The sequence below is a fragment of the Diabrotica undecimpunctata genome, chromosome 1, assembly GCF_040954645.1.
Source record: "Diabrotica undecimpunctata isolate CICGRU chromosome 1, icDiaUnde3, whole genome shotgun sequence".
Lineage (NCBI taxonomy): Eukaryota > Metazoa > Arthropoda > Insecta > Coleoptera > Chrysomelidae > Diabrotica > Diabrotica undecimpunctata.
Window position 1 is genome coordinate 2,716,486 of NC_092803.1, and position 144,179 is coordinate 2,860,664.

A 144,179-nucleotide genomic window follows, 5' to 3' on the forward strand; every position below is an offset into this window, starting at 1 on the left:
AGACTATACGTTTTACAATAGTATTGGTTTTTTCCGCATTATTCCGCAACTATTTATTTTCTTATCACCAATGCATGAAATTATTTTCTTATAAGATTCAAGTTGTTAGAAAGTAAGTAAGTAATCACTGTTGTGCGAAGCGCCCATTTTTTTTGCATGTAAAGAACTGCATTTTAGAAAAAACAAAAAAATAAGAAGGAAGTGTTAAAAGGTTTTTTTAGGGAGCTTAAAATTATTATTACTTTTTTAGAGAAGCACAGGTAAGACACACTGATTAACGGATCTTCTTTTTGCTGATTGGTAAATTACCTTTAAAAATATCATATATGCTGCCCATTCCAGAGTTATTCTCCTTGGCAACTAACCAGTTTGATTCTTCTTCTTGTACATTAGCAATTTTGCTTGTCCATTCTACTCATGCGATTCATTCCTTTTTTTTTCTATTTAGTGTAAACTCTTTTACACTAAACGGAACATATGGAACGGCGTTTACTACTCCACGTAGTGTGTGGTATGCTTCCAAAAAGAGTGCGCAGAACTTCCAGGCTTAGGTAGGCAGTACTAATTTAAAGGCTGCAAACAAATGTTAGTAACGACCGTGGTATTGACTTCCCTTTCTCTTCCTTTTTTTTAAACTCGATATTATTTTTAATATAAAAACTCTTAGCCATTTAAAATAAACGCTTATGTTCCCAATTATATATTGTAAATAAAATCATTGAAACTTGCTCATTTTACAATTGTTTTATTTTCAGACTATACGTTTTACAATAGCAATCATAAAGACCTAAGTTAATAACTAAATACAAACAACCTTCTTAAGTTCTTATATAACATAATTATTTAAAAAATGATATAAATCTTAAAATTATTGCAAAAGTTATGGTTTTAATCATAATGTCAAAATCGCTAACATGGTGGTAATTTTGGTGTCTTCGAACTCGAGGCATTTTTATCTCGGTGTCATTTGTGTCCTGGATGTAACACATCGAGTCTAACTCTATGGTGTAACACTTCTAATGTCATTTGCTATATTAATTACTTTCCAACTTACATTTGTTTACAATGTTTTGTATAAAAGATATTCCAGGTATTAGTAAATATGTGCATTGTGGACATCCAACAATAGATTTTTGTTCCATTAAAATTTAAATGTGCTATTTCATTTATTTATTTGAATTGCACTTCCGGGAACACTACTGGAAACAAATTTTACACTGTTAAGATTTTTCTCCAATGTGCGTTCTTATAAATGGTTTCAAATAATATGCCACACCAAACCCCTTAGAACAATTTTTTCTCCGGTAATCGATCTGATATGCCTTTTCAAATTAACTACTTGGGCAGGTCGTTTCAAACCAGTTACTGTAAAACATTGCTTAAAACAAATTTCATATTTAAGCCGGAGATACACATGCCTATTACTAGCACAATGGCATACCAGCACCTAGCAAGAACCAGATACTGTCCCCAAACTGGCACATGTGTACGTTAACTGACATGCTAGCTAATCGCAAATAATTTGATTTTTCTTGCTAGTAGCATGCTGTGAGAAGCATGCGTGGGGAGTGTCACTGGCATGTGTGGACGCGCGCTAGCGCTACGGGCATGCCAGTAGCTAACACAGAATTGTCAGATTTATGCCACCATTATTTAAAAACCATCAAATTTATTGCTATATATAGAGAATTGGAGTGTCTTTTGAATTCTAAATCATCTCTATATAAAAATAAAATAGCCCCAGACAATGGTTACACAAAAATTGAAGAGGAAATGGGTGAAGGTATTACTATAAAGGAGATAAAGGCCAAAATAAAAAATTGCTCCAAGATTTTCTCGCCTACCAATCCAATTTCTCACCCAAATTTTTCTCTTTTTTGATTTCCGCTTCGGATTCATTATTAAATTTCTAACAATATCTGTGGTCATCGGTAAGATTTGCTTGTTGAATTCCTTCCGAATACCTTCCATGGATCCCCTTTGTTTTGTTGAAAACTCAAAAACTTTTAATTACAAAACAAATACTTTAGTTTCAGATGAAAACAAGTTTTTCGCTTTGCCAATATAGGCAAGCGAGCTACTGGCATGCCAATGGACCGTAGAAGTGTGACGTCACAACTGTCAATTACTTTCCAAACAAAAGTTGAAATGCCCAATCTCAAGACTTTTTAATTTCTATAAAGTTAACATTTTGCTTCCTCTGCTGCTTTTTTTTAAGTATAGTGTTTTTTACAATAATACCATCATAATTTAATGTTCTATTTATATGAAATATAGTTTAAAAGTTTAAATTAAAGACATTCTAACCTTACTTTATTGATACATGCATTTTATTGTTATTTTTATAGAACAACATGCTTTATTATTTACACAACCTTGTAAAATTATTGTAGTAACTATTAGAATACTTAGATATTGCAGAAAGCGGAAAGATTCTGTAAAGAAAATGAAAAAATAACGAAAAATACAAATTATCCACACTAAACAAGGTTTGTTTGGAAAGTGAAACTGACAGATGTCAATAAAATCTACGTCATCACTTCCACGGTCCATTACTAGCAAATGTGTTTTAGGTGCTGACCTATGTCAGCAACTGGCATGCCAGCTACTTTTCCAATTGGCATGTGTGTACCCGGCCTTATAAGCCTTTTCTCCAATGTGCACTCTCAAATGTAATTTTAAATGCACGCTGTAACGAACTGTTAAAAACAATTCACACTTGTATGGCTTATATCCAGTGTGTACTCTCATGTGTTGTTTCACATTATATTCTTCGGAAAACTGCTTAAAACAAATTTCACATTAGGGTTTTTCTTCAGTGTGAGTTCTCCTATGTATTTTCAAATTAGATGCTTCGGAAAACTGCTTAAAACAAGTTTCACATTTGTATGGCTTTTCCCCAGTGTGTACTCTCAAATGTACTTTTAAATTCCACATTTTACCGAACTGTTTAAAACAAATTTCACACTTGTATGGCTTCTCTCCAGTGTGCACTCTCATATGTTGTTTCATATTATATTCTTCAGCAAACTGCTTAAAACAAAGTTCACACTTGTACGGTTTTTCTCCAGTGTGTGTTCTCCTATGTATTTTCAATTTACCTGCTTCAAAAAATTGCTTAAAACAAATATCACACTTGTAAGGTCTTTCTCCAGAGTGTGTTTTTTTATGGCGTTTTAAATTTTGCGGTAAACTAAACTTTCTAAAACAAATTCCACACTTAAAAGGTGTTTCTGTAGTGTGCAATATTCTATGTTGTTTCATCTGAACTGCTTGGGAAAACGGCTTAAAACAAATTTTACACTGGTAGGGTTTTTCTCCAGTGTGCAGTTGCAAATGTCGTTTTAAATTTGCCGTTATACTAAACTGCTTAAAACAAATTTCACACTTGTATGGCTTCTCCCCAGTGTGCACTCTCATATGTTGTTTCATATTAGATACCCCAGCAAACTGCTTAAAACAAATTTCACACTTGTAAGGTTTTTCACCAGTGTGAACTCTAAAATGAATTTTCAATTTATCTGCTCTAATAAACTGCTTAAAACACATTTCACATTTGTAAAGTTTTTCTTCAATCTGATCTTTCTTATGTTTCTTTAAATTATTATTGTCAAGGCAGTCTTTAGCACAAATAGAATTTTTTAATGTTGTTTCTCCAATGTTTACATTTATTTGTTGTTTTTCATTACTTGAATCTTCAGGAATCCTTTTTATATCTTCCATTTCCAATAATTTCCTTTGAAAAAATCCTAAAATAAAAACCCAAATATAAAAATTTGTTATTACGGAAACACACGATGTTTTTTGTAATAACGATATATTATTAGGTATTTTTGGCACGTCACATCATATTTAGTAATTTAATAACGGAATATTTAAATAAATTAACCTCAAAACACAGTCCCCATTGGTACGAACCGTTTCCAGAATATCCAAAAACATAAAAAAAACTGGTAAGAATCTTTAGACATCGCCTATATTTTTTAAATAAAATTTTAATCAAAATATCTATGTGCAAATGCTGTACTCAAATTATGTAATCAAATAGTCCCCTGATAAAAAACCGCGCTGAGTCAAATTTTATTTTGGTGCGGGACCTTTAGGTCGTGAAACGGGAACGGAACGCAATCGGTGTGAAGTTTGTTCTATAGTTAGCTCGATCAAGGAACACTATGTCTATGACCAAAAAAACATCAAGGATGAACATTTGGGAATAGGTAAATGAAAGTGTTAAAAAAAAATAACTGCAATATTTACTACAGTTGACATTCTACCCGACACGAATTTGGTACCGGATTTATTGTAAGCAGCAATAAATCTATTGCTGCTAATCAAAGCTATTGATCACAGGATGTCAAATAAGACAAAGGGAAGTTCGTTAATATAACTAATTTAATAGTTTAGTATTATTAGCATCCATGCTCCAACGGAAGAAAAAGAGGATGATGAAAAAGACATGTTCTATGAGGCATTAGACCGAGAGTACGATGACTGCCCAAAAAATGACATCAAAATAATAGCAGAAGACTTTAATGCCAAAGTCGGAAGAGAGAATATATTTTCGCCCACCATCGGAAAATAGAACCTACACGTAGAATCTAATGATAACGGTCTCAAAATCATAAACTTGTTGTTTAAGAACATGGTAATAGCTGGGACACGATTTCCCACAAAGATATACATAAGGAAACTTGGAAATCTCCTGATAATGAAACGATTAACCAAATAGATGCAAGACACTGCTCTAACCTATTAGATGATAGGTCTTTTAGAGGAGCAAACATAGATAGTGATCACTATTTAGTTAAAGCACGATTTAAAGAGAGAATATCCAATTTAAAAAAGGAGATAAAAAATCGACGTTAATAAACTAAAAGATCCCGACACTGCAAATGTATAGAGACAGCAAATAGAAGATCAAAATAAGGACAAAAAACTAGGAAGAAGAACTCAATTGTGTAATAATTTTTGAACTTACGTACAAAATAACTACTAATAATATTTTAAGCAAATATTTATTATCGATACTGCCGTAATTTTTAAATTAACTGTACCTAAAGATAAAATTACAATTAAAAGCTGCAAACTAGGGATTTTGTTGATTTTACCGTAATAAGTTGGCATGTTGATAGATGGGAAAATAAGTTCACGTGTCATTTAGTAGAAGGCTACAGTGATGTATTAAATGACTGCAGTGATGTATTAAATGGCGCCAGATGTACGTTTGCCGAATTTAAGAAAAATCTGCAAAACATTGAAAACTAGTTTTGTGGTTACCTATATGTTATACCAATTGTCTATGGGTGATGCAGTAACCATGGTAATACGAATCACGTGGTTTTGTTTAGCAAAGCGGCCCCTCGCAGTTAATATTTAGGCTTCGTTTGGCTTTCAATGGTCAATCATGGTTTTATAACGTTAGAGCTCTTGTTAACGACAACGGTCAACGGGTCGGTTTTGACACCGTCCCGTCGGCCGTTGCTCAGTGTCTTTCAGGTTCTTATGAATGTCTGTTCACGCAACGGCAACCAATCCGTTGGTTAACTTTTCACCGTCTACGTATCCAGTCCCCCTCGGCAAGACGTTCGACGGGACGGTACCGTGAACCCTCAGTCAACCTTTTTAGTTTATGGAAGTGTGTTAACGGCGTTGGGCGAGCATCAGTTGTTTCAATAAATGTCTTTCTTTGTTGCCGCTAAAATATGGATTTTGATATGAAAATTTTAATAAGTGCGGTAGAAAATCGACCTGTGTTGTGGGATAAAACCACGGAAAGCTATAAAAATAAACAGCTCATGTATTAATTTAATTTAATCAGCGTTTTAATTTATCATGTACTATTCCTAACAATTTGCGGAAAGTTTCTTGACCCATTCGGAAGTAATTGAAGAATTTTGTTTCGTCTTTTTTCAATTCTTCGTAAAGTGTATGGAAAGCACCATACTTTTCTCTTTCTAACAAAATAGGATGTATCCATATTTTTCTTTTACGCTTCTCCCGTTTCTTCTGCATTTTTTATACAAATAATACGCTAGTATAACTTTTTGCTTTGACGAAAACATGATATAACATATATTGCGTGCACTTGTTACTTTAAAACTGACGATATTTCGGAGATTCGATACTGTCAACGGACGCATTTCCCTTGAAATTTATGAACCGTCGACACGGGTACCCGTTTAGCATCGGCCCGTTACCCGTTGAAAAAAACGTTCGTTAACAAGAGCCCTTACAGTGTCACAATACAAGTATACCAATTTTATCCTTGACAGCATGACGTTATATAATCGTGATTGACAGTCAAATTGTGATCAGTCAAGTTTACTGGGGGATTATACTTGTTTTCATATAATACATAATTCACATAAGCTCTATTATTTCACATGTAGCTTATCTAAAAACAATTCCAGTTTTATTCACTTTTTGGTAAATTTAATTTTTATAGATATCATCCTAATGTAATCATCGATTAAATTTTGTCGATTAATTATTTCCGTAAGTGAAAAAGATTATTAAAATTTACGCTGTTTTTCAATTAACTAAACGTATTTTAGATTTCTTAGAAATACTCTTCTTATAAATAAATAGTAACTCTATCTTTATTCACTTGAGAATTTCCATAATCCCTTTTTTGATCATTATTTACCTGTTTTTCAAACAATTCCAAATTTCTTTACCTATAAGTTTGTAATAAATATTTTTAAGTACGTAAAAAATTCAGAATTGTCGTCTGGACGCTATCTAAAATATAAGTAATCAAATATTTTCAAATGAATGAACGTTTTATATCTATTAGTCAGAATTTAGCCTTAGGTACATTATCAAGAAGCCTCTTTTGTTGAAGTACCATTGTCATCAAATTATTATAAAAAGGTGTTTGTTAGTAATTGAAAAGATTAGAAATTAATTAAAAATGTGTAGTGGGTCAGTAGGATAAATGTTAAGTAACTACTTAATACGTTTACTTAAAAAATTCCCTAATCAGCGCATCGTACCTACAGCTTAGTGTGGTGTGAGGCAATAAAATTTTACGACTTTTTCGTCTGGGAATGTAGGGAGTATCATGTATCATAATTAGAATTGCCTATAGATATAGTTAGTCGAATTTGTACCACCAAAGCAAACTGTAAAAACCACACTTGAGTAATTTAACACACAAGTAAGTTTTTTGTACTTGAAATTTAATTTTGTATTATTTCGAACCTAGAATCTTTTGCTTTTGCAGAAAGTAACTGCGGGACGTTCCACACGTAACGTTTGGCGACTGTGACACTCCCCTTATACGGGTGTGCTTAAAAGTTAGTTGTTTTCGCTTATTTTAGTGCAAACTTTTTTCCGGCAAATAATTTTGTTTTTATCGTGAGGCTCGGTCAAAGTTAACCTTTTCAAGCGAAAAATGAAATCAGATAAAAAACGCAGAACGGTGCTTTTACGAAAGTTCCTGATGTTTTGGACAGTTTGTTAGCTGAACCGGTGGACCCACGAGCCTGGCAGAAAATTAGCGTACAGTGGGAACTTTTACAAATACAATGAGCTTTGTGAAGTGGAAAGTGCGGTACTTGAAAACTAATATATTCGAAGAAGTTTCCGAAGAAGAGTTAATCAGTGAGATAGAGGCAAAGGATAAATATAGTGCAAGGTACTTTGAACTTAATTACAAATATGATTACAGAACAGGTTCAGTAAGTTCAGAGTCATCAAGTGTAAAAGGTAAGCGCAAATTTAAATTACCTCCAATCGAGTTCAAAAAATTTGATGGCTTCCTTTTTGGCCACAGTTCAAAGTAGTGCATGATGATCCATCAATTGATTTGACTGATAAGATAGCTTATTTGAGACAAGCCACTGTAGAAGTTAGTAAGTCCAGGTCTAGACAATTAGTGGAGAATTTTACTGCAGTAGCCGACAATTACTCAAAATTATTTACAATTTGCAGTCTAGGTTTGGTAGAGAGGATCTCTAGATTGAAGTTTACATTAAAAAGCTCCTACAGTTAATTATGAGTCGAATTTCTAGTAGTCCTTGTAATATTTCTGCTTTGTATGATATGATTGATGAGTCAACGTCGTTCACTTGAGACCTTGTACAAAGCTGCTGACAAGTTTGTGGCGACATTGCATCCTCTTATTGAGTTATGTTTGCCAGAAGATATGATTCGACTATGGCATAGATCTTCACAGTTTTTACGGCCTTATGTTTCTGTCGATTAAAAATATCGGAGAAACTGCAGAAGTTACAACTTTAAAAACAAGACTGAGTGGGCTAATGAGCTTTTTACAAAGTAAAGTTCAAAATGAACAAAAAATTGATTTAACAACGGAAGGTTTTGGTTTACCGATTGAAAATAAAAATATAAATTCAATATTCCTGTTGCCAGGTAAAATGTAAAATTACCTAAGCAAGGAACTGATCAGCCAGTAGCGACCGCTGCTGGGTTAATAAATCATGAGGTTTACAAGTGTATATTTTTATTATAAGTAATTTTTTGTACTTGAAATTTAATTTTTTATTATTTTGAACCCGGAATCTTCCACGAAAAGTAACTGCGGGACGTTCTACACGTAACAATAAATACATTTTTTAGTGTTTACATCTATTTTCAATACTTAGAAATGTTAAAAAAAAAACACAACATAATATCAGAAATTTATTGATTTTTATTCAGACATTTTTTGTTTTTGTCGACCATTTTCGGTAAAAAGCAGTTATAAAAAAAAACTATTGAGCTTTTCGATCATTTGAGCACAAAGTTTTTCATCTGGCTCAATTTTTTTCAACAAACAGGATCTCTGTATAATTAATATATACTGAGTAGGTACAATATTCTTACAACACTTAAAATCAAAACAGCAACTTAAACTTAAAGGTAAATAAACAACAACCCAACACGATACAAAAATTAAAAAATTATATTGGATAATCTAATCCAAAAATTAGAATTTGTGAAATTTCAACTAATAGCTAATATCAACTTACATTGAAGAAGACTGCCGATTGAGAGCGATCTGTACCGATTAAAGTTCTTGTTCTTGGCCTCGCTTCAGGAAAATTAAAATATCAGAATATGATGTATGTGTTGCCATTTACTCAAAGAATCGTTAAACGTTAGTTTATTTGAATGCCACTCATTTTAACTGCTGCGTGAACATACCCCCTTAATAAAGTACTAATAAAACTGGTATTTACAGTAATAAATTGCAAAAATCGACACTAATTTATAGAGCGATACATACAATTTCACTCTCTATAGGCCAGTCCCACAAAGTACTTTAAAAATCGAGGTGACAGGACAACTAACTTAAGTCATCTTTACAATGGGTTAACTGTATATGCAAGAAAAAAACAAAACATGAAATTAACTAATACATACGCAAAAGGAACAAAATATTTACTATCGAGTTAATCAATTTCGATTTAAACAAGTTTAAAATAAGACTGTGTACTAAAATTATTAATTAACATTAAATATTTAATAAAGAATCATGAAATATACACTATCAACATACAGATTGAACGAATTTAAAACGGAACATACGAAATCAATGTATTTCGGCTCAACTCCGCTCTAGGTGGTTGGCCAACAAAAGGTTGTCAAATAATTATATTATAAAAATCCAATACTTCAGCGGGCTGCTGGATTCTGAATTCATTCAAGAACAAGTCAAAACTCCACCCAAATAGGTTGCCTAGAATCACTGAAAAAACTAGACTACACAAGCAGTTATTATGCTGTCAAACCACTTATCGCTTCCTTATAGTCCAAGAGATAGAGCCGAAATTTTGAACTGATCAGTAATATGACATTTCTCTATTGGAATATATTCATTGTAACCGAGTTAAGACTTTGCCTTACAGGCGGACGCCCCTCGTGGTACAGGGGGTGGCTATACAAGGATGAAGTTGTAATTTTTTTCGGAAAAATTAACGATCGATAATATGGCTGAAAATTTGCCCAGAGTAAGATCTTGGTATAAGGGGTGGCGGACAGGGGTGAAGTTGCAATTTTTTGGGGAAAAATTAACGATAAGTAATATGTCCGCCATTTTCATGGCTCATTATTTAGCCCCTAAAAACTCTAAATCCAAAAGGGCGGACAGCTGGGTTGGTACATAGAGCCATAAAACGGGGTCAAATGTACCACTTGCCTGCGCATTTTAGGTCTCGGTAACAATTTTTAAACTGATTTTATTATGACATTTTTATACCGATTGATTTGAAAATTTGTATGCTCACTTCTGTTACTATTCTGAGAAGCGTCAAGTAGAGTTTTCCTCAAAATTTCCAAAAAAAATTTCCGTAAATGAAAATTTTCGTAATTTTTAAAGGTAAAATCTAATTTGTAGAATCCTTTCGATTTTCTGTATGTTTTTTTTTTCAAACTAAAGTCATATTTACTCACAAATCACTTTTTTTCTTAAATATAAATATTTTACAAATTAATCTTTAATTGAATAAATGTTTGATATTTGATATTGTATTAAATTAAAGTAATTTTATAATGTTAACTATTAAATATTTTTAGTAAAACAAATAGTAATTTTACTTATTTTTTATTACAATAAAAAGGTTTTTAAATTTATATTGCATAAATAATGGTTGTTCAGATATAAGAAAAATTTGATTTATTATTACATTAATAATCAAATACAAAATATATTATTTCTATTTATCAATGGGTAAAATTCAATTTGTAGAATTCCTTTAACATTTTACAAATAATTATTAATAAAAATCAATTTAATAGTGGAATTATCAATTTTTTAAGTTTTGAAATTTACTTTGTAGATATTTTCAATATTTTTTTTAACTTTTAAATTGATTGAATTTTTTTTTCATTAGTTAATTATAATTTTACAAATTCTGTTTGGACATTAATTTTGCATCATTATTATTTTAAAATATTAAAATAATAATGATGCGCGTTCCATTTAGATCAGTAATTCTAGACGCATGCGCTAAACGTAATAAGTATCAAGATACTTTTATCCAACTTGGTGAAACTGACTTCGATTGTAATGAAGTTTTTGAAACCTTAGAAACTTTCATATGTCACTTATATGGAACAGGACTGACGAGAACAATTCCAAAAAGAAAAGTAAACGATGTCAGATTTTCCCTATTTAACCGACAGTATAAGTTGCATGATGTAAACGAGCCTTTTTAAAAAAAAAACTAAAAAATTTCGATGCTTCAAGCTTACCACTATGTCAAGATGAATTACACCAACATCTACTGCGAGCCCATTATATTTCAAGTATTTGGACAAATGCTCATAAAAAAGTATCAACAGAATTGATTGTTGAAGAACATGGTTGGGAGTTTGAAGATGAAACATATAAATTCAAATGGTTTAGTGAACCTCAGATGCCAGAATCAGTTCAAGAAGTAGTGATTGAAAATGAAGCAGATAATGCATGTGATATTATTGAAAGTGAAAGTGACGAAGATGATGAATGTGATGACATCAATGAGAGTGAGAAAAATGACGAAATTTTTAAAGTTTTTCTAAATTTTTTTTTCTTATCGGAAAAATCTTTTGAAAATTTTTGGAAAAAAATCATGGTATAACTGACAGAAAATCGAAAGGATTCTACAAATTAGATTTTACCTCAAAAAATTACGAAAATTTTCATTTACGGAAATTTTTTTGGGAAATTTTGAGGAAAACTCTACTTGGCGCTTTTCAGAATAGTAACAGAAGTGAGCATACAAATTTTCAAATCAATCGGTATAAAAATATCATAATAAAATCAGTTTGAAAATTGTTACCGAGACCTAAAATGCGCAGGCAAGTGGTACATTTGACCCCGTTTTATGGCTCTCTGTACCAACCCAGCTGTCCGCTCTTTTGGATTTAGAGTTTTTAGGGGCTAAATAATGAGCCATGAAAATGGCGGACATATTACTTATCGTTAATTTTTCCTCAAAAAATTGCAATTTCACCCCTGTCCGCCACCCCTTATGTATCCACTCTCGCGTTCGCCCTTTGGGATTTCGTCTAGTTATACCAAGATCTTACTCTGGGCAAATTTTCAGCCATATTATCGATCGTTAATTTTTCCGAAAAAAATTACAACTTCATCTCTGTATAGCCACCCCCTGTACCACGAGGGGCGTCCGCCTGTAAGGCAAAGTCTTAACCCAGTTACAATGAATATATTCCAATAGAGAAATGTCATATTACTGATCATTCCAAAATTTCGGCTCTATCTCTCCGACTATTAGGCAAGCTCCTCGTTCCTTTAAAGGAGACAGATAGTTGAACGATATTTTATACAATGTCTATCACTGGGTATGGATTTATTTTTGTCCAAGTTTTATATTGGTCCACTATTTCAAATGCAGTTCAAACAGACATATATTAAATTGTATGTTCCGTTTTAAATTCGTTCAATCTGTATACTTACATAAAATATTTTAAAAAATAATGTAACTATATTTAGTCTCTGATATTATTATGTACTTAACTATCTTAACTTTAATCATCTGAGAATAGAAATGAAAAGTACTCACAATAAATTGGAGCTGTAAAGCAGATCAACTGAATGTTGACTTTGGGTGCAGTCAAATTTTGGAAAAAAAAGGGTCCTTAGATGTAGAGGAAGTTGAAATCCCAATCAGGATAAAAATTGGTTCCCAATGGATTAGCCGGGATAAACTTCAATTCCCAGTGGAGCAACCTGTGACAAACTTGGAACTAACTGGGATTGCCAACGGGATAAACTAATATAGACTTGAACTAATTAAAACTCCCAACGAGATCATCTGTGAATAAATGTGACTAATACAAAAAGTACAAAAAACATCTTACCCTTTGACAGGAGTCCCAAAAACACAAGTTGAACTACACTTACATCTTGAAGCACAGCGGAAAATGAAATAAAATTGTAAAGCTATGCCTCTTTATAGAAAAATATTTATCTAGAAAAGATACTGATACTTAGTGATTTTTGGGTGAACAGGATATTTTTCTATAAATTATTTAAATGGATTATGTAGCTTGTTTATAGAGATTAGTGCTTGTGAATTTTCGTAAGTTTATGTATTGAACTTCTATAAGTAAACTGCTTAAAACAAGTGATACACTTTTGAGGATTTTCCAGTGTAAACTTCTGTATGTCTATCTAAATAACTTTCAAGAGTTAACTACTTAAAACAAATTTCACAGTTGTAACTTAAGGGTGTGAACTCTCTTATGTTCATTTAAATTACTTCTCTGAGTAAACTTCTTCAAATTTTACAGTGGTAAGGCTTTTCCCCAGTGTGTGCTCTAAAATGTTCTTTCAAATTACCTGCTTGGCTAAATTGCTTAAAACAAATTTCACACTTATAAGGCTTTTCGCCAGTATGAATTCTTAAGTGTGTTCTCAAACTAAATGCTTCAATAAATTGCCGAAAACAAAATTCACACTTAAAAGGCTTTTCTCCACTGTGAATTTTCAAATGTTTATGTAATGAACTTCTAAAAGTAAACTGCTTAAAACAAATGTTGCACTTGTGAGGTTTTTCTCCAGTATGAACTTCCATATGTACATTTAAAGAACTTTTATGAGTAAACTGCTTAAAACAATTTTTGCACTTGAAAGGCTTTTCTCCAGTGTGTATTTTCAAATGAATTTTCAAATAACTTGCTTGAGTAAACTGCTTAAAGCAAATTTCACACTTGTGAGGTTTTTCGCCAGTGTGAATTTTTCTATGTTGATGCAAAGTACCTGCATGAGAAAACAGTTTATCACAAATTTCACACTTGTACGGTTTTTCTCCAGTGTGAGTTCTCATGTGTTCTTTTAAAGAATTTTTATAAGCAAGCTGTTTAAAACAAATTTCACAAGTGATAGTACTTTCTACAGAGTGAATTTTCCTATGTTCTTTTAAATCACATGTATGAGAAAATTGCTTAAAACAAATTTCACACTTGTAAGGTTTTTCTCTAGTGTGAATTCTGACATGATGTTTGTTTAAAGTACCTTCCTGAGAAAACAGTTTATAACAAATTTCACACTTGTACGGTTTTTCTCCAGTGTGAGTTCTCATGTGTTTTTTTAAAGAACTTTTGTGAACAAGCTGTTTACAACAAATTTCACATGTTATAGTACTTTCTACAGAGTGAAATCTCATATGTTGTTTCAAATGACATGCATGGGAAAATTGCTTAAAACAAATTTCACATTTTATGTTTTTTTCTACATTAGGTTGACTCACATTTTGTTCCTTATTACATGTATTTACAGATATTGTTTCCATAATTTCCAAAGTGTTCTCCCCTTCGAGGCAGCCTAAAATAAAAACTAAAATATATTTTGTTTTTAAATTTAAGGAAACATTTAATGCAACAGAACATTAAATTTGACAAAAATCAGTGGTTTTCAGCTAAAGTTCGCTAAACATAGCATTTTTTTTTAAATACCTACATATATAGGTATGGGTCATTTATAATTCTAATGAAGCATTTACTTAATTTTTGTTGATTCCATATACCTATTCCACAATTTCTGTTTGTGTTATCTAATGATGCAATATATACATTATTGCATTTCCTATATTCTCTCTTAAGTAGTTCCTGGAGTTTTATGTTGTTTCCACCACGTTATTTGTCTAACTGTAACCTTACCCATCTAATTTCTTTCATTACTTGTATATACTACTCATAAATACAGCCACTGTTGAATTCTGCTTTTTCTATATGTCCAAGATAAAAAACTACTGTATCTGTATACCTATAATTTTATTGATAAAATATTTTTATAATTGGGTTATCTTTTTTCGAGAGCCATTTTAATACATTCTTGTTCTTCAGCTTGGTTTCCTTTAGTGTTTGTTGAGTGGACTTTACCTTGCTGGTATGATCTTGTTAATGTTTTGATCACATTGGTGCCTTGTGTTGCAAATAAAATCTATATGTGTTGTCAATTTAAGGTGTTTATCTAAAATTCTTCTATGTACTTGTCCACTCTATAATCCCTTCTTCTGTTTTTGTTTGGTAATTCATTTTTTAATTTTTCTTTACTCAAGCACATCGCTCTGGTTTTATCTAGTGAAATCTGAAAATTGTGTTCTTTTATCCAATTTTCCAAGTTGTTCATTGTTTCTTGTATTTGTCTTGCAGCTTCATTTATATTGCACAGTTGTAGATTATTATCTCCACATAGTGAGTGGGCCATCTAATAATTGATTATCCCTTTGAAACTTTTCCCCTGTCAGTAATATGCCAATACAAAACTGGCTAAGTGGTATTAAATGAAACTATTAAATGTTTAACTACATACTTTTCATTATATTCTCTGCGAGTTTTAATTTAAATATTTAAAGCTATATTAGAGTAACATTAGGCTGTATAAAAGTACTTACTTATTTATAATAAAAAGATAAGGTAAGCCTAACATTCTATCAATTGTTATTTACTTACCTTTGTCATCGTTTTGCTTTTCTTCAAATGACATAAGATTATTGTCGTCTTGTTCTATTTTAAGCTTTTTGGGAAATTCCTGTAAGTCTGAATAAACAAATGTATCATGTGTATTTTCCTTCTTGTGTTCTTCCTTAACTTCAATTTTAAAGCTATCTAAGAAACCATCACCATTAACCTCATGATAATTTATTTCTGTTTTACATGTTTCATCACTAATTTCTTGTTTTATATCCATTTGATTAAACTCGTTTTTATCTACTTCAATAACAATTTTACGCAAAAGGATAAAGTGCCAATGAAGTGAAGTTAGCTACAAATGAGGGACAGATTGTGTATTTGGCAGTGTTGTCACATCACAAATAAATCAGGAAAGAGCATGCGATATAATATTAATTAATGTTACTAAATGTTTTTAGTTTTTAAAAGAAGTTTAATTAATTTGAATTTAATTTATTATAATTTAAATTAACTATAATTTTTTAAGCTTTTAAATTCTTAAATATAATTAAACATCTTTACCGATATATTTTTACTTTGTTATTCACATTTTATGTATTACACAATTACATTGTCAATAATGATAATTTAATCTCCATGTAGGTACCATTTCATCCCTAAATTATAAGAAAATAGTCATAAAATTGTTGCAATCTGGCAACTAGTGTTTTCAAAGTTTTGACAGTATTGCCGTTTTAACAGGCAATTATTATCTTGTTTTAACAGTTTATTTGCTAATTTACCAAAGGCCAATTATAATTTTTTTTCTAATAACTAACATCAAAAGAAACAAATATTCATTCGTTCGTGTTTTATATAAATTTAATTGAAGATAAACATAAAAACGGAGCATCTTCTAGTTTGTGGAGAACTAGAAGGCATTACACTCTAACAGTGGCGCACCGAGGGGGGGGGGGTTTTGGGGGTTAAAACCCCCCCCCAGGACCCTATTCCGACACTGTTACTTACACATTTTAAGGACTCAAAATGGAGGTAACATCATAAAAAAAATTTTGGTGACCAACCAAAACCCCCCCAGAGGCAAATTCTAGGTGCGCTACTGCACTCTAAAATGGGATTATAAACGATTTCATATAAAAATCTGTGCTTTTTGAACATTAAGAAAGATGTCAAGGCGAATTTTTTGTCATTTAGATGTGTGACGATTTCAGACTACGTGGTATTTCTAAAGTGACCTCTAAAGCCGAATTAGAATGCGGAGATATCAAATAAAGGAGAGAGGGAAAGTGAAATAGGTGACTACCAATCATCGAATATACAAAAGGTTATTAGATCGACGTAAAAATGGAACTTACAAGAATTAGGACGTGAGCAAAAATAATGTCAGCTTTAAAGGTTTTTCTCCAGTGTGCGTTCTCAAATGTCATTTCCAATTAGTTGTAGTAGTAAAGTATGTTGTGGATGTCTATTCCCTCAACACAAGAGTGGCTGATTATGAAAAAATCCATGTAATTAATCTTTGTCGAAGCAGGTATCCATGCAATAATTCAATATTAAAGTAAATTGTAGATTTTGAGTTTTAAAATCACTTTATTTTTGTTTGAACAGTCACAAAAACACTTTATTTACAAATTTATGTTAAACGAGTACTTAATTTAAAAACTTAACTTTTTAACTGAAGTCGAGATAAGTATACGTGAACGGTGGTGATGTATGGTCAGATTTCTGACTGAGATTTTTTTGAGAGTGCGAATTGGGAACTAGCGAATGTGTGTATACGGTGACTATCCCACTCAGGACGTAAAAATATAGTGAATTGTTACCTTTCAGAAGCAGCAATTTATAGGGAATTTGTAGCAACGGTCTGTAAAGTCTTTTCAACGGTTTTTAACGAATCTTCAACAGTCCTTTTAACGAGCTTTTTAATGGGCCTTTTTATTGTCTTTTACATTGAAAACTCAAAGCATAAAACCTTTTTTATAATCGACTGTTAGAATCTTTTAGAAACATAAGAATAAAAAAATGAGTATTTATGGTTTACGGTTTAAGTCAATAAAAAACATTTTACTACTTTTAATGAGAAATAGATTTGTAGGTCCGTTCGAGTATCCAAGGATAGGTTGAAATTACTTACTTTTGGAGTGATTCAGTTTTTTAAAAAAATAAATCTTGAGTTGCTGGTGCAAATTGATAACAACTCGAGAGATTTATGAAACATTTAACGAACTATTTTTCGACCCTTTTTATAGTAAATTCGTTTAAAAATAAATATATTGCAAGGAACCATGGCACAGAGAAGTGCTATGTATTATTTAATAAAGAAATATATTATTAGTCCCGTATTATTTATTTATTTATATACGGCATCCATTTACTTACAATTTTTACAAAGTTACATCTTAAAACAATAAATTATTAAAATAACAATCACAAGTTTTACAAAGTTACACCTTAACAACAATAAATTATTAAAATAACAAACACCTCAGAATAATACAAACATATAAAAATAATACAGATGTACCACAAACTTATTGTAAGATACTTTTTAGTTGTTTTTTAAACAAACTAATTTGGGAGTCAAAAATATCCATTTGTCTTGGTAGGCTATTAGCACTCCGGACCAATCGTGTAGTTGGTTCATTGATACCATAATTAGTGTGGTGAAATGGCACTGAAAAGATTTCTGATTGTCTGTTGCTTCTACTAGGAACTTTAAGACTAACAAGCGATAAGAGTTGAGGACAATCTATAAAAGCATTGATAACTTTGTGTAAGAAACATAAATCTAACAATGTCCTCCTTGACTTAAGTGTTGGTAAGTTAAGACTATCTCTTACCCACTGATAGTTGTATTCCTCTCTCCTGTATCCACTCTTATAGGCTGCTACCCTCAAAAATTTATTCTGGACTCTTTCAATCTGTTGAATGTAACAGTGGTATGATGGGGACCATACAACTGATCCAAACTCCAGAATGGGTCTAACGAGACCACAATAAAGTTTTCTAAATGTAAACAAAGACAGGTCCACTGATGTGCGTTGGATAAATCCCAGCACTTTCATCGCTCTATTTGTTACTTGGTTGATGTGGCTTGAGAATGACAGTTTGGTGTCTAACCAGATTCAAAAATCTAATACTTCATTTTTCGAGGCTAATGGCAAGTTATTTATGTAGTAAACAAATTCAATTGGATTTCTTTGCCTTGAGAATGTCATTTTATGACATTTGTTTATATTGAGTGACATTTTGTTTAAAGTGAGAGAGAAATATTATTTTATTAGAGAGAAATATGTTTTGGCGATATATTACAAGGCTGTAACAAAGTACTTGTTCCAGAGTTGTAAAGGTTATCACGATAAACTTTTATATCAAGTTTTAGGAAGATCTAGGATAAATAACGTCAAATTTTATTATGAAAATTGTAGTTTTGGCGTAAAAAATATAAAATTTTTGGTATTTAATTACAATAAAGAGAATCAAACTATAAATAGTGATAAAATTAAACCTATTCCAGATATGAAAATGCCAGAAAATAAAAAAGACATACAGAGATTATTAGGAATGGTAACGTATTTGTCTAAATACATAAAAAATTTGTCAGACTTAACCTCACCCCTTAGGGAATTAATTAAAGGAAATGTAGACTGGCATTGGTTACATAAACATGATGAACGTTTTAGAAAAATTAAGGAAATAATTTCAAAAAGCCCAGTATTGACATTTTGATATAAATGAAAAGTGTTTAATATCGGTTGACTGATCAAAAGATTCAATAGGAGCTGTACTTTTGCAAAACGGTCAACCAGTAGCTTACATATCAAAGGCTTTAACTTTAACACAACAAAACTACGCACAAATTGAAAAAGAACTTCTTGGAGTTCTGGTGGCATGCGAGAAATTTCATAATTATGTATATCCTTCAAAGTTTGATATAGAAACTGATCACAAACCATTGATATCCATAGTAAAGAAACATTTAATGAATGCGCCACCACGACTTCAAAGAATGTTATTTAAATTGCAGAGCTATGGTTATAATCTGATGTATAAAAAAGGAAAAGAATTATATTAGGTGATACGCTATCTAGATGTTGCTCGGAACTGCCTGTAATAAAGAATGATTAAGATATTGAACTTGAATCACAAATTTGTTTAGTAAGATTGAACATCAATGTTTCAAATAATCAACTGCAAAAAATCAAAGAAGAGACTAGCAAAAACAAAACTTTAATTGATCTAAAGACTTTCATAAAAAAAGGTTGGCCAAAACAAATAAATAATTTACATAAAGATTTAAAAGCATTTTTTAAGATTAAAGAAATAACCTTCTTTGATAGTTTGATGATGAGGAATAGTCAAATTATAATTCCTCATGGAATGAGAAAAGAAATCGCTATGGCCATCACGAAATAAATGAATGTAAAAGCAAGACAATCATTATATTGGCCTTCCATGACAGTTGAAATTGAGAATGAAGTAAAAGGTAGCACAATTTGCCCACAATTGGAAAATGGAAAAAGAGAACCTTAAACGCCACACAATATCCCAAAACTCCCCTGAGAGGAAGTTGGCTCTGATATATTTTACATGGGTCAAAAGTTATTTAATGTGGTAGATTATTATAGTAAATATCCATAAATTTATCTGTTGAATGATACAACCAGTTCAACTATAGTTACACATTTAATATCGATATTTGCTTGTCATGGAATACCAAAAATCTTTTACTCTGATGGTGGACCACAATATATAGCCAATGAATTTGTTAAATTTTGCCAAGAATGGGAATTTAAAAGCATAAAGTCAAGCCCATAAAATCATGGATCTCATGCTCTAAGTGAAAGATATATTCAAACCTACAAAAGAGCGTTAAGAAAATCTCATAAAGATGGTAAAGATACATACTTAACATTGCTACAACTTAGAAATACACCAATTGATTCAAATTTACCATCACCATCTCAACTTTTAATGTCACTTCGTACTTAGAGTACTTAAAACTCAGATTCCCACTACTGACAAAATTCTAAAACCAAAATTATGTAATGCTAAAATAGTGATCAGTAATTTTCAGAAAAGACAGAACATTCAAAAAGCTTATTGAATTTATACTTCTATACGCGCGCTCCACGTTGGAAATTTGTGTGGGAGTGAATCTGTAAAATCATTACATATGTAAGATAATGAGTAAGAGAGAGACAGAAGATATATTTTCCCTCTCTTCCTCTCTCGAGAATAAAAATGTTCCTTTTGTATATATATTTATTATTATATATATATTACATATATATATATATATTATATAATATAATATTTATTAATATTATTATTTATGTGATATGTTTTGTGTTCATAATTATCTTTCTTCGTATCTATCTATCTTCTTTGAAATTGAGAATGAAGTAAAAGGTTGCCCAATTTGCCAACAATTTGAAAATGAAAATTTAACTCCACACAAAATCTCAAAACTCCCCTCAGAGGAAGTTGACTCTGATATATTTTACATAGGTCAAAAAATATCATATTTACATATCTTCGTATCTTATTCTATCGTTCATAATTATCTGTCTTTTGTATTTCAAAATAATAATCTCAATAAATCACTGTATGACCGAGAACTGTCAATTTTAAAATATGTTTGTGGCATGTCTAATTGGCAAATATTTTACGTGTTTGGTTCATACGCTGGTGTATGTGAGTTCGAATCCCAATACGAATTTCCTTTTTTATTTTTGAAATATTTAAAAATCCCACGTTAATTTTATTAAATATATGTAATATACGTAAAAATGTTAAATTTAAAAATAAAATGAAAATTTACAACATAATCCGAGTTGTTGGTTTTTGAAGTTATACTTGTATACGCACGTTCGACTTTGGAAATTTGCACGGGAGTGAATCGGAAACTTGCAGGGGAGTAACAAGCCTCGTTAGGCATGTTAAATTATAAATTAAAACTTGTAAATATCTCAAGAAAGTTCAAATGTGTACTTATATACACAACAAACACCAATTACATATTGTATTTGTCAATGTCAAATAAATTGACAGTTGTATCACTAAACAATATTTTTTTTGTTAATATTGCTATCATGGTAAATTAAACATATGCGTAAATAAGTTATGTATATTGTCATTTTCAAAAATACTTATGAATATTGCATTTTAATTTGTATTGTATTATTATATTAATAACAAAATAAACAATGAATTTTACTGCAGAGTATGTGTAAAAAAATTTTGCATTCAACTCCTTTCATACATATATGAAAATAAAAATATGCATTTTCATCAAAATATTGATTCAATTCTTCATTGTTAGTAAGTTGTTATTAATTCTGTTTCTCTTTCTGCTATGTCTTACCTATAGAATTACATATGTAATGATTGTGCAGATTGACTCCCATAAAAATTTGTAACGGCGAACGCGTGTATAGAAGTATAACTTCTACCGACAGTCCCACTGGACTGCCACACCCTTTTTTTTTATAGAGGTACAATAAATTTAAAACCGCTTAAAAAATAATGAAAAAGTTTATATTAAAGATAAAAGCGAATTGAGAGAAGGTCTTATAACACGTAAATTAAGAGATAAAACCAACTCGACTAAATTAAGAGATTCTGGGTCAGAAATTGCAAGAAATAGACAATTTTCAGGTCGCATTCCTGCAAGTTCTGATGATGAACATACAGATAAGAATCTGAAACTAGTGAGTCACAAAACCTTGAAAGGGTCTCTGATAATCATTCTGAATCTCCAGACACGATAGATACAAGTTGTTTCATCCCTCATAAAAGTTAACCTATCCTATAAGCCCGACCACTTGTCATCACATGGTGCGATTATCGATATAACCTTTCATGTCTTTAGTTAAACTATCTCTCAAACTGCTTAGAAAAAATTTCACACTTGTATTGTTTTTCGTAAGTGTGCATTCTCATGTGTCTTCTCAAAGTACTCTTTTAGCTAAATTGTTTGAATATCATACTTTTCAATTTCTTCAGTATGCGATCTCAAATGTCGTTTCAAAGTTCCTGATTCGCTAAACTGCTTTAAACAAATTTTACACTTGTAAGGCTTTTCACCGGTGTGCACTCGTAAATGTTTTTTCAAACCACCTGCTTCACCAAACTGCTTAAAACAAATTTCACACTCGTAAGGTTTTTCTCCAGTGTGCGTTCTCAAATGCTTGTTTAACTGACTTCCTGTAGTAAACTGTTTCAAACAAATTTCACACTTGTAAGGTTTTTCTCCAGTGTGCACTCTCATATGTATTTTCAATGAACCTTTTTGGCTAAATCCCTTAAAACAAATTTCGCACTTGTAATTTTCTCCAGTGTGCGTTCTTAAATGAACAGTCAATGTCCCTGCTTCACTATACTGCTTAAAACAAGTTTCACACTTGTAAGGTTTTTCTCCACTATGAGATCTCAAATGTCTTTTCAAACGACATGCTGCGCCAAACTGTTTAAAACAAATTTTACACTTGTAAGTTTTATTTCCGGTGTGTATTTTCATATGTTGTCTCACATACTCTACCCGGGAAAACTGCTTAAAACAAATTTCACACGTGTGAAGCTTTTCTCCAATGTGAATTCTGATATGTGTTTTTAAATAACTTGCTTGGCTAAACCGCTTAAAACAAATTTCACACTTGTAAGGTGTTTCAGCAGTGTGCGTTCTCGAATGTCTTTTCAATTTATAATCATCATTAAACTGCTTAAAACAAATTTTACATGTGTAATTTTCTCCAGTGTGCAAACTCATATGCCGTTTTAAATTATTTGACTGAGAAAACTGCTTATAACAAATTTTACACTTGTAATTTTCGCCTATATGCGATCTCAAATGTCTTTTCAAAGTTCCTGATTCGCTAAACTGCTTTAAACAAATTTTACACTCGTAAGGTTTTTCGCCAGTGTGCACTCTTAAATGATTTTTCAATTTACCCGCTTCACTAAACTGTTTAAAACAAATTTCACACTTGTAAGGTTTTTCTCCAGTGTGCGTTCTCAAATGCTTTTTTAACTGACTTGTAGTAGTAAACTGCTTTAAACAAACTTCACACTTGCAGGGCTTTTCTCCAGTGTGCATTCTCAAATGTCTTTTCAAAGTCCCTGCTCTGCTAAACTGCTTAAAACAAATTTCACATTTGTAGGGTTTTTCTCCAGTGTGTGTTCTCAAATGTATTTTCAAAGTTCCCGCTTCACTAAACTGTTTAAAACAAATTTCACACTCGTAATGTTTTTCAGGTTTTTCTCCACTGTGCGTTCTCAAATGAATTTTTAAAGTCCCTGTTCTGCTAAACTGCTTAAAACAAATTTCACACTTGTACGGTTTTTCTCCAGTATGTGTTCTTAAATGTATGTTCAAAGTTCCTGCTTTGATAAACTGCTTAAAACAAATGTCACACTTGTAAGGTCTTTCTCCTGTGTGCGATCTTAAATGTATTTTTAAAGTCCCTACTCTGCTAAACTGCTTAAAACAAATTTCACACTTGTACGGTTTTTCTCCAGTGTGCAATCTCATATGTTGTTTCAAATTGCCTGCTTGACTAAATTGCTGAAAACAAGTTTCACACTTGTATGGTGTTTCTCCAGTGTGAAGTGTCATGTGTTCAGTTAAAGTATGTTTTCGGCAAAATCGCTTGAAGCAAATTTCACACTCGTAAAGTTTTTCTCTGGTATATTCCATCGAATGTTTCAAGTTTGTTTGAGAAAATTCCTTGTGCCGATCTGTGCATTTTCCTTCATGAGATAAATGTGTAGACAAAGTTTCCACAGTTTTCATGTTTTTCTCCTCCTGCGAGCAACCTAAAATAGAAACCAATTATAAACATTTTACTGGAAAGAAAAAGGTATTACACCAATTATACAAGTAAAGGTTTCCAGAATGTATAAGGAGTAAGAAAAGAATATAAACAGTCTAGAACAAAAAATGAGGATACCTATATATACTAATACATACTTGGACCAAACAACTTGCTTATATAAATCATGCACTCACTGTACCTGAATAAATGACTAATTAAGAACGATACTTCATCACTAATGAGACTTTCCCAAACTGAGTCTATCATTATTATAAATATGTAACTGATACTATGCTTGAAAATAACAAATTATTACAAGCTATATAGGGACTGCATTGTACTTACACTTCAAACTGTAGCATATAATAAGCCAAATCACATACTAGTAAACAAACAACATGTATTGCTGTGACGATATCTAACAACAGTAAGTTGCATCCTGAATACAGTGAGAAGATCAGCCAAGATTGCATCCTTTAAAGAGCTAAGTGGAGTAACAAATGTTGGGACAGAAGTGGGAGAGACTGATAAATTTCAAGTTGAAGTAAGCCAAATTGCAGTAGGGCTAAGTGCTTAGTCCGTATGTATTCTCATTAGTGTTAGATGAGATTGTCAGTATGTGTGTAAGACACAAAATATGACACATGTAAAACTGTAGAATCATGTATAACTGCTAACAAACCAGTAATGTTTTTGTTAAATAAAAATGTTAATAAACCTAGTCTAACTTAACGTAAGCAAACCTAACCTAATCCATAGACGTACACACAATTAAACTTATATGGAATCATCTGATATGTTTTATTATTTTAATCGAATCTCAAAAAAGCAACCTACGAATTCAAAGAATATTTATTTTAAAGCAATTTAATCACCAATACATATAAATTAAAGAAATCCATAAATTAAATAATAAAATTGAAATTATTTATTTTAAAGTCAATAGCATACAAAACGAATTATGTTTCAATTGTTTATATTTATTTATGTTTTTCTTCTAAAGCTCCATCAAAGTGAAAGACACCAGAGTGAAAAGAGGGGCAGAGTGTGGAACAGATCACAAACTTGTGGTGGCATGGATGGAATTCCCCTATATCTGGACAAAACAAAAACATACATCGATTGTTACAACGGGAACGACAATAAACGAAAAGAGGCTCAAATTACATCTACTGCAGGAAGAATCAATAAAAGATTTATACAAAAGAAGACTAGACCAAAAACTAGAAGAATTCAGATATGACACGTTAGATGAAATGCATGAACGCATAAAAACCTGCCTGATTTCAGCGGCCTTAGAAGCTCTTGGAGAAGACGACCAAAGGAAAACCCATCAGAATATCAAATTAAGGGAAGACACATTGAAATGCATAAAAGAAAAGAAAAAACTACACATAAAATACCTTAACACCAAAAAACAGGAAGACTTAGACCTATATAGAGCGAAAAACAGAGAGGTAAAGAAAAGAGTAACAAATGAAAAGAACGAACGATGGGAACAAGCATGCACAGAGATAGAACGACATATCGGAGGAACGAAAAATTCAGAATCATGGCGAATATTAAAAGCACTTCAACGAAATAAGACAGAGAAAACCCAGATCGGCAAAATTAGTGAAAACGAGTGGCAAGAATACTACGTAGAACTACTTACAGAAAACCATCCCCAATTTCAGGAAGAGAATATAGAACATGCAGGAAATGGGGCATACGACCAGATAGAAATAAGCCTGGCAGAAGTTAAGAGAGCAATCAAGACATTGAAGAACAAAAAAGCCAAAGGACCCGGAGGAATACCAAACGAACTAATTAAAAACGGAACGGAAAAGTTATTCCGCATGCTACATAGAATGTTCGAAAGAGGACTAAATGGAGAAGAAATACCTGCGGAATGGACACAAGCATACATCACATCCATACATAAGAAAGGAAACAGGAAAAAATGTGAAAACTATAGAGGAATTAGTATAATATCGTCGGTAGGTAGACTTTACGGGAAAATTATTAAGGAAAAACTAGAAACTGAAATAATAGGAAAAATTGGAGAAGACCAAGCAGGGTTCACAGTAGGAAAATCATGCCTAGATCATACGTACACATTACAACAACTGATAGAGAAGAAAATGGCAAAAGGTAGACCGGTCCATCTGGCCTTTGTTGATCTAAAGAAAGCATATGACTCAATATCTAGAGTCAAATTATGGGAAGCAATGAATGATCTCGGAATCCGACAAACACTAATAAAAGCAGTTAAAGCACTATACAAAGAAAACAAAGTAGCTATTAAATGTGGAAATAAAGCCTACAATCCATTTAAGACGACAAAAGGACTTCTACAAGGCTGTGCTACGTCCCCTACTCTGTTTAAAATATTCTTGGAAAAGACACTCAAACCATGGAGGAGAAAGTGCGAAGGAATGGGCATACCAGTAAGAGACGAATACCTATACACCTTAAGTTTTGCCGACGATCAAGTAGTCATCGCACAAGATGAAGAAGATCTCAGCTTTATGCTCAGAAAACTAGAAGAAGAATATAAAAACAACGGAATGGAAATAAACTTAGAGAAAACCGAATACCTAACAACAGAAAACAAGGATATGAGAAACCTAGAGATAGACGAGGGAAGACAAATAAATGGAACAGATAAATTCAAGTATTTAGGAACCATAATATCGAACCAGGGAACAACAGAAGAAGATATAAACAACAGACTGAGACAAACAAGAAACTGTATAAGACAACTAAACTCTGTGTTGTGGGATAAGAATATTACGATAAAGACAAAAAAGAGAATATATAATACCCTGACAAGAAGTATCCTGACATATGGGTCCGAAAATTGGACAATAAACAAGAGAAATAGAGGTAGAATAAGAGCAGTAGAAATGGAGTTCCTGAGGAGAAGCTGTAGACTTACAAAAAGAGACAGAATTGAAAACGCAGAGATTAAGCGGAGAATGGGAGTGCAATCAGACATAATCGACTATATAGAGGAGAAGAGACTATCCTGGTACGGCCACGTCAGAAGAGCGGACAGAGGACGCTGGATAAACAAAATCACAGAATGGAGCCCGATTGGAAGAAGAAAGAGAGGAAGACCCCGAAGGTCATTCAGAGATGAAATCGACGAGGCTATGGAGAAAAGAACCCTGCGAGATGGAGACTGGAATGACAGGGAAAATTGGAGAAAACGGTTGAGTGAAAGAAGACAGTGAAAACTGTGGAAATCCTTAGTAGTAGTAGTATGTTTTTCTTTTTAGTAGTCGGTGTTACTAGCCCTAGACCTTATGCAAGCTCCAATTCGCGTGGGAATGCTCCCAAACAAAAATTGTCTAGACTTTATTGTGGTAGGTTGTTTCCTTTCTTCAAGAGCAGCTTGTACTAACTGTACGGTGTTTTGTGAATTATGCCGGAGAGGTCTAATCCTTTTTTAAGCATATCCCACAAATGCTCTATAGAATTAAGGTCAAGTGAGCAAGCAGACCACTACAGAATAGTGATATCTTCTGCTTCAAGGAAGTTTGTAGTGACTCTGCTGGTATGTGATGGTGCATTATTATGCATGAAAACTAATTTTTTTTCTACAGGAGTCTAACTACAGGTTCTAGAACCAAATCAACATACCTGCGAGCTATTAAAGTTAGTTGAATGGAAATTTAAGGAGTTTTTCACAAAACTATATATTTTTATATATCAAAAAATCTAAAAATTTAAGGAATAACGCAGAAAATATAAAAAATCGTCGATATAAATTTTGAATTTTAAAATTTCATAAATGTCATTCGTGTCAACATGTCATAATTTAGTGGAGTAAACTTGACTGCGGTTAGACCAATTACAAACAAGCAACCATTAAGTACCATTAACTTTACAGATTTTATCATTATCTCACCTGAGGTATACTCATTTTGAAACTCTTCCAGATCAAGTGATGTGGATAGCTGACTCTCAGCTTCAACTTTAACAAACTCTTCCTTCATTTCAGCTTTCACTCTCCTATCTTTAATAATAAAAAAATATAAATTACATCACAATTTTTAGGTTTAATGATTTGTCTATAGAAAATGTCATACTGAGAGTGCAGTACGGGTAAGATACGGCAATGCTTTTCTTATGGAGAATAAACGCGCAGGGTTGTCGGTTTTCTCCAGCTGTTGATTGCTCATTGTCTCACAGGACCGGCTTGGATAAAATGCATCTGCCGGCAGTACGAGTAAAATATTTTATATCATGTATACGTATACAGTAGAATAAAAAGGCATTGATGAGTTATTGACAAAGAAAACTATGAGTTTTGCATATAAAACGTCAACATGAGATATAAAATTGAATTATATTCATAAGAGTAACATTTGAACACCTCTTTACAAGAACAACATACAATTAACTGTAGTTTTAATGTTTTACATAAAATAGAAAAAACCTACATAATTTCTAGGAAAGAGTTTGGAAACTTGGAAATGATATTATTTATAAATATTATATAATATTCAAATTTCTAATTCTTTCATAGAAATTAGATTTTTTCTATTGTATGTAAAATATTAAAAATACAGTTATGTTGTTTCTATAAATAGGTCTTCATTTCTTTTGTAAAACTTCTGCTACAAATTACCATCATTAACATAATCACCTAAATATGGCCATAAATTTGTTTGTCATAATTAGTATTTGATAAACTCCAAGCTTTCCCTATTTCACCCCCTACCCGTCCTAAAGATGGGTAGGGGGTGAAAGTGCTTTTGGAAAACGAAACTACACTTCAAAATTTAGTCCGAGTTTCAACAGAGAGCATGGAGTCCCATAAGTTTAAATCCGGTGAATTATTTAACGGTTGCGCTAAACTGGTAGTGTTAAATGTGTTGTGTTTTTTACAAAATACGGAACAACTTAATGTAAGTGCTGCTGTAAGACGTACTTCGTTGGTGACTGGTGTTAGCGAAAGAAGCATTTACAATATCAAAAAAGAAAAAGAACAGAGTGGAACGTTGAAATCGACAAAAAAACGTAAAAAACGAGTGTGTCAATCAAATTCTAGAATATTCACATATGACGAGGGTGTAAGAAGTATTTCTACGGAGAATTGTTCATTGTGAATTTTTCATGAAAAATTTGCCGCCATTCTTAAAGCATATACATAACTTCATACAAGGTAATGAGAATATACAGCCGTTGTCTCTTTCTACTTTATACAGACTTCTGAAAGATATTGGATTTGTTTATAAGAAACGTGGCCGAATATCATATATTTGGACGAATCGTGGGTTAATGTTGATGTCACGACAAAACAGTCGTGATGCTTTTCTCAAAGGTTTAAGTACTGGCCTTAAAAGCACCTACTAAACGAGGTCCACGATGTTTTATTGCATGCAGGTTTTTCAGGAGGTTTCCTTCCTGGCACACAGCGTGTTTTTCTGGCAAAGAAAAATGATGGCGACTATCACGATGAAATGGATGCCGCATATTTTAAGTCGTGGTTTAAGGAGACATTAATATCAAATTTACCAAATAATGGTCGCAGGAATGTCATTGTAATGGACAATGCATCGTACCACTCCCGTAAAGAGAGATTCCCTGACAATTCCTGGAATAAAGCTGCAATCAAGGAATGGCTAGTGGAAAAAGACATTTTTTTCGAGGAGTGTTATTTGAAATCCGAGCTATTAGAAGCAGCGCGTGCTTTTAAAGATCAATACGATAAGTATCATCTTGATGAGTATGCTTCACAACATAATGTTTATATGTTAAGGCTTCCTCCATATCACTGCGAATTGAATCCTATAGAAATGGTGTGGAACCAAGTTAAGCGATATGTATGTAGGTACCCATAATACCACTTTTAAAAACGACGAGGTACGCCAGTTGATCGACGACGGTTTCGCACGCGTCACAGAGCAAAATTGGCGCAATTATGTCACTCACGTTGTTGAGAAAACGGAAACTGAGATGTGGACTGCGGACAACCTGCAAGATGACGTAGACCAATTGATAATATACGCGAACACAGGGGAGAGTAGCGAAAGCGAATCCGACATCTCGGATGTAGAGGACGACTTTAGTATAATTAATTGAATATCTGTGAGTAACCTCGATTATTTTACACTGTATAACCAATAAAATGCATTTACCAGTCCAATCAGAGTATGGGCTTTTCGGATATTGGGCTGGGTGCACGGAAATCGAGTTCCCGGAGGTTCCACCCTGTATATTTATAGCTATCAAGAAATGTAATTTAAAATATATTTGTTAGTTTAATAAAGTATAAATATAATATAATGTTAAATAACTTACACTATAAACCTTATACCTGCTCATCTGGTCAAGTGTGGGCAAGGAAAACCATTATCCCATATGGAATAACACAAGGTTTCGCTGAAAACTACCAGGTTGCTATGCCAAGGAACTAGGTAAACTTATGTTGTGTGTAAAAAATGCGAGACTGCATTATGTTTTAACAAGGACAAAAACTGCACTTCAGATTTCCACAAAAAAAAAAATTTCATAGTAGCTGGTAAAATTTCGCAGTAATTCAAGTGCGCAACTTGTTTTTTTTTTAATAACATCGCCAGGATTAAAAGATGTGCAAAGCTTTTTCTATATTCCCGTTCCTGATAATTTTTCACATATTTACAAAAGAAAAAGTTTTTCTTGGATATTGGGCTGGGTGCACGGAAATCGAGTTACCGGAGGTTCCACCTGGTATATTTATAGCTATCAAGAAATGTAATTTAAAATACATTTGTTAGTTTAATAAAGTATACAGTTTTATAATAAAATTCTCGCTAAAAACTTAAGGTCTTTTTATTCAAATTCATGCCTCTTATTTGGCTACTTGAAGGCAATTATTTTATCAATATATTATTTTATAATAAATAACAAAGCCCGGCGTAGAGATCTGGGTACGGTTCTGTGACTACCACTTGGACCTGTTTGTACCGCCAAGCACAAGGCGTGAACTCCGGCAATTGTGCATTCCTATATTAGCCGTACTGCACTCTCGGCGTGACATTTTCTATAGGACATAGACATATAATAAAAATAGACTGACTGGCTGACTGCTGCCATACAGTCGCGTTTCTCCAGTGTGACAGAGAAAACTGACGCAAACCAGTCCTTGCATCTCTTTCTAATGGCTGGGTTTATCGACCACGTGACCTTACCATTGGTCATTTAGGTCACGTCGTCACTGCTTGCGTCAGTTTTCCCTGTTGCACTGAGGGAACGCGACCATATTGTACCACTCAGTCTATTTGTATTATATGTCTATGCTTCAGGGCAATGAACATAACCCATAGTTTATTTTATTTGACACTCAATGTAAGCTTAACATATTGACAGTGCTGCCATATTGTCAATAATTTCTTACTCTCACATCTAAAATTCACAATCGATTACAAAAGAGCACATAATATATCAATTAAAAATCAAAAACAAACAAAAACATGTCAATTTAGACACATTACCATATGCCGTTTAAAAAAGATACATTTATAATAAAAATTATTCAAGTTATTTAAAAGTTAATAGTTTCGAAAACATCAAAAAAGTAAACAGTTTTAAAAAGTAAATATTAACTATTTACTTTTTAAAGGAATTTAGAGGATTAATTCTAATGAGTTTTAAGTAAGTTTCATAAAATTGTTAAAAAATTAAGATAAAGATAAGAAAAAGATAAACTATTTTTGTTATTATCTATATAAGAATAACGTTTAGTTAATATAAAAATAATATTTTATGAATGCTGTTTTATATAAATTCAAAAATTGTAGCTTCTCATAATAACCAATACAATTTCGTCAAAGTCTATCTTTAAATTTTAAACAAAATATATACATTATACAAAAAAATGGCAACACTGTTACGGTAGGTTGTGTTAATTGCCTTAAACTAATCATTTACAAAAACTATGGACGACTTTGAAAATCTTGCAATCGTCACACCCACTTGATATGCAGTAAAATTACCGGAAATATTTTAGTAGAAGTAAACAACTTAAAGGGTAAACTTAGGTCGGTATAGTCTACGACAGTGTATGCTTGAAGAACAGTGACAGTGACATGAAATGAAATTCAAATCAAAATCGAATTGAAAAGTTTCGTTTGGGCAAAGCCGAGAAATTATAGCGAGTGTTATGCATTTTATCCAACAAAAAGCAAGATACAACTTACCTTCAATATACTTAAAACAAGTGCAAAATCTGTTGTTGTAACAGCAACAGGTTTAGGTTTAAGCATAATAAAAGCGATTTTGAGTGAAATGAAGGAAGGAATGTACAGCATCATCATTTAGTACTTCGAATAAAAAAAGAAATAGGTCAGCTATAAAATCTAAGTGGGATGAGCGTGACAAAGGTGTGCTTCATTGATTTACAATTAATTTTTGTACTAAAAGGTTAAAAGGTAGAAGAAAAAAAGGTTCTAACAACAAATACACCGAAAATTTGTAACTGAATACAACTACAACAGATCACATGAATCTTTGAGAAAAGCCATGAGAAAAATATGGTTTCCTTGGAGAAAAACATAAAAATAATAGAAAACATTTAACAGAAAAAAGGAAATTCGGTATTTGAGAAGAAACTTTCTTTTAGATATTAAAAAATACAGAGAAGAGAACCGATCGATAATAGGACATGAATTAAACCTATATTCATTCTTCCCATATTCACTCAAAGAGTCAGAGGGATAACTACAATGAGCGATTACATGCTTTGATTTTATAAGGTCAGAGACTGATAATAGTGAATGTAGGTGAAGAAAAGATTTTGTAAAAAATGCTTGTTCAAAATTTAATTTAATCACTAAATCAGGGATCTATCACAGTGAAACAAAATATGAAAATTAGAAAAAATGGATTCAGTAAATGATTATTCCCAATCTTCCTCCACATAACATATAAGTTGTTGACAATGCTTCTTATCACAAGTTGTAAGCTGAAAAATGTCCTAATATGAATTCAACAAAAAATGTAATTAGAGACTGGCTAAGACAACGGAATCTGCATTTATCAGAAGATATGTTAAAAGTTGATCTTTACAGAATTATACAAAGCCATAAACCCAGACTTAAGGTATATAAAATTGACAGAATATTGGGTAATAGTGGTCATTTTGGGTTCATGCTGCCTCCTTATCATCCAGTTCTCAACCCCATAGAATTAGTCTGGGTATCTCTTAAGAAATATGTAACTGGGAAAAATGTTGACTTTAGGAAGTCTATTTCTGTGGATCATTTTGTAATGAATTTTTTGAAACATTTTCAAATGAAGAGTGGACAAACTGATGTGAACCCACTAAATGTTTCAAATAGTTTTTTATGGAAAAGGAACCTGTTTTAGATTTAGTTTTTGATCAATTAATAATAATTCTTCAGGAAGATAGTAAACCAATTTCTGTGATGATAATTCTGAGTCGATAGTGATTTTTCAGGAGTTGAGCCTCTTTAAATGTTTTACTCTACTCTTAATAATTATTTCCTTATTGCTACATCTTCACTAAGTTTTCATATTCTCATTTCTGTCCATTCCTAAGGCTCTATACACTGTTGTATCTATATTTTTTGGCTTTAAAATCCATCATTAAAAGAATAATAACAGTAGCCATATTTTTGTTTATTAAACTTATACAAAAGTTGTTCCTACATTTGACAACTAATACCTTTTTTAGTACTCATTATTATCATCATTCATCATACCATGTTGTCCATACTTACCCGAGTTATACTCATCTGGTTCATTCTTTAAGTGTATCAGATCAAGGGAGGTGGATACCTGAGTCTCTATATATCTTCCATCATCTTCAAAAGACTCTTCCTTAATTTCAGCTTTTACTGTCCTAGCTAATAAAAGATAGGAATTAAGGCATATTGCTTAGTGTAGTTATTTGTATTACTTATCCTACCTGAGTGAACTTTTAGTTCATTCTCTAAGTTCACAATATCAGTTGATGCGGCTAGTTGATTCTCTATGTGTCTTTGGCCACATTCAACAAACTCTTCTTTAATTTTGATGTTTGAATCCATAGCCAACACATAAACTAAATACAACTAGTTTTAACATACAAGAAAATAGACCTAACCCTCTTATCTATGATGGACATTAGCAAATTCTAAGCAATCTATCTGCCCTCTAGCGACCTAGCATCGTATCTTCGTCCTTCGTATCAAAGAATATATACAGTCCATCTAATTTACATACCGTTGCACGTCATCATCATTGACAGAAATCAAAGTTGACATAGTTGCCAAAGTATAAAAAAATCCTGAATCCATTTTAAATCAAATAGGTCACATAATTATTGCAAAAGTGGATTATACAACAAAACAAATTAATATTTAATGTAAATAAATAGAAACAAAACAAGAGTTAAAAAATAATCTTGTTCTATAATTATAAATAAATATTCTTGTAACTGTCAAATACGTGTTACCAATTTATGCCAAAATATCACCTTCGTTCGATTACAGTTACAGTGTGTTCCGAACAAATGTTCTTCATGAAAACTCTTTATAATGCATTTATGCAAATTAAATGGAACATATCATTGTGTATTTCTTTAAGTTAACATTAATAGAAATCTTTAACTATTATTTCGACGCGTATATAATAAAATATGTCTAGTGGCTGTAATGCCAGTTTATTCGGCAAAGTGATTCTAAAAAAGAACACACCTACCCAAACACCTACCGCCTAATTATTTCGTGTTGGTATCATGTGACCTCACGGCCTATGACGCGGATGACGTGCAGCGGTATGTAAATTAGATGAAGTGTAGTTGGGACGTTTTCCGTTTTTCACATTTGGTCCCAGTGAAGATAGCCTCAAATTATCTGTCAATTAAGTTTCACAGAACGAAATTATGCGTTGGCAGTGTTGACATGTCCTTAAAATGTATATGTTATATGCTTCAAATGCAAAGAGATGAAGCTTTTAAAATGTATATTTTTAATATATTATTTTATGGATTCTGCAATTTTATACCTTATGTAAAACATTATTGAATTAATATTTGTTTTTGATAATAATTGCAATTAATTATTAGAAAATTTTTTTGGTAATTGCCCTTTGATAGGTTAGCGGATAAATTTTACAATAGAGTCAGAACCCTCAAACCACCAGTTGCCAGATTGCAAAAGATGTCTTTTTAACTTTATTATTTATACTAACATTTTACTATTTACTTTTAAAAACTCTTTTTAAACTATTTACTTTTCTTTTTTTGGTAATTGTTAAGTATTAATTTTTTAATATCTTATTGCTTTTGATTGCGTATGTTTCACTTGTAATGTAAATTTCAACACTGCCAAACACCAATATTTCGTTCTGTCAAACCTATTTGAGGCTATCTTCACTGGGACCAAATGTGAAAAAAACGTTTTTTAAAAAAGAAAGAAATAACTCCAGAATTAGTGGTCTGTCGGTCTGTGGAAATAACGACAATGATTAGGGACGATTTTCACATTTGGTCCCATTGAAGATAGCTACAAAGGAGCTGTGAATTAAATTCACAAAACAAATTTTTGACGTTTGACTGTGTTGTCATGTCTTTATAATGTATATGTTGTAGGCTTCAATTACAAATAGAGAAGCTTTCAAAAATACATTTTTATTATATTATTGTATGAATGATGCAATTTTTTTATTTTTTTATACACAACACGAACGAATAAATACTCGTTTCTTCTCATATTAATTGAAGTTAATTATTACAACATTTTTTTGGCATTTGCCTTTGATAATAAGCTAATAGATTTGGCAATCCTCAAACCACCAGTTGCCAGATTGTTACAGATGGTCACTAGATGTCTGTGGAAAGTACCTGAATACTATTCTTGTTATTTTTTGAAAGAATTTCTTTTTTACTGTTAGTTTGTTAGCGTTCTATTGGATTTTTATTAATTATAAATCACATGCTATTTCCCGATTTATTAAAAAAACATGGCAACACAGTCAAGCGCCAACATTTCGTTCTATGAACTTTAATTGACAGTCAATTGTAGCTATCTTCAATGGGACCAAATGTGAAAATCGTCCATGATTAGTTTAGGGCACCCACACCCCACACCAGTGTTCCCAAACCTACCGATAAATCGGTAGATCTACCGATTTCGACGTATTTCTACCGATCTACCGACACAGGCTTAAATTCTACCGATTTTTATATTCAGATAGAAATTTTTACTTATTCTTAAATTTGAGAAGAAATATGTAAGAGACAAAACAATTTTTCTTCCGATACGTGTAATTTGCATTGAGCATTTTTGTGTATTCACGAAAACGTGTGAAAACATTCAAAAATTTATTCTTAAATGATACCTAAGCGGTACTTTACAAAGTACACGATGTCATAAAAGCTAATAATGCAATAAATGAATCCAAATCCATTGTGATCCCGACCGCTTGGTTCTGGGAATTTGTCAAGTTAGGAACGGAACAACGCATAGTTAATCTAAGCTTCCGAGTGCACCTCACATAAAAACTCGGTAGTTTGTTTGTTGAATAATATTTCCTTGTAAAAAGGTTTTATACTTGAGTTTTCGTTTCTCGGATAAGTATTCGATTCCTAGTCACAGACTCATTTAAAGATTTAAATTTCAGTCAGTTGAGGTTTGTGAAGTCGTAACTCGTAACGTCGTGTTATTGTATTAGTAGCGTAATTTTTTATTGTACGCGTAACAATAATTTAATAGTTATGTCGTCAAGTTCTGAAAGTGATTCAAACCTAGGTGAAACAAGTAGCAGGTGTCTATTTCAATATTTCATTTAGTTTGAGATTATATTATATGGTTTAAAATAAACATGACAAATAAAGTTTTTTAAGTCCTCTTTTTTTTTTTCTCTCGTCTACTTAGTAGAATCCAGACCTTAATATTTATGTAGTATATGTACCCAATATAAATGTGACAACTTCGTATTTCCCACTTCGTTACTGTTGGATGTTACTGCCAGCCAAGTGCCAACGTGCCAGCAGTGCCAACCTTCTCGTTTTAAGTTTAGTATCTCGGTTCTCATTTTTTTATTTTATTAGATTTAGATGAATAAACATATTTTATTTTTTCTTAAATAAACGAATTGCAAAACATTATGAAATTTAAACAAAATAGTATATTTTGAAAAATATACCGATTTTACACCACAATCTACCGATTTTTTTAACAAATTCTACCGATTTTATTTTTTTAAGTTTGGGAACACTGCCCCACACCCAATATATTTGTGATTGTTTATACCTAACCCAATAATAAAACTAGTTTGTTTACAGTTTTTACAAAGAATATATACGCCTATATTTTTTGGTTTTTATTACCCAGAAAATATATATTTTGATGGTTTACAATAGTTGTAGCCAGTTTATTTGTTAGCTATGGAATCTAACATTAAAATAATTAAAGAAGAGTCTGCTGAATGTGGCCAAAGATACAGAGATAATCAGCTAGCCATTGGGGAGTCGAAGGATGGTGTAAAAGGTAACTCAGGTATGACAAATAATAAAACTAAGCAATGTGATATAATTTGAATAATTTCTATTTTCTCTTAGCTAGGGTAGTAAAAGTTGAAATTAAGGAAGAGTTTGTTGAAGGTGATCCAAGATATTTAGAGACTCGGGTACCCACCTCCACCTCCCTTGATCTGAAAGACTTAAAGAATGAACCAGATGAGTATAATTCAGGTAAGATATAAGATACTACTAAAAAAGGTATCTAATTCATAATTTTTTTATTATAGATAGGAGAGTAAAAGCTGAAATTAAGGAAGAGTTTGTTGAAGGAGATCCAAGATATATAGAGAATCAGCTATCCACATCTCTTGATCTGGGAGACTTTAAAAATGAGTATACCTCAGGTGAGATAAATAATAAAATATATACTTAGGCAACTAATTTTATATCTTTTGTTTATTCTATAGTTACTTATCAATACATTCAAGGGGTTTCATATTTTAAAAGCTCTGTTTTTTCTTTTTGTTATGGTTATACATGATATCACAGTTTTAGTTGGGTAATTGCTGTCTTAGTATGATGTTTTTATTTGTTTACTGGGACACAAACCACTTATGTTTACTAAATCTGGGCAACTGTTTTGTCTTACACATCCTTGCATGCAATATACCACCCCTGGACAAATTTGGGTTAAAGGTTCAATTTGCTGATAAATAGTAGTTCCAATGACCTTTGGGACTGTAATTTTTCACCTATGCTTTTGTTCAATATCACACATAAAGAGCTGGTAAAAAGTTTATCTAATCCTTTAAGTAAGATTAAAATAATAGATGAGTTGATTAAGTATACATTTAAGTATCCTTAAACAACAAATATACAAAATTAAAACAATTAAACTAAAAAGAAGAACTCCACCTACAAAATTTAGGAATATTACTAACTTAAATAAATTAAAAGTCTATTGATTATCAGATAAATTGAGAGTCTATGGATTTAAAACTCTTTGAAAGTTTGTATTAAAAAGCTCTGTTATAACTGCCAGTCCTATTGTACACCATGATGGCTGGTGATCACTGCAGAGCTGGTGATCACCATGACAGCAGAGATGAAAACACTTATAGAAATAGAAGTAAGAAATAGAAGAGTAGAATAGAATATAAGGCTTAGGTTGTCATAAGCCAATTGACAACAAATAAAGTAGTAAAGATGGCAAGAGACGGTTCCCTAATAGGAAGACAATCAGTAGGAAGACCACGAAAACGATGGAACGACAACTTACACATTGAAAAACAGACAATGTCTATATAAAAAGAAGAAGAAGATTTTTAACATTGGATTGCTAAGCATGTGTACCTTTCATAAAATGTAGTCTAAGATTGACAATTTCTGCAAATTAAAAAAAATACAAGGTGGGCGATTAATTGTGTTGGTGAGCGTATAAATACATGTTTGTACAAAATTCTGTAGAACTACAAATTGGAAGAGGGTAATTGACAAATCTTGGTAATTGGTCTCACATATTCTCCTGTTCGAATTTTTACTCTGACAGACCTAACCTTTTGGTCTCGTCCCATGTAAGTTTCTAAAATATGATCCAGAGGCCAAAGTAATGGAGGATTTTCCCATCTGTAAAAAAAAAATATAAAAAATCTGTAAAAAAAATGTACTAATCTCAACAATAATTTCAAAAAAATGTTACTTAAACAATATATCAAAAATTTATAGTGTACTTTCTTTATATTGTATGAATATTAGGTTTTTTCTATTTAAATAAAGATCTATCTATCATTTTTAACAAGTACTAACTCATTGACCTTTTAAAATATACATTATACATTAACCTAGAATTTTTATAATAGGTCTGCATTTTCTGTGATGATTTTATAACATAATTTTACTTAAAATGTTTGTCTGTAAAAGTTTTTTAGATACGTGTTTTGTGTAAAAACGTTTTTTAAACAACCAATTTTTTGGATAGTTTTCGCTATTATTTTTAGAAGCCAGATGAGTTGTTTATTCCATTTTCTTAACACCATGATTAACTAACCTCAATTAGTCACCCTGGTGATGCAAATAAATATTTGTGAAAGCTTGGTAAACTAAAAGATGTCTTCCGCTGCATACCCAAATATTTGTTTTTGTATACATATATATTCTACAATGTTGCGCAATTTGAATTATGTAAGCAACATGCCGCGGAACTGAAATTGAAATTTGTGTTACAATTGCGTTAAGAATTTTTGATATAAAAAAACTTATTTTTATAACAAACTAATTATTTAAAATTTCTTGGTCCCGATTCCCGAGAGACCCGTGAGGTGAATCCATACATGAAATTTAGATTGTGTCCAATTTATCGTACGTCAGTTAAAAGATTCTGAATTTTTATAATGTCCTATTCCGTTTCATTCAGTTTTTTCCTTTAATTAAAAAAATATATATTCTAGTTTTTATTTTAGATTTTAACGAAGAAGAGAACACATCGGAAACTGTGAAAAGAATACCTATTTGTTCCGTAAGCCGACCTATTGAAGAAAAAACGTTAAAATGTGGATATTGCTTTAAGCAATTTAATTATAAAAGTTTTTTGGATGTACATATTAAAGTTCACACTGGAGAAAAACCTTACGAGTGCGAAATTTGTTTCAAGCAGTTTAGTCAAACAAGTGCTTTGAAAACACATATGAGAGTGCACACTGGGGAAAAACCTTACAAGTGCGAAATTTGTTTTAAGCCGTATTCTCAGTCATATCGTTTACAACAACATATGAGTTTGCACACTGGGGAAAAACTTTACAAGTGTGAAATTTGTTTTAAACAGTTTAGTCACTCGAGTAATTTAAAAACACATTTGAGATGTCACACTGGAGAAAAACCTTACAAGTGTGAAATGTGTTTAAAGCAGTTTACTCGAAAAAATTCTTTGCATGTACATACAAAAGTTCACACAGGAGAAAAACCTTACAAGTGTGAAATTTGTTTTAAGCAGTTTTCTCAGAAAGGACATTTGGAGAGACATTTGAGAACTCACACGAGATAAAAACCTTGCAAGTGTGAAATTTATTCTAAATTGATAACATGAGAACCAAAATGGCCTAAATAATACCAACACTACTTTACAATACATATACTATCAAAAATGATCAGAAACTAAAAATTTCAATTGTTTCAGTATTTGTATGTTGATTAAGATTATAATTCGGTCTTAATCTTTTTAAAAATATACAATATCTCAATGATCTAATGATTAGTCTATACCCTAATAGTTATCACCCTGTATATAAGCGTTGAGTTTGAATACACGCTAGTTCGTGATTGAGTATCTTGCGTACCTAATGTATGAGTTACATTTTTTTTCTAGTATGCTTAGATTCATTTTTTACTTGTTTAGTTCAGTCAGGTTAGACGAAAAAAAGGCCTAATCTTGCATGGCGAACTGCTTCAAATTTTATTATTCCAACCTTTAGGGGACTAAGAATAGTAGTGTTAATTTAAAATCGCGACTGAATGCAACAGTTACGTTAGGCGCCACCTAGAATTTAATACAGAACTGTTTATAAAGATTATTTGTTGGTTAACCACAGCTATTAAATTATATGAACTACATTAATAATTTTAAGTACATAGTTACCTCTAGTCAACATTTATTAATAAGTATTTAATGTATTGCATATTTAAATGTGAAATACCACAGAATACAAAGAACTTAATCGAGCTATACGAAAACAGATAAAAGACGATATTAAAAAACATCAACAAGAACATGTAGAAAGAGTGATAGAGAAAAATCGAAGTCTGAAATATACCAAACCGAAATAAGGAAAGAAAAATATTATAACTATGAAAAATCAACAAGGCCAACTAGAAACAAGCAAAGTTCAGATATCAAACATAGTTGAAAACTTCTATACTGAGTTATACCGCTCCAGAAACGATCCCCCCGACTCTTCAAAGCAAAATCTGAAAAGACAAATAACAAACGTAAATTCTGAAGTAATGCCCGAAATAAGCGAAGTAGAAATAGAAAATGCAATTAAAGAATTGAAAAGAAATAAAGCACCGGGTAGTGATGGAATTCTGGCAGAAATGTTGAAAGAAGGCGGAGAAGAAGTCATCAGGTACCTAAAAATACTTTTTAATAAATGCCTATTTGAAGGAAACATACCAAAGGAATGGAATACTGCTAACACAATATTAATACACAAAAAAGGGGACAATACAGATCTGAAAAATTATCTTCCAATATTACTACTATCACAACTTTATAAAACATTCACAAAAATAATTACAAATAGATTGACAACAAAGTTCGATGTATATCAACCAGTAGAGCAAGCCGGATTTAGAAAAGGGTTCAGTACATGTGACCATCTTCACACACTAAAGGTCCTAATAGAAAAAGTTAACGAATACAATTTACCAATCTGTTTAGCATTTATAGACTACGAGAAAGCTTTTGACAGCATAGAATTATGGGCTATTGAGGAAGCACTGGTCAACAGCAGAATAGATTCTAGATATAGGATATTAATACATAATATATATCAACACGCTGAAATGGTAGTCACGATGGATAACGGAATGAAAACGAGGCCAATAAAAATCAACCGAGAAGTAAGACAGGGAGACACCATATCTCCAAAACTATTTACTGCCGCACTTGAAGACATCTTTAAATCACTAAATTGGGAAACGAAGGGACTATCGATAAACGGAAAGTATTTAAACCATCTAAGATATGCAGATGACGTAGTACTAATAGCCGACAGCTGGAAAGAACTGAAGACGATGATCGATGAGCTTCATACGGAATCCATAAAAAAAGGACTAAAAATGAATCTGAGTAAAACTAAGCTAATGTCGAATAAAGATGATCAACCGACGATAACCATCCAAGGAACAAAAGTGGAACATGTAGAAGAATACATATATCTGGGTCAGAATATCAAGGTAAACAAAGAAAACCAAACTACCGAAATAAGCAGACTAGTAAGAATGGGATGGGCCGCATTTGGAAAACTCTCATACATACTGAAAGACAAAAAGATACCCCAAAACCTTCGAACCAAAGTGTTCGATTCTTGTATCCTTCCCGTTCTCACTTACGGAGCTCAAACCTGGACATTCACAAAAAAGAACATGGACAAGATTCGAAAAACTCAGCGAGCCATGGAACGACAGATGCTTAGTATCTCACTAATAGATCGGCAAACGAACGAAGCAATCCGGAACAAAACAAAAATAAAGGACGCCGCGAAACAAGCAGCTAAATTAAAATGGAAATGGGCTGGACACAACGAACGTCTCGAAGATGGTAGATGGAACAAAGAAGTCGGAAACTGGCGACCGTACGATGCGAAGAGACCAAGAGGAAGACCTCAAATGCGCTGAGCGACGATATCAAAAGAGTCGCAGGACCAATGTGGAAACGCCTAGCACACAACAGGGATGAATGGCGAGAAATGGGAGAGGCCTTTATTCGACAATTCGGATAGAAAAAGGGCTATAAAAAAAATATTTAAATGTGTAGAGTAGAGTCTTATAAAAAATCTTGAATTTATAATTAAAAAGAGAAAAACAAAAAAGGGTCATTCATCCAGATAAAAATATCCTATCTTTTTGGATCAAACAATACATTTTCACAAATTTTCAGTGGTTAGTGAGTTCAGTGGTTTCGAATATTAAAGTGTAAACGAACATGGTGTGTGCGTCTGTCTGCAGATTGTTGTCTTTTTTATAGTTATGTTGGGTATATACAATGATTGTAACACCCGTTCTGCAATGCTGCCGAATTTTAATTATGTAAGCAACATGCCGCGCCACTGAAATTAAAATTTGTGTTACAATTGCGTTAAGAATTTTTGATATAAAAAAACTTATTTTTATAACAAACTAATTATTTAAAATTTCTTGGTCCCGATTCCTGAGAGACCCGTGAGGTGAATCTACACATGAAATTTAGATTATGTCCAATTTATCGTACGTCAGTTAAAATATACTGAATTTTTATAATGTCCTATTCCGTTTCATTCAGTTTTTTCCTTTAATTAAAAAAATATATATTCTAGTTTTTATTTTAGATTTTAACGAAGAAGAGGTAACTGTGAAAAGAATACCTGTTTGTTCCGTAAGCCGACCTATTGAAGAAAAAACATTAAAATGTGGATATTGTTTTAAGCATTTTAATTATAAAAGTTGTTTGGATATACATATTAAAGTTCACACAGGAGAAAAACCTTTTAAGTGTGAAATTTGTTTTAAGCAGTTTAGTTTAGTACAACATTTGAAAAGACATATGAGAGTGCACACTGGGGAAAAACCTTACAAGTGCGAAATTTGTTTTAAGCAGTATTCTCACTCATATCGTTTAAAAGAACATATGAATCTGCACACTGGGGAAAAACCTTACAAGTGTGAAATTTGTTTTAAGCAGTTTAGTCACTCGAGCAATTTAAAAACACATTTGAGATGTCACACTGGAGAAAAACCTTACAAGTGTGAAATGTGTTTAAAGCAGTTTACTCGAAAAAATTATTTGCATGTACATACAAAAGTTCACACAGGAGAAAAACCTTACAAGTGTGAAATTTGTTTTAAGCAGTTTTCTCAGAAAGGACATTTGGAGAGACATTTGAGAACTCATATGAGATAAAAACCTTGCAAGTGTGAAATTTATTTTAAATTGAGGACATGAGAACCAAAATGGCCTAACTAATACCAACACTAATTTACAATACTAACAAAATTGATCAGAAACTAAAAATTTCGATTGTTTCAGTATTTGTATGTTGATTAAGATTATAATTCGGTCTTAATCTTTTTAAAAATATACAATATCTCAATGATCTAATGATTAGTCTATACCCTAATAGATATCACCCTGTATATAAGCGTTGAGTTTGAATACACGCTAGTTCGTGATTGAGTATCTTGCGTACCTAATGTATTAGTTACATTTGTTTTCTAGTATGCTTGGATTCATTTTTTACTTGTTTAGTTCAGTCAGGTTAGACGAAAAAAATCCTAACCTTGCATGGCGAGCTGCTTCAAATTTTATTATTCCAACCTTTAGGGGACTAAGAAAAGTAGTGTTAATTTAAAATGTACAAAAACTACATTAATAATTTTAAGTACATAGTTACCTTTAGCGAACATTTATTAATAAGTATTTAATGGATTGCATATTTAAATGTGTAGTTTTTGACGGTCTCGTATTAGATCTATGCCGACAAACTGAAAGAATTTCAGTACTTATAAAAATTGCAGTATTTATAGTATTTATATTTAATCAATATCAATTCTTTAAAAGTATTTATCTTCCTTCGTACTTCGTATCAAATCTATATAAATGGCTAGAACGATGAGTCACACTATTTGTCCAGTAGGGTGACTACGCCACCTAGGAAATAAATCTGTACTACCAACATCTGACATTTCAATCTACTGAGTCAATCATATTTTGTTCTTGAAACGATACGTTTAATTAATAATGCTAATAATATTAATTGCACATTAATATAATTAATAATACGATCAATTGTTTCTCAAAATTGCCAAAAATATTGGTTGCTATTGGTTTATTGTGAGTGAGACATGGAGATTTAGATTAAGTAAACCGACAGTGATCTATATTCTGAGAATATATTGTAAATAGTTGTTAATAAAAGATTATAAAAGTAGGTATTCTGCCTCTTTTACTTCACTTAGTTTTGGCATTCAATGTTTTCATCATTTTGATAAAAGTTTAAAAAGAGATAATAGAAATGGATTGTTAGTTGGAGATTCTGATTATACAGTGAAGCCATTTTTAAGGAGTCCTCTTAACAATCCAAATCCATTTTAAGCAGTCTTCTCAGAAAGGAAATTTGGAGACACATTTAACAGTGCATACCGGGGAAAAACTCAGATGTGAAATCTGTTTTAAGCAGCTTTCTCGTAAAGGTTCCTTAAAAGAACACATGAAAATTCACAGTGAAAATCAACCTTTTAAGTGCGAAATTTGTTTGAAACCGTTCGTTACATTAAGTAATTTAAAAATTCATATAAGATTACATACTGGAGATAAACACTATAAGTGCAAAATTTGTTTAAAGCAGTTTGCTTATAAAAGTTCTTTGGATTCACATACGAATGTTCACACCGGAGAAAATCCTTATAAGTGTGAAATTTGTTTCAAGCACTATTCTCAAAGAAGAAATTTGGAGAGACATTTAAGAACTCATATGGGATAGAAACCTTGCAAGTATGAAATGTGTTTTAAACCAGATATGAGAACCAGAGTGGTCTAACTCTAGAAAAAGAAACTAAATATGTCGATTGTGTTGGGGGTACTAGGTACCCAAAAAATTCACAAGGATTCAAATAAAATAACATAGTTAGTCGAATTATAATATTACTCAACTAACTGATTTATTAAAGATGGTTTATTTTTTGATTTTAACCTTATTAAAAAGTTACCTACACATAAAAAAATGAAATTAGGAAAGCTGATCTATTTCATCTTGGCTTACATCTAAAGCTTTTTTACTGAAGAAATAAAAGACAGAATCCAATCTGCAAACCGCTGTCTATTCGCACTGGATAAGCTCATAAAATCAAAAAACCTTACAAGAAGTTCAAAGATCATCATCATCATCATTCAATCTTCGCTTATCCACTGCTGGACATAGATCTCCCTCATAATTTTCCATCTATTTCGATCTTTTGCCTCTTGCATCCAATTCCTATGACAACGTTTTAGATCGTCAGTCCAACGTGTTGGTGGACGACCTCTGCTTCGGTAGGCATCATCTCTTGGTCTCCATTTCAGTATCCGCTTTGTCCATCTATTATCTGTCATTCGAGCCACGTGACCTGCCCAGTTCCATTTCAGTATTGCTACTCTCTCTACTGCATCAGCCACTCCTGTTCTTTGTCGTAGCTGGCGATTTGGGATCTTGTCTCGTAGTGAAACACCCAACATAGCACGCTCCATCGCCCTTTGACACACACGGATCTTTTGAACTGTTCTCCTTGACATGGTCAACGTTTGCGCACCATAAGTTAACACTGACAGAACACACTGATTAAACGTTTTTCTTTTAAGGCATTTTGGTATATCAGACGATTTGAAAATATGGTTCAGCTTGCCGAAGGCTGCCCAAGTCAGTCTTATACGACGGAGAAGCTCAACGGTTTGGTTATCTTTTCCGGAGAAGTTCAAGGATAAAAATCTATAAATCCATCGTCAGACCTGTAATAACATACGGATGCGAAACGTCGACGATGACCAAAGCAAACGAAGAAAAGCTCAGACGCTTTGAACGAAAAATACTTAAAAAAATATTCGGACCTCACCATGACATCACCACAAACCAGTATAAGATCAGAACCGATATCCAATTAAAAGCACTCTACAATGACGCCGATATTGTCCAAGATATTAAATCACAGCGACTAAGATGGGCAGGCCACGTTCACAGACTGCATAACGAGAGACTTGTAAAACTGGTATGGCAGGAGATTCCCACAGGCAAAAGACCACTCGGACGTCCCAGAATGCGATGGGGAGATAACATCCAAGCAGATCTCCGGAAAATGAACATTCCGAACAGACCGAACAAATTGGAAAAAAGTTGTACAGTCAGCCAAGACCCACCCAGGGTTGTAGCGCTACGTGATGATGATTACATCTAAATGATTTCCCTTAGATGTACAGTCTTTAATGTTTTGATAAAATTCATGATGAATTGGTGGAATATATTAAAGAAGTTTTTTCTTCCCAATATTTCTTTGTTTTCCCTATGGAAAGATCAAGCTGCATAGTTCGTATATCTAGAGAGTTTTTTTAAGTCGACACTGTCAAACAAAACATCAATATTATTACTGTATTTAAAACACCGAAACGGAATGGAATTAGCTTTTTATACAGAGCGACTAAATACTCAACCACTTAACTTTTGACTTTGCAGTAGATTTTTCTATTATTATTGACGTTTTTTTAATTTTTTGTGTCGAATAAAGTTCTTCTTTGGTCAGTTTTTTTATTTGTTTATTTAATCAATTAACCTATTGGTACTTTTCGATGTTGGGCTATAATGTTGTAATATGTTATAATAATCTTTATACAATACTTTACCGAAAGTACAAGCTGAATATAGCCGCAAATGTCAAAAATATTTCGGTTTGGCAGTGTTGGCATGGTTTTATAATGCATATGTTGTATGCTTCAAATATAAAGAGATAAAGCTTTTAAAAAGTACATTTTAATTATACTATTTTATGAATTCTGCAATTTTTAATTTATATGAAGCAATAACGAGTAAATATTTGTCTCTTTCGAGATTAATAATTGTAAACATCTGTTGTAATCTGGCAACTGCTAATTCGACGATTGCCAAATCTATCGTCTAATCTATCAAAGGGTAATTGCTAAAAAAAATCGGTTGCCTGTAAAGTCGGTTTTACGGGCGAAGATTTTACGTGACAACGTCTTTTTCTCGGTAGAATATTTATTGATATGAATATTATTAAATTGCACAATAGGAACAAGGAATTGAATGAAAATAAGAATTGCACAAATTTTAACTATAGAAATATATTTTGTTTACTAAAACATTGTACATGTAAACTTAAACTTAACTAATTTCTATTTGAGTGATTTTGTTGAGGATAGGACGATGATAGGAGAAATATGAAATGAAAGGAAGTGTTTCTGCTGTAATGTGTCTTGAACGCCAAGAACGCTCGAGAAAGACAGAGACACAAGCACGCACCGATTCAACGCGCCTAATTCTCTAGTGCTGCGCGCGCAGCGGACCGATCATGTTTGAGTGGGAGAGAGACGCAAGGCATTCGCCGGTCCGGCGGGCCTCTCTCTCGTTCGGTGACTCACTGTAACAGACGTGAGCGGGCGTTACACTTTTTCATGAGTGACTCCGAGCCACAACCTAATTTAAGACGTTGTCACGTCAAAAATTTCTATTAATTAACTGCAATTAATCTACAAAGAAACAAATATTTACTCGTTTTTGTTTTATATAAATCAAAAATTGCAGAATTCATAACATAATATAAACAAAATGTACTTTTCTAAAGCTTTATCTTTTTATATTTAAAGCATACAGCATCTACATTATAAAAACATGCCAACACTGCTATACCGAAATTTTTTGTTCCATGTTTGACATTTGCGGCTATAATCAGCTTGTACTTTCGGTAAACTCAACCCAATACTTAATTTTAACATATTTATTTCATAAATTCATTCTTTCGGTGCTTCTCTAATACTTTTTCTCCATGATTGTCTATTTTGGGTCAATTATCTTATTCCATTCCGTTCCAAGCTTCTGTTATAATAATTAAATTGTAAATGGATATTAAAAAATCTGTGAGTGAATACTCCACAGTAGTCCTATTTTCTCTGCTTCTTGTCTTACTTAATAATTCCTTTTCAGTTTTATTTTCAACTTCAGCAATTTTTGGAATTCTGGACCTCTAGGGCGACGGCGGCAATACCTAGTATTTCGGGGATGGGCACTTTACCCCTTTTATAAATTTCTGCTGCTTTACAAAAATAGGAAGACTAAAATGGGCAGGACATCTGGTAAGATCACAGCAGAACAACCCTCCTAGAAGAATCTTTATGTCGCAACCTGTGGGAAGTAGAAGTAGGGGTAGACCAAAACTCAGATGGAGGGATGGTGTAGATGAGGATGGTAGACAAATAGGCGCAGCAAACTGGCAACAGTTGGCAATGGATAGAACTGACTGACGTAATAGACTTGGGAAGGTCGAGGCTCTTTTATACGGCTGTAACACCAATGATGATGATGATAAATTTCTGCTGTGACACCTCCGCTGTTACCTGTTGATTAATGAAGATCTGCTCTTCCCTTTCTTTATTTCGATTGTTTACGGGAAGTGATCAATGGTCTTTGGTGTTTCTTTACTTAATTTAAGGCAGTGTGGCGTTGGAACTTATTTTTCTTTATTTTCCACAAATTAAGCACCTTCCCGATAAAAAGGTTTTTAAAATTTGTGTGTCACAATTGCCTTAAGAATTTTTAATATAAAAAAACTTATTTTTATAACAAACTAATTATTTAAAATTTCTTGGTCCCGATTCCCGAGAGACCCGTGAGGTGAATCCATACATGAAATTTAGATTGTGCCCAATTTATCGTACGTCAGTTAAAATATACTGAATTTTTATAATGTCCTAGTCTGTTTCATTCTGTTTTTTCCTTTATTTAAAAAAATATATATTCTAGTTTTTATTTTAGATTTTAACGAAGAAGACAACACATCGGAAACTGTGAAAAGAATACCTGTTTGTTCGATAAGCCGACGTGTTGAAGAAAAAACATTAAAATGTGGATATTGTTTTAAGCATTTTAATTATAAAAGTTGTTTGGATATACATATTAAAGTTCACACAGGAGAAAAACCTTACAAGTGCGAAATTTGTTTCAAGCAGTTTTCTCAGAAAAGTTATTTGAAAAGACATATGAGAGTGCACACTGGGGAAAAACCTTACAAGTGTGAAATTTGTTTGAAGCAGTTTACTCTGTCAATACGTTTAAAACAACATATGATTTGGCACACTGGAAAATCACCTTACATGTGTGAAATTTGTTTTAAGCCGTGTTCTCAATTAGGCATTTTAAAAAAACATATGAGAATTCACACTGGAGAAACACCTTACAAGTGTGAAATTTGTTTTAAACAGTTTAGTAACGCCACTATCTTGAAAAATCATTCTAGAGTGCACACTGGAGAAATGCTTTTCAAATGTAAAATTTGTTTTAAGCAATTTACTTATAAAAGTGGTTTGGATTCCCATACGAAAACTCACACTGGCGAAAAACCTTATAAGTGTGAAATATGTTTTAAGCAGTATTCTCAAAAAGGAAATTTGGAGAGTCATTGGAGAAGTCATACGGGAGAAAAACCTTATAAGTGCGAAATATGTTGTAAGCAGTTTACTTATAAAAGTAATTTGGATGAACATACGAAAGTTCACACTGGCGAAAAACCTTATAAGTGTGAAATTTGTTTTAAGCAGTTTTCTCAACTAGGTTCTATGAAACAACATAGAGAGAGACATTTGAAAACTCATACGGGATAGAAACATTGCGAGTGTAAAATTTGTTTTAAATCAGATATTAGAAGCAGAGTGGCTTAACTAATAACATTACTTTACAATATTAATAAAAAGAAACTAAAAATGTCGATTGTGTTGGTAATTGTATTGTAAGATGATTCAATTCGATATAAATCTTTAAAAGTAAGTATTATCTCAATGTCTTACTAATAAAACACTCGTATTCTAAGGTTATTCCGTATTTATATCTAGAATAGTTATCCTAAGTATAAGGTAAATATAATACTAAAATATTTTGTTACAAATAAACTCGGTATATGTTAGTTATAAGTATTCCCACTTTATTCCGAAATAATAGTTTGGCAATGTCGCAATCTTTTTCACAAATACATAGAACAACGACATATTGAGTGAAATATGTCAATTTTGATTTTTCTTTGAAACTGACATTAAATATATCTTTTTCTTTATTTGTTATCTTATATGTTGAGTTTGAGTATTTTAAAATTACAAAAAATTGCCAGTGTATTATGAAAATGGATTTATTCTTTCTTTGAAAGTTTTTCTTTTTCGTGTATTTTCCATCATGTTAATAAAATTATCAACTTCCTTGACAGCCGCAACACCTCTTAAACACATTTTTTTATTATAAACATAGCTACTCACAAAACAATACAAAAAATAATATATTCTTGTCACTGATGACTTTGACATTCATAAAATAGGTTATTACACGGTTATACTGGACTTGAAGGATATGGGTCGGTCATCGAGCAAAAAGACAAAAGAGAGAATGTAAAGGTAGTGGGGGCAAAAATATTGTTAGACAGGAAGTGCCATCTTGAGAGGCCAAATTAAACAAGGAAAGAGAATCTTTCCTTGTTTAAGAAATCAAATTTAGTTAGGTTATGTTATTATTTGTCCCAACTGGCACATGAAATCTTATTTATATTGAAGTTTTTTAACAATTGTTTCACATTTTAGACGGTTATCGTTAATATTTAATTAAAATTTTCTCGTCTAAGACATATTCTGAAAGCTATTTTATAGCTACTGTTAATAAGTGTCGGAAAATTTAAATTTGGCGCATTCGCACTTCCGGATATGTCCGCCATCAGAGGCCACTTTTTTGGTCGCCTTTTCATAACGATTAGATTCCCTCTTTTGTCTTTTTGCTCGATGGGGTCGGTATAATCTTGGAATAAATTCTTATACCAAGTATAACTTAAGTTATTCCATGTTTATTGTTAGTGATTTTGCCTATACCTGATTTATTCTGAGTATAAGTTTTATACTTGGTTTATTAGTTATGCTGTTAGGTTAAAACAGATTTTGTTTCCTACTGACTTTTATCTAAGTCTTCTTCTAACAAAGCTATTAACTCTTTAGTAGTTAGTGTCATCTTCATTTCATATTTCGAGAGTTTACTGAAATAAACAAATGCACTACTATATACACGTATTCACATACCTAATAATAGTTTAGCTTACCTTATTTCAATTTATATGAACTTCATAATATATTTTCATATTTGTATAAACAAATAAACACAAGGAAACTTTCAAATTAAGTTAAAAAAAAAAACAAATATAACGTTTACAGCACACAGCAATTCTATAAATAGAGAATGAAGTGTAATGATGTGTAATTAAAATTGCAGATTGTTTTTAGTCTAATGAAAAAAAAAAAATAAGTATTTTCCAAAGTTTTCTGTTTTTTGAAGTTTTGTATTACTTAGATACTCTCTAATAAAAATAAAATTTTACTTTATTTTGTTAGACAACTATAAGATACCTGTTAAAAGACACATGATAATTTAATAATTATATCGGTCTTAGATTTAATTTTTACGTAATTACTTGTGTTTAAATTAATAATTAAAATTTTACGATTTCGTTGAAAAGTTATCGTTAAGGGCTTCGTTAAGTGCGATCTTGCCAAGTAATCACTTTCAATTAAAAATTGTTTTAGTATAATGGTTCTTGTTTCAACTTTTTCTTGTTCAGACATTTCTTTTCTTTATGCATTCTTTAACACTTTTGTAGCACAGTGGAAATGTCCTGGTCACATAATCTATTAGGATTTTAAATTTAATATATAAATAAAATCACAAACGTTTTTATTTATTTTTATTAATGAGTTTAATATAAAACATACAACAGTTATATATGGTATTGAAATAAATGGTAATTGTTTAAAAGGTTATACATTGTGTTATATTATTTATTCCCTTTGTCTATCCTAAAGAAGCCAGCATCCAGGAAATACTAGAAGCCACGAATTGAAAGTAAAATAAATTTTATCGTGTAGTAAAGAACCCTGAGAAATTAAATATTATTTGATCTAGTTTCATTCAATTAGAATTAACAAAAGTTAAAACAAAGCAGATTATAATAGTATATGTATGTATTTTTAATAAATGTTTAATTGTCCCAGTGTACCTGCTTGGGTAGGTACACCTTTTTTTTCCAAAAACCAAATTTAATAAAATTTCTATATATAAAATATATAGAAGGTATATAAAGGTTTCTCTCCTTGTACGGTTTTTCTCCCGTGTCAGGTTTTTTACCAGCGTATATTCTCAAATAATTTTTTAAAGTTCTTGCTTCATTAGATAGCTTAAAACAAATTTCAAAGCTGTAGTTCTTTCCATAGTATGCGATTTTATATGTCATTTCAAATTACTCGCTAGAGAAAATTGCTTAAAACGAATTTCACACTTGTAAGGTTTTTCTCCAGTGTGTATCCTTAAATGTGTTTTCAAATGACCTGCTTGACTATATTGCTCAAAACAAATTTCACACTTGTACGGTTTTTCTCCCGTGTGCAATCTCATATGTTTTTTAATATTACTTACGTGAAAAAACTGTTTAAAACAAATATCACACGTGAGGTTTTTCTCCTCCAGTGTGAACAATCATATGACTTTTCAAACTCCGTTTCTGAGAAAAATGTATAAAACAAATTTCACACTTGTAGGGTTTTTCTCCGGTATGTATTCTCAAATGACTTTTTAAAGTTCCTGCTTCAGTAAATTGCTTAAAACAAATTTCACACTTGTAAGGTTTTTCTCCAGTGTGCACTCTCAAATGTGTTTTCAAATGACCTGCTTGACTATATTGCTTAAAACAAATTTCACACTTGTGAGGTTTTTCTCCTCCAGTGTGCACAATCATATGCCTTTTCAAACTCGGTTTCTGAGGAAAATGTAAAAAACAAATTTCACACTTGTAGGGTTTTTCTCCAGTATGTATTCTCAAATGACTTTTTAAAATTCTTGCTTCAGTAAACTGCTTAAAACAAATTTCACACTTATAAGGTTTTTCTCCAGTATGCGATATCATATGTTGTTTCAAATTACATGCTTGAGCAAAACTCTTAAAACAAATTTCACACTTGTACGGTTTTTCTCCCGTGTGCAATCTCATATGTTTTTTAATACTACTTACGTGAAAAAACTGCTTAAAACAAATATCACACTTGTGAGGTTTTTCTCCTCCAGTGTGCACAATCATATGATTTTTCAAATACTGTTTCTGAGAAAAATGTATAAAACAAATTTCACACTTGTACGGTTTTTCTCCCGTGTGCAATCTCATATGTTTTTTAATATTACTTACGTGAAAGAACTGCTTAAAACAAATATCACACTTGTGAGGTTTTTCTCCTCCAGTGTGCACAATCATATGATTTTTCAAATACTGTTTCTGAGAAAAATGTATAAAACAAATTTCACACTTGTACGGTTTTTCTCCCGTGTGCAATCTCATATGTTTTTTAATATTACTTACGTGAAAGAACTGCTTAAAACAAATATCACACTTGTGAGGTTTTTCTCCTCCAGTGTGAACAATCATATGATTTTTTAAATCCCGTTTCTGAGAAAAATGTATAAAACAAATTTCACACTTGTAGGGTTTTTCCCCAGTATGTATTCTCAAATGACTTTTTAAAGTTCTGGCTTCAGTAAATTGCTTAAAACAAATTTCACACTTGTAAGGATTTTCACCAGCGTGTATTCTCAAATGATTTTTTAAAGTTCTTGCTTCAGTAAATTGCTTAAAACAAATTTCACAGCTGTAAGCTTTTTCCCCAGTATGCGATTTTATATGTCGTTTCAAATTACTAGCTAGAGAAAATTGCTTAAAACAAATTTCACACTTGTAAGGTTTTTCTCCATTGTGTGTTCTCAAATGATCTTTTAAAGTTGCTGCTTCAGCAAATTGCTTAAAACAAATTTCACAGAAGAAAGCTTTTTCCCCAGTGTGCGATTTTATATGTCGTTTCAAATTTTTTGCTTGAGCAAATTGCTTAAAACAAATATCACACTTGTAAGGTTTTTCTCCAGTGTGAACTCTCGTATGGTCATTCAAATTACCTTTACGTCTGAACTGTTTAAAACAAATACTACACTTATAAGGATTTTCTCCAGTGTGAACTCTCATATGTTGTTTTAAAGTATATGCACGAGAAAACTGCTTAACACAAATTTCACATTCAAATGTTTTTCCTTCAGTACATCGACTCATAGGTTGTTGTTTATCACATGAATGTACACTTACTGTTTCCATAATTTCCAACGTGTCCTTCCCTTCAAGCAAGCCTAAAATAAAATTTAAAATATATTTTTTCTACAGGGTAAAATTTAAAAGCATCGACAAGAGAATAGAAAATTTTAAAACTATATTCACTGATAGAAGTACAATAACGATAATAATTATGGTAATAATATTAAATTAATACATATTGAAAACCAAATTTGACTCAATTCGAATTGAAAACCCAATAATGAAAATAATCATTGTAAAAATATTGAATTAATATACATTGAAAACCAAATTCTGGCAGATTCCCTGAACTCATTCTAACTGTCTAGTAAATTAAGTAATTATTCTGCCAATCAACATCATCATTCTCTTTGCCCTTATGGCCCTTGCCTCATGTGGGGCCAGCTTCCCTAATTACATGTCTCCATAAATTTTTATCTTGGGTTATACCATTATCAATCTCCTCTACCGACATGTCCTGCCTAAGCATCAGTCCCCCCAGTCTTCTTTAGTCTTCCTTCCAGCAACCCACAGATCAGCAATTCTTTATACTGGTTGATTCAAGTCTTAATTTTGAACATGATCAAACCATCTTAACCTACGCACTTTCTTTTGGCCTCGATTGGTATCGCCCCAAGATTTCCCCCAACATAATCATTCTTAATTTTATTATTTTTTGTCACTCCAACCATCCATCTAAGCATTATCATTTCCACAACATACATTCGTTGTACCTCTTTCTTTACCTGCCTAACATTCAGTTCCATATAACATAGATGGTTTTATGACTGTTTTATAGAATTTTTCTACTCTCTTACTAGTAAATTGTATATTACCTACTATTTGGATGTTAAGTATATACATCAAAACAGATACTGACACGCACAGTCTGTCCCAAACCCTTCTTTCAGTGCGTCACTAATTTTGACGTCATATAGGATTTTAAGAATGTCGAGAATTATTGCATGACATTTTAGTTAAATTTGACAGTTGCAGGATCGTAATCTGTCTTTTCTAATTGAAAATAATTTAATAATTTTAATATTAGTCTTTGTTCTTTCTCGATATATCTCGGCATATTAAAATATTTTTATGACAATAAATACAAAATTAAATTTTCACTGTAAAATGTCTGATAATACCAACCTGGAATGAAAATTATCATTTTATCAGTTGACATTGTGAAAGTACTATCACGATCGAGACAATCTGACAAATTATATTTATGCGCATCATTGATTGGATATCTGTTTAGCGTATTCTAAACTCCAACCAATTATACATCCGTAAGTAGAATTAGGTTTACGATAAATAATTTTCTAAGTTCTATGTATAATAATCACAGACTCACGTTTTTTTCTGTCACTTCTAGCTTAATGTGCTAGAGAGAATTCGATCAACTATGACGCACTGAAAGAAGGGTTTGGGACGAACTATAATGACTAGCTCGTAATAAAAAATTACGCTTCAGTTCTATAAAAATGTGTAATATCACATAAGTCTTGTAAGTCAGTTGGTCGAGTTACCATGGAAACGAATTAACAGACGTTATTTTGACATATTAAAAATTATTAATCTGTCAGTGTAAATATAGTGGTAATTTAAATACAGATAAATAAAATAGTGAAGATGAATTTAGTAGCACCTATTACCAGAAAAATCTAGAGGAAGATTTGAAAAGGTATATCAGCAATTTATGGATTGGCGTACAACAAATAATGTAAATTCATTTTCTGAAAATGTACTCTTGGCTTATTTTGGAGAAATCGCTAAGAAATTTAAATCATCCTCATTATGGGCAATATATTCTATGCTAAGAAATGTTATAACTTTGAAAAATAATGTTAATATTGAAAATTACCCGAAATTGCGAGCTTATCTAAAAAGGCAATCGGAAGGTTTTAAAAACAAAAAATCTAAAATTTTACATCCTGATGAAATAAAACTTTTTTTAAATGGAGCTCCTGATGTACAGTACTTGTTAATAAAGGTATGTTATTTAAAAGTATAACATAAATGTGCCTACTTATAATACTTTTATTTTAAGGTTATTGCAATTATTAGAATTGTAACCTCGGAAACCTTTTTTTTGATGGTGCTAGAAAGGTCACCAATGGAGACACTGCGGACGGCAGCCAGATGGTTGGTGGAGAGCGAGTCGTGGGTTCGAAACTAGCTTTTGGAACCAGGAATGGGTCCAACGGACGAAATAAGTAAAGATACGATAGGAGATATTAGAAAAAGATACAGAAATGAACAAAAAGATAGATGGGTAAAATTACCAAAGATAAGATAAGATAGAGAACAGGGCGCCACTTAATTTTTTGGGGTTTAAGGAGAAAATTAAGAAACCTTAGAAAAGAAAAGAGATAAGGAAAGATGTTTAGGTTCTGAGACCAAACCCAAGAAAAGATATCACAGTTAATTATTGAATAAATTTGGTCAACACTCTACATAAACAAAAAATAAATATATAAGGTATTACACTTACTTACCTACGAAACTTAATAAGCCTGATCTTTCTACTGGTCAAAGGTATAGTTATATTTAAAGGTAAAAAGCAAATATATCAGGGAACGTTGTTAGGAGTCGACAAATAAAATACATACATAAAACAATAACAATATATTAAACAACAACAAAATTACGACGCTGCTGAATGCAACACAAGTAATAAAAATACACCAACAACTATAAAATGGTGGTATACATATAAAAATAGGCAGAAATATAATTAGAAAATATCTTTACAAAGATATAAGTATAACACAAGCATGCACAAATAAAGTTTTGGCGTATCTCGAGATATTATAGCAAATAAAATTGAATACAAATTATAACAAACACAAAAGATAACAAAAATTAATAAAATTTAAATTTACAAAAATACAAAAAAGTTTACTGACGTGAAAACATAAAAATTTAACCAAACCGCACTTGGTTAAGTCGATTATTTGGTTCGTAACAAAAAAAATATAGAATGTTCTTTAATTGACTGCAAAATTCAGTAGCTACTCTCAATTACATTTGAAGACATGTATGATCGTTCGATACGTCCAGATAATGGGAGATGATATGATGCTATACCATGTTACTTGCCTAGATAGGTGGAGATATTAAAATTATGTCAACTTAGTGATTCCTGGCGACTGCTGCTTTAAGTCACTGAAGTTAATACTGTACTGGTATTAAACACTGAATTTATTTACCCTTGAAGGTGCTTTACAACTATACTTAAACTAATATAGTGTAAGTTAAAAAAAACTCTAATAAGCAAGTGTATACACACTTATAAAGAAAATGCACAGAGACGGTAAGGTAGCAGATACGATATTGTGAACTAAGCGTCTTAACTCGACGGATGCCCACCGATAAGTTGTTTTCTCTACGAGTGCCCACCGAGAAGTTGTTTTCTCTACGAGTGCCCACCGAGAAGTGACTTGGTTCCTCTAAAATTTTACCAAATTACCTAAGAAAAAGAAGGGATATCTCCCCTCAAAAATCATAGGCCAGTTGTATGTATTTCTGAGAAGATAAGGTTATAACGGCTATCGGAAAGTTCGAGGTAATTTGGCACGTGATAAAATATGAAATCCCGAGATTGGGTCTTTACAGAAAAATTACTATACGGGCCTTCGGAATATTTACAAATCTATCATAAAAGACCCGGATTAAGACGGAAAGGATTAAAAACCTTTCGGACGCAAGGAAATTCCGGGCATTCAATAAAATTTTGAAGACGGTAAACCGAACATAAGCGTATCATCACGGGGGTAAAAAGAATAAAAATAATTAATATTTTAATTATATAAAAAAATGTTACAGAATATGTGGAGCTTGTAGGAAACAAGAGTTAAAAAATCTTAAACTTTGTGACATTGATGATTTAAGTACCATGTTATTGGTTAAAATTCCTGATACGAAAACCAAAATATGTAGATCTTTCGTTATTTCCGGAAATTTCTATAAAATCTGCAAACAATATATAGAAATTCGACTACAGATTAGCGATCCGCAAATAAATTAATTTTTTCTTAATTATCAAAGAGGTAAATGTACGAAACAGGTGGTAGGTTTAAACAAAATAGGCGGTGTTCCTAAACAACTGGCCGAATATTTAAAGTTACCAGATCTCAAAATGTACACAGGTCACTGTTTAAGACGAACTTCTGCCACTATTTTGGTAGATGCCGGTGGTGATTTAATGGCTCTTAAACGACATGGCGGATGGAAATCTTCAACAACGGCCGAAGGATATGTCGATGAGTCAATAAATAAAAAGATGTCAACAGCCAACAGAATTATAAATTCAATCGAAAGTAATTTACAGACCTTTACATAGACTGAAAATACCAATGTTCAAAAAGAACACACCGTAAAGTTTACGTCATCTCACCATTCACCACGTATTATTGAACAACCGCCAAACTCAGATAAGGGTATAGTTATAAATAATTGCCAAAATTTTACAATTAATTATTATAAATAAATGTTTAATTTAAATTGTTCCCGAATTTTGTTAAATAAATAAAAGTTACTTGTTATACTTTTTATTTTTATAAATGAAAATAATCGTAGAAAAAGTATAGTATAGTACATCCACTAATAATTTTCCAACATAAAAATGCCTCATTCTGGTATCAACGAGACCGCCTTTCAAATCAAGGTTGTCAGATATATTTCCTAAAATTCCTAAGGTTATATTTAAAAAATATGCTCTATTCTCTATTCGTTATTATTCAATTGCTAGTCAACGAACGACACTCTTAAAAAATAATATGAACATATTCTCAAAAAATATATCTATAAATTAATTAACTAGGTACTAATATTTCCATGGACTCTTCACTAATGAATTAAAGCAACCGTGAACTTTGTATATATTACTTATACTCTAAGTAATTTTCGAATATCGGCAACATTGTAGTCTGGAGAGAATTTGAACCTTCCGTCCATATCGACGTTGCCATGTTGGTGAATTTAGCGGTAATACTTTTATAGATATAATGATCGACTTTTAAGAAATCAGACAACTTTTAAGAATCCAAGTTCTCAAAAACGGTTTCAAGAATTGTATTATTTTTTTCCAAATTTCATTGATTTTATACCTTACATGGAAACATGAAAAATTTCAGATATATTAATATGGTATTAAAGTTATATTCACTAATTTTAAACTCATGCATTATGGCAACAGCGAAGCGCAAAGCTATAAATCGTAATGAACACCCGTTTGTCTCGCTATGTGACACCCTAAAATATTTCCTTTTGCAGAGGCGGAGGCTTATTATAAGGTAAGTAATATTATATTTTTTTAGGATGGCATTTTTTAAGATGCGTCAACTTCTGTGTTATCAATAAATAATGACAATTATGTTAATGACAGCTCCGAATTAAAAAATAAAGATTTGCACGTACAATCCCAAAGAATAGTCTTAAATATGTATGAGTGTTTGAAAAAAGAAAATATTGGGATGGCTGATAATGCAATTGTTCTAATTGTATCTAATGCATTGCTATTGTCGGCCAAAAATATAACAAAGTCTTCTGCCGATTATCACGAAGATATGACAGCCGATTTATTTGAAAAGTGGTTTGTTGAACAACTCTTGCCCAATATTCCGCCGAATTCAGTGATTGTTATGGATAATGCTTCGTATCATTCCCGCATATTAAATAAAATACCTAATAATAACACGAAAAAGGACGAAATTTTAAAATTTATGCAACTTAAAAACATCACTGTTCCTAAAAAGATTCCAGTAAAGAAAGAATTAATTAGAATTATCAAAAGTCGGAATTTTAAAAACGAATACGTTATTGACACCATTTGCAGCAGGCACGGCCATACTCTTTTGCGATTACCCTCATACTATTGCATTTTTAATCCAATTGAAATGGTTTGGGGTACCGTAAAAAAACGATTGCGAAAATATAATCAGTCACCAACATTAAGCGCAATGGCCATTGAGAATATTCGAGAAATAATTAGTGGCATTAATAGCGATGTGTGGAAAAATTGCGAAGCTCATGTTGTAAAAATAGAAAACGAATATCCTGTTTTACCGACAATAGCACCAATAGTTATCCAACCTGGGAACGATTCGACTTCAGAAGACTCTGACGATTCTTTTCAGTCCTTCTAATTAATTTCTTTACAGCTATCGCGATGCATCTTGAACACTAGTATTCATTATTATAAAGTGTGTCGCATTTAAGATGAAGACACCTCTATATATCAGCTACTAAAATACATAGAGATTTGACATTTTGCACAGTCATACATGTTGATAGTGCACATTTTTTTAAGATAGTCATCTGAAATTTTAATTTTAAACGCGGCTTACTGCGAATCCACAAACAGGGTAAATTTTCGATATTTTGCTTCGCGTTAGAGAAATCGGAAAAACTTATTTGGAAAAGTTGTTCCACTTATTGTAACCGCACATACCAAATTTCATGACAAAATTCGCAATTTTAGTTTTTCAGTATTATTTGTAATCTCGATCCTAAATCTACAATTGGCTGTCTAAAGATGCATCTCGGGACAGCCAACTGTCCGTTTTAGAATCCTGACTACAATTGAAGAGCTTATTTCCAAAGTGTCTTAAATCCATATAATGAAATCCATGAAATTACAGATTTTCATACAAATTTAACATACAAATTATACAATTTTACAATTTTCATATGCACTTTTAAATGGCAAATAAGAAGTTGTTTGAAGAAGATGTTGGAACATCTTTTCCAAATAACTTTTTCAGATATCTCTAACTCGAAGCAAAATATTGAAGATTCACCCTGTTTGTGCATTAACAGTAGGCCGTGTTTAAAAATTAATTTTCAGTTGACTATCTTAATTGCTGGATAGACAATCTTTTAAAATTTTCTGACAGAATGAGCCATTATTTACAGATAATTGTAAAAAAATATTATGGTTTATGTAAAAACTAAATAATAAGTCCAATATTCTTATAAATCACTAAAATTAACAAGCTTTAATTTGAAAAAATTAATTTGTTATTTATTCGATGTTGTGAGCCCGCTCCCATTTGAAAAAAAAAAAACTGATTCTGTCCTTTGAAGAGTCCTATTCAAAAATGCCCCGTTTAAACAAATCGAAGGTTGAAGGGTGCCGGACATTTTTGCCGGAAACAATTCAAATTCAAAAGATCACCTTTTTCTGCTACGGAAAATATTGCTCCGATTTCTCACCAAAATCAATGTTGAGACTTTAGTTTAGATACTCTTGAATCTCAAAAATACTCATTTACATATTTTTCAAGCCTCCAAAATGCATATTAGGTATCGCATTTTTCGGATTTTAAATCGCCTATATCTCCAAAACTATTAACTTTTGAGAAAAATGACATAGATCTTATTTAGAGTCACCCAAAAACCTAAAAAATATTTTTTGGAGCACAAAAGGTAATATTTTGAATTTGTTTAAAAAATTGTTTAAACATTTTCTGCACAAAAATTGAGAAATTTTCCTGAATATAATTATGTAAAAATTAATAATAAAAATTATATGATTTTTCTTGAAATATGCGTTTGATAACTGATCCCTTTTCTTAATTTCCACGCCAATGGTCGGCATTGGCATCAAAGAATCTCAAAAGCCGACGCTTGGCAAACTGACATTGGAAAAAGTATACACAACTTGTAAACTTATTACATGCTTGTATAATTACTGCGCTCGCCGCTACGCGGCTCGCGCGCAACTTTTTTACTCACATGTAATAAGCTTCTTACAACTCTCGTTATGTAATATACTATTTCCCTTCAGCTTCATTGGAATTTTTCTGTTACATAATAAAACACGCGCTTGTTTCCACTTCATCAGTTTAACCCTAATTCTAGTGCATGCATTTATTTCCCCATTACTTATTCATTATCATCATATTTATTGATTACTTTTCATAATAATTTCACCACCCAAACATATATTTTTATTTGTAGTACCTTCATCTTTAAATGAGCATTCCAAACACTCTGTTTTTGTCTCCACTGTTTTAGAGTTTGTTCAAAGTCGCTTTCAGTATTTTCTACTAACACTACATCATCAGCCTACATTAAGCACCACAGAATGTTAGCCTGTAGTTTCGCTGTTAGCTGATCCAAATTTAATGAGAACTAAGCTGTTGAAAATTTGCTCGTTCTGTCAGTCTTTAATGAGCAGATTAAAGCTACTATTCACAACGTGACTATTGTTTATTAATTATTAGTACATATAAAAAATAACTGTCAATACCTCTAATCTTAAATAAGCATTGATTGTTACTAATGTGTTTACTTAAAAGGTTTTGAGAAATTTTTGCATCCCAATGATTTTTCCCATATGCACATTTTCCTGTGTATTCTTAATACCTGAATCATTAAGAACTGCTTGAGACATATTTCACAATTCAGAAAGATTTTTCTATCATCACAATAATTATCATACATACGGAAAAGTTTCTATTTTGCATTATTATACATTTACTTTTGTAGTACCACATCCAGAAGACATTGAGGCTAGTCCTGAATCTATATTTGGTATTCCCAATAGCCTAATGGCCAAAGATTAAAGCTAAACAATAAGTCTTCTAGACTAAGTTAAAAATTAGGAACTCATAATATCAGAACCATGATTCAGGTGGGCACAGTGAAAAATATTGCTCAAAGTACTACAGAAATACAAAGCAGCTCTTTAGGAAATGAGATTAAAATATTATGAAGCTATTCTCTTTTAGCATTTTAACGCAATTTACTATTATTATTGGGAATAAGCCACAATTTTATTTTAATAAGTTTGACGTTTCGATTTTCACTTTGGAAATCATTCTCAAGTACAAAACATGGTATTAGTGTAATAAGACGATATTAGAGCATTTTCATTAAAAAGAAATTTCACACTTCTAAGGATTTTCTCCACTGTGAGTTCTCTAATGCTTTTTTAACTGGCTTGTAGTAGTAAACTGCTTTAAACAAATTTCACACTTCTCGGGTTTTTCTCAAGTGTGCGACCTCAAATGTTTTTTTAATTGACTTTTAGTAGTAAGCTGCTTTAAACAAATTTCACACTTGTAAGGCTCTTCTCCAGCGTGCGTACTCAAATGTCTTTTCCAATTACTTGTAGTAGTAAATTGCTTTAAACAAGTTTCACACTTGTACGATTTTTCTCCGGTATGACGTTTCATGTGAGCAGTTAAATGATCTTTGCGACCAAACTGCTTAAAACAAATTTCACACTTGAAAGGTTTTTCTCCAGTGTGCGTACTCAAATGTCTTTTCCAATTACTTATTGTAGTAAAGTACTTTAAACAAGTTTCACACTTGTAAAGTTTTTCTCCAGTGTGCACTCTTAAATGTTTTTTCAAACTATCTGCTTCACTAAACTGCTTAAAACAAATTTCGCACTTGTATGGTTTTTTGCCAATGTGCACTCTTAAATGTTTTTTGAAACTACTTCCTTCACTAAATTGCTTAAAACAAATTTCGCACTTGTAAGGTTTTTCTCCAGTATGCGTTCTCAAATGTATTTTCAAAGTTCCTGCTCGGCTAAACTGCTTAAAACAAATTTCACACTTGTAAGGTTTTTCGCCAGTGTGCGTACTCAAATGTCTTTTCCAATTACTTGTAGTAGTAAATTGCTTTAAACAATTTTCGCATTTGTAAGGTTTTTCTCCGGTATGACTTTTCATGTGAGCAGTTAAATAATCTTTCCGACCAAACTGCTTAAAACAAATTTCACACTTGAAAGGTTTTTTTCCAGTGTGCACTCTTAAATGTTTTTTCAAACTACTTGTTTCATTAAACTGCTTAAAACAAATTTCACACTTATAAGGCTTTTCTCCAGTGTGCGTACTCAAATGTCTTTTCCAATTACTTATTGTAGTAAAGTACTTTAAACAAGTTTCACACTTGTAAAGTTTTTCTCCAGTGTGCACTCTTAAATGTTTTTTCAAATTCCTTGCTTGGCTAAACTGCTTAAAACAAATTTCACACTTGTATGGTTTAATGTGCACTCTTAAATGATTTTTCAAACTGCCTGCTTCAATAAACTGTTTTAAACAAGTTTCACACTTGTAACGTTTTCCTCCAGTGTGAACTTTCATGTGCTTAGTTAAAGAATCTTTTCGCCAAAATTGATTGAAACAAAGTTCACATTCATTAGGTTTTTTTCTAGTATGTACCATTAACTGTTTAAAGTTTGTGTCAGAAAATTGCTTGTGTCGATCTGTGTATATTTTTTTATGAGATGAATGTACAGGTAAAGTTTCCACTTTTGTCTCCTCCTGGGGAAAACCTAAAATACAAACCAACGATAATTACTGGAAAGGAAAAATTACAAACACGAAGATAAACATATGATAAATATAGTAAAATTATAGCCCAAGTTGACTTTTCTATGTTTCTTCCTCTATTAGATCTTATTCTTTGTAGCTTAACACCAATTGGCAACCTCAATGTTTACTGCCGTTTTGTTCTTTTGTTAAAAAGCTACCCAGGCTATTAATTAGAGATAACACCTTGTTGTCAAACTTTTTGACAATTATTATAATCGAGAATAACTAAGTTAGTTCAATTTTTTAGTTTTATAGGTGTAGCAATTTTCAGTCCCCGACCTATGATAGAAAATAATTATATGCTGAAAATTGTTAAACTGGTTGCATAGCTAGTAATTAGTGTAATCGTAACCTTCTAAGAATGATAACGAAAAAGAAGACCTACAGAACATGGGGGTGTGACAAAAAAAAAAATAAGAATTCCGACTTTATCTTGGCCATCAGTGCTGATTGTTGAGGAATGAACTAGAAATGTGCCTTATCGAATTATTAAAGTTGTTCGTTCTAAGGTTTGTTGTGTGATTGCGAATGGTTCGTGAGTTGTGGTATTTTGTTTGTTTTTCGGCGCATGGAGCTCGAGATATTCTAGCCATCTACCCTTAATACTACGTTGTTATACTTCGTTGGACACTATTAGAATTTAAGATCCAAGGTAAAAAATTTTTTTAATATATCCGTGAGCCTACATTTTGGACAGCAACATTAGCTAAAGACAGTTCCATCTGGATGCGATAGGATCAAGTTGTTGAAGAATCTTTTTTATTTATTATTTAGATGAAAGCTCGTCATAAAATAATTAAGTTTTTTTTTTGTTTTTATAATTTTGAATAAAAATTAGATGTACTACGGGGATTCCCGACTGATGTACCAGTAGATCCGTTATTATACCGGTTTTACTCAGTACCAAAGATTTTATGTTGGATTTTTTGTTTATATAATGACTATCCATTTTATGTCTATGTCGATATTATTTTTATGTTTATGAGGATACCAATTTATGTTTATGTTGTGTGGTAAACATTTCTTAGTGAATTACAGTGCGCATTCAGTGTCCAACTTAGAACTGACATGTTTTATATTATTTGTTTGCGCAAAATAAATGACTAAAGTATTATCAATATTTTCCATTTTCTTCAGTCACCTGATCCACGATTGTCAATTTTTATACCTTACATATTTACATATTTAAATAACACCAGGATAACACCAGTAATTCAAGTACCTCCTAGTCAAGTTCACAACGGTTTGGATAATCATACCTTTTCGGCTCTTACCGACAAATTCTTACACAGGTAGGTGGCGCCCAACATTTTTTGTCGTTTTGTTTTGTTTTGTAAATTTCTGACACCTCTCGAGCTACGACACTGCACACTGCCTTAGATATAGACCCACGACCCCTCCGAGTACTTTAATGAGCAACAGTGCATTATTACCCATATGTCGGAACCTCTAGGTTATTGCCTCTTAATTGTCACCCAAGGTTGCTGCATAGGCCATAAAATAACATTTGTTTAAGAATAATCTACTTGGAATAAATTTCCATCAATTATTTTTATGTCACTTAATTAATATTTGGCAGTAAAAAAAGTAAGTGTTTTGATGATATATCACTCAGTTGCTATTTAAAAATACCAATAGGTCAATAAAAAGTTAAAAGATTAGCACTATGCATTTCCAAATGCGTTTTTAACTGACTTTTAGTAAACTGCTTTAAATAAATTTCACTTGTAAGGTTTTTCTCCTCAAATGTCTTTTCAAATCACTTGTAGTAATAAACTGCTTTAAACAAGTTTCACACTTGCCAGGTGTTACTATCATACGACACCCACCCCTACCCATCATACACGTCTTGATACCCAAACCTATACACTAGAAGAAAACCTCCACTAATACAAAAACCAGTGGAAAAAAACTACTGAGAACAAATGGATATGCATAGAACGGGCGGCTATGCATCATTCTAATATTTCGCCACCCTAACCTCAAGGTGTAACACCATCGTGCCGAAGAGGTGCATGGCCCAAGGGGAAAAGTGGGTCTCAAGCGATGGCCTAAGGAGGAGGCGAACCGAAGAATCAACCCAACTCGTGGGAAGAAAAATGGAAAAATATTTAATAAAAAATATGAGTATAGGGATAGGAGAGTCTATGAAGGATATAGGCGAAGGGAGGCTGGCGACATTAGCGGAAGAGGAAGAAAAGGACAGTCGGAAGAAGCAAAAAGACGAGCCAAAGGAGAAGAACGAAAGAGAAAACGAGGGCATAGGTGAAACAGTGGAGAAGAATGGCAGTGGAAAAGAAACGGGGGATAGTAATGACGAGAGTTAATGGACGACCAACATTAACAGAAAAACGAAAAGGAAATTGCATGGAGAGAAAAACATAGGAGCTGGTGGAAATAAGAATGAAAGTAAAATCAATTTAAAAATAAGTGAAACAGAAAAAGGAATGTCAAAAATGAAGGTATGCATCAGCGAGTTAGTGAACCTAACAAAGGCAGTGGCAAATACGAAGAATGAGATCAAATAGGGAGCCACAAAGGTACTGCAGATTTGGTGCAAAATGAAAAGAAACATTAGAGAGTCAATGTATAGTGCTACAGAAGATATTGAGAAAAGGGAAGGTATAAGAAGATGTGTAACAACAATAGGGACGCAAACAAAAATAACTGTAGCAACAACTGCGAGGTGCGTAGGGACACAGGTAGAAGTAAATTGGGAAGAGGACCCAGAATTACAAAGAAAAAAGATTGAGGAACTACATAAGAAAATGGAGACGGCAGAAAGCACCGAGGAAATAAGTGAAGTATTAGATCAAGAATGACTAAAAAAGGTTTATGATAAGATAACCATCTGCGAAAAAGAAATTTTGGAAGCACCAGACGATGTGACAATCTCGGTAACAGGATGCTGCTGATGCAAGAGTGAACGGGGATTTTAGTGAAGGTACCCAGACCTCCCCGGATTATACGTGGAAGAAGATGAAAATGGAAGAATTGGGACTATGTCTCAAATAACATGTATAGTAGAGGAAAATGGGAGAGAGAGGACATCAAAAAAAAATTGTCCACAAGCTGAAACAAAGGAGAGGAGAAGAACCAATGGCTGTTAAATTCCTGGTAGCAGCCAATAAACTATTCGACCATATGAAAAGAATGGGTAGAGAAAAGATAGGGATAGCAGCACCAGCAGCACTAGGAATGGAAAAATCAAGAAAAGTACTAGAGTGAACAGCAAGAGGAAAGAAGGTAACGACAAAACATTTAAGGAAAGGCAAATAGTAGCCAAACTTGCAAAAGTGTTAAGAGCTAGGAGAAAGAGAGGATGTCGTCTTAAACAAGGTTAGACAAACCAGACAAGAAGGTGTGGTCCTACCATTAGATGGAAGCGGGAAATGGCAGAACAAGTCAGGAATTTAGTAGCATCAAGACAAGGATGTGCAATAAGAGTAGTGGCAAAAGGTGGAAGAGTAAAGAAGGGCTTGATGCTGCCGGCTCATAAAAAAACACTTTTTTAACTTCAGAAAATTGAGCTCAAAGTAATGGTAAGTATTATAACTGGAGTGTTATAACTTTATGCACTCAGATATCATCTTTATAAAATGGAGAAATGTACAAATACTAGGAGTAGTTGGAATCTTCAGCATTTAGAATCAAACGACCATGTGAAACAACTAAAACAATTTGCAACCTAAAACTGACAATTATTTTCATATTTTCAGATGTGATTACAGAGAAAAGAAAGTGGAGCAGGCAGAACAGTTATGTGGTCAGTGGACAGAAGCAGAAAGGTTAGTTTTTGAGAACAAGTTTTTGTTTATTAAAAACACAAAAAAAATGATTTACTGCTGATATAAAACAGAAGTCATTATATGTGTGGCTCCATATCAAACAGTGATCTTTTTCATACTTGCAATTTTATTGAGGTTTCAGATGAACCCAGCCAATCAAGTCTTTTTATCTGGTTTAGATCGGACTATACCTAACCAAAAAGTTTGACTTAATTGATTAAGTGCATTCATCCAGTTATTAGTGGAATGCTCGCAAAAAAAAAGACTGACGGAATCACGAGAAAAGGATAATATGTAAATGATAGCTTCATTTAATTTGTAATATGGGTATTAATTACATTTTGTTTTTCACGTTCCTTATCTCTTTTTAATTTTTTCGTTAATGGTATATTGAGTGACATGTGTAGTATGCATATTTTCATCAAAATCTCCATTCAATGCTGACTTAAAAAATGAAACCAGGCAAGGATAGACAATGTATTGAACCCTCAACGAAAACGCTTTTAGAGGAAGGTGAGTGATATGTTTTTGAAGTTATACTTCTATATGCGCTCCACGTTGGAAATTTGTATGGGAGTGAATCTGTGAAATCATTACATATGTAAGATAATGAGTAAGAGAGAGACAGAAGATATATTTTCTCTCTCTTCCTCTCTCGAATATAAAAATGTTCCTTTTGTATATATAATTTAATATTATATATATATATATATATATATATATATATATATATATATATATATATATATTATATAAAGATATATATACATATAATATTATACATATAATAAAATATTTATTAATATTATTATTTATGTGATATGTTTTGTATTATTTATTAAATGTTCATAATTATATTAGTCTTTTGTATTTCAAAATAATAATCTCAATAAATCACTTTATGATCCAGAACTGTCAATTTTGAAATACATTCGTGTCATGTCCTCGGTAGTATAGTAGTCAGTATCCCCGCATGTCATGCGGGAGACCGGGGTTCGATTCCCAGTCGGAGAGGACTTTTTTTATTAATATTATTACATTATTGTCATTTTTAAATACTTATGGATATTGCATTTTAATTTGTATTGTATTATTATATGGAATTATGTTGCACTGTATTGTAGTGTATTTTTTTATGTATATTATTGTCATTTTTAAATACTTATGAATATTGCAGTTTAATTTGTATTGTATTATTATATTTATGTATAACAAAATAAACAATGAATTTTACTGCAGAGTATGTGTAAAAAAATTTTTGCATTCAACTCCTTTCATAAATATATGAAAATAAAAATATACATTTTCATCAAAATATTGATTCAATCCTTCATTGTTAGTAAGTTGTTATTAATTTTGCTTCTCTTTCTGCTATGTCTTACCTATAGAATTACTTATGTACTGATTGTGCAGATTGACTCCCAAATAAATTTGTAACGGTGAATGCGTGTATAGAAGTGTAACTTCCACCGGCAGTCCCACTGGACTGCCACACCCGTTTTGTACTCAAAGAGAGTAACACACATGGTATCTCTTAATCAAGTGAAAGAAATTGCTTCATATCATCCAAGAACAATGGATCTGGACAAGGTTAAATGCAAGTCAAGAACTTTGGTTTATTCTTTTTTTTATAAACAGAAAAAGAAGCCTCTCTGTTGTGGCTGTCTTCTTAATATTGTTAATAAAATCAAAAACTCTACAACTATCATATATTTTTGATTTCTCATTGCAACCAATACCATGCAACCCATTGAAGGTTGCATGGTATTAAGAACTGAACATTGGTGAACTTGAACTATGGTTGTCAATTCCGATGGATGGAAAATATCAGCTACATGTAAAACTATCAGAAGGATGTATGAAGATGAAAACCTAAATCGTTGCAAAAGAAACAAATGAAAACATTTTACTAAGACACAAAGTATCACACATGTAAAATTGTAGTGGCATGTATAACAAAAACAAAAAGAAAAATTAGGCTTTGAAATATGAAATTAAATGCATTGAAAAATAACAAAAAATAAACAAAGATATACAAACTTTACATATTGTTATTTATCTCACCTAAGGTACACTCATTCTTCAAGACTCCCAGATCAATGGATGTGGATAGCTGACTCTCAATATCTGTATATCTTGGATCACCTTCAATAAACTCTTCCTTAATTTTAACTTTTACTCTCCCACCTTTAAAAATTAAATTACATCCCATTGTTTAGTACTAATTATTACTTGGTGTAACTGAGTTATACTCACCTCCTTCTTTGTTCAAGTCTCTGAGATCAAATGTGGTCGTTACCTGACTCTCTATATATACTGGATCACTTTTAACAAACTCTTCCTTAATGTCCTCTTTTACTGTATAGTAATTTTTATTATTTGCTGTACCTGAGGTACTTTCTAGTCCATTCTTCAAGTCTTCATGATCGCTTGAGGTTGCTAGCTGACTCTCTACATGTATTTGGTCACATTCAACAGACTCCTCTTTAATTTCAATTTTAGATTCCATAGCTAATTAATAAATTAAATAAAACTATTGGAAACCATTGGAAACATACAACAAACAGGATATCGTATCGTCTAGAATAGAATAGCTCCGGTGAACCGTGAAGTGAAGATAGCAAGAAGAGTATTAGAGTATAGAGTATAGAATAGAGTATTGTTGTTTGTGTTTGTTACCAGAACTATGAAGATAGCTACAGGTAGTGAATAACGGAACGCATCATCGCATGCTGAACGCACGCAAAAAAGAAGAATTATTCTAAATAGTGGAAGTGCTTAGAGTAGGGAATTCTACTAGTCATATTCTTCGATACGTTCTTTCTTTACGTATAGGATACAAAAATTCCTAAGTAGACGAGTAGAATTCCCTACTCTAACTCTAAGGTTGCGCGCATCGAGCAAAAAGACAAAAGAGGGAATGTAGAGGTAGTGGGGGCAAAAATATTGTTAGACAGGAAGTGCCATCTTGAGAGGCCAAATTAAACAAGGAAAGAGAGTCTTTCCTTGTTTAAGATATCAAATTTAGTTGGGTTATGTTATTATTTGTCCCAACTGTCACATGAAATCTTATTTATATTGAAGTTTTTTAACAATTGTTTCACATTTTAGACTGTTATCGTTAATATTTAATTAAAATTTTCTCGTCTAAGACACATTTTGAAAACTATTTTATAGCTACTGTTAATAAGTGTCGGAAAATTTAAATTTGGCGCATTCGCATTTCCGGATATGTCGGCCATCAGAGGCCACTTTTTTGGTCGCCTTTTCATAACGATTAGATTCCCTCTTTTGTCTTTTTGCTCGATGGTTGCGCGTCACGCGTCATCCGCGTCATAGCCCGTGAGGTCACACGATACACGATACCAACACGAAATATTTAGGCAGTAGGTGTGTTTGTGTTTTTTTTTTAGAATCACTTTGACGAGTACACTGGCATTACAGCCACTAGACATATTTTATTATATACGCGTATAAATGATATTTAAAAATTTCTATTATAGTTAACTTAAATAAATACACAATAATATGTTTCATTTAATTTGTATAAATGCATTATAAAGCGTTTTTATGAAGAACGTTTCTTCGGAACACACTGTAACTGTAATCGAACGAAGGTGATTTATTGACGTTTCAATAGGGCTAGGGAGTTTTTGTAACTACCTAACGTAACGTATCTCTCTCTCTATACGTAAAGAACTAACGTATCGAAGATGAACGTTAAATAATTTCAACTTCGGAAATCGTTCTCAAAATACAAACATTAGTTTGTATTTTATTTTAAAAACTAACGAAGGTGATATTTTGGCATAAATTGGTAACACTTATTTGACAGTTGCGGTGTTGACTAATGGTAATAAGTAATGAAAAAAGTGTTGTTTTTGTTTAATTATTCCATTTTAGATCTTTATACGACGCATACAATCGGCTCAAATTGTTTTTAACAAGATTATTTTTTAACTCCTGTTTTGTTTCTATTTATTTACATTAAATATTAATTTGTTTTGTTGTATAATCCACTTTTGCAATAATTATGTGACCTCATCGAGTTAGATGTGTGACCTATTTGATTTAAAATGGATTCAGGATTTTTTTATACTTTGGCAACTATGTCAACTTCGATCTCTGTCAATGTCAATGATAATGATGTGCAACGATATATAAATTAATCAATTAGACGGACTGTACAGTAAATATAAAATATTAGTATTTTTGTTTTTTGGGTGTAAAATTGTTATTGGAAAACTGAATTATTCGAAATTAAATGGAAGTAAAACAAGAATTTAGTGAGGACACCTGCAAAGTCGATATATATTCTAATAAATTGGATGATGCTCTTTTAGATAGCTTTGAAAGTGTAATTAAAGGGGAGCCTAACATAGAAAGTACACATAATACATTTAATTATTTAGACTTAAAGGAATTCCCTATAAAAACTGAAATAGAAGACAATGAAATCCAACTTTTAGATGTCTTTAAAAGTGAAATTAAAGGGGAGCCTAATGGAGGAAGTACACATAATGCATTTAATTATTTAGACTTGGAAAAATCCTCCTTAAAAACTGAAAGACAAGAAGATGGAAATCAACCAATGCTATTTGAAGAAAATGATACAAATGAAAAGGGTAAGTAAATAAAAATTCATGTATATACCTAAAATTAAGTTGACCTCACAGGTCATGTAAGAGTAAATTTAAAAGTTAAGTGTTATAGTTAAATATTTTGTTAGAAGTTTTGTTATCCAATCACTAACTACAGTTTTATCCAAAAATATCAATTTTTATTGGCTATATATGTATAAGTAAATAAAATTTTACCAAATAACAGACGTCTATATTAATTTCCACAATGTCAATAGAAAACCTAGTAAAAGTTCTATACCTATCTTGTGTATGTTTCCAGTCCATAAGTACTGTTATCCTTATGTCTACACAATCTCTTCAAAGAGATTGTGTAAGGCATAGAATCTTTCAAAGCATGAAAGTCCTTGTTATGTAGTTTTTTTAGGTTGTAAGGTTAAGTAGTTTTTATACTGTATTTGAATTATATAATCTATTAATGAGAACTGAATTCCTACCAGTATATTATCTGAATTATTAAATAATTAAACGTCCCAATAGGCGCTGATATTTGAAAATGTTCTGTTCTTTAATATCGAACGCTATGCTGGAACAATGTTGTAAATCCCAAATCAGATTTTGCCAACAAATAAACACATTGTAATTGATTATTTTGGAAAAAACAGAATCTTATGAGCGTAATATGATAGATTATTGGATGCATAACATTAATATCAACATAGATAACCTTTTTTTTTTTTGGATAAAAATTAAATAAACTTCTTCTAACAGATAACCTTAAGTAATACAAAACAAGCATTGACGACAGGGGTTAAAACGTTATTTTGTGGAAGACTTACTTACTTAATCAGTAGACCCATTTGTACCTTTCGGTGTTGGGCAACCGGTGTTGTTTTCGGTATTTTGTGGAAGAACGGTAGTTAAAACATTGTTTTACAAATAAAAAAATGAGGTACACTTGAAATTATGAAACATACGTATATGACAGACATATCATAATAATATTATTCACTCTTAAGATTTCTATAGTAGCTTACATACTGTGTGAAATATATAAGATAGTTGGTAATATGTAATAAATTGGCATGTTTTTCTTTCTTGATTGGTAGTCAAGGCTTCTGTAAGTTCAGCAAGAGTGACTGCAGCTATAGCCCTTTTAGCTGACTTTAAAGAATCAGATGACCATGGTTGAATAGTGTTGTGGGATATAGTATTTATATCATTCGAGCTAATTTGTATCCACACAGTTATTTTGCACTTTGGATCTTTCTATACTACATTTTCTGAATTGATATAATTTAAAAAAAAATGTTTGATGCATGTACAAAACTTTTAAACAGGTTCCTAATTCTAGATTTACAATTACATCTGTCCACTGAAACGGGATATAAACCAATGAAAGTTTCTTGTTGTAATATATTGTACCACTGCTTTACATACTCTTATGTTCTCTACTGTATATCTCACATTACACTGGCGATAAGATGTTGTGTCCCCAACATACAAAACACGTGTAGAAAATTTGGTGCAAAACACCCACGAAACACATATTGTTACACCAAAAGTTGAAGGTCAACTAATTTTAAAATGACCAGAACAGGCAGGTAAAGTCTCGTAATATTCCCCACAGTCAGCAGACCATTATTTTGCGCATATAAAATGTTGTTCCATGAAAAACCCGCATATAAAACTATTGGCAGTTACAACATTGTTCCAGCACAGCATTCAATTTATGCATTAAGTTCTTTATATATATTATGGTTTTTATTTTAGACTTTTCCCAAGAGAAGGGCACTTCAGAAATTATGAAAACAATTGACAAACATTCCTGTAATAAAGAACAACATACAAGTCAACCTGCTGAAGAAAAAACATTAAAATGCGAAATTTGTGGTAAGAAATTTACTGAAAAAAAGTATTTAAATCAACACATGAAAACTCATACTGGGGAAAAACCTTACAAGTGTGACGTTTGCTTCAATCAATTTTCTGAGGAAAATAATTTGAAAATCGATTTGAGAATGCATACTGGACAAAAGTTACAAGTGTGAAATTTGTTTTAAGCAGTTTTCTGAACTAGATAATATGAAACAACATATGAAAATGCACACTGAAAAAAAAACTTACCAGTGTGAAATCTGTTTTAAGCAATTTAGTTTATCAGGTAGTTTGAAGGTTCATTTAAGACTACACACTGGAGAAAAACCATACAAATGTGAAATTTGTTTTGAGCAGTTTGCTCGATTAGATAATTTAAAACAACATATGGCAATACACTTTGGAGAAACAACTTACAAGTGCGAAATTTGCTTTAAGCAATTTTCTCGATTATATAATATGAAACAACATATGAGAATACACACTGGAGAAATAACTTACCAGTGTGAAATTTGTTTTAAGCAATTTAGTACAGCAAAAAATTTGAAGATTCATTTAAGAATTCACACTGGAGAAAAGCCGTACAAGTGTGAAATTTGTTTTGAGCAGTTTACTCGATTAGATTATTTAAAACACCATAATCTGACAATACACAATGGAGAAACAACTTACAAGTGTGAAATTTGCTTAAAGCAGTTTTCTCGATTATATAATATGAAACAACATATGAGAATACACACCGGAGAAATAAGTTACCAGTGTCAAATATGTTTTAAGCAATTTAGTGCAGCAAAAAATTTGAAGATTCATTTAAGAATTCACACTGGAGAAAAGCCGTACAAGTGTGAAATTTGTTTTAAGCAGTTTTCTAGAATAGATCATATGAAAGAACATATGACAATACACAATAAAAAAAAAACTTAAGTGTGAAGTTTGTTTTAAGCAGGTTTCTCAAGCATATAGTATGAATCAACATTATGAGAATACCCACAGGAGAAAAAACTTTCCAGTGTCAAAACTGTTTTAAGCAATTTGGTACAGCAGAACGTTTAAAAGGTCATTTAAGACTACACACTGAAGAAAAACTGTACAAGTGTGAAATTTGTCTTAAACATGTTAGTGGTGATGGAAATTTGAAAAGGTATTTGAGAATAAACACTACAAAAGCCGTAAAACTGTAAAATTTAAGTAGTTTATTTCAGCAACTACTTTGACAGATTATACATTGATTAGACATATGAGATTGTACACTATAGATTGAGGAAAATAACGATCCATGAAAAATCATTATTTATCACATAAAAAAAAAACATTCTCTTGATAGATCTAACATTTAGTCCCGATTTTTAGAATTGCTATGTGAAAAAATGTTTTGAAAAGCATTTAAAACTTATCCAAATTGTATTATATAACAAACACAAAAAAAATGTATAAATAAGTATACATAGCTGTACTCGGTTAACTACAGCAAAACATGATTCCAGTAAAACGGTGCTACACCATAAACGCCCTGAAAGAGATATTTCCAGGAACACTAATTTCACAAAATGGTGAGATTCATTTTATGCCAAGATCTCCAGACCTCACCCCTTTAGAATTTTTTCTGAAGGGGATTTACAGAACATTGTCTATGCTAACCCACCAGCCAGTATTGAAGAGCTGAAGCAAACTATTAATAACATTCTATTAGATGTGTGTCAGCGTGTCTTCTGAATTTACAGTTCAAATTGCAAGAGGGCTGTGAGTGAGATGGTCAATATGTAACCTACACGTTATTCAAGAACTAAAATTCTTATGTTCTCTGCATTTTACTAATACATGTTTTTCTAACAGATTATGAAACCTAGTTTTATTGATTTAAAAACCAAAATCTACTCTGAGACAATCTGTAAATATATTTGTTAAAAATATTAACTTAAATTGTTATGGTTTGGATTTATACCAAGTTAATTATGTGATCTATTTATGAGAGTTCAGATTCATACAAGTAAGAGCCCTTCCCAATCAGTTATCTCAACGTTAGATTAATAAAAAAATTAAATTTTAGAGGACAAAAATAAAACTTCTAAAATAAATTTTAGAAGTTTTAATGCATCGAACAACATTTTTGAATTTCCTAATTATAGAAAATACTTTATAACGTATTGAAAACTATTGATTAAACAGGATAATAATACATAATGTTTTTTCATACAAAAAATACATTTTTAATTATGGAATATTCAGTTGCAGAAAACCTCAAATTGTCAAATGGTATTACCAAGGTAATACGCTAAAATATATAATAAAAAAACTGGTGTGGCAGTCCAGTTGGACTGCCGTTAAAAGTTATACTTCTATACACGCTTTTGTCGTTACAAATTTATATGGAAGTCAATCTGCACAATCATTACATATTATGTAATGCTGTAGTTAAGAGAGTTAATGATAATATACATAACTTACTTACGCATATGTTTAATTTACCATGATAATAATATTAATAAAAAAATAATAATATTAATAAATATTAAATATATTTACAAAAAGAACATTTCTTCTCTCTCTCTTACCTATATCTTAAATATGTAATGATTTTGCCGATTCACTCCCGTACAAATTTCCAACGTCGAACGCGCGTATAGAAGTATAACTTCAATAATACAAATAAACAAGTGTCAGGATATCTGTGTTTTATTTTGCTGTTTTCGAGACTTTGGTTTGTTAAAATGGAAAACAGATATAGTCATAAAGTATTAAATAAAATCTTTCCTGTACCATAATATATACTCTCGCTATCTGAAAATATGTTATACATTTATATATAAAAATGCATAAGTGTATACTGTATTTTTGGACAGAAGGAATATATTTTTTGGCATCTTATTTTATGACTATATTTATTTTCCATTAAAAGCATACTTTTTGAATTTTGGCGCCTAAAATTCAGAGCATATTTTTTGAATTTGCCGCCTGAAAATGAGAACCCACGTTTTGAATTTGCCGCCTGAAACTGAGAACCCTCGTTTTGAATTTGCCGCCAAATGAAATTAGTTTCGGCCCGTCCGCATTTGGCGCTAGAACATTTATATAGAAATATGGAAAAATTTATACAGAAGTAAAACACTTCACATTTGTATTTAGGTATATACCTAAATACAAATGTGAAGTATTTTACTTCTGTATGTTTTTTAAAACATTACATATAATTTCGTCAAAGCATCTTTCTATTTTAAAAACTCCTATACTTTATACAAAAAATATGGCAACACTGTGTTGAGTTTACCGAAAGTACAGCTCGTCACGAATTGCAATGTCTCTGAGTTTTGATAAGAATATAAATTTGGAGGGGAGGATCCGTCAGTAGCCCGAATATACTCAGTTCAATTTTGTTAGCAGAAGCAAACAGATCAGATGCATATCAATTACACTGGTGTAGGACTTATTAATCCGGTTCCGTTACAATGGAATTTAAATCAAAAGTTCATCGTAAAGTTTTGAGTGGTCAATCACTTGAAATTATAGCAAATGTGATATATTTTATGAGACGAGAAGCGGAGGCTAAACATCTGATAATAGAACTAACGAAAATTCAAGAACGTGTTTCGCGCGCAACTGGTGTTAGTGTTGGTTTTGTAAAGCAAATTTCAAATGAAATGAGATCAGTTGAAGATGGTGAAAGTGATTCGTTCCATACACCTAATATTAAAAGACAAAAAAGTGCGACCAAAACTAAGTTGAATAATATGGGTAAGGAAATTCTTCGGAGATTTGTAATAAGTTTTCACGTCCACGAAAAAAAGTTCCTACGTTGAGAGGCATACCCAGAAAATTTGTCAATAGAATTAATTACACAGGATCGTATGGAAGTTTACGAAAAGTATTACATAAAATTGGTTTCTGTTGGCGAAAAACTCAGACAAAGAAAAAATTGCTTATGGAAAAACCTGACATCCAATAAAAAAGGATAGCTTTTTTGCGAAGTATTAAGAGTTACAGAAACGAAAATCATCCTATAGTATACATGGATGAAACATACATCCACATCACACATTCAATAAAAGTTGGAATGATGATTCTCACGATGGTTTGCGTAAGCCTATCTCTAAGGGACAGAGGTTAATAATAGTTCATGCAGGGGGAGAAATGGGGTTCATAAAAAATTCCTATTTAAAATTTAAATCAAATTTAAAAACTGGTGATTACCATATTCAGATGAACTTTCAAAATTATAAAAAGTAGCTAGTGGAAATGTTGATACCGAACTTACCAGCACAAAGTGTATTAGTGATTGATAATGCCCCATACCACAATGTTCAAAGTGAAAAAAATATAACGACTGCATCAAAAAAAGATGAAATAAAAGAGTGGCTAAGAAAGAGAAATATACCATTTACAGATGATATGTTAAGAGCCGAGCTATACACTTTAGCAAAATTTTATCAACGTTATCATAAATCATATGAAATAGACAAACTTCTAGAGGAAAATGGACATTCGGTATTAAGACTACCACCTTACCATCCCGAGTTAAACCCCATTGAGTTAGTTTGGGCATCCATGAAAAACTATGTTGCACAACAGAATGTAAGTTTTAACTTTAAAGATGTGGAGGTTTTATGTAATCAATTTTTTGAGACATTTTCAGAGAATGAATGGAAATCACGGTGTGAAAATGCCAAACAGGCAGAACAGTTTTTTATGAAAAGCGCACCGGCAGTGGACTTAGTTACGGAGAAAGTGATAATTAACTTGGATGATAATGATGATGACAACGATGACGCTGACAGTGATAGATGATCTAGAAGATACAGATTCGAGTTCTGATCCAGATATTTAAGGTATTGAACTATTGTAATATGATGTATGTTTTGTATAAAACTTAATGAGGTCGCTGGTTAAATGATAATAGATAAATAATAATAAAGATACAAATGCAGTATTTTGTTGGTAAATCAATTAGCGAAAAATAGCAAATATAACTGTCAATAAATTAGGAAAGAAACTGGTCTTACTCATTATTGTTGTCTGTACAAAGAATATAGACTTACCTTTTGAAATATTGATGTTGTAGCCAAGGAAATCTCGTTGGTACCGTCGGGGTGCCGGCCGGCGCTCGATGGCGAGAACCTATCACGCACTAGGTCTCTGTTTCGTTCGCTGTCTGTTGATGAAGTGTCTTGAGTTGAGACTTAAGACGGTCAGAAACCACCCTCCTAACCGTTGCGTGTGGTCTGTATACCAAGAGGGTACACCAATAAATCACTCTATTGTGTTGCGATAATTGTTCTGGTAATACGAACCGTACACTTGTTTCTATATTGGCGACACAAAAGAAGTCAAATTCTTCGTACTTCAACATAATAGATGAGACGACCAGATTTTACAATTTTACCAAAGTCGTTAGGATACAGTATTGAATTTAGATCACATTACAGTACCGTAACAGAAAAATATTAATAGTAAAAATATGAAGAGAAATAGTACATACTTTCCCAAACATTCTCCCGCGCCAAAAACGAATGTTTTTAAGAACAGCTGAAAGTATAAGTATAAAGAATAGACATGAAAGATCGATATACTAATAAAGAACTAGGTAAGAATAACATATGAATTGACAAATAAGCTTCGGTCATATTTTGACCACAGAACATTGTTGGATGTCATCTGACCCTGTGCTCAGATCAACAACGCGTACAATGCCCTCAATTAGAAAAGAATAGCGTCGAATCAGTAGAATTTTTTCGACCGACTAAACTAGAAAACTGTGTCATACACAATACCGTTGGCCCCTTTTCCTATAAGAATTCCGTGGGGTGCGAAAAGACAAGAAGAAGAATAGCGTCGAAATCTCGGCGTAATGATATTTCGACGAGCTCCACGGTAGGAAAATGCCAGTTTGTTGAAAATTCTAATAATTGCGCCAGTGATAAAACACGACTAACACAATCAGAGAGGTGTTGATTAAAAGGCATTTGATGCCGAGTAAAGTGTGGTATCAGTTCTTGTATGTGTTTAATACGATTGCCAATTTGGGGTAGAAAAATTAGCTCAAGGGAGCGCAATCGTCGATATCGGAATCGAAATATCGGAAGATCGGACGAACAACCCTTTGACAAAAGTGACTAGATCAGCCAGCATTATGGCTGCCAGGAGTTCCAATCTTGTCGAGACAGAGCGAGCATGAAAATTGGACTAGACTCGTTGACAAACGTGACTAGATCCGTCAGCAGTATAGCTGCCAAGAGCTCCGATCTTACGATAGCTGTTCCTGTATAGAAATAACACTAGAAATGTAACACATACAAGTACAGAGGTCAGATGTATCTGTTCAGATGTTTCATCATCCCAGGATACATTGAAGTACCACAACGATTTTAGAACACGTTTGACTTGCAAAAAGACATGGAAAATGAATAAAAACAAGAGGATAGCAACAAAAATACGACTGATTTACAAACGAATGGCCCGCTTTGTGAACGGTTTGTCAAAGGGACAAGAAGAATGAGAAAAGAAATCAGTCGTAGGATTCCATTTTAGGCCCAGTACCGTAAAAATGAAAGATTCCTCTTTGCCAACGAACAACATGTCAAAATGCCTAAGCCAAAGCCTGAAAATAATTAGAGATGGTTGCTGACGTTGTCGATTTGTCTAGCGTAAAACCATCGAGCTTTAAAAGCTAAGTAAATTCTCACTGCAGAAGGTGAGTAGTATCAAAGAGAATCACTTGTAGCGTGATTCTGCGTAAGTGCGTCGAGATGGCTGCTAGACCACTGCCTAGCGGAAAATCATCGAGCATTAAAAACTAAGCGTTACTCTTGTAGAGTTTATGAGCGAAAGAAAACGAAGAAGTACCGTTAGTAACGATACGTAGTAAAAACTCTTGGAGAGGTTTAAAAAAGTCCGATCTCCAGAGAACCCCTTTTATAGTTCCAAAATTCCTTATTTACTTTAATTTGTCGATACGTTTGCTCTATATCGCAAATAAAACAACAACGAAGATATCGAAAATTAAGCAAAGAACGAGATGCCCTTTTAGGACCAGTATCAAAAGCGTCGATTAGCAACACACCTCGAGCGTCATATAGATTGGCGTCGAAGCTAGTACGAATCTTGGATAAAAGAAGCGAAATAAAAATTTGTTTTTTGAAAACTGTGTGAGAGCTATAATAATCGATTTAAAATCGGATTCAGAAACCGGCATCATATGTTGAGAAGTAACAAAATCTTCCACGAATGCAACATATGTCTCTTTGAGATTCGGAAGTTTCCTGAAGCGATTGTCTAGCACACAAAATGAAGATATGCATAAGAATAAAGAATAAGTAGCGAATATAAACAAGAGAAAAAGATAAAAAAAGAGGATTGGGTTGTAGAAACGGTGGAATAACAGAAAATAGACTTGTTAATTTTCGAAAAATCAACAACTGAGAAATATCCTTCACGATCTTCGTCGTGTTGGGACAAAACTAACAGGTGCCTACTCTTTCCGACTTCCCAAAACCTTTGTAGAAAGATCTATGTTTGTATACATAGAAGTAACGAAAGATGTGAAATAAAATATAGACTAAGTCGTAGAGACTCGCCCTTATAGAACATAATTGAAAATGATTTCCAAGATCACAGGATGATTTGGTTCGCCAAGAATTTTGACCAAAATTTAAGAAACGGAAAACCAATTCAACCCCTATGAGTATTTCTATAAGATCTGATTACTAAAATGCGTGATTTGGTTGATCACGAAAATAAAATTGGCTGTGGAGCCTGTATCTAGCAGGATACGAATTATAAGAAAGATGCGAAAACATATTTGATCTGTATCAACTATGTGGAAAGAAATAGACGAGGACATTAAATGTGGTTGTGTAGCAAAATAGAAATGTTAGTATTTGAAGAAGTGATTGTCTAAAGGAACAAGATAAATTCGAGCGTTGGTTAACAAACGAAGCAAAACTCGAGACCGTGATTCGCTAACCGTGCAATTCGTCGTTTCGAATGAGGTGGAATCAGGTCACGTACACAAGAAGTATGTGGATTAACCAACGAGAAAATTTCCTGAAGCCGTTTAGTCCCAAAAAATACAAACATTTACATGAATAGTGAGAACCAGAACACAAAGCACGAAATAGACGAGGACATTAAATGTGTTTGTGAAGCAAGATAGAAATGTTAGTATTTGAAGAAGTGATTGTCTAAAGGAACAAGATGAATTTCAGCGTTGGTTAACAAACGAAGCAAAACGCGAGACCGTGATTTGCCAACCGTGCATTTCGTCGTTTCGAATGAGGTGGAATCAGGCCGCGTACACAAGAAGTATGTGAATTAACCAACGAGAAAAGTTCTTGAAGCCGTTTAGTCACAAAAATACAAACATTTATATGAATAGTGAGAACCAGAACACAAAGCACGAAATAGACGAGGACATTAAATGTGGTTGTGTAGCAAAATAGAAATGTTGGTATTTGAAGAAGTGATTGTTTAAAGGAACAAGATAAATTCGAGCGTTGGTTAACAAACGAAGCAAAAGCGAGACCGTGATTCGCAAACCGTGCAATTCGTCGTTTCGAATGAGGTGGAATCAGGCCACGTACACAAGAAGTATGTGGATTAACCAACGAAAAAAGTTCTTGAAGCCGTTTAGTCACAAAAAATACAAACATTTATATGACTCATAAGAACCGGAACACAAGACACATTTAACACCTTGATTAGTTACCTTAGGGTGCTTTGTGACACTAACGAAACCACAAGTAAGGAGATTTTATCAAAATATTGAAATAAGACAGCGATTATCAAAAGCGAGTAGAAGAAGACAATAAATTCAATCGAAACAAGGTTGTGAGATTTATGAAAATCTACCCTGGCTACGAATAATCATGAAGGCGTGTGGTTTTGATACTTGAATGCGTTTCATAGGCCTCCTTAAATCTAGATCTAGAGAATGCCGAGTATGGCGCGAAAAGTTGGATTTGTTCATTTTGTTGAGCATTGTAAGATACAAGCACGAAAGAGAGGACAATGCAGACATAAATTAACAAATCAACACGAAGAGAATATCTAGATTTAAAGAAGTGAACGGTTTTAAACAAAATCAATTGCAAACAAGTGAGAATATCGATAAAAGGTAAGTAACGAAAGATATAGTAACAAAGAAAATCGAAAGAAATGTGTTTATGTTAACAAACAAGACGTACAGAATGAGTTGGAAAGTATTGTACAAGTAGAACAAAAATAATTCATAAAAATCAACACAAAACAATGTAAAAATGTAAAACAATAAATCATAATAAAACACAATAAATCGTAAATGTAATATATGTATAATTAATGTATGATATTAATCAAAATATATATGAAAGTATTTTACCTATTGAAATTATGAATTATAAAAATAGAAATAAATTTAAAAAATTGCTGTGTAAATATGATCCAATTTAATTATGTAAATTAAATTTAAAAAGAATGCCGAAGGACCGATTTAAAGTTAAATTGAAGAGAAAAAAAAAAACAATTAATTGAAATGAATTAATTGAAACAATGAAATTAATTGAATCAAAGTCAAAGAAATTATTTATCATCCGGCTCGAAGGACCAAATGTTTTGTATAAAACTTAATGAGGTCGCTGGTTAAATGATAATAGATAAATAATAATAAAGATACAAATGCAGTATTTTGTTGGTAAATCAATTAGCGAAAAATAGCAAATATAACTGTCAATAAATTAGGAAAGAAACTGGTCTTACTCATTATTGTTGTCTGTACAAAGAATATAGACTTACCTTTTGAAATATTGATGTTGTAGCCAAGGAAATCTCGTTGGTACCGTCGGGGTGCCGGCCGGCGCTCGATGGCGAGAACCTATCACGCACTAGGTCTCTGTTTCGTTCGCTGTCTGTTGATGAAGTGTCTTGAGTTGAGACTTAAGACGGTCAGAAACCACCCTCCTAACCGTTGCGTGTGGTCTGTATACCAAGAGGGTACACCAATAAATCACTCTATTGTGTTGCGATAATTGTTCTGGTAATACGAACCGTACACTTGTTTCTATATTGGCGACACAAAAGAAGTCAAATTCTTCGTACTTCAACATAATAGATGAGACGACCAGATTTTACAATTTTACCAAAGTCGTTAGGATACAGTATTGAATTTAGATCACATTACAGTACCGTAACAGAAAAATATTAATAGTAAAAATATGAAGAGAAATAGTACATACTTTCCCAAACAATGTATACAATGCTAAAATGATCATATAAAAAAAACATGATGGTCGACGGAGATGGTTTTTTAATTTAAAAATGAACTAGTTATGTTATTAATAAAATTCTGGTTTTGGAAGATTAACTTGATTATAAAATTAAATGACCATTTATATATTATAAATTTTCTAACAGTCAGTTTACTTTCTCTTGTTTTGTTAAGGACATACCTAGAATTACTTAGCTATGTATTTCTTTGCAATTTTGTGCAATATCTGTATGTGAACTTTTTTATTGCTTTTAGTTTTCAAACATGTTAAATTATGTTGAAATGATTTTATTAATAATTTGATATCTAAATATCAATTTTTTATAATATATTTCATCTTTAAAAACAATAAAAATCGATAATTTTCATCACATAATATTACGTGGAATAATTACTCCTAATTATTTAAATTTCAATACCTATTGAGTTCAATTGACCCTCCCCCAGTCGTAGTTCCACAATAAAATAATTTTAAAATCCAAACGCATTTGCTATCTTCTTTACTCCGAATGCGTTCTCTGTTTATTTTTCGCATCGCTAGAGTTTAAACTGAAAGACAGAGCTAACTTTGACGAACTGTACAAAGCTGAATATAGCCGCAAATGTCAAAAATATTTCGGTTTGACAGTGTTGGCATGTTTTTATAATGCATATGTTGTATGCTTCAAATATAAAGAGAGAAAGCTTTTAAAAAGTACATATCGATTATACTATTTTAGAATTCTGCAATTTTTATTTCATATGAAACAATAACGAGTAAATATTTGTCTCTCTCCAGATTAATTGCAAACATCTGTAGCAATCTGGCAACTACTGATTTGACGATTGCCGAATCTATTACCTAATATATCAAAGGGAATTGCCAAAAAAATTTTCTAATAAATAACTGCAATTAATCTTCAAAGAAACAAATATTTACTCATTCTTGTTTTATATAAATTAGAAATTGCAGAATTCATAACAAAATGTACTTTTCTAAAAATCTAAAGCTTTATCTTTTTGTACTTGAAGCATCCAGCATCTACATAATAAAAACATGACAACACTGTTAAACCGAAAATTTTTGTTCCATGTTTGACATTTGCGGCTATATTCAGCTTGTACTTTCGGTAAACTCGACCTATAATTCGATGCCAAGGTTATGTTCATTGCCCTAAAATTAAAATTCAATTTAGTAGAAACCTGATTAAGATCAAATCAGATGGAAGTAAAACAAGAATGTAATGATAATACCTGTAAAGCAGAAGTATACTCTAATAAATCAGATGATGCTGTTCTGGATAGCTTTAAATGTCAAATTAAAGAGGATTCCAATAGAGAAAGTACACAATATGCAATTGATTATTTAGACTTACAGGAATTCCCGAAAAAGACTGAAATCGAAGATGAAAGTGAACTTTGGCCATTTGAAGAAAAACAAAAAACTGAAAAGGGTAAGTAAATAACAAGAATGCTTGTATTCAATGTTATTCATGCATCTTACCAAGGAATATAAATTTAACGTTTTACCATTGTACCTATATAGTTTTGATCTTAACAACACATTTACAATTTAAATCAGAACCCATCATGGGGTGTATATAACAACTTCACCAAAAAGATGAGAGCTATGAATCACCAATGAATAGATAAACATAATATGTATTGATATGTAATCTCTAACAACAATTTTAAGCTAACTATCCTAAAACAAGAATAAATGGTTATCAAATATTGTTATAAACTATGTTGAAACAGTGATTAAAAATGTTATAAGTTTTTTCCTAAAACTCTATTTAATTTTTGTCCCTTTTCTTGCTTAATTTTGATCTATTTTAAGTTGGACCTCTCAATCTAACAATAGTGCAGATCAGTGAATCATTGACAGTATTAGTTTTTCTGCTATAGTTGTAAGAAGCTTTGTTATGAATTGTTTTCCAACTAAAAGATAACATGCCTAAAAAAATGTTAGTACCTAGGAAGAACTAAGTAATTATTTACATTTTTAAAAGAAGTTCTTTTCGTTTGATTCCATATAATAAACAAAGAAGAAAAATGTTGATAATATATTATTACATTACTCTCTTCTCAGAACTAATCTCAGAAGACAACGGCCTAACAGCCCTAACAAACAGTTTAACAAGTTATACGATGTCAGTGAAAAGCCTAACTCATTTTATTAATAAAAATGATGTCTTTTATTTACCACAATTACATATGCTATTATTATAAAATGTAATTTAAAAGCCCATAATAGAGTTTTGTCCGCCTAGATTAGTCAAATCGTATTCTGTGCCTCGTCCCAGCCAGCTCTCTTTTCCAAAACATTTCGTTCTCATTATATAAGACAGCGAAGCTAGCTTTGAGATTCGTGCTGGCAATTCTATGTATCAGTGCGATTTTTTTTTCTAAACGACAATTATTAATGTAATTGTAATATTTGCAATTAATTGAGTTTTTAGGTTAAATAAAGTTAGTTAAACCACATCGTACTTCACTTAACCTCTGAACAGACAGAACAACATAAAAATATTTTTATCATAATTATTTTTATATTGTAATTCAATCAATAGACACAGAATTTTTAAAATTTCTATTTTCTCGTCAGTTGATGCTTTAAATTTTTCCATTGAGGAAAAAAATATATTTTGATTTTTATTTTAGGCTTGCTTGAAGGGGAGGACACATCGGAAATTATGGAAACAGAAAATCTACGTTCATATGATACAGAGCAACATATGAGTCGATGTGCTGAAAGAGAAACATTTAAATGTGATATTTGTTTCAGGCAGTTTTCTCGGGCCCATTATTTAAAAAAACATATGAAAGTTCACCCTGGAGAAAAACGTTACAAGTGTGAAATTTGTTTAAACCAATTTACTTTTGCTAGTCATTTGAAATTACATTTGAGAGCGCACACTGGAGAAAAACCTTACAAGTGTGAAATTTGTTCTAAGCAATTTTCTCAAAAAAGTGATTTGACAAAACATTTGAGAACCCACACTGGAGAAAAACCTTACACGTGTGAAATATGTTTTAAGCAATTTAATCAAGCAAGTAATTTGAAACAACATATAAAATCGCACACTGGCGAAAAAGCTTACAAGTGTGACATATGTTTTAAACAGTTTTCTCAAAAATGTAATGTGAAACTACATATGAGATTTCACACTCAAGAAAAACCTTACAAGTGTGAAATTTGTTCTAAGCAGTTTTCTCAAGCTAGTAATATGAAACAACATATGAAGATTCACACTGGAGAAGGTATTTTCAAATGTGAAATTTGTTGTAAGCAGCTTGCTAATAAAGGTTCCTTAAAAGTGCACATGAAAGTTCACACTGGAGAAAAACCTTATAAATGTGAAATTTGTTTTAAGAGATTTTCTCAAGCAGGTACTTTAAAACAACATATGCGACATCACACTGGAGAAAAACCTTACAAGTGTGACATTTGTTTTAATCAATTTAGTAAAGCAAGTAATTTGAAACAACATATAAAATCGCACACTCGATTAAGAACTTACAAATGCAAAATTTGTTTTAAGGAGTTTGCTCATGAATCTTCCTTAATTGAACACATTAAAAGTCACATTGAGAAAAAACCTTACAAGTGCGAAATTTGTTCATTTGTTTGTACATGCTGATTCATTCAGACATGAGATTCCATACTGGAGAAATGCCTTACAAGTAGTGTGAATTATGTTTAGCCAAATAGGTAATTTGAAAATAAAATTAAGAGTGCACACTGGGAAAAACCATACAAGTGTGAAATTTGTATTAAGCAATTTTCCTGTAAAGTTCATTTAAATAAACATTAAAAACACACTCTGGAGAAAAGCCTTACAAGTGTGAAATTTGTTTGAAGCAGTTTTCTTAAGAAAATAATTTGAAGATTCATTCGAGAGTGCATTCTGGGGAAAAACCTTACAAGTGTGAAATTTGTTCTAAGCAGTTTAAACAACATATGAAAATTCACATTGTAGAAGGTACTTTTAAATGTTAAATTTGTTTTAAGCAAATGGATAGTACATATGGATGGTCTCATACCAGAGTGGACCAAAAGCCGAAAATTAATGTTTTCAATACGACAGTTTAAAGTTATACAGGTGCTATAAAATATACACAATATATTATAATCTTGTTGAAAGTATAAAAGGTTCTAAGAACTATTCAAGAGAACATTTCTTTAAATTTATTTAGTGTTACCCAAAATCGGTATTGGTCTTGCAGTCTTGGTCTTGTTCTTGCGTTTTTGCAAGACCAAGACCACCTAATTTTAGCAAGACCAAGACCAAGAGTGATCGTGCAAGATTTAAGCAAGAATAAGACTAAGCCTGCGAGACTCTTGCGTCTTGCAGTTAGGACTGAGTGTGGTTTTAGCTAGTATAGTAGTCCAGGTATATGCTTAGACTCTATCAGACGCAAAAAAATATATAATAAAAATTTGAAAAACTGGATTTATGCGCATTACAAACAATACCATGAACATACATCATCATCATCACTGGCTCGACAACCCTTTTTGGGTCTTGGCCTGTTCTAGGATTCTTCTCCATTCCGATCTGTTTCGTGCTTTTTATCTCCAGTTTTTTTTAAGGTTGTTATATCATTTTCTATTTGTTCTAAGTATCTCAGTTTCGGTCTTTCTCTTGTTCTTTTTCCTACTGGCATCTGTTTGAATATTTTGTTTGGTATTTCGCCTTCTTCCATTCTTTCTACATGTCCTATCCAACGCAGCCGTCCTATTTTAATGAATGTTATAATATCCGGATCCTGGTATATTTTGTATAGTTCGGAGTTGTATCGTCTTCGCCATATTCCGTTTTCTTTTGTATGAACATACATACCGAATCAAAATATTCATTAAAAAAAAACACATTTGACACGTGCTCGGAGGTCATAATTATAATGTAAAAATAAAATATTTTGTACATTCTTTTCCAGCAGACGACTTCTTCGCTCTGAAATTAATTGTCCATATTTTGAGAATAGCCGCCCTCTAATCATAAAAATAATCTTGCATTGCGACGCCGACAGTAATATCGTATCGATATTTTTTAAAATATGTCGCCCTAGCTAATAAAAAATATAATTGTTACGGACACCCACTTAATAATTCAATTTTTTTTCCCATTATAATTTAGTCAGGAGGAATCTAAATAAATCTTAATCGGTCTAAGACTATAAATTGTTTCTGCTGAGTGTGCGATGAGATCATTCGGTTAAACAAAATTTGCTGAAAGAACGTGGCTAAAATTCAAAAGTAACGAGACAAATTAATAACAGATAATGTCGCCTACCGTGTAAACAAAATACCGAAATATTTAGAATAACGAAGTAACGATATATAATTCTCGGTTTGTTATTAGATACTTATAAAATAGGGTATTGGATAGTAACGAACATAAAGTAACTAGTAATAGTCGTCACTTTTTCGACATCACTTAACTTCATTCGCAATTGAGCTTTCCTTGGAGTCTTATATAATAATTGTTTTTCATCTAATCCTTGTTATTCCCGGAGTGACAAGTTTACAATTTAACATGAGGGACCAAGATTCAAATAGTTTTAGTCGGAGTAGTGAGCGTTGGAGTTATAGATCTAAAAGACCTAGAAGCAAATTTGATGAGTTTTTCGAAATAATTCATGCATCCCAAATTGCTTTGTGTAAATTGTGCCTACATAGAAAGGTTGAAATGAAAATGAACAACAGAAACACGTCAGGTTTAAGGAAGCATCTAATATCTTTCCACAAAAAGGAATTACAAATATTTCTTCCTGAAAAACCAAAATTCGGTGGAGATATCACAAGCTTTTTAATAACCGCTGGAAAAAGTGGAAATTTAAAAAAATATACTTATTACCTTTACATATATTATGTACCTACTACTTTGTTTTGGTAAATTAACGTATCTATTAAGTAGGTATCTCCTTAATTTAAAATAACTTCTTTTGATTATCATTGCTTTTTTTAACTATTCTTTATTTTTTCAAGTTAGTTTTTATATAAAAGTAGAGATAAGATTGGTAAAAACATTTATTTTGCTTTAATAAGTGGATTATAGTTTGTTATCTTATCACCTAAAAAATCTGTGCCCTTGATACGTGTATGTGGATTTTTTGCCCATCATGTCCATCAATCCCTTTCAAGCTAGATAATACAGGCATGCTTATGTCATTAATTTGTTTTTTTTTTTTGTGTTTTAACCATGTTTTAGCACATGTAAGCTTAGTAAATGCAAACGTCCTGGGAACCTCGTGAGACAGTGCTCTCATCCCAAACATGCATTGTCATATCATTTTCAAAATTATGTATACCAAGATTGGAGCATGAAAGCTGCCTCTTATAGTAAACAACTCCTGTGGTTAGTTTAGGAAGAAGCATTACTTTCTGAAGATCAAAACTAATTACTGTAGCTTTCCCTTCTTTACATCTTCATTTAGTTCTGAGCGAGCTAACTGTACTTTTCTGTGGTTCCTGGTTTAGTTTCTTAGTCTTTAACATTGCTTCATCTTTATTTTCCTCAGCTGCCTTTATTTCAATGTTCAACCTGTCACATGTTTGACAGGTATCTTTTCGTGGAGGTTTAAAACTAAGATTAAAGTCACGTCTAAACACTTTTTCATAAAGCGATTGGCTTGGAATTTTGTCGACATTTTTCTCTCTTAAACTATCAACATAGTGTGTGTCCAAAAAACAACTTGGAAAACTATTAATGGAGCACTGAAATATTCAAATATTTAGGAAAATCAATGATTCAAGACGAGTAATTTTTCAAAGCTGATATGTATGCTTTTTAAGTACCTAAAGTATTGGATTAATAAGCCACTAGGAATTTAGTTGTTATTTTCATTGTCATTAGTGATAATGTGTTTTGAAGAGTTTTTCAAATTCATCAAAATTTGTATTATAAAAATAATAAATACATTTCACCAATAAACGTATTTCATTAGGTAACTCCAATCTTCCATGTCAAAAGCTGTGATTTATTAAAATTTGTATTGGTAAGTATAACTAAGACTAATTCTAATACATTGTTTAGTGATAAAAATGTTTTAACCAGAGTCATTGATCAAAAACTACACATTATAGTAGTTTTTAATCATTGTCAAAGTGTAAGCGGTCAATAGTAGTTGTATAGAGTGGTATGTATTGTAACTATACCATACCCACATTTAGGGTATGTACAAGATAAACGCTGGTAGTCAGATTCTCTGACTACGAGCGGTCGATGGGATATGGCCATGATGAACACTGGTTGTCTGTGCAGACACTGTAGAACGTCGACTGATCAGTGTAGCATAGAACTTGAACTTACGAGAGCTGCGAAAAGGCTGCAGTTCTTTTGCTGCTTAGGGACAATCTTTTAACAAAGTTACCAAATCAGAAGGGAAACACATCCAATTAATAAGACATATTTACAGAAAGTACAAACACCTTTTTCCGCGATTATTTTGTTGTTCAACTATTGAATCATTTCATCTGGCACGTTTGTGGAGTCGTAACCTTTGTTCCCGACCGTCATCTTGGAAAAAGAGTGGCAAAGGATTTCCTCGCCGTATCTCGTAAATTATCAACTCTACAGAAAATTGTATGAATCATTTGTACCAATTTAAATTTTCTACAACTTTATTTGTATTACTTTTTATCGTAAAATAAAAAAATTATAAACCAAAATAACTAAAAAATTTTAAACAAATTTTCTATTGGGTCTTTTTTTTGCTCTATTGGGAACAAATTTTAAAAATTTATTGTTTTCAAAATTAGAGGCAAAAGTATATAGAAAGTGCCGGTTAGCTGCAAATGAAACGTCAAATTCGCGTTTGCGGTATTGCCATGTCATTATGTATACTTCGTCTAATTTACATACCGTTCACGTCATCCGCGTAATAGCCCGTGAAGTCACATGATACCAACACGAAATATTTAGGCGGTAGGTGTGTTCTTATTTAGAATCACTTTGCCGAGTACACTGGTATTACAGCCACTAGACATATTTTATTATATACGCGTAGAAATAATATTTAAAGATTTTTATTAATGTTAACTTAAAGAAATACACAATAATATGTTTCACAAAATTATAAGAAAATAGCTACATATATCTCTGGAAAATAGTCATAAAATTGAAATCAGTGTTTTGAAAATTTTTGACGATATTGCCAGGTTTATCCGCTAATCTACCAATGGCCAATTATAAAATTTTTTCTAATAACTAACTGCAACTAATATCAAAAGAAACAAATTAATATTCATTCGTTCGTGTTTTATATAAATTTAAAAAATACCAGATTCCATAAAATAATATAATAAAAATGTACTGTTTCAAAGCATATTTGAGGCATAGAACATATACTTACTAAGGACATGGCAATACCGCAAACACAATTTTGACGTTTCATTTCATAGGTAAGAAGAAGGTTAGGTTTCATTTGTCGCTAACTTAACCGGCACTTTCCATAATAAGAATTCTTTGATGACTTTGATAATACTTTTGCCTAATAGTAATAGTTTTATTCAATTTATTAATTAGCTATGGGATCTAAAACTGAAATTAAAGAGGAATTTGTTGAATATGGCCAAAGACACATAGAGAATCAGCTAACCACACCAACCGATCTTAGGGACTTAAAGAATGGACTGGAAGGTACCTCAGGTACAACAAATTACTACACTAAACAGTGTGATATAATTCCTATTTTTTATTAGGTATGGCAGTAAAAGCAGGCATTAAGGAAGAGCTTTTTAAAGGTGATCCAGTATATATAGAGAGTCAGGTAACCACCACTCTTGATCTCCAAGACTTTAAGAGTGAACCAGGTGAGTATAACTCAGGTAATATAAGTAATAATTATTACTAAAAAATGTGATGTAATTTATATTTTTTAAAGGTGGGAGAGTAAAAATTGAAATTAAGGAAGAGTTTATTGAAGGTGATCAAAGATATATAGAGAGTCAACTATCCACATCTCTTGATCTGGGAGGCTTGACGAACGAGTGTACCTCAGGTGAGATAAATAATAAAGTACAAAGTATGTAAGGTTAACTTAGTTTTATATCTTTGTTTTTTCTATAGTATTCAATACATGTAAGGGATTTCATATTTCAAAGCCTATTTTTTCTTTTTGTTTAAAGGCTACTACAGTTTTAAATGTTTCGTAATTTGTTTGTTAGTATAATGTTTTCATTTGTGATACTTTAGGTTATTGGGCCCCAATTTTGTGTCTGTGTGGTGGACTTCTAATCCTCCACAAACTACATACTTTACACAGTCAGTGCAACTTATTTCATCTTTTTCACATACCTTGTATGCAATATAGGCTTCAAACTACTTATATACTTTGTGATCCATTTCCTTTGCTTATTACATTAATTCTATCACTTTCTTCAGCAATTCTTATTTTGTCCATCCTTGATATGGCCAAACCATTCAAATATTCAGTTGTTCCTCTATCTTAATTGTTCTGTCTACTCCACATTGTTTTCTCTGTTATTAGAGGTAACATTAACAAAGAAAATTTTATTTTATATTTATTACATTTAAATGAGCAATGACTAGTATTGTTTCTGTAATGATTTTGTATTCACTGATTGATAAAGTACTGCAGTTATTTGTTGTTATTGTTTCCATTGCTATTGGTTTTTAACTTTTATTTAGAATGTTTAGCAAATTAAAAAAAATTATACTATGAGTATAATCAAAAGAACATAATGAGGGAAAGTTCATTTCTGTATTAAAAACAATTGTAATTGTTTCTTTATTAACTTTCTTGGTATTCATATTGACCAGAATCTGAATTGGGGGGAACAAATACAAAATACGACAAAAAAACTGAATAGAGCCTGCTACTTGCCTAGAGCTTGGCGGAGGAAGGCGATGGATAGGGACGACTGGAGAGAAATTCTTAAGGAGGCTAGCACCCACGCAGGGTTGTAAAGCCAGAATGATGACAAAACAGCCGTAGACATTCAGGTTACAAATTAGTATTAAGCTGTAAAGAATAAGATTTAATGGAGGAATAAACATAGCAAGCTCAACTTGGGCTATAATTTTACTATATTTATTGTATGTATTCCTTGGTTTCACATTTCCAGTAAAATATTTATACTTGATTTGTATTTTAGGTTATCCCAAGGAGGAGAAAAGAATGGAAACTTTATCTGCACCTTCATCTCATAAAGAAAAATACATAGGTCGACACAAGCAATTTTCTGACACAAACTTTAAACAGTTAATGGTACATACTAGAGAAACACTTTACGAGAGTGAACTTTGTTTTAATCAATTTTGGCAAAAAGATTCTTTAACTAAACACATGAAAGTTTACACTGGACATAAGCCTTACAAGTGTGAAATTTGTTTTAAGCAGTTTACTACTACAAGTCGATTAAAAAAGCATTTGAGAACGCACAATGGAGAAAAACCTTACAAGTGTGAAATTTGCTTTAAGCAGTTTACTCAAGCAAGTCATTTGAAAATTCATTTGAGAGTGCACACTGGAGAAAAGCTCTACAAGTGTAAAATTTGTTTGAAGCAGTTTACTCGAGCAAGTTACTTGAAAAGTCATTCGAGATTGCACAATGGAGAAAAACCTTATGCGTGTGAAATTTGTTGTAAAAAGTTTACTCGATCGTATGATTTAAAAATTCATTTGAGCGTGCACACCGGAGAAAAGTCTTATAGTTGTGAAATTTGTTTTAAGCAGTTTAGCCGAGCGAGTTATTTGAAAATTCATTTGAGATTACACACTGGAGAAAAGCCTTACAAGTGTGAAATTTGTTTTAAGCAATTCACTCATAAAAGTTCTTTGGATGAACATACGAAAGTTCACACTGGAAAAAATCTCAAAAAGTGTGAAATTTGTTGTAAGCAGTTTACTCGATCTTATGATTTAAAAATTCATTTGAGCGTGCACACCGGAGAAAAGTCTTATAGTTGTGAAATTTGTTTTAAGCCGTTTGCTCGAGCACATGATTTGAAAATTCATTTGAGAGTGCACACTGGAGAAAAGCCTCACAAGTGTGAAATTTGTCTTAAGCCTTTTTCTCAACTACGTTATATGAAACAACATATAAGATTACACACTGGAGAAAAGCCTTACAAGTGTGAAATTTGTTTTAAGCAATTCACTCATAAAAAATCTTTGGATGAACATACGAAAATTCACACTAGAAAAAAGACTTTTTGTGAAATTTGTTGTAAGCAGTTTACTCGATCGTATGATTTAAAAATTCATTTGAGATTGCACACCGGAAAAAAGTCTTATAAGTGTGAAATTTGTTTTAAGCAGTTTACTCGAGCATATGATTTGAAAATTCATTTGAGGGTGCATACTGGAGAAAAGCCTTACAAGTGTGAAATTTGTTTGAAACTGTTTAGTACTACACGCCAGTTAAAAAAACATTTGGGAGCTCGCAATGGAGAAAAGTCTTGCAAGTGCGATATTTCTTTTAAACGGTTTGATACAACGTGTGATTTAAAATAACATACAAAAACGCCTGCCGTGCTAAAAGCTTAAATTATTTTTGTTCACGTCCTAATTCTTGGAATTACCATTATTACTTTGATCAAATTACTTTTTGTATGTTCGATCATTGGTAGTAATGAAAGGCAATACTCTGGGAGTATTGGATTTTAGGAAGTATAGGAACTTACAAATTACAGAAGAACTGGAAGAGAAGTGATTGAAAATAATAATAAAAAATGGCTAAGCTCAGAGGAACAAATTTAAATGGCCAAAGAGACAAAAAATCTCAAGTGAAGGTTCGGGCTATTTTCTACACTAAGGCTTGGCTGAGAGATAAAACGACAAATATACGGGATAATGAAATTATATAGATAAGGGAGAAAATGAGACGTTTTAACACCAAAATTTAATGAATAATGAATGTGGGCGCCACTCAAAAAGAGCTTGAGAATTTCGAAGTAATGAACAACAAGAAATAGATTACAATTGATACACGAATCTGAAATACTTAAAAAAAAACTTCCTATTTACCTTGTCTTACTATATAATATACTGGTTAGTAGAAACAAATAAAAAGCCAAAATACTAATGACAAATATATTATTTATTAAATAATATTTATTAATAAAAATGTATTAATTTGTATACATACAGATATAAAGACACGTTAAGATAAACAGTAATGGTGGGGGTGGAGGAACTTTAGAACCAAACGGTCACATAAAATAAATTACCACCACTACTGCGCCAGGTAAAAGGTATTATTAGAGAAACAAATCAGTGTCCGGATGAAAAGTAAAAGTCCTATACTAAGGTTAGTATTTTATCTAAAATAATCCTTGACCAGGTAAGGTCAAAAATGAGAACAGAACAACTAAGGTTGCCAAAAACTGATTACCTTACCTAGCAAAAAGTGAAATTGTGAGGTACTTACAAATAAATAGGACCACGAGCGTCCTAGTACTAATCAAAGTACCAGATCTATAGGTAGGCACTACACTTACGTATAGATGCTGGGAAATACAAATCGCTAGAAATGAATATGGCCAGATTCACTTTATACGACTATTATTTAAAATTCCTATATAAATTTAATTTTTCCTTCTCTTATTGAAAACCTCCTTTAAATTTATTTCCTCCCCCCCCCCCTCTTACATTTAAACAAATTGCATTATTTTAAATATTACTAACCATTACTTAATCCTGCTTTATTTAACAAAAACAAAACTTTTTACTGATTACAAAAAAAAACTAGAGATAATGTACCTGCCTTATATGCATATAAAAAACCTTATTCTAGCTGTAAATGTATACCAGAATATTGATATGAAATATACACAAAAGCTTATCCTTTTTCCAACACAAACAAGTCTTCTTAGGGTTCAATCCTCCTACTGGGCGCGGCAATATCCAAAAACTAGGAAAGGCTGTTGGTGAAGGAAGCCAAGTCAGCTGCTATGTTGATGGCAGTAGGAATTAGGTAGTGGTGTTTTGTCCAGGTAATGTTATCCGATATTATCAACCAATTCGCAACAATATGGGTGTTAATGATATTGATAGGAGTGGGACGAAATCTACAAAATAACATTCAAGAAATATCCAGTAATCTCTACAGGAAAAGTTACTAACAGCACATATTTTCACATTGGATCAACAGCTTATATAGGTTTTTTACCAAAACAAACAAACATGCTGTGGTATGTTGTCAACTTGTGAAGTACTGCTGTCATTTGATGATCTCGTCGCATCTGCACTTTCGATAAAATATCCATGTGGCTCGGAATTTTTTATCGTATTTATAAAAATGACACAAAAACTGCTGGCTATGTCAAAAGAAAAAACATGAAAATCATTATAAGAAGACCTTAACTATGATTTTACGATGACAAGTGCGATTACGACAAAAATAACGATATCTATGTATATCAGAATATATTTAATAACGATAAATACTTTATTGTCTCTTACCTGGAAAAAAGACACGCAGATTACGAAGAGAAAATCGGCCAATCGCGCAGTTGATTAAGACTAATATATTTGATATTTGGAGTTTTTCAACGTTATTTCCTTATGTTAATTTGATGGTAATGCGTACTACTTTTTACTATGCTCCATGCTCCATATTTTCCACATTCTCGTCCACTAAAATAATTTTCTACTTTTCTGCGTGTCTCTTCGTTCGAGTTATCTGACCAACTAAACTTCCGCTCGGTTTTGGACACCAAAAACGATCTTAAGTGGCAAGTGGCGTCCTCTGAACGATGACAAGCCATAGCGTAACGAAGGAAATTTTTAGAGGAAGCAGTATGTAACTGCTACATTCTCCGTCATCTCCAGCAAAAAAATAGGGAAAACTTCCAGAAGTTTTCCCTTTTTTTCCTATTGTCTATGACGAACTAGTTTCAGGATTAACCTGAAGAGGGATACGGCAAATCCGAAACGTTCTGGTATCAGACCACGCTGATGTTATGCTCACTAGTCACACCATTTGCTCAGGAGACGGGATAAAATCAATGACGAAGTCAGACAGTAGGTATACAGACCACGCGAAATATACTGAATTATGCTTGCATACAATATGGAACAGAGAAGGTATTAAGCGCTATAATTTAATTTAAGAAAGGCTAAAAAAAACAAATTACATCTTAATCACTTACATTCTAAATACAACACGATAAATTTACAGACTAAGTTAACTTTTAACTTAACCTGTTAAATTCAAACAGTCCTACCAACTTTAACACTGGAGTGACCTGATTCTATTAATAACCCGAGAGTTCCATGAGGGCCTAATTTATTAGGACTAGTTGAAACTATATTACTACAAACTTAAACATATGATGTAGTTCTGGATATCAACAACAGATCAGAAAATTCAAGGTAAAAGATAATCCATAACGTCTACTTGCTTTCGTAGCGATAGGAAGACATATTTAGGTAAAGACATTAGCAAGCCCACTATACTCATGGTAGAAGGTATGCTAAAAAAAGGTAAGAGAGATAATTGCAAGCCTACATCTAGTCGTGGTAGAGGGTATGCACTAAAGGTAAATATGTCTATATTTATTTCTATAAATAGAAAAAATATTTTGATCAAACAAATCATTTCTCATGTAGCTCATAAATTTTAATAACAAAAACTATTTTGAAATCGTAGGCTTCCACGGCCAGAGTCAGAATTATAGTTTATTCGTCTTCCGGGTTTGGACCGTGTCATTTGTGAGTGACCCAAAAGTGGGTTCATCTCGACGTTTCGCTACAATTGTATGTAGCTTCTTCAGGAAAACAAAAAGGAAAAGAAACAAAAGACAAGAAGATGGGTAGTTAGCAACGGTAACTCAGTTACTCAACGCAACCAGAGGCGAATACTAACTACCAAGATGGGCATTTGGTCACAGTAACTCAACTACTCAACGCAGCCAGAGGTGAAAACCAAATGCCAGGACAGGGATTCACGTCCAACAGCTCAGAACACTAACGCGTCGAGAGGCAGGGAGTGAATCCGACGATTACTCCGCTACCGCTCTATTTATAGTCGCGGTGACCTGTCGTGTCGGGACGTATCGGCACACTCCGTGGCGCGAACGTCAAGAAGCGCGCGCTGGCCAATCATGTGGCTGCATCGTGGTAGCGGGACCGGACGGCGGCTCTAGACTGGGATTCCAGATGGGAGACAAGTAGTATCCTTCCTCTCGATTGATATTATGTGGATTTTTTCGGATCTCTAGAGATTCGCGGATTTTCCTGGAATAAAAGAAGGGGCTCTTAGAAATGATATGAGTTTTTTCGAACAATATGGAATGACCGGTTTCTTGGCAGTGTTCTGCAACTGCAGAATGGGAGAAAAGACCTGATCGAATGCATCTTTGATGCTCTTGAATCCGAGTTTTGACGGAACGACCAGTTTCGCCAATATACACTTGTCCACATGAACAAGGAATAGAATAGACACCACAGGAAGATAGGGGCGGTAATGGGTCCTTAGGAGAGGGTAGATATTGTGAGATTTTCTTGGGTGGTCGAAAAGTAGTCCTGATACCTTCCTTGCGAAGAATTTTGCCAATCATATCAGTGACACTTCGAATATACGGAAGAAAAGCCACAGGAGTATTACCCGAAGATTCTGAATTTGTCGTCCTAGGGTGTAAAGGGGGATGTAGATGTCGGTGTGTAATATTTTGAATTGTGGACTTGGAGTAACCGTTGGCGACAAGGGTTTTTTGCAGATGGCCAAGTTCTTCTCTAAGGTTGTCAGGTTCAGAAATCGAAATGGCCCGATGGATGAGAGAGTTGATCACAGAATTCTTTTGGGCAGGATGGTGGTGTGATGAAGCATGTAGGTAACGATTCGTGTGAGTCTTTTTTCTATAAACAGAGTGACCCAATCGGCCATTGGGCTTGGAGGTGACTAACACATCGAGAAAGGGAAGGGACCGATTATTTTCTACTTCCATTGTGAATTTTATACTCGGATGTTGTGAGTTAAGATGATCTAGGAAGGGAGAAAGGGTATGTTGACCATGGGGCCAGATGATAAATGTATCATCAACGTAGCGGAACCAGACTTTTGGTTTTAAGGGGTAAGATTCTAGGGCTAAAGACTCAAAGGCTTCCATGAAAATGTCAGCAATGACAGGGGAAAGGGGAGAACCCATTGGTGTTCCAGATATTTGTTTGTAGAAATTGCCTCTAAAAGAAAAATATGTTGAAAGGAGGCATTTTTCCGCAAGATCTGCCAAAACCAAAGACTTGTTATCATTGGTCAAGTGATCTCGCAGAACAACTAGAGAGTCATGTATGGGGATATTAGTAAATAGGGATGATACATCGAAACTGACGAGAATGTCTTGGGGATCGACCGTGAGGGAGGAGATTAAGGTGATGAAATGTGTGGAATTTCGGACATAAGAAGAGGTACGACCAGTATAGGTCTTAAACTGATTCGACAAGTACTTTGCGAGTTTGTAGGTAGGAGAGTTAATCGTAGTCACAATGGGACGAAGAGGTGCGTTGTCTTTATGGATTTTGGGAAGACCGTAAATTCTGGGGCAGATGGAGTTTTTCGGAACTATGGACTTCTTAACATCATCGGGAAGATCGGATTGTTTGATGGCATGGGAAATTTCGCGTTCGACTCTAGGAGTGGGGTCTCGAGAAATTGTGTTATAACAGGATGTATCCCTAAGTAAGTCGTTTACTTTCTCTATGTAGGAAGGAGTATCCAGGATGACTGTGGCATTACCTTTGTCTGCAGGAAGGATTATTATCTCAGAAAGAGAACGGAGATTTTTGAGAGCTATGAATTCCTCACGAGATATATTGGAAGTAGGGATTTTGGCTGTATCAAGACATTTAGCGACGTCAAAGCGGATACGGTCGGCTGGAATTTTAGGAATTGTGCGGAGTGCCGCTTCCACATTTGAAACTATTTCTTCGGTAGGAATTCTGGAAGGAGTGATAGCAAAATTAAGACCTTTAGATAGAAGACTGCTTTCTGCACTTGTTAATTGGTGAGAAGAAAGATTAACGACGGTGTTAGTAAGAGGTGAAAGAGAAGTAGAAGTGGTGGAATGTGATTTTTTCTTAGATACAAGGGATTGGAATTTCTTTTTGTGAGTTTCGTTGCTTAGAAGAAGGATTTTATCGGCTTGATGATAGGAAATGCGGTCTAAAAGTGACCAATCATCGACACTAAGAATACTGGAAAGTTCAAGATGCAGCTTAAAAAGTTTTTGGGATTGAAAATTAAGGGTTTTTCGAAGTGTGCCGATACGTCCCGACACGACAGGTCACCGCGACTATAAATAGAGCGGTAGCGGAGTAATCGTCGGATTCACTCCCTGCCTCTCGACGCGTTAGTGTTCTGAGCTGTTGGACGTGAATCCCTGTCCTGGCATTTGGTTTTCACCTCTGGCTGCGTTGAGTAGTTGAGTTACTGTGACCAAATGCCCATCTTGGTAGTTAGTATTCGCCTCTGGTTGCGTTGAGTAACTGAGTTACCGTTGCTAACTACCCATCTTCTTGTCTTTTGTTTCTTTTCCTTTTTGTTCTCCTGAAGAAGCTACATACAATTGTAGCGAAACGTCGAGATGAACCCACTTTTGGGTCACTCACAAATGACACGGTCCAAACCCGGAAGACGAATAAACTATAAAAACTATTTTGTAGTAATAATAATATACCGATTATAAAAATGAAACCTCTAAAATGTCTTAGATCATTTTACTATATAATTGTGGCTAACCCATACTTACTTATTTAAAATTGATTTGCTTCAAGAATTTATATAGATAATAATTAACGACACATATTTTGGAAGATCTGGGCAGTTATTAATTTTACTTAAAGTGGGCATTTCATTCTTGAAAAAGAAGCTGTGTACTAATCATCACTTTTAAAAAATTATAAATTAACTGGAAAATATTAAACGTTTATTGAAAATTATTATATTCTCAATAAACACAAGCTAAATAAAGATAAGTCAACGTGCATGTTCTTGCATCTCTCTCGCACACCTGTGACGTAAGCCCGAGACAACTTTATTGACGGCAAGTTAAATGGTCATAAGTGTTCATGTTAATTATGTTGCTATGTTAATCGAGTTTGCTATCCTGTGTATTTCAAAACGTAGTGAATGGTATTTTTATTTATTCATTGATGTAGTAAAGACTTTGTATATTATATTGTTATATAAATTTTGTGGTGATGAAAACATTCAATTTACTGTGTTAATATCACTTAATTTGTTTATCGTACGCAACTTCCTCTCGACTACCTGTAGCTATTTTATAAAGAAGACTAATTATAATGTATTGTGCATTGGTGGGTTGTTTGAACGATAATAATAAAAAAGTAAAACTTTTTCGATGTGTCGTTTTTTTTTGTGTTTCCTAGAGACAAACAAATGCGTAAAGTATGGGTCTCCAAGTGTTTTCAGTGAGACAAATTTAATGTACAAATCGCGAGAATATGCTCAAAACATTTTACAGAAGCTGATTATTGTTTAAAAGGAAAACTATTGTGATTGCCTGACAAACAGTGGAAATTAATAAATGATGCCATACCTTCTCTTCATTTAATAAAATCCCCAAGCGCTAAAACATCGCCTGAAAATAGACGCAAAAGAAGAATGGAAAAAAGAAATGTATTAAAAAAACATGTAAGTATTTTGGTTTTAGACACACTTTAGAGGAAATGTTTCTATAGATAATAATATATACTAATACCCATTTTAATAGATCTTGAAGTAATACTTTATTTTTGATAGGTCTTTAAAAAAAGTTACTTTGGATGTATGTAGTATATGTAGGGAACTGGAACATATTTTTCGTAGTTATAATGGCGACACATTAAAAATAACAAAAAATTATTTAAAAAACTTAATAGAAGCTGCAAAATATGTAAGTTAGCGATTATGTAAAATTACTTTTTTTAGATGTAAAATGTATTTTAAAATACGAATTCTAAATAAAAATAATAAGATAATTACAATATCCGTAAGACAAAAATCACAAAGATTGTAAAATAAATGTCTAAATGATATTCATAAAGACTTAAGTATGACCCGCTTTTCTTTTATGGTCAAATTCTTTACATTTTACCGGCCTTTTATATTTAATTTATGTTTTGTAGCAATATTTATTTTGTTTTTAATACGCACAATCAAATCGTAGATTCATATATTTCTTTAATTAATTTTACAAATTACTTATTAATTTTCAAACCACGTTTTCACAGAAAGTAACTAGTTATGACTTCTTAGTGCAAGATATGGCATCGAGGTATACGTACCGTTAACAGTTGTAAGTTTCGAAGTTGTTCACTACAGTAATGGAACAACGTTGCCATATGGTGCATCGTTAACACATTGCCTGCCGTCTCGGTTTATGTGGCCAAAATAAATTGCCCTGCGTGCCAGCGAGGTCTATTGACCGAAAATTTTAATGTAACTGTGGTGCCTGCTCGGTCACTCTGGCGTGAACGGAAAGTATTACAAAATCCTCTACGGCAGGCAACGTGTTAAAATATGATACATACAAGTCCTCTGGCTTTGTCTCGCTATGACGTCATGCCCAAAGTCGATTAAAATTAGCACAAGTGAGCATATCTTGTTTGTTATAGTATCATGTTTTTGTTATTAAGATCATTTGTAACATAATGGTAGGTATTTTGAATGAACCTCTGTGCAGTTTGATTACGTTGAAATTTAATAGCATCGTTACTTATCTAATAATATTAACTTTTAATGAACATTGTCCGCCGACCGTCCATTTATAATCAATTTTAACACCCTCAAAATCATTGATTAATGACAGCTATTAATGAATGATTTTCTATTAATGAACGATTTTATTATAGGCAACACAACATACATTGCTTGCATAAATTAATTAAACGCGCTGTGATTGGCAGTGACCTGTGGTGTAGGCAACCAAAGATACATATTTATATTCCTACTAAAAAATTAATTTAAAATGAAGTAGCCGCTGTTAGTACTATCTGTCATTGTATGTCATTATTTACTTTATTGTTTAAAATTCTGTGTATTTGAAAAATCAAAGGATGGATATTGACGAAGAGTTTAATTTAACTCCACCAAAATTTAACTTCTTCTTTCACAGAATTTACAGAGGTCCAAGAAGACCTAAATATAAATTTCTCAAAATGCTATACAGCAGATAATCATTTATCAATATCTTCCTTTAATTTCAGTAATTGCACCATTTCGAATATTAATGTTTACTATAATAAAACTACCACTAAGGAAACTTTGAATAAAGTCAATGAAAGCTGAATACATTGTTGTTTATCGTTAAGTAAGTAAATATTTAATCTAAGATATCTTTATTTCTGAAAAGTACGGTCGACGGAAAAGTTTTGTAACGAACTCGTGATTTAAAACAATCTCGAACATTAACGCGCTCGCTTCGCTCACGCGTTAAAATATCTCAATTGTTAATCGCCCTTATTAATACACTTGTTGGTTAAATAACTATTATCATATTTATGTCAGAAAAACTTACCAACGCTATAGCTGATGGAACAAATGGAAAACTTTGAATATCCATAATAATAAAATTCAAAATAGAACTAATTAACTAAATAGAACTAACAAAATAATAAAACTGTATTAAATAAAATAAACAACGCGAACAATACACATATTTACTACAATTTATATTTAAATGGGAATAAGCCACAATTAAAGGTTAAAATACGTTTATTGACGTTTCAATTTCCACTTCGGAAATCGTTCTCAAAATACAAACATTAGTAAATTAATATAAATTAATTTAAAATGCCACAAGAAAATAGCTTCAGAACAATATTTACTACAATATGTTAAATTGTAACAATTTAAATATACAGGAAAAATTTTATGGGTTTAGTATACACTTTCACTTAAAGTAGGGAATTCTACTTGTTAAAGGAGTGACCGCAACGATAACAACCGTGAAATCTGTTGAGCACCAAACACGTGTTCCAGTGGGTTATCACCTAGGCCAATAAGAACAATATAAAACTACATAATTAAATTCCAAATACAGTAGACTCCCTCTATAACGAGAACTGAAATGACAGACTAATTACCTCGTTATATCAGACAATCATAATACTGTGCATACATATGAATCTGTAGTTTTCTAAACGAAAAACTTCCTATAGTGAAGCCATTCGGAGCAATATAAGATGCTAATAAATATTGTTTGAATGGCGTTTTTGAAAAAAAGTTATTTACTTTTATTGTCAATGAAATATATTAAAACATAAAAGAGTTGTTTATTTTTATTATCAATGATATACGTTAAAACAAAAAAGCTGTACTTATATTTTTTTCCAACTACATAATGTATAAATCGTATTTTCAAGGATAATATAAACTATTGCTTCTGCAATTTTAAGAACTCTGTTATTTTTAACTGCTTTAAATGGTCCAGTATCATTCTATCATATATTTTCTAAAGATGTGAAACAGTTGTATTTATTCATTCAAGTTTATTGCGGGCTGCAGTTAAGTTTATTGAGGGGCTGTTTGAAAAGGTATTTATTTATATCCACGACCGGACTAAAAACGTAAAAACACGTTTTTGGATCTTATTTTCTCTCGTTATAACCAAATTTGCCTCGCTATAGACGGTTATAGTTCAATAGAAATTTCACGGGACATCTAATGTATCTCGTTATAAGCGAAAACTCGTAATAACCGTGTTCGTTATAGAGGGAGTATTCTGTAATAGTAATCATAATTTTAGTTTAATTTTCTATTTTTATTAGTTTTTCCTAACATGCAAGACGTACACAAAAGATTTAAAACTTTTATACATAGGTCGAAATAAACCAGGATTAGGGATTAGGGGATGTCATAGAAGCTAACAACTTTTTGAATTATTGATTTATTGTCCACTAAACAGTATTCATTTGTTATATTTATTTCGAATAACATTATGAAATTCATTTTGTTTTTTGTTATAAAATGTAATCTTACAAGTTACCAGCTGAAGTCCGTGTGAAGAGGTTTACCCTCCGGACGCTGGTACTCACGTTAGACATGGTTATATGTTGCCTGAAGTTAAATCTAATAAAATATTAAACATCATTCATTTTTAATAACATGTACATTTTTTGGTAACTTCAATTTTTGTAAAGGGTTTTATCCTAATATTTTGGTGGCTCAGGCATGTTAACCTGCTTTTAACCTGATGATGGAATTATTATTCCGAAAACGTTTGTTTTTTTGATGTAGCCCTTTTAAGGGTTTTTTTTTTAAATATACCTACATACAAAGATTTAAACCTCTTTTTGTGATACAAGGTATACAACCAGCTGCAGGAATTTATTTTCCTTGTGGATTTATATAATAATTTATTATAATCCTTATCTTCACTCATAAACCTGTATTACGTTAAATATTTTAAATTATCTGGTGCAAAGTTAACGATCTCCATATGGTAATACAACAAAATAAACGATTGTCTTTCTTATTACTATGGGTAGATAATTAAAAACCGCATTCTTCGGCTATCTTATTGGCTTCATGCAATAAAGAGTTTGTTACGTTCTCTGCATTCTGTCTGTGTTTTTTAAAAATATCCTTGATTTGACGAACACGTTCCGCTACCTTCAAAACATTAGTTTTCGTAGATTGTAGGCGGTTGACTATAGGCTCTAGGTATTCAGAATATTTTGCAAACAAAATGACAGCGACGATAAATCCTGACTTGCATGCCGCAGAATGCAACTGATAAGATGTTTTTCTAGTGGCCAAATTTCCTTCAACATATAGGGTTTGCAAGACCTGTACAATTTCAATGATTTTTTTTCGAAAACCCTAATTACCTTGTATTTCTCGGACCACCGTGTTTCGCAGAGGCTAGGGATATTTCCTATCATATTTCTTCTTAATAATGTATTTCGCACTTCATTTAAACGATTTAAAGTTTTTTAGTAGTAAAAGTAAATTTAATCTGTGTGACGCATGGAAAAAAAATATGTGCTGTATTTTTTCCTTAAAATTGATTGAACTCAGCCTTTCTTTACCGACATAGTGGAGCAACCATCAAACCCCAGGCCGACACATTTGAGTGGATTAACTTCATAATTTGTCAGGAACTCATCAATTGCTTTTGCAATGCTTGGTGCATTCAGAGCATCGAGCTGAACAAACCCTGTAAATTCTTCACGAATTTCTTCTGCTTCTTCATCAAAATATCTCAAACCAATTGACAACTGCTCTTGGCCTGAAATGTCAGCGGTTTCTTCAACTAATATTGCGTAGTAGTTTGCTTTTTTGACTTCAAAAATTTCTCTTCTACTTACGTGGCCGCAGATGTCAATTATTTCATTTTGTATCCTCGCTGACTTGTATGAGGCATTCTTAGCGCCATGTTCAAAATGCTCCTACAAAATTTTGTCTCCGGCATCAATTCGAAAATTACACTAGTCTTTGAAAACATCCCCACTCGATTCTTTCCCACATAGAAGTAAATCATGAGTGCCTGAAAAGACGATACATGAGATAATTGAACATAAGACTTTTCTGTTTTTTCGTCCCAGCTAGAATGTAGAAACAGAGTGGTTGGGCCTCGTCCTCTCTAGGGGGGGGGCAGCTGCCATCCCTGCCCCACCCTGTGGACGCCAATGGCAAACTTCATACCGCTTTTTCTCTAGTGTGCAATCTCATGTGTCTAATTTATTAAAAAAGTTGCTGAACTAAATTGCTTAAAACAAATTTCACACTTTTACGGCTATTCTCCAGTGTGAAATTTCTTCATATGTTGGGTCAAACTACTTGTCTGAAAAAAGTGTTTACAAGTTTCACATGTGTAAGATTTACTCATTTGTGCTCCCTCAAATGTGTTTTTAAGCTACTTCTTTGAGAAAAGTGCTTAAAACAAATTTCACATGTATAAGGTTTTTCTCCGGTGTGCACTCTCAAATGTTTGTTCAAATTACTTCCTGTAGTAAATTGCTTAAAACAAATTTGACACTCGTAAGGTTTTTGTCCTGTATGTAATTTAATATGTGTTTTCAAATGGCTTTTCTGAGAAAACTTCTTAAAACAAATTTCACACTTGTAAGGTTTTTCTCCAGTGTGTGATCTTATATGAAATTTCAAATGATGTGCCTCGCTAAACGCCTTAAAACAAATTTCACACTTGTAAGTTTTTTCTCCGGTGTGTAATCTCATATGTTGTTTCATATTATCTACCCGAGAAAACTGCCTAAAACAAATTTCACATTTGTACGGTTTTTCACCAGTATGCACTCTCGAATGAATCTTTAAATTATTTTCCCGAGAGAACTGATTCAAACAAATATCACACTTGTAAGGTTTTTCCCCGGTGTGAACTTTCATGTGTAGTTTTAAATTAGGTTTTCTGCCAAACTGCTTACCACAAATTTCACATTTTAATGTTTTTTCTTTTGCAGGTTGACTTGTACGTTGTTGCTTATTAGATGAACGTACTTCTGTTCTCATAATTTCCAAAGTGTCCTTCTCTTGGGGAAATTCTAAAATAAAAACCAAAATATATAAAAACGTTTAAATGCATAAATTATAAAACAAATTTTCACATCTCATTGCATATTGAGTGGTTTATTTAATTTAGAAATGTAGATGAGATACTCGTACTAATCTTAAATCTTAATAGAAATATCGTATTATAATCCACAATGAAACTAAGTTCCTGTAGCTGGCTGTATACCATGTATCACAAAAAATTTATTTAAAATCCTTTATAAAAAGTATATAATAATTATATTGTTACGATACATGATGACGCATCGTATGGCTCAGAACTGTAAACATATTTATCACTAATATCTTTTCTATTCAAGTATTTTCTAGATCCAAAATCTGTCGTAAATGTCATGCTAAAACGAGCAGAAATTAAATCTTTTTTAACAAAAGTTATTGTTAGCAAGTGGAAAGATAAGACAGACGTTCTCTTTCTAACCACTAAGGATTCTCCTTCAATGATTGAAGTAGAGGTTAAACGTGGAACTGTTATTAAGCTGTCGACTGTTGTCGAATACAATGCAGCAATAGCCTTTATTGATGTTTCGGACCAAAAAGCGGCATATAGTTCTCCCATTCGTAGAAGTATCAAGTGGTACCAGAAAGTCGGTATCGAACCACAAACCATACATACTCTGAGTATGTATGGTTTGTGTATCGAACTTTTGACTAATACGGTAGTTGTCAATGCGCATGTGCTTTGCAAATATGTTAAGTTGTCAAAAAAGTTGGACAGACGACTCTATTAAGTGTGCACCCATTTATCCAATTAATAGAGGTCAGCGAATAATTATTCTGAACATTGGATCCAAAAATGGCTGGCTTGTAGGAGAAAGTTTTTTACTATCGGCAAAAAACATTAAAGATTCAAAGCTTGATTACCATAAAAATATGACGAGTAACTTGTTTAAGGAATGGTTTGAAAAGAAAGTGTTGCCAAATTGGCCTCCAAAAAGTGTCATTGTAATGGATAACGCGACGTATCACAGCGAACAAATTAGAAAAATGCCCAGTGTAGGCTCGACGAAAAAACAAATATCGGATTTTTTGTGTGAAAATGATTTGTACTTTAAAGAAACATATACAAAAAAAATGTTGAAAGTTCTTCAAACAAAAGTATTTGAGAAACAGTTTGTTATAGAAGAATTAGCCAAACGTGATGGTCCTATTATATTGCGATTACATCCTTATTACTGTGTTTTCAACCCTATTGAAGTTTACGGCGAAACAACTGCTGACCCAAATTTAGTAGCCAATCGGTATCACATGTTGTAGAAGAAATAAAAAAGATTTCCCCAACACTGTGGCAAAATTGTGTTTCACATGTTATAAAAACGGAAGATCATTACAGAACATTAACCTCATAGATTAAATCAATAATTATAACATTAGATGATGACGATTCTACTGAAGATGACACCGATAGTGACATAGAGTTGTAATTTGTAATTATTTTTTTCCATCTAAACTTCAAATTTGATTTTTTTCTATGTTATTGTTTCTAATTTTATTATGTTATCTTTTTTAATTCTGATTTTTGCTACCACTCTTTTAATCTTTTACTGTTACAGTAAAACCTCCGTTAACCGAAATAATTGGGGGGGGGGGGGGGAGGCCGTTTCGGATAACAAGAATTTCGGTTAAAAATAACATTGTTTTTTATAATATTCTTGATCAAAGTATCGGTATTAAAAAATACTATGAGTTGATTTCGTAATGTTTTCTAATAAGTAAATCCAAAATAAAGTAATAAAATTAAGGAAAATGAACAAGTTTAACATGCTTTTTTAAAGAAATCTGCTATTTTTTTGCGTTTTCGTTTGACAACGATGTTTCTCTCTCCCTTCATCGTTAATTTGCAGAACGTCATGAGTTTGCCTCATTCGATTGTTCGACGAAACGTAAAGCAATCTGAAAAGGACAAAACTTTATGTAATGACAACAAAAATTAAGAATCTAGTCGTGTCCCTAACTAATTAGGCCTACTGTATAAAATTCTTTCCTCTAAAGCATTGAAAATCTCGTCGACGGTCTTGTGCTGCCTGTTGCCTCTTGGGTCGTCATCTGATATGCTCAGGTTGTCTTGATAAAGAACCATATCAATGATATCCTGGTCGATGAATTCACGTTCTGAGTCATCAGCTGCTAACCAGTCACGTATCTCTTCTTAGTTAATTTCGTCATGTCCCGGCAAATTTTTAATGAAAGGTTTAATTTCTTCTGTCGTTTTCTTACCATTTTCTTCTTCAGGATCGTCAATCAGAATCTTATCAAAAAGTTTGTTCCAGCATTTGTCCAAAGTTGAAGATTTGATCTTGGCCCACGACTCAGCTCACCAATAAAAATGTTTTATTGTTAAAGATTTGAGAATTTCGGGAACACTTTTGGATTCATTCGTCTCCTGTAATAACAGATGTCTTAAGAATGCTTCTCTATAATGTCTCTTGAATGTCTCTATGACTCCCTGGTCTAACGGCTGGATTAAGCTTGTGATATTCGGTGGCAAAAATCTGACAATTGTCACCATTTTGTATATTTTGAGGGTGAGGGCGTATTGTCAACAAGCAACAATGCTTTGATGAGAAGGTTTTTTGATTTTAAAAAGGATTTTACACTTGAGACGAATTCATTTTCAAACCATTCTAAAAATAAAGTGGTCGACAAGTCGACATCCATGAACTTTTTTGGCTTCTGTACCTTAAAATGCCTTTTCGGAAATATATTTTAGAGCTCTTGGTTTTTGTGATTTCCCAACACACATAGACATCAATTGGTGAGTGAAATTAACGGAATCGTTTACGTTTTGCGACAAACATTTACTTTTTATTGACGAAATTATTGAAACTGTCAGCCGTTTCGGTTAAGGGAGGTTTTACTGTATTAACATTATTTTGCTTAATTTCTTTAATTTGTTCATTGCTCTTATTTCATTGTACATAATAACATACATATAACCACAGACCACTAATAACTGATCTGTGCCTATAACTACGTATTAAATGATATGATATTTAATTTTATATTTATTATTCCAACCCTATTAAAATATTATATGCACTTGAACTTTTTTGTTAATTTTAGCGAATCCGCTCCTGGAAGGTCTGTTGTTTGTTATTATAATACTAAATCGGTAGGGTGATCCCACCAGCGTCAGGCAAAATTTCTTAATCTTGACGGAAACTATAGAAAAACAATTTTTTGGTCCGAGACAAAAGGAGCGCGTTTATGCTTTGAGGCTTAACGTGATAATATGTCAGTCAGATGTTGACCACTTCGCTCATAGCACTCTAGCAATCAAAATCGCAACTGGAATATTGTTAATAGCGTTGCCAATGTTTTACTTCAGCTCTTTGGTGGTAGCTGGTGGGTTAGTAGCGTAGACGATGTTCTTTAAATATATCCCATAGAAAAAATCTAAAGGGGTAAGATCTGGAGATGTTAGCGCAAAACTAATATCACCTGTGAAATTAGTGTGTCCGGAAATATTTTTGTCAGAGCGTTTTTCAAGTGTTCGCAGTGTGTGGCGTAACACTGTCTTAATGGAACCATGCGTTGAATGAGTTATCAGAATATAGCTATAGTTATTGATGCAAATTTTTTGTTTTTTTTTTAAGAGAGTTTAGTAATTTACAGGTTTTGGCAAAGTTTTGAGGTATCCAATGAAATGTGTTTATTGGTCAAATGTATTTATTGTTTTTATAATACAAATTTTGATCAGTTTTTTTATTTAAATTAATGTGTCTCGGCTGCAATGGCCATTGACACAAATTGTATACAATCATTAAAATAAGGACATATTACTAATTGCTACAGTTAATCTATAAGCTTTAAATAATAATCTATAACTAAATACTACAGTTTTATAGGTGGTACAAATATTAATGAATATGCGTGGAACGACTACCTAAAAATAAAACATCCGATGACAAAAGGAAATAATAATCCATATTTTGTCTTTTCCGTATATATGCTATACTTGTGGTAAGTTTAAAATGCAGATTCAACTTTGTCAATATGAGCAAACCAAAACTGAAATAACTTCGCAACATGATAATCATAAAATGATAGCAGATCAAGCTTACGAATCGAAAAAAAAATGACACACCGATATATCAAAATGATAGTACCTTACAAGTGTATACATTTGATTTACAACTTGTCTCTTTAAACATCTTCAAACAAACCTACCTAATAACACAAGAAGCGTAATATTTTATTCTGATACCTGTGAAGGTCAGAATAGAAATTCTCACGTCAGTTCTATGTTTACGTGGGCTGTACATAAATTACAGTTCGAGAGAATCAACCATAAAATTATGGTTCCCGGATAAGTTGACACAGATCATGAGATAATAAAAAAGAAGAAAAAGAAAACAGAAATCCAAATATATCATCCTCATGACTGGATTCAACTTATTAGGTCGAGCAGTAACAAATTTCAAGTTGTGGAAATGCAGAATACTGACTTTTTGGACTTTGTATCGGTACTGAAAGGTTCTTTGGTATTACGAAATAAAGATGTAGATGAAAAGCAGTTTAAATTGTTGGACAAAAGGTGGATCTTTCTTCAAAAGCCAACAGACATCTTCCAAATGGAATCAGAATTTCACAAGATATATTTAAGACGGAGGGCATCCTTTATATCTAATAACATCCCAGTTATATCACTATTGCCTATATCAAAAGAAAAAAAAGATAACTTAATTTCTCTACTAACATTTATATCAAATGTTTTTCATAAATTTATCCACACTCTTATAAAATGCAATAAACGATTTTAAGAAATATTGAATTATTTTTTTATACTTTTATTCAATTTCTGAAAATTTACAGTTTTCAACTTATGTACTTTAGTCTGCCGACCCTACATATATTCTTGATTGCTCTATCTTCTAGTAAGTGGTATATTTTAAACATGTCGTCGAGCAGTGACTGAATATTTTGAGTGAATTGCTGTGCTTCTTGTGAAGGGTTATTACTGCCGAATGATTTTTCCAGAAATGCAAGAAAATTTTCAACCGGCAAAGAGAATAAGTTTGGATTTTCTTGTCTTGATAAAGATTTTTGATTGTACGAACAAAGGAGGCACTTAATTTAGACTAATCGGGTATGTCTTTCTTGGATTTTTTAGTTTTATGCTTTTTAGGTACGAAGTTAGATGACAGATTGTATCATCTTCGGGCCTTTTAAGGATTTATCCAGTATGCACTCTCCAATTGGCTTTCAAAGCATCTGCCTGAGAAAACTGATTCAAACAAATTTCACACTTCTAAACTTTTTCTCCAGTGTGCGTTCTTATATGATATTTTAAATGATGTGCTGCACTAAACGATTTAAAACAAATTTCACACTTGTGGGTTTTTTCTCCAGTGTGAAATATAACATGTTGTTTCAAATTACTTGCCTGAGCAAATTGCTTAAAACAAATTTCACACTTGTACGGTTTTTCTCCAGTGTGCAGTCTTAAATGGACTTTTAAATTCCCTGCTGTACTAAATTGCTTCAAACAGATTTCACACTTGTAAGTTTTTTCTCCGGTGTGTGTTGTCATATGTGTTTTCAAAGGACCTACTTGTCTAAACTTCTTAAAACAAATCTCACACTTGTAAGGTTTTTCGCCAGTGTGTATTCTCGAATGAGTTTTCAAAGTTTTTGCTTCACTAAATTGCTTAAAACAAATTTCACACTTGTAAGCTTTTTCTCCGGTGTGTACTCTCCTCATGTGTTGTTTCATATTTTCTTCTCGAGAAAACTGCTTAAAACAAATTTCACACTTATAAGTTTTTTCTTCAGTGTGAAACATAACATGTTGTTTCAAATTACTTGCCTGAGGAAACTGCCTAAAACAAATTTCACACTTGTACGGCTTTTCTCCAGTATGTAATCTTAAATGAACTTTTAAACTTCCTGCTGTACTAAATTGCTTAAAACAGATTTCACATTGATAAGTTTTTTCTCCAGTATGTATTCCCATGTGTTGTTTCATACTATATAGTCGAGAAAACTGCTTAAAACAAACTTCACACTTGTAAGTCTTTTTTTTATTGTGTACTGACATATGTTCTTTTATATTATCTAGTCGAGAAAACTGCTTAAAACAAATTTCACACTTGTACGGCTTTTCTCCAGTGTGTATCCTTAAATGCTTTTTTAAATTTTCATCTCGACTAAATTGCTTAAAACAGATTTCACACTGGTAAGTTATTTCTCCTGTGTGTATTCTCATATGTTGTTTCATAGTATATAATCGAGAAAACTGCTTAAAGCATATTTCACACTTGTAAGTTGTTTCTCCATTGTGTATTCGCATATGGTGTTTTAAATTATCTAACCGAGTAAACTGCTTAAAACAAATTTCACACTTGTACGGCTTTTCTCCAGTATGTAGTCTTAAATGAATCTTCAAACTTCCTGCTGCATTAAATTGCTTATAACAAATTTCACAGGTGTAAGACTCTTGTCCAGTGTGCATTCTCGAATGAATTTTCAAATTACTTTTCTGAGAAAATTGCTTAAAACAAATGTCACACTTGTAAGGTTTTTCCCCAGTATGGATTTTCATGTGTAGATTTAAATTATATTTTCTGTCAAACTGCTTATCACAAATTTCACATTTTAATGTTTTTTCTTCAGCAGGTTGACTCGTACGTTGTTCTTTACTAGATGTCAATTGTTTGTCAATTGTTTTTATAATTTCCAAAGTGTCCTTCTCTTGGAGAAAGTCTAAAATAAAAACCAAAGTATATAAAAAAGCTTAACGCATAAATTACATATCAGAAAATTTTCAAATATCAGTGCCTATTGGAAAGTTTAGTTTAGTATTTACATGATACACTTATCGAATCTTAAGTCTCATAAATAAATAATATAAATCAGAAATTGGTATAAATCCCAACCATAGCAATTTATTAGAGAAGAATAATTTTGAAAGTATGTTTAATAAATATATCTACAGAGTGTGTTTTAGTTTTTAATTCAATAAAACTAGGTGCAGAACCTGTTAACCCTTATGAGGGCCAGGACTTGCCGAACACGTACTCTCGTATTAACAATAACTCTGGGCATTCACATAGAACAGTTTCGTCTTCTCGTTCACACTTCCTACATAGAGGTGCGTCTACTATCCCCAGTGTGTGGAGGTGTTTGCTTGCTTAGATGACAATGACCAGTTAAAAAACCAACTGTCAATTGTAGGTTTTTCATGGTCATTCCCAACTACTTCTTTGATGCTGACTTTTCAAGGTTACTTAGTGTTACCCGGACAAGTCTACATCCCTGCCCTTTTTCCCATCTTTTTACGGTTTGCGTATTGGAGTAACATTTGACAATTTCTGCGATTGTTGTAGTTGACCAACCAAAAAGATCCCCAGGTCCTAAGAGTCTTAGGCCTTTATTTCCTTTATTGCCTTTATTCTTATCGTGTCTTTTAAGCCACCTCAGGATGATGGTATTACCATCCGAAGTTTGAGTTAGTGACTCGTGAAACTCCATTACTAACCCTGATGTGACAAGTGGTCTATTCAAGGATAGTAGTGCTTGTCTGCTATCTGTGCAGATTATTATAGTTTTCCCTGCTATACCTTTTTGGGTTATCTCTTTTGCGGCTATGGAGATACCAGCCAGTTCTGTCTGAACTACGCTGGCATTTTTGCCCATACCCCGCTTTATTCTTAGGTTCAGTGATCTGGAGTATATCCCGCATCCTGAGCCTTCTTCCATTTTGGATGCAATAGGCATTTGCCACGTTTTTCTCCCTATACTGTCTTGTTTCGATTTTGTAGGGTTTGTCAAAGACAAACTTTGGTTCGATTGAGTCGCAGTCTGTTGTGTAGCAGGTCCCCACCAGAAATGAGTTCTCAATTCTCCCATTCCTACATTAAGGTTTACACTAGCTGAGCGCAGTCGCGTCATTGTCACCAGCGCCACACCTCTTTGTCTAGAGACGTGATGCCAATGATCAACTGCATTGCAACAGTTAGTGTTGTTTTCATGGCACCTGTTATATTTATGCAAGCCATCCAATGAATATGATTTAGTTTGTTAATCGCTGTTGCCTGTAGCACTTTTGGTACCCAAGCAATAGCTCCGTAAGTTAGCATTGGCCTGATGACAGCAGTGTAGACCCAGACGATCACCCTGGGCGAAAGGCCCCAGGTGCGTCCGATTGTTCGTCGACATTGCTCATAGGCAATATATGCTCTTTTAGCTCTACCATCTAAGTATGAGTTCCATGTTAACTTCCTGTCAAGGGTAATACCAAGGTGCTTCACCTCGTCAGAAAAATTTAGACTGTAGTTTAGAATCCTTGAAGATATCAAGCCCGTGATTCTTCTTTTTCTGGTAAAGAGGACCATCTTTGTCTTCTTAGGATTTATAGATAGTGAGTGTTCCTTGAACCATGTTTCTATTAGTCGGAGAGCAACTTGTAATCTCTCACATAACGTGTTCTCAAACTTACCGCTTTGCAGGACAACAATATCGTCTGCATAGACTATTGTGTAGAACCCGTTGCTGCTGAGTTGGTCAACCAGGGTGTCTAGAACTATGTTCCAGAGGAGTGGTGACCCCTCCCTCGTAACCATGCCTTTAACAGAAACGTCTTCTACATTTATGCTTATCAATCTATTAGAGAGCATACTGAATATCCATTCGCTTAGCGCCAGGGGAACATTCCTGACGTTGAACTGTTCAGAAGGTTCTCCAAGCAGCTCTTTGTCTTTGTCTGCAGACTTTCTTAAACTCTCTGAGATTTGATTGATAAGAATCCCAATCTTCTATGAGTTTGGAGCGTTTTGCTCTATTAAAAGCTGTTCTTGTTATCTTCCTAAGGTATTCGAGTTCGGTGCACCACCAAGAGTTGGTTTTGCGACTTTCCTGGACCATCCTTATTGGACAGGATTTTTTATAAGCATAACTTATTTTGTTTTGGATAGATATTGTTTACTTTTCCAATTCTGTATTAGTTCCTAGAGTTGAAACCTTTTCATTCCGCAGAGCATCTTCTAAGAGTCGGTTGTAGAGTTCTACATTTGTCCGTTTAGGGTCGGGCGATTTGATAAGGCTTTTTCCAGAATAATATTATAGGTTAGCCAACGGTGGTCAGACATAGAGGTCTCCTCCGATACTTGGCAGTTCTAAATTTTATTCGATATTTCAGCTGTTGAGAGCGTCATATCTATGACTGTTTGGTTACGAACATTAATAAAGGTAGGTTCGGTGCCTCTATTTAAGATATACAAATCTTTTCTAATAATATAGTCATAAAGAGACTTACCTCGAGCGTTACCTCTGCTGACCCAGCCTAGGGCTCACACATATCCACTAGAATGTTGTTAACAGCGTTGAGAATGTTTTGTTTCAACTTTTCGGTGGTGGCTGGTTGGTAAGCGTAGAAAAAAAATATAAAAGGGTAAGGTCTGGAGATCAGTGGTGGCATAGCACCGTCTTGCTGGCGGCACCGTATGTTGGCACCAATTCTGGACGTAGCTAATTTCGTAATTTCGCAACATGACAGTGTATGGCACTGTTGACAATTGCCGTGCATCCTCTAGGATCTTCAAAAAAGAAAAATCAGATTATCATTGATGCAGACATGCCGCACCAAATGGTCACATTTCTTAAATGCAACTGTTTGGATATAGTTAATTTGCATTGTCAGGACCAAAGAAGCGAGAATTGTGTTTTTTAACATATCCAATAAGGTGAAAAGGAGCCTCGTTACCAAAAATAATCCCATTTAAGCCACCTTCATCCTAAAAACAAGCTGTCATCTCCTCAGAAAAAGTTTTTCTCAGTAAGTGATAAATTTCTTTCAAAGATTGACTTAATTAAAGTTTATAGGAGTGAAAACTTAAAGTCTTCTTTAAGATGCGTTGGATATTATCATGACACAAATTTAGCGCTTGTGTAAGTTTGCGAAGTGAATGCCTCTTCAAGATGTTATTGTTGGATCAGCACTCCCGTTAAAATTATCGGATTAAAATCTATATAAACCTCGATTGGGAACTTCTTCTTCCTCTTTATAATCAATTCTGCTTGTTCATTGGTGGATTAATACCTCTATGGAAGGTTGTAACTCAATCTTTTGCGCAGTCGTCCGATACTTTTTCTGCCGATTGGTAACTTATCTCTTGCTATTTTGACGACACGGGTCTCCTCTTTTCTGCTTATGTGGTTATTCAATTCTTTTTTTCTATTTTGTGTCCATTCATTTATACATTGTATGTTACATTTTCTTCTGTCTTCACTTCCCTTTCAATCTCTCAGCGTATTACCTATAATTCTTCTCAGTACCGTCATCTCTGCTGTTTCCAGTAGCCTTTGCGTTTTGGCTGTCTCAGCTTTATAAATTCTTGACTTCATCTCAGTGTGAATGTGTCTGTTTCGCCATATACTGTTATTAAGGCATCCTGCCAGTTTATTTGCTTTTTGTACTTGATCTCTCACTTCTTTGTCCAGATCTCCATAGCTAGACAGTGTAAACTTGAATATGGAAAATATTTGCATTAAGATTCAACTAAAGATAATCAAATTATATTGCAGTTGATCAAACATCTCGTGTTTAATTGATTTAAATATGAGTGAACCACCAGATGATGAAAATACTCCACCGAAAAAGAAAATTCGTCTCAATACTAAAACAGCACAAAAATTTTGAGTCTTGGTTAAAAAATTTTGATTATAGACAATGGTTAACTGGATATCCTACTAATATGTATTTATAAAGCTAAAAGCAAATTTTGTTAAAATTATAAAAATAAAGTTTAAATAAAAAAAAACATAGACATAAACTTTAATACCTTTAAACTCCCAAGTTTTTATACTATAACTCTGGTAAATATTAAATGAAATTAGTCATCCCAGATCACGCGCCGTAAGGGGTTAAATGTAGCCGAAATCACGTGCCCATCATGAATTATAGGTAATTTTGAATTCGATCATTGGTGCCACATAAGAAAATGTTTCCTTGCTGGTCACTTTACAATGTAACAATAAAATATTATATTTCTGCTTATAATAATAAAAATAATACATTAGATCTAGTTTATATAATAATTTTTTATTCGCGTTAATAATGTGTGTCTTCTAAAACATGTTAAAACGTGTTTATTTGGGAGAAGTTCTACAATAATCCCTGCAATTGATTCTACATATTGCCTTTACAGCAGTAAACAGAACGAAACGTAATTATCAAGACTCGAAGTTTATTTCTGAGAAAAATTTAATTTTCTTGAGTGTCTTGCATAACCGAGAAGTCAAATATGTTCCAAACATGAATGATGTAGAAGGACTCAAAAATACAAACAAACAGAAAATTAACAAAATATAAACATCAAACTAGAGAACAGACTAAAACATGAAAACATAAATGAAAAAAGCAGCTGAATAATTACTAGACATGGAAGTTAAACAAAGAAGAATAAGAATGAATTACTGTTTTGACAAAGAATGTCAGATTATAACAACAAGAAAAAACAGCATATTTACTGATGCAACGGGGGCACAGAACTCAACAAGCAGAGGAGGAATATAAATAACTACATAAAGATAAAAGAAAATCCACCACAGAAAGAAGAGAGAGAATATTAACAAAGAACTTCAAGAAGCCAACAGAGATGAGAAAATTTTATTAGAAACTAAACAGAAGCACAAAAAAATTCAAACAAAAGAAGTAAAGAAGTAAGGAGGGTAATATATTGACAGAACAGTAAGAAAAACTAAGAAGATGGATTTTGTGAATGAGACCGAAAATATGGTAGGTAGGTGGAGTATGGTACTTATGTTAGAAAGAAATGGGACACTGAAAGGACAGTCTAAGAAGAACCATATATGAATTCTTGTCATATACTTACCTTTTTCTTTTGTTTGTTTTTCTTCATATGGCATAAGTTTATTTTCATCTTCTTTTATTTCAATTTTTAATGAGTAATCATTTAAGTTTAAATCATGAAATGTATCATGTGTACTTTGTCCATTGCACTGTTCTTTAATTTCATTTTTGAAGGTATCTAAAAGAGCATCATTCACCTTAGAATATATTTCTGCTCTACAGTTGGCTTGACTAAAGTTTTGCTTTATTTCCATTATATGAAACTCGGTATTAAACCAGAATGTATTTCGATATTAATTTTATATGTACTCAAATAGATAAATGACTAATATGTTTTATGTATAAACCCAACTGAACTCAAAAATTACCTTAGTTTGCAGCAAAAAACAGGAGTAAGAATTAAATATATAAATTAAATAACCTATTACCCTATTTTGGTTAATGGCATTCATACACCATAGAAACAGATACACTCCTCTTATAGAATTTAAATTTATTTTTGGCGGTAAGCATTGAAAGTGACAAAAGTGTTTGATTTTTTTGTCAATTATAATCATGAAAATTTCAGGAGCATTAAAACAAGTGAAAATCTACTGAGAAAAATTAAGTAATTTGTCCAAACTTTCATAACACTTGTTGTTACTCCTTTATCATTTCTCTTACAATTTTCACATATTCATCAGGAACTCCTTTTTTATTGAACTCTCACCACAGAACATCCTGAGAAATTTTCTCACATACTTTCTCAAGATCAATCAATAACATATGGACATATGTTTCATGAACATGTATTTTTTTATCAGCTGTCTTATATTGAAAATTACATGTGTTGGTTGATTTCCATTGCATAAAACTATATTAATTATTGGCTATTTCGGTTTCTTCACATACCAGTGTATTAATTACTCTCTTCCACATTTTCATGGTGTAAGTAGTTAAAGGACCCTTTAATTTGAGCATGTGCAACTTGTTATTAGATAAAAATTGACAATTTGGTACTACATAAAAATTGAAGATTCATTTCAGACAACAGCAAAAAACTTGAAATAAAAACCTAAAACATACAGCTAGGCTTAACTTTTATAAGACCTTAATAACACCAGTTTTGATATATGGGGCTGAAACATGGGACTTTATCCCAAAGCTACAAGAGGCTACTTGGTATCATTGAGAGAAAAAATACTTGACAAAGATGTTTGGGACTGTAAACATACTGTTTTATACAGAATATGTAGTCTTGAAATCTTTTTTTTTATCTATATTTTGGGAATAACTGCATAAATAAATAAATAAATGTAAGTTTATCAGTTTTTTAGTCATTTGACTATTTTTGTACACAAGAACATTTGATCCTTTAGGGAAGCTGCATAAATAAATGTAAGTTTATCAGTTTATTAGTCATTTGACTATATTTATGTACATAACATTAATCCTAACTATTTCTACATGTCATTTACTGCTTAAGTGAATAAAGAATAGAAATTGTTATTTTACAGAAAATTTAAATATAATTTCACAACTCTACACTGTAAATATACATACCATGTTCACTGCTTTGACTTCCTTTAGCAGTATGCTCTAGTTTTATATTATAAACATCACTATTAGAATACTGGAGTCCTAAATCATCTTGGTTCTGATCAAGATCAAATGTCATATCTTCAACTGTTAATTCTTTTTTAATATGACCCAAACTAACATCAGAATCTCCAAGTCCATAGTCTTTAATATAAGTATCTTGATAAACTGGATCCGGTTCTTTTTTTATAAATTCACGCTTGATAAAAATACTCTTCTCAAACATGATATTTGTTATCATATCTTCATTTTCCGCTTTTCTTTCCATTTTATTATTAGAAGTACAAATTTTATGTTTATTAAAAAAAAAATAATGTGAAAAAATTAATAAATAGGGACATTGGACAACAATAACAACTAAACAACCAGAATATAACCGCAAATGTCAACCATCAACCATGGAACAAAATGTTTCGGTTTTGGTAGTTAAATTTTGACTATATTATTTTATGAATTCAACAAGAACGATTAAATTATAATGTATATTATATGCTGTATTCTTCAAGTATAAAGAGTTTAAAAAATACATTTTGATCATATTTTATGAATTCTGCTGTATGATTCTGTATACTACTACCCACACTACCACTTCAACTTTCTGATTTGTCTAATATAAATATACTGTAGTAATAGTTTAGTTTTTCTAATAAATTCTCAGATGCTGCCAGTTTGTCAGCACGCGATTGCCATATTTTAAACAGAAACATAGACTCGAATTGAGAAATTTGTGACAAACTACGACAGAACTGTAATTTAAATTTTTAGAGATTAATAATTTAGTACATTTGAAATAATTTAATCTATTCTTCAACTAAAAGTACGAATAAAATAGTGCATATTATGTCTATACTTGCCGTAAATAAATTAAACCGGATTAATTTTTCTATGCACACCAGATAAAATGCCACTGAACAACACTGGTTCCGACTAAAACATGGCTGATTCCGTCTGCGTGAAGTAGATGCGCGGACTTATTTTTTCAAGCACTGTGGGCATTCTGATTGTTTATTATTCCGCAGAATAATAAACAATCAGAATGCCCACTCTGCTTGAAAAAACACTTTTCAATCTCCTGAGATGTCTTCATTCAATATTTTTAATAATACTGGTTCTCCATTTTTTCCCATGTTTTTTAAAATTTCTGCTGTTGTTCTATCCACTCCAGGTGCTCGGTTATCGAATTTTCTGTTATCTTCCAATATATTATTTTGTTCTTCATTAATAATCGAAAGTAACGCTTTTGCAATTGGCATCATAAAAATGTGAATATCCCAAATTTTAAAAATAGGAGATAATAATCTTATACATCCATTTTTATATATCTATAATTCTGTGTTTAAATTAATCTTAACCTTATCACATGAATTTTCTACATACTTTAAATTTGACATGCCAGGATATTGATTAATTCAGTTATAGCTCAGAGTGACATGTGTGTTCCAATGGGTCAGTGGGACCCACATGTCCGAAGATCAAACCAGTCACACTCCTTAAAGGAGCGGTACCTATCTGACACCCAAGCTATAACCAACCATTCTACCCATCGCAGGACATAACGAATGAGTAGCTTTTGTACTGAGCGTTACTTTGGATGCCCTGGGGGACATCCTCTGTTTTACCTTGTGTGGTTAAGCCACCTAATTTTAGGAGTAGCTAGATGAGCTTTTCTCCCTATGACCGATTGAATTTATTATTTGATTTGTGTTCCAAAAGTGTGTTTCGGACAGATCTCCGGATTTTTGTGTGTTCGGTTACTCAGCCGCCGAATCGGCAAACTAAATTTTGTTCTCCTCGCCGGCCGAGTGCCCGAAAGGTCTGGCCACCGAGCTCATGGTTGTAGCACGTGACCTCGATACTCAGGTTTCGCGACTGTAGGTCCTTTAACCTGCCTGAGGGTCGTCTTTCTGATCATAAAGCAGTGGCGGCTTTTGGGGGTAGGCAGGATAGGCCGGGCCTACCCAATAATTTTAAGAGCTTTAAAATTGAAAAACATATATTTAAAAATTATGTTAATGCATGTAAATAACTTTTAAATGTACTAAATCACTCAATACATTAGCGTCCGTTAAAACAACTGAGTTGTTATATTACGACAGTAAACATCGAATCGTATTCAGGCATTTTAAATATCATTAATAGGCCTGATCGGAACCGGCCAACCCAGCTCAGATAAGATCCCCGTACAAAAAGCGTTTGAAGTTAAGCAGCTTGCCGGACAACGATTTATATTGTCGTGTTTATGCTTGCTGTTTAAGCACCAGACGATCGGACTTACGATGACCATCGTTGTCACTTGTAACGTAATTATCGAATTGTAATATAAATTTTCTTTTAAATTATGATAAAAAAAATATGTAACATAATCTATAATTGTAACATATTTTTAAACAAACAACACAATTGCAAACAAGTGCACGGTTGCCAAATAAATTTAAAAAAATTCGTAAAATTCGAAGAAAAAAAATCACATTTGCGTGATTTCTATATCGCCTGATTGTATGCAACTTATATATATATATATATATATATATATATATATATATATATATATATATATATATATATATATATATATATATATATATATATATATATATATATATATGTGTGTGAAATTGTTTTATAATTGATACATAAAAATGAGTTTTTATGACGCTTTACCAGGTTGCAGTAATAGTAATGTTGATAGTGAGTGTTTGGACATTGTTGTTTCACTATTGGAATCGCCATTATCTAGAAGAACTGAAATTGATAGAAAAAAAATTATTATGAATGAAAGACCTACTCCAACATTGCAAATTGACCAAAAAGATGGGAAAAAGGTGCGTACTTTTAATTGCTCTTGGTATGATATCTACAAATGGTTGTCTGGAAGTATTACGAAAAACAGTCTATATTGTTGGTCGTGTTTGTTATTTTCTAATAAAAAATATGTATAGAATTGGATACTTTGATTTAAAAAATATGTCTGCCTCCTTAAAAAAACATTCCAGTTGCAAGGAACATTTAAGTAATTTGCTGTCCGTTAAGGATGTACAGAAGAGGGCGTTTTCTGTTCGCGAGTTGCTAGATGAAAAATCAAAAATCGCAAAAATTAGATACAACGCAGAAGTTAAAATGAACAGAGAAATCATTTGGGGGGGGGGGTCATGACCCCGTGACCATAGTTATGTAATTTGCTGGCTTGGCCTACCCAAAATTTTACCACACCAGCCGCCACTGTCATAAAGTACTGGATGGTCTGTATCCTTTTTCCGTTGGTTTTACACGTATGTCCCCATGCTGCTGAGGCATATGCTAGTGTTGGCAAAATTATGCAGTTAGCCATCCTAATCTTTTTTTTTTAATTTTAGTTTACTCTTTCGACCTATTAGTGATGAGAGTTGACTCCTGAGTGTTTTAGCTTTGTTGACCGTTTGTTTTACATGCTCTGTGAAAATCAGCTTTTTATTCAACGTTATGATTAGATATTTGGCTTGGTTTGACCATTCAATGGGAATATCGAATAATGATCGTACCCTATTTGGTCTGCCTTTTCTTTTTTAGGTATATGACGGCCTGTGTTTTGTCAGGGTTGGCGGCTATTTCCCACCACACACGCGATGACTCAAGTTCGTTGAGTGCTCTTTGTAGGTGTCTCGTAGCTAGATCTGGGTTAATACTGCTAGCAGCTATCGCTGTATTATCTGCGTACAGGCTTAGCATCGAACTGGGTTCAGATTGTGTGTCTGCCGTATATATGGTGTATAGGTATAGCGACAGCACCGCCCTCTGTCACACACCAGCTTCCACAGTCCCGACTTCGGACAGGTTTGGCTTGAGTTGCGGAAATTCATAACAGTCTAACATTTAAATCTTGGTAATGAGTCACCCTCTTCAATTAATTGTTGGAATCGGGATTAGTTGACGGAATATAGCCATATTTATTGATACAATTTTTTTGGTTTTTAAGGGTATTTTAATAATTCGTAGGTTTTGGTAAAGTTTTCAGGGATCTAAACAAAATGCGTTTAGTGGTCAAATCTATTTATTGTTTTTATAATACAAATTTGGATAAGTTTGAAATATTTTCAAAACACTTTTCACATAAAAATTCTAAAAATCGGGACTAAATGTTAGATAATCAATCTATCAAGGCGATGGTTTATGGCATGAAAAATAATTCGTCTTGGACCGTTATTTTCCTCAAATCTCTAAATATTTCTATGATGCATCAAATAATTTTTCAAATTATGAAAAATCCCAAGAACAAACTCCAAACAGTTTTTTTTCTGCAGCGTTCTCTCTGCCATCTATAAACTATTAGAGGCTTATATATAATACAATCAGTACATAACTGTTCCAGGTGATCCCGTCGAACAAGCGGGTTTTCGACCAGAACGAAGCTGCGCGGACCAGGTAATGTCACTCACCACCTACATCGAAGCGGGTTACCAAAGAAGATTTAAAACTTCAGCGGCATTTAGTGATCTCTCGGCAGCTTACGATACAGTATGGAGAGAGGGCCTTATATACAAAATTCTCCGTGCAATCCCCTGTAAACCAATAGCACGCCTAATAGATAGCACGCTCAACGACTGAATGTTTCAAGTAGTGGTGGACACAGATATCAGCCCACCAAAGAAACTTAAGAATGGCCTGCCTACTACAGGGGTCAGTGCTTTCCACTTCTATTTAGCTTATACTTAGCAGATATGCCGGAAACACAATCAAGAAAGTTCGGATACGCCGATGACTGGGTCGTGATTCTATTTCATTTCGATGTCGAAATTTAAAAGCGACTACGCCATGACAGTCGCAATCGCTAGCGATTCTCATTCATTTCGATTGTAGTTAAAACTGGGGATATTTACTTTATCATTTTGACACTGCTGAAAATTTGGGTTGGCCCTCTTGTTTATTGGCTGCACGCTGCACAACGCTTGTTGAATGTTTGTTTTGTTTAAGTTACGTGGACGTCTTTTTTTTTCTTGTTTGAGTTGTTAAATCATAAATAGTGGCTATTCTCAATTATATTTTGAATTGAAAGAAAAGATGGCAAGAAAAAAAAAGGCGATGTTGGAGATCCTTAAGTTATAACCACTAAGATTTGACTTAGTGGTTATATTCTAATATATTTTTAAATTTACTGCAGCTTAATAATACTAACCCTAAACATTTTGGGTATCCTAGAGGCATAAACACCTTCTTCCAAATATGGTTCTAATACCCTTATTAAATAATTTGCAGCTTGTTTATTAAGCCGGAATTGCTGCCTAAATTGAGCATCACTTAGTGAAAAAGAATTTTGAGTATCCCGTAACATTCTTCTTATCCTCCGTTATGAACGTCGGATATCTAACCTCTCTAATTCCTCCAAAACTAGCAAATGTCCGTAAAACTCAGCCATATTGATACTTTTTGCTTCAGTTTTCCTTGCAAGGATCAAAACACCGCCTACTTAAACTGAACCTAAGTTCACTTCTCCCAGTCCAGTCAGTCATGTCAGATTAATTTCGACTCGAAATGAAATTTCAACCACTTTCTTGAAGTTGAAATTAATTTCGATAAGTCGAAAACTAGTGACGTCGTTTGGTTAGTTCAGCTGAAATCCACAAGGTTCGCAAAGTCGCATTTCGACGTCGCCATATTAATTTCGACATGTTTTGAGTCGAAATCTCAATTAGAATCAGGACCCAGGGCCCTCATTACACGATGCAGAACACTAGAAACGTCTGAAGAAGTTCTGACGGCATATATATTGGGCAAATATTTTCGCAAGTGGCGACTTCAACCAAATACATCCAAAACAGAAGTTAGTTGCTTTCACCTGAACAATAAACTTGCTGGAAAGGAACTCAACATACGGTTTGAAAATACCACACTTACCCAAAACAAAACACCGAAGTACCTGGGCGTAACACTAGACAGAACGCTATCATTTAAAGAGCATTTAACAAAAACTGTCCAAAAGTTGAGTACAAGAAATAACATTATACAGAAGCTCTGCGGTGCCACCTGGGGAGCATCGGCTTCCACTCTCCGCTCTACTGCCTTAGCCTTTGTTTTCTAGACTGCTGAATATTGTGCTTCAGTTTGGCTACATAGTCCACACGTTAAAAAGTTCGACACTCAGCTGCACAGCACTATGATAATGATAGCTGGTACAATTAAATCAACTCCCACCCAATGGCTTCCAGTATTAAGTCACATCCCACCTCCACAATTATGACGAGTTGACGCACTTACACGTGAATACAAAAAGATCATAAACAATATAAACCTGTCGATCCACCAAGATACCGAGGATGCACGAAATACCCGTCTCCGTTCTAGAAAATCACCAATGAAAACGGCATAAATGATACATGAGGAGTTCAACATCACGAATGCATGGTCCCAAGAATGTAACGAATGGCTAAATAACATGACCTGCATTACCCACAAGCCACCAGCGTTTAATCTTCCACGCAAAACATGGTCCACTCTAAATAGGATCCGAACCAGACATGGTAGATGTGTATAAATGCTACATAAATGGTGAAAGAACCCGTCTCCTCAATGTAACTGTGGGGAGAACCAAACCAACGACCACATTATTGAAGAGTGTTTCTCAAGATCCTACAATGGTAGCCCTGAAGACTTCCTGTTTGCAACTTCAAAGTCAATTGATTATATTAATACATTTGATGTTTGTTTGTAACTATTTAAAGTTTGTCATATACCTATATTACTAGTGTTTGTAATTTTGTTCTAAATGTGTTGTAATTACCATACGATAAATAAATAAATAAATCTGCAGCGCAACAAACTGCTTTAACAAACTCCTTTTTGATTACATTATTTAAAACAAATTTCACACTCATAAGACTTTTTTCCAGTGTGCACTTCCAAATGTTTTTCAAACTAACTGCTTCAAAAAATGCTTAAAACAAATTTCATACCTATAAGGTTTTTCTCCAGTATGCAGTCTGGAATGTGCTTTCAAAGCATTTACCTGAGAAAACTGATTCAAACAAATTTCACACTTCTATGGGTTTTCTCTAGTGTGCCTTCTTATATGATATTTCAAATGATGTGCTGCGTTAAACGTTTTAAAACAAATTTCACACTTGTGGGTTTTTTCTCCGGTGTGTATTGTCATATGTTGTTTCATATTACCTGCTCGAGAAAACTGCTTAAAACAAATTTCACACTTGTATGGCTTTTCCCCAGTGTGTAATCTTAAATGAACCTTTAAACTTCCTGCTGCACTAAATTGCTTAAAACAGATTTCACACTGGTAAGTTATTTCTCCTGTGTGTATTCTCATATGTTGTTTCATAGTATATACTCGAGAAAACTGCTTTAAACAAACTTCACACTTGTAAGTTTTTTCTTCTGTGTGAATTCCCATATCTTGTTTTACAGTGTGAATCATAATATGTTGTTTCAAACTACTTGCCTGAGAAAACTGCTTAAAACAAATTTCACACTTGTATGGTTTTTCTCCAGTGTGAATTCTTAAATGAACATTTAAACTTCCTGCTGTACTAAATTGCTTAAAACAGATTTCACACTGGTAAGTTATTTCTCCTGTGTGTATTCTCATATGTTGTTTCATAGTATATACTCGAGAAAACTGCTTTAAACAAATTTCACACTTGTAAGTTTTATTTTTACTGTGCATTTTCATATGTTCTTTTATATTATCTAGTCGAGAAAACTGCTTTAAACAAATTTTACACTTGTAAGATTTTTCTGCAGTGTGCAATCTCAAATGTGTGTTCAAATTACTTTTCTGAGAAAACTGCTTGGAACAAATTTCACACTTGTAAGGATTTTCTCCAGTGTGCACTCTCAAATGTATATTTAAATTATGTTTCTGAGAAAACGGCTTAAAACAAATTTCACACTTGTATGGCTTTTCTCCAGTGTGTATTCTTAAGTGATTTTTTAAATTACCTCGATTAAATTGCTTAAAACAAATTTCACACTTGTAAGTTGTTTCTCCGGTATGTATTCCCATATGTTTTTTCATATTACTTAGTTGAGAAAACCGCTTAAAACAAATGTCACACTTGTAAGGTTTTTCCCCATGAATTTTCATGTGTAGATTTAAATTTTTTTTTCTACCAAACTGCTTACCACAAAATTCACATTTTAACGTTTTTCCTTCTGCAGTATGACTTGTATGTTGTTCTTTATTAGATGAATGTAAGTCAATTGTTTTCATACTTTCCAATGTATCCTTCCCTCGGGAAAAGTCTAAAATAAAAACCAATATATATATATATATATATATATATATATATATATATATATATATAACTTAAGACATAAATAACAAACCAGCAAACTTTTTAATCTTAGTGTCTGAGATGTGAGGAATATTTAATTTAGCAATGTAGAAGGTATATTCTCCCGAATTTTAATTCTGTTAATTAGATCATATATTTCAGAACTTAAACATAAAGCCAGACCATATCAATTTATTAGAGAAGATAATATATATTGTAGCGTGATTAAATAAAACGAGCGGTTCGAATTTATATAAACATATTTATTTATAACTTTACAGTTCGGTACTCTCTTATCGACTAACCCTACTTCTAACACTGTTACCTATATATACTACGGTTACTGTATCGAGAATATTCTGGCGTTGTCCCACCTCTAATTCACCTACGTGACCGGTTATTCTCTCTCGCACTCGATACGCCGCGAACTTTCGAGAGTATTAGAGATGCAATGCAACCGTTACCTGGGCCATGCCAAAAGTATGTTCGTAACACTGCTCCCCTCTTAAATCTGATCGTCCCGATCAGCAACTCCGGTAGGCACAGCATGGCGGAATCTACAGGACTCTCCAGCTCTGCATGAACCCTTTAGAAAGAAATAACAGTCTACTGACTTTGAAGGATACGATCCCATCGGGTTAATGCAACACACAGTAATTCGTACGCCGGTGTCTCGGAAGATCACTTCAAGCATGCTTCTGACAATCTTCCAGTCCAGATTATCTAGTGCATGGCCTAACTTGGGTAAGGCCAAATTCTTGATGTCGTAATTGCACACAATTTTCTTCAAATTAGTTAGAGCACGCCATATATCCTCGTAGCTTGCCCTGTCTGTATAAGACTTCCTGGTCACCATATACAGCAAAGATCGGGAACCATCTTCTAATCTCAGTACTCTTCCAACTTTAGGCTGCTGGTTTTTTAACTCGTCCAAACGACCGAATTTCTTATAAAATACGGATGAGATTCCTTTAGTCATCTCAAGATCTTGGGCAACACAGTGGGCTAGAGAGACGTTATGCGGAACACTAAAAAGATCCTGCTGAACTTCTGTGGTCACGCCGAATCTAGCACTCTTTCTCTCTGCGTAATTTGACATAAATTCATTAAAGCTTGGTCGCCGGTCATCTTTGATCTCATGTTGAAGGGTTCGTGCTTCTTCTGTTTCATTTGAGCCAGCATATGGTGCAAGACGATTTATGTGAACTACTTTTGGTTTACCTTTCGGCAACTTCTTAATTCGGTATATTACGTCATTTATTTTCTTTTTAATTTCATATGGACCTTCCCATTGTCTTTGCAGTTTGGGAGACAAGCCTCGACGACGTTGTGGATTATAAAGCCAAACAAGATCGCCTACTTCATAGCTTTCACTCTTACATCGAGAATCATATTGATCTTTCATTCTGTCACTGGCTATCTGGATGTGTTGTCGGGCAAGTTCATGAATGTTGTTCATTCTTAACTTCAGGCGGTCGACATAATCTTCGCTTGCCACATGTTCTTCGGAAGGTCTGCAGCCAAACTCTAGGTCGCAGGGTAAACGAACTTCACGACCTAACATCAGGCAGGTTGGAGTCTGGCCTGTAGTTTCATTCACGGCCGAGCGGTAGGCCATTAGGAATAAATGAATGTGCTGGTCCCAATCTCTTTGATGTTCTGATACAACTTTGGACAGGTGTTTACCCATTGTTCGGTTCATTCTCTCGACCATTCCATCTGATTGAGGATGCAGGGGTGTCGTTCTGGTCTTATTGACACCAATCAATTTACAAACGTTTTGGAAAAGGGTTGACTCGAAATTTCGCCCTTGGTCGGAGTGGATCTCCAAAGGAACACCAAATCGGCTAAAGAATTCTTTAACAAGTACCTCTGCAACGGTAGCAGCTTCTTGATTTGGTATCGCATAGGCCTCAGTCCATTTCGTAAAATAATCCATGGCTACCAGGATATATTTATTTCCATCATTTGTCTCTGGAAGTGGACCTGCAATGTCGATTGCTACTCTTTCCATAGGACTACCAACATTGTACTGTCTCATGGGTGCCCTCTTTTTACCAGCTGGACCATTACTGGTTGCACACAGTTCACATTTCCGGCACCATCTTCTTACATCATCTTTACAGTTCACCCAATAGAACCGTTCTCGAACCTTTTGCAGAGTCTTCGTGATACCAAAGTGTCCACCTGATGCACCGTCATGCAACTGACGCAATACTTCTGACACTTTACTTTTAGGTACAATCAACTGAAGCTTAGTTTCTGTACCATCATCGTTCTCAAAGGTTCTATACAGAAGATCATCTTTCAGCACTAGGCAATTCCATTGGCTCCAGTAACACTTGACTTCTGGACTACATGCACTAATGTCTTGCCAAGAAGGTCTCTCACTTCGACGCATCCAATCCAATACTCTTTTTATACATGGATCATCTGCTTGAGCGTCTTGTAGCTGTTGAGGCTGCCATTGCTCATTAATGACGGTGGTTCGTCTCACGGGGCAAAGTCGTTCTTCTAATTTAAGACAGTGATTACAATTTGCACTGCACGGCCGTCTCGAAAGGGCATCAGCATTTGAATGAACTCTGCCAGCCCTGTGTTCGATCTCGTAATCATATTCTTGTAATCGTTCTAACCATCTTGCCATCTGGCCCTCTGGATTACGAAATTGTAGGAGCCATTTTAGAGCAGCGTGATCCGTGCGAAGAAGAAACTTTCTGCCATACAAGTATTTATGGAAATGCTCACAAGCCTTCACTACGCCTAGCAATTCTCTTCTGGTAACGCAATAGTTTCTTTCTGGTTTTGACAAGACTTTGCTAAAGTAAGCAATGACTTTCTCCTGTCCATCTTGGATTTGGGAAAGAACAGCTCCTATTGCACTGTTGCTTGCATCGGTGTCCAACACAAATTTTCCTGCCTGTCTAGGGTAGCTTAAAATCGGTGCGCTGATCAGAGCCATTTGTAAGTGTTCAAAAGCTCTTTGACACTCTTCGCTCCATGTATATTCTTTGCCTTCTTCTGTCAACTTTGTTAATGGCTTGGAGATATTGGCAAATCCTTTGACAAAACGGCGGTAATATGTACATAGGCCAAGAAAACTTCTAATTTCGTGTTTATCTCTTGGTACTGGCCAATCCTTAATCGCTGCAAGTTTTTCAGGATCAGCTGTTACACCATTACTTGCTACAATATGTCCCAAGTACTTCACTTCTCGTCGAAACAAGTGACATTTCTTCGGACTCAACTTCAGATTCGCTGCCCGCAATCGTTGAAAGACTTCTGTTAGATTATTGGCATGTTCATCGAAGGATCTTCCAACTACAATTACATCATCCAAATAAACCAGGCATGTTTTCCATGTTAGACCTCTTAAAACTGCATCCATTAATCTTTCAAATGTGGCCGGGGCATTACATAAACCAAAGGGCATAACTGTGAACTGCCAAAGCCCCGATCCTATCGAGAATGCGGTTTTTTCACGATCAGCTGGCTCCATGTCTACTTGCCAATATCCACTTTTCAGATCGAGTGTGGAGAACCAACGAGAACCAGAAAGTGTATCCAAAGTATCGTCTATTCTGGGCAAAGGATAACTATCTTTTTTAGTTACTGCATTGAGCTGTCGGTAGTCAATACAAAAACGTGTTGAACCATCTTTCTTCTTTACTAGGACTACTGGTGATGTCCATGGACTGTTTGATGGTTCAATTACCCCTTGTTTGTTCATATCTTTGATGATGTCTTCGGCTTCATCTCTTTTCGAAAATGGAAGTCGTCTAGGTTGTTGTCTGATTGGCTGAGCGTCTCCGGTATTAATTTTATGCTTTACTATGCTTGTTTTGCCATTATCCTTCTTATCCATGGCAAAAACATCTTGAAATTCTATCAGCATAGACTTCACTTTTTTAGTTCGTTCATCATCGAGATCTTGGCACGTTTTAATCATCGTCTCGACAAGCTCCTTTGGATACTTAGATTTCGACGGTTTCTCATTAGTATTCATGGAACAAATCGAAGCCACGGGAACACACTGTCCAATCAAAGTTCTTTTACTCAACTTAATAGCAGTTCCCTTTAAATTCATAACTCTTACAGGAACGAAATCTCGAATTCTCACCAAAGCTTTTGCCGTTAGGAACTCGGCATTATTCACATCTTCGACCATCCTTAAACTTCCCTCTCGGCAGTAACCATCAGGTCTGGTCATTAAAATTTTCTCACTATTACCGGGTATTGTTACGTCACAAGTAGTTATTAAGCTGATAACATCTTCTTGGTCTTCATGAAACGGCAACTCTTCACCACTGATCTCGAGAACTCCATCTTTGACATTCAATACAGCCCCAACTTTCCTTAGTAAATCCATCCCCAATATGAAATCATCGGAGATCTCTGCAATTAATACTGTATGTTGCACTGTGGTCTGGCCAATGGATACTGACATATTAGCCTCGCCATATGTATTAATTATCTCACCAGTTGCTGTTCTAAGCTTTACTGTTGCAGGCAATAATTTAAGATGGCCTCGTACTACTTCTGGCCGTGCAATAGTTCTCGTTGCACCTGTATCTACCAAAAACGATCTACTTTTATTATTGATACGACCCTCTATGTACAAGCTATGAATTCCACCTGAGGACGTAATGTTGACAGTTACTATGGGGGCTGTGTTTCTCGAGGTCGGCAGTTGCCCCTTGTTGTCGACCCGTTCTAGTTTTCTGACTGCTGTATTATTTTCTTGCAATTTACGACGAATGTGACCTACGTCGTTACCATTCCAACATCTGGGTTCACGTCTCTTCGGCATCATGTCACGAACTACTTTCCGTACGATTTCCTCCAGACGTTTCTCGTTTTGTTCGTCGCTCTCTTCAGAGGTTCGTACTCGATAGCTCCGTGAAGCTTGACTAGCTGTTTCATGTTCTAAGGCAATAGCGAGCGCTTCATCTAAAACTTTCGGTCTTGCTAGTCGTAAAGCTTTCTGTAGTTCAATGTCTCTTAACCCATTGACGAAGGCATCTACAGCAATTTCTTCCAAAATGTTGTCTGGTACCTCCGGATAAGCCAACCGCACTATACGAGCAACATCTGCTTCAAACTCTTGCAAACTCTCACTTGCTCGTTGGATTCTACTTCTTATTTGTACTTTGTACACTGGTTGTAGATGGGCATCTCCGTAACGTTTGTCTAGTCGAGTGAACAAGGTCTGGTAACATTTTTCTTGACCCTTAGGAATTGATCTTAGGATATCCGCAGCATCACCTCGTAAAGCAGCAGTCAAGGAAACAGCTTTTTCTTGTTCTGTCCAATGATTGGCTGTCGCAATAGCTTCAAATTGTCTAAGGTATATGGACCAAGAAGACTTTCCATCAAATGGTGGCAATTTGAATCTCATATTATGTGTCATTTCGTCTCTAGGTAATTCTTCTTTCACTACCGGATCTAAGGCTACTGCATTAACTGGTGGTAGCACTTTTGTATTGGTTATCATGCTCTCTAATTGTTTGATCTTCTCTTCTACTTTATCAAATGTTCTTGAGACTTCTTCAAATTTCTCATTGTTTTGATTACATACTTCTTTAATTATTTGAGAAGTCTCGTCGAATCTTCTAGCAACATTTTCGAATTTCTCTTCATTTTGTTTAGCTGCTTCTTTAATAATTTGAGACGTTTCATCGAATCTTTTGGAAACGTTCTCGAATTTATCATCATTTTTTTTAGAAGATTCTTCTATCATTTGAGACGTTTCATCGAATCTTTTGGAAACATTCTCGAATTTATCATCATTTTTTTTAGAAGATTCTTCTATCATTTGAGACGTTTCATTGAATCTTTCATCATTTTTTTTAGAAGATTCTTCTATCATTTGCGACGTTTCATCGAATCTTTTGGAAACATTCTCGAATTTTCCATCAATTATTTTAGTTAAAACGGCTTCCTCTGCTGACTGGAACTGGAATGTCTCTGGGTCTTCTCCATTCTTGTTGAGAACAGTCTTTAGTCGTTCTTGGAGTGTCTTCTTGGACCCACTGCAGTCTTCATCGCGTTCTTCTAGTTGCTCACGCAACTGTTTTACTGAAAGTTCTACTAGCAGCATCTTTGGTCAGGCACACACGTACTTTTTAAATGTTCTTTTATATAAAGATCACTACGCGGATGTTCCCGACGAATAATACTTTTCAAAAGTTCAAAAGTCTTTTTCAAAAATCACTGCTGAATTTATTTGCAAATCTCACACCGGACACCAACTGTAGCGTGATTAAATAAAACGAGCGGTTCGAATTTATATAAACATATTTATTTATAACTTTACAGTTCGGTACTCTCTTATCGACTAACCCTACTTCTAACACTGTTACCTATATATACTACAGTTACTGTATCGAGAATATTCTGGCGTTGTCCCACCTCTAATTCACCTACGTGACCGGTTATTCTCTCTCGCACTCGATACGCCGCGAACTTTCGAGAGTATTAGAGATGCAATGCAACCGTTACCTGGGCCATGCCAAAAGTATGTTCGTAACAATATTTTTTTTAACAAATGCATCTACACTTAAGTGCAAAACAATCGACTCAAAAGCGACATTTGAGATTACACCCCCTGTTTCAATGTAAGAAGTGTGAAAAGAAAAAGATGTAATGTGCAAACAATAACTTTAATGAGGTTAATGATTGTACACTAAATATTTTTCCATTTACCATGTGGAGTAAAGATAATTTAATGGACAATATTGACTCAGTTATAGTAAACATTAATGGCGACAGTGAGAGGGAAAGTGACGAAGACACGAGAATGGACAAAAAACTGAAGTACATATGTACGACGCATGTTTTTTAAGTAAGTACCGTTTTGCGATTCCGCCGCCGCAGCGCTACGGTCGGCGTTCGGCGCAGGTTACCTACATCTCTTGTCTACGCACTGACGCCATTACAGTCTGATTCTTCATTGTATACTTGTTTACTCCAGTGTTTAAGATGCCTCCAACAATCGTGATTCACGCTGATTGTGAAGTATGGGCTGTTATACGATTTCTTAGTGCTAAAGGCGTAAAACCGATCGATATTCATCGTGAGATCGTTGAAGTTTACGGACAAAACATTATGAGTGATGGAATGGTAAGGAAATGGGTGAGAGCATTTAAAGATGGTCGCACAAATGTGCATGATGAAGAACGGAGTGGGCGTCCTTCGGTCGTTAATGAAAATTTGGTGCAGAAAACAGACACTTTACAATTTCATCATTGTCCGACTGCTTTCCTCAGTATTCTCGTAGTGTTTTGTATCACATTGTTACCGAGAACTTGAATTACCGGAAATTGTGTTCGCGTTGGGTTCCAAAAATGTTGACGGATTTGCACAAAACCCAACGTTTAGGCAGTGCATTGACTTTCCTTGAGCGGTACCACAGTGAAGGTGAAGATTTTTTAGACCAAATTGTTACTGGTGACGAAACGTGGGTGGCCTACGTCACACCAGAATCGAAACAACAATCCATGGAATGGCGACATTCATCATCACCCAAAAGAGTGAAGTTTAAGCAAACAATTTCTACCCGGAAAATCATGTGCACAGTTTTTTGGGACAGTGGAGTTATTGCTAGTGGAGTTTCTGCCTCGTAATGAAACAATCAATGCAGCATCTTATTGTGAGACATTGAAAAATCTGCGTCGTGCAATCCAAAACAAAAGACGTGGCAAGTTGAGTAAGGGTATCGTTTTGCTATATGACAATGCCCGTCCACATGTGGCTAATCAGACCAAAGATCTCATCAAATCATTTAAATGGGAAACTCTAGATCATCCTCCATACAGCCCTGATCTGGCGCCCAGCGACTACCATTTGTTCCAGCACTTGAAGAAACACCTGGGCGGTCAGCGTCTTCAAGACGATAACGAAGTCAAAACATTTATGCAGTGGTTAACAAGTCAGGCGGCAGAATTTTATCAGGAGGGTATTCAAAAACTGGTACCACGTTATGACAAGTGCCTCAATATTCACGGAAATTATGTAGAAAAGTAGATTAAGGTACAGGCTTTCATGTAAAAATAAAATTATTGCCATATCTTTGCAGGTCTTTTTTTAATTCCAAAACGGTACTTACTTAAAAACACGCCTCGTAGTTTAAACATTTTAATTATCTATATACCCACTTATTTATTACGATTGAACATTTTTATGTTCTTAAATGTATTATTATATAAATGCATACATAATTATTTTTATTTCATTTACATGCAAGTATTTTTCGAACATAATGTGTTTTATAACCTCTGGTAGCAACATGTAGATAATATAATTCCATAAAACTCTTCATTCAATTTTATTTTTTTAAAACCATTTTCTGATGGAATTTGGCAACGTTGTTGGCGATAATAGCCTGTACTGCAAAGTTAAGGTGAGAGGGACTATAGAATATTAAATATCTGAATTTATTAATATGTTTATAACGCAATATGTATTTCCTATTTTCTTGATAAATAGACACTAACATAAAATTTTTTGTCGCTAACCAGCCCACATATTACAAAGAAATGAGGCACTGAAAGAAGGGTCTATAAAGAACCATATATGAATTCTTGTCATATACTTACCTTTTTCTTTTGTTTGTTTTTCTTCATATGGCATAAATTTATTTTCATCTTCTTTTATTTCAATTTTTAACGAGTATTCATTTAAGTCTGAATCATCAAATGTATCATGTGTACTTTCTCTATTGGACTCCTCTTTAATTTCATTTTTGAACGTATCTAAAAGAGCATCATTCACCTTATTAGAATATATTTCTGCTTTACAGTTGGCTTGATTAAATTCTTGTACTTTCCTTTGATTAAACCAGGTAATTATTAAACCATTTATATGTAGGGGAGCACGGGGCACATTGAAACACGGGGCACCTTGAAACATTGTTCTTATATCAAATTCTGGAGGATAAATGAGAACCTGTTACTGTCAGTGGTGCTTCGATCGGCACCCATCTTTGTTTCGTTATAATCTTGGTTGTAGTTTGGACACGGCTGAGAAAATTGTGTTTCTGTGTGACAAAACTAAATTGTTACGTGCGGGCATCCTTTGATTTTTAGGTAAAAACTGCAATATTTTATCTAGTTGAGTAGCATTATTCGAAACGTTTACATTTACTGAATTGCTTTTATGCATTTTCTTTTCTATAATTGTTGTTTTTTGTGAATTTGGCATAAAATAGAAAATATGGACGTTTGGAGTACAATGAAACAACTCGACGGGGCACTTTGAAACGTTTCAAGGTGTCACATTAATATTTAAACAAAATAATATTTTTATTTTTGTTCCAGTATGGTTCGAAATCGTCAGAGAAAAACCAATAAAGGTTTGTTTCTCGAGACTGATATGAAAGATCAGGGCCGCCGCTAAGGTATTGGCCGCCCGTGTGCCACTTAATATTTGCCGCCCCCCTTCCAACATTTTAGACATACATAATGTGCAGAAGATGCATACTATAACAATAATAATTTGTAAATAGATAAATACTTACTTGAAGATTTCGAGTAATCTCCATGATCCAACGTCCATATATATCCTAATGTATATCCTAATATCCTAATTTAAACGTCCTTTATCCTAATTTAATAACCATGATCCAACGTCCAGAATATGTATATCCTAATTTAAACGTCCATTTAATTAAAATAAACCGAGAATAGGTGAAAGACTTTTCGGGCTTTCGTCTCGGAAAACTTTTTGACAATATGTTTAATGTCCAATGTCGCACAATCTTCATGTTCTATAGATAACATTGCTAAAGCAGAAAGTCTATCTTGCTTCATCGAGGATCGCAAATAGTTTTTAATAATCTTAAGTTTTAAAAACGACCGCTCACCCGTAGCTACAGTAACAGGTAGAGTTAGGAATATACGTACTATTATAGTTAAGTTGGGAAATGTTGATACAAGATTATTTTCGTAAATATATTCAAGAATATCACTAGGCCTTTTTTCTGCGTAAAAAAATTGTTGAATAGCTTTAATTTCTTCATATAAATCAGTTGCACATTTGCAACCGGATTCATATTTGCAGGCCATTTTCCGGGATCATCTAAAACCAAGTATATGCGGGAGCTTCCTACACTGCAATCCAGATTAACTGGAACATTAATTGTTCTATCTTGTTTGGTGGTTTCAGGTTCAGGCGTTTCAGCATCAGCACTCCCACTATCGCTATTATTGTCATCAAATCCTCTGTCTCTATCCGCAGGAATATTCAATTGTTTGGTACTTTTTTCTATGGTTTGGACTTCGCTTGAAGTTGAAGGTCCTAAATATATATGTTTTTCATCAAAAATAATTCCAGTGCACCGGTAAGTTTTTTTTCTCCACAGTTTTTGCCTCTTTTATTTTTTTATATTGAAAGCCTGAAAGTCGTTTTCTTTTTCTTTCGGACATTTTGAAATTATCACTTAAGAACGAAGCTGGGCGAATTTAACAAAATAAATCCAAAAACACTTCAAACAAGTTGTCCAAATAATGTTTCTCCAAATAATATGTAGCCGTAACGCGTATACGAATAAAATTGCTCTGATCTCGACGTTACTTCGAAATACAGTACCTACTGTGCAAAAGAAACGGGTACACTACTATATTTTACAAACAAAATCGTTTATCAAAATCGTGTCTAAATTCATCGAATTCTCAACTAAAACTGAACATAAGGCATAATAACCCATCTATAAACATAACCATAGGAACAATATTATAACAGAAACTTTACAAACACTTCCCTAAATTCTTGTAAAGTATATACGTGTGAAATCCCAAATAACAGAAGTCCGAAAGCCGCCAGCCGCATTGAATTAAAAAGTTTTCCCGAAACTGCTTTATGACGGTACCTGCAAAAGGGCGGCAGTTCATAAAATAAATAATATTTTCTGACATTTTTTTTAGATTAGGATGAAAAAAAGAAGTATACATGATAAATGAAACGCATTTGAGTATTATCACGTACTGAATAATTATTATTGTTTGGAATATTAGAGTTCACAGAATTATATGAATCATTACTATTTAATTATTTGAATTCATTTTCGTTTTAAAAAAGTATTATCACCAGTGGACTGCTTTTGGCCGCCCGTGTGCGATGCACACTTGGCACACGTGGTAGCGGCGGCCCTGTGAAAGATGGTGTAGAGCTCGTTTGTCAAGGTCACTCTATCAGAAGGGCAACATAATTAAAAAATGTAAACTACGTAACATTATCTAGGTATGTGAAAAAGAAAAAAGACAATGAGTGTGATACAAATTTATAGTATGTTTCGCACTACAATGTCCGACAAGTGTTTAATGTAGAACAAGAAAATAAACTGAGAGAGTATTTGCTAATGTGTTCTAAAATGTTTTATGGTCTTCCAGTGGCGGAATGCAAGAAAGTTGTCTATGTCATGGCAGTAATAAATAAAATAATATATCTAATTTCATGGGACGCTAACAAATCGGCAGAACAAGATTAGTTCTATGGGTTTTTGAAAAGAAATCCATCACTCAGTCAAAGAACGCCTGAGGGATGTCCGAGCTACTTCTTTCACAAGGGCAAATGTAGAAGTATATTCGACAATTTGCAAGCAGTGTACAAAAATCCCTACTTTGCAGATGGAACACGATTATTTAATATGGATGAAATAGGCACATGCACAGTTCAGAAGCCTCAAAAAATAATTGCTGAACAAAGAGCTAAGCAGGTCAGCAATTGCACTAGTGCTGAAATGGGTACTAATGTGACATCAGTGTTTCATCTCAGCGAGTGGCAACTGTATCCCCCCCGTCATGATATTTCCACGTGTACACTTTAAGCCTCGTATGGTGCAGGAAGTCCCACTGGTACTCTTGGTTTGGCGGGCGTAGGAAATTTCGGCACTAAGCAGGTAGCGACTAAAATTTAATGGCAATTTTCGACACCAGCCCCAAAATCCCGTTTTTATCTTATAGGTATATTCGACACCAAATAAATATAGCT

At 33.0% G+C, this 144,179-nt stretch overlaps 8 protein-coding genes across 19 annotated transcripts in view; 4 read left to right on the forward strand and 4 right to left on the reverse strand.

Annotated features, from left to right (window-relative positions):
• Positions 1–735: 735 nt before the first annotated feature.
• LOC140444026 (uncharacterized) lies at positions 736–14,277 on the reverse strand. The gene is made up of 2 exons (XM_072535612.1): positions 14,202–14,277; positions 736–3,749 (listed from the first exon to the last, which is right to left on the reverse strand). The coding sequence occupies exon 2, from the start codon at positions 3,721–3,723 to the stop codon at positions 2,803–2,805; it is 921 nt and encodes a 306-aa protein (XP_072391713.1). The 5' UTR covers positions 3,724–3,749; positions 14,202–14,277; the 3' UTR covers positions 736–2,802.
• On the reverse strand, positions 12,150–34,293 carry LOC140442759 (uncharacterized). The gene is made up of 7 exons (XM_072533736.1): positions 34,084–34,293; positions 33,896–34,021; positions 28,078–28,185; positions 22,338–24,183; positions 18,207–18,459; positions 15,406–15,718; positions 12,150–14,275 (listed from the first exon to the last, which is right to left on the reverse strand). The coding sequence occupies exons 1-7, from the start codon at positions 34,202–34,204 to the stop codon at positions 13,230–13,232; spliced, it is 3,813 nt and encodes a 1,270-aa protein (XP_072389837.1). The 5' UTR covers positions 34,205–34,293; the 3' UTR covers positions 12,150–13,229.
• A 1,957-nt stretch (positions 34,294–36,250) lies between these two features.
• Positions 36,251–52,585, forward strand: LOC140444048 (uncharacterized). 3 transcript variants are annotated; one of them, XM_072535657.1, is made up of 4 exons: positions 36,251–37,657; positions 37,720–37,851; positions 37,908–38,024; positions 49,884–52,585. In XM_072535657.1, exons 1-4 carry the CDS (start codon positions 37,546–37,548, stop codon positions 50,726–50,728), a joined length of 1,206 nt encoding a protein of 401 aa, XP_072391758.1. In that variant the 5' UTR covers positions 36,251–37,545; the 3' UTR covers positions 50,729–52,585. The 3 variants fall into 3 exon arrangements, with proteins under 3 accessions (XP_072391758.1, XP_072391766.1, XP_072391773.1); XM_072535665.1 differs by having other exon boundaries at positions 36,251–37,648; XM_072535672.1 differs by lacking the exon at positions 49,884–52,585 and adding an exon at positions 40,080–40,923.
• On the reverse strand, positions 38,046–72,021 carry LOC140444033 (uncharacterized). Of its 3 annotated transcripts, XM_072535643.1 has the most exons (4): positions 71,627–72,014; positions 71,435–71,557; positions 55,267–55,307; positions 38,046–39,246 (listed from the first exon to the last, which is right to left on the reverse strand). In XM_072535643.1, the coding sequence occupies exons 1-4, from the start codon at positions 71,877–71,879 to the stop codon at positions 39,172–39,174; spliced, it is 492 nt and encodes a 163-aa protein (XP_072391744.1). In that variant the 5' UTR covers positions 71,880–72,014; the 3' UTR covers positions 38,046–39,171. The 3 variants fall into 3 exon arrangements, with proteins under 3 accessions (XP_072391744.1, XP_072391726.1, XP_072391735.1); XM_072535625.1 differs by lacking the exon at positions 38,046–39,246 and having other exon boundaries at positions 52,597–55,307; positions 71,627–72,016; XM_072535634.1 differs by lacking the exons at positions 38,046–39,246; positions 55,267–55,307 and adding an exon at positions 57,569–65,542 and having other exon boundaries at positions 71,627–72,021.
• A 1,471-nt stretch (positions 72,022–73,492) lies between these two features.
• On the forward strand, positions 73,493–77,670 carry LOC140444063 (uncharacterized). The gene is made up of 2 exons (XM_072535686.1): positions 73,493–73,995; positions 75,724–77,670. The coding sequence occupies exons 1-2, from the start codon at positions 73,635–73,637 to the stop codon at positions 75,999–76,001; spliced, it is 639 nt and encodes a 212-aa protein (XP_072391787.1). The 5' UTR covers positions 73,493–73,634; the 3' UTR covers positions 76,002–77,670.
• Positions 77,671–80,058: 2,388 nt separating this feature from the next.
• Positions 80,059–80,607, forward strand: LOC140442770 (uncharacterized). The gene has a single exon (XM_072533747.1). It carries the CDS (start codon positions 80,059–80,061, stop codon positions 80,605–80,607), a length of 549 nt encoding a protein of 182 aa, XP_072389848.1.
• Positions 80,608–87,163: 6,556 nt separating this feature from the next.
• LOC140444069 (uncharacterized) lies at positions 87,164–100,649 on the forward strand. 4 transcript variants are annotated; one of them, XM_072535699.1, is made up of 5 exons: positions 87,164–87,492; positions 94,573–94,695; positions 94,749–94,874; positions 94,931–95,047; positions 96,165–100,649. In XM_072535699.1, the coding sequence occupies exons 1-5, from the start codon at positions 87,261–87,263 to the stop codon at positions 97,523–97,525; spliced, it is 1,959 nt and encodes a 652-aa protein (XP_072391800.1). In that variant the 5' UTR covers positions 87,164–87,260; the 3' UTR covers positions 97,526–100,649. The 4 variants fall into 4 exon arrangements, with proteins under 4 accessions (XP_072391800.1, XP_072391819.1, XP_072391810.1 ...); XM_072535718.1 differs by having other exon boundaries at positions 94,749–94,859; XM_072535709.1 differs by having other exon boundaries at positions 87,165–87,492; positions 94,573–94,686.
• Positions 100,650–106,733: 6,084 nt separating this feature from the next.
• LOC140444088 (uncharacterized) overlaps positions 106,734–144,179 on the reverse strand; it is a 47,854-nt gene continuing 10,408 nt past the window's right edge. Inside the window, exons 2-5 of one of the 5 annotated variants that reach the window (XM_072535764.1) lie at positions 140,789–140,944; positions 132,040–132,159; positions 110,402–110,518; positions 106,734–107,005 (exon numbers count right to left, since the gene is read on the reverse strand). In XM_072535764.1, the coding sequence (XP_072391865.1) occupies positions 106,932–107,005; positions 110,402–110,518; positions 132,040–132,159; positions 140,789–140,944 (467 nt within the window). In that variant the 3' untranslated portion in view covers positions 106,734–106,931. Of the gene's footprint in view, positions 107,006–107,919; positions 110,519–114,194; positions 117,249–122,377; positions 122,534–123,897; positions 124,291–126,561; positions 126,676–132,039; positions 132,160–140,788; positions 140,945–144,179 lie in introns of those variants that run through there. The other 4 variants (XM_072535756.1, XM_072535737.1, XM_072535746.1 and 1 more) reach the window with 4 other exon arrangements.

Excerpts from the sequence above, each read along its gene's own strand:
- LOC140444026 (XM_072535612.1), bottom strand. The coding sequence starts at position 3,723 with ATGGAAGATATAAAAAGGATTCCTGAAGATTCAAGTAATGAAAAACAA.
- LOC140442759 (XM_072533736.1), bottom strand. The coding sequence starts at position 34,204 with ATGGATTCAAACATCAAAATTAAAGAAGAGTTTGTTGAATGTGGCCAA. Across the intron at positions 34,022-34,083 it reads TGAACTAAAAGTTCACTCAG|CTAGGACAGTAAAAGCTGAA; the intron begins GTAGGATAAGTA and ends ATCTTTTATTAG. Across the intron at positions 18,460-22,337 it reads TATGATATTCAAACAATTTA|CCACATCAACCAAGTAACAA; the intron begins GCTAAAAGAGTA and ends GTCATTCTCAAG.
- LOC140444048 (XM_072535657.1), top strand. The coding sequence starts at position 37,546 with ATGGAATCTAACATTAAAATAATTAAAGAAGAGTCTGCTGAATGTGGC. Across the intron at positions 37,852-37,907 it reads ACCAGATGAGTATAATTCAG|ATAGGAGAGTAAAAGCTGAA; the intron begins GTAAGATATAAG and ends TTTTTATTATAG. Across the intron at positions 38,025-49,883 it reads TAAAAATGAGTATACCTCAG|ATTTTAACGAAGAAGACAAC; the intron begins GTGAGATAAATA and ends TTTTTATTTTAG.
- LOC140444033 (XM_072535625.1), bottom strand. The coding sequence starts at position 71,879 with ATGGAATCTAAAATTGAAATTAAAGAGGAGTCTGTTGAATGTGACCAA. Across the intron at positions 71,558-71,626 it reads AGACTTGAACAAAGAAGGAG|GTGGGAGAGTAAAAGTTAAA; the intron begins GTGAGTATAACT and ends TAATTTTTAAAG. Across the intron at positions 55,308-71,434 it reads GAAGAATGAGTGTACCTTAG|GCTTGCTTGAAGGGAAGGAC; the intron begins GTGAGATAAATA and ends ATTTTATTTTAG.
- LOC140444063 (XM_072535686.1), top strand. The coding sequence starts at position 73,635 with ATGGAAGTAAAACAAGAATTTAGTGAGGACACCTGCAAAGTCGATATA. Across the intron at positions 73,996-75,723 it reads AAATGATACAAATGAAAAGG|ACTTTTCCCAAGAGAAGGGC; the intron begins GTAAGTAAATAA and ends TTTTTATTTTAG.
- LOC140442770 (XM_072533747.1), top strand. The coding sequence starts at position 80,059 with ATGTTGATACCGAACTTACCAGCACAAAGTGTATTAGTGATTGATAAT.
- LOC140444069 (XM_072535699.1), top strand. The coding sequence starts at position 87,261 with ATGGAAGTAAAACAAGAATGTAATGATAATACCTGTAAAGCAGAAGTA. Across the intron at positions 87,493-94,572 it reads AAAACAAAAAACTGAAAAGG|CTATGGGATCTAAAACTGAA; the intron begins GTAAGTAAATAA and ends TTTATTAATTAG. Across the intron at positions 94,696-94,748 it reads TGGACTGGAAGGTACCTCAG|GTATGGCAGTAAAAGCAGGC; the intron begins GTACAACAAATT and ends ATTTTTTATTAG.